Raw genomic sequence first — 144,179 nt, forward strand, 5'->3', positions numbered from 1 at the left:
TAAGTAACTGGAAAATACTGCTTTACACCCCAGTGATATTGAACCTTTAAAATGGTAAATAACTTAAACTTGAATCCAAGTGACATCATAAAAATATTATGCTTAGCATATTGCCTATGTTTACACAAACTTACCATGTACTCCTGCACAAGGTCATCAGGGTCCTCGATGAGGAAAATGCAGAGTTCTCTTATGATACTTTCCCTGGCAGTATCAATGTCATCCTGAAAGGTTATTTCAACACATAACATTTTAACAAGTTGTCAAAAGAAAGACAAAAATTGGAAAAAAATAAATTAAAAACACTGTCATCAAGAGGGGTTTCCACAGATTCCAGTGGAACAGCATTAGCTATTGTTATGATTTCATGTTTAAAATTTGTTATTGAATATGAAATATGTGTTCTGCTCTTATGGGATTCAAGTGTTTCAAAGATTTTTGTTTGAAAGTTGCAATCAAAAAATGGGCAGGTCACCACCTAATCTTTCTTCAAGTGTGCATAAATATGAGCCCAATAATTCCTTTCAAAGACAAGATCTTTACAAGGACATAAATGGCAACTAAATATACAGCTCTCTTATTGACGACGGCCTTCAGACACATGAAATCTATTCAAATGAATCAAAAGTGCATTCCATGTCCTAAAATTGCATGGACAACTTAAATGAGGACATGGAAAACGATGATTATTCCCATGATATATATGTTTTTACTCTATAATGACTTAATACTTTAGACCTGCTTGGTAGAACTGAGGGGCAGGCTTTACAAGGCCACATTCACAGCATCATTCACTGAAAAGAAGAAAAAGGAAAATAATGGATTAGTATCTGATAAGAAATCCACCAAATGTTTTTAATTTAATAATGCATGACAAGAGGCTAAAAAGTCTTTATATCAGTTAATGATATTTTTTTTATACATTCTGTATATTTATACTTGTATTTAAGTTCTTGTGACATTTCTTGAAAAGTTACTTCATTTATTAACATACTTGAGGGGGTAGACAATATTAAGAACACTTTTTAATATAAAGCACATATGCAGCATCTATTTATCTCCTTAACAATGAAAACAAAACTGTTTCTAAAAGTAGAATTCATACATCTTCTACATTGGATTACATAAGAAAAACGTATCTCACCACCACAAATACTAGAGTCCACAGCAAAAGACTTGACAACAGGATATCAGGAGATGGATTTGGTCTGTCAATCTGCAGCAAAAACAGCAACAAAAACAATGCAGAGAACGGAACTTTTACCTTTGCCTCAAATCCACAATCCACCAACCCAAAAACGCTCTCATGGAAAAGTAGTGACCTACATAATTACCACGCTATAAAATAATAACGTAACATTACGAGACATAGTTGTTTTCTAGCCAAAACCTAAAGAAGTTCGGGAAACAGAACTTCGCACAGAACCTGAACTACATTCCAGAGACGGATGCTGTGCGGAGGGATTTCAAAAGCGCGGGTGGCGTACAGCTACACCCGTCCTAGGAATGTAGTTACGAGTATTTGCTTCATGTCTCGTAATGTTACATAATTATACGTTATTATTTCATAGCGTGGTGAATGTGCAGGTCACAAAGTGTCCGCGACAGAGACTAAATGTACATCCTTCAATCAAACGAGGTGTGAAAATTTTGACAGGTGGGCGGGACTTCCGGTGGCTGGGACATCCTAGGGCGGGACTTCTGGTGGTAGGCCTTCCTGTGACGTAACCGGATATCATCATTAATCGGATGTTGTCATTAACCGGATGTTGTCATTACAAGGAAGCGAATCTTTCTAATTGTATGTTTTTAGATGTTTTTTACATCTAAAAACAAAACATGTAGTTTATCCACTTTAAAAGGTCACTCAGGTTAATGCAGGCACATCACACAAAATTCTGATAAAAAGAGAGAACCTGACAGAATTGTAAATTCATTTTGTTTTAACACAGGGGTAATTTAGATGTTTTTACATCTAAAAAACAAGGAAGACAAAAAGTAGATACAGAACATTTCTTCCTCTGATCCAATGTTTGAGTAATCTAATCTGCTCCAGCAACTTGTAGAGATGACCTAAAACAGAGAAACCAATGAACTGAAAAAATAGTTATGAGTGCTCAGTATGCTGTTTCCAAATTAGAAATGGATTCTACAGCTAAAAGACTTTGTTTGGAATCATGAGAGACTCCATTTGGTAAAATGGATGATAATTTTAGTTACCTTAAGCTTTTCTTTTTTTCATCTTAGAGCAATAGTTATTGAATATATAGAGAAAACAGTTTTCTCCTCATTCCACGTGGGAGCCAGAGGTTGTAACCAGTATGTCTATGTTAAACGTCACAAGAAACTGAAAAAATAAAAAATAAAGGTTATAAAATCCTCAGACATGTCACTGTTTGTTGAATTAAGCCAGACATCCACAACTGTTTCTTGCGTATTGTCTCAGACACAGTTTTCACACTGACAGTGCTCTTTTCCTGGGCCAAAGTGTCGACCATTGTCTCAGACAATCCACATCCACTGTTTAATGAATTAACACGTTTGTGCTGTTGCTCAGGTGTCTCGGGGTGTGGCCAAGGGGCATAACTATGCACCCTGATAGGATTTCGTCAATAGGGAGCGAATCTAGAATCAACGAATTAAATTTGTTTTAAATACTAGCGGAAAACGCAACAACTTACCTGCAGCATTTGCTGGAAAAGAACACTTGTTGAACAATGGTTAGAGTTAAGAGAGTTTTTCATCAAACCGGGGAGAAAAGCAAGGTGGGCCAAGATGATGAACAACCATCTCCATCATCTATTTCAGAATTCCTATCGTAACATACTCTGCAGATGATGATTCAACTTCACCAACAACAATGGATGAAAAACAGGCCTCAGGTCAGCTAAGACGTACGTCTCTTCTGTGTGAAACCCCAGTAACCGTCTACAGGCATACGCGCCGTGAATTGGATGCCCTGAAGAAATCAACATATTACCTATGCAACGTACAAAGTCCTCCGTTCGACAGTCTGCACGAAGAGTGGTCTTTGGAACCATATGGACTGAGTGGTAGCTGGGGGTATATTTTCATGTACGAAATAGGAGAGCTCTGCCTGTATCAATTGGATCAAGACGAGGTATTTAATGGATCATTGGCTCTGTGTACTCTCACCCACAACGACTGGGCTGTGTTACGGCTGGCAATCCCACACCTTAACGATAATCCTGAATCAGTCTCAGTGTACGAGAGGGAGGATGAAGATGAAAGCTCTCCTTAACCAGCAAAAAGGATGAGAATGTGTCCTTCCAATGTTGAAATAGCTGCGAGAGAACCTCTCTTTAGTGCAGTGTGGGGGTCAAAAACCACAGCAAATGGCCGCTGGTCTTTTCAGGCAAGCAAACGCAAGAATAACCAGACGACCCCCTCAGATCTGTTTGTGTTGGAGGCATTCAATCAGAACTGCGGTGTATTCAAGACTGTGCTGGCTCTACCGTATGATGCTTGGGTTGAGAAGATGAATGAAATTGGACAGCGTCTTTCCAACCTTTTCGAAAACTCACGCTGCTGGATTGATGTTATGTCAGTGAAAAGTATCCTGACGTTCCCTGTTGTGGATCTAAAGCCCACCCTCTTTTGAGGACCCACCCACTTTTGAGGACCCTCCCACCTTCCTGCGCTATATATATATCAGGGTCTAACTGCGAGCTCACAGACTCTTCTTCTTCATAACGGCGGGCGGCAGACCTTGAGAATGTATGGAGCGTACGGGAAAACACCATACTGGGACCTCTACAACCAGCAAGAAGAGACCGTCTTCTCTCCCGATCATGATGATGAAAGCTTCAACACCGGGCCGTATCATCCACCTTCTCCAGACCTCTACTCACCAGCCACCTCATCGTCGCAGCTCTTTGAGTCCCTATTCAGTTCAGGGACACCGACAGGATACAACCTCAGATCGTATCATCCGCCTTCACCCGGCCTCTATTCACCGCTATACGTGGCTGAGTATGTACACACAGATATCCAACCTGAAGACAAGAGGGTGATCGTGGAGGACGAGGCAACCATCAGCTACTCACCCTCCCCACAAACTCCAGACCCGATACCTGCCCCTCAGCCTTCACCAGAGGAGGAGGAGAGTAATCAGGGTGATGAAATTGACGGCTGGATCTCAAGCGCTCTCATCAATACGGTGAAAACAGCAACACTTCATTTATTCAACATAACCTGTTTGAACTATGTCAAAGAAACCTGTTACGGGTGCATAACGAACCACCCGAGCCAACGACAGCATCAGTGCCTGGAGATATTGGAGGAGTAGTATTACCAAATCAACTTTCAACGCATCGTGCGACAACTCGTAAACCCCAAGCTCCTTCCTGCTATTCAGAAACTTCTGACACTTTGACGCATACAAGCAGATGACTTCAGAGTGAAAACGATTGCAGAGATGGTTTTATATGAACTAAAATCAGTACAAGGCTTCCATCGTGCAATCACTGATATGTACGATAAGATGAGTGGTAATGACTGTCTCAAGCAGCTTAACTCTGTTTCAGAGTGCTACGATCCGATCTCAGATGATTGATGACTTGTTTTGTCTTTTCTGTATTCTCTCTCGGCTTTCTACTGGTATACATATATATAACAGTTTTGTTTTTTAAAGATTGCAATGTTTGAATTGATCTTTATTATCTGAATGTGTTTTTTTTCTGTTTCTCTATTAAATATGGGTACAAAATAAAAAAAAGAAGTATAAATATACCCTCAGGTGTTTTTATTTATTTATTATTTAACAAGTAGTTGTCAGAATGAGCATAAGACTGGGATGTCTGAAAGAAGGATCACAAAAAATGTATATTACAACCCATCAAATCCAGGAAGATTAGGGGGTTTAGAAAGGTTGAGGAGGGTTATACAAGATGAAACGGGGAAGAAGGTAGCGGTTGAAAAAGTTAAAGATTTTTTATCGGGAGAAGATACCTATACTCTACATAAACCTGCAAGAATAAAGTTCCAGAGAAACAGAGTTTTTGTCACCAGACCATTGAGACAGTTCCAAGCCGATCTCTGTGACATGCAAGCTCTGGCCAAGGAAAATGACGGTTACAATTATTTATTAACAGTCATTGACATCTTTTCAAAGAGGGCGTATGTACGTGTTTTGAAGAGGAAAACTGCTGCAGAGGTACTAAAGGCTTTTGAATCAGTTTTTAAAGAAAGTCAGGTCCCAAAAAAACTTCAGACTGATGCAGGGAAATAATTTTTTAACAAGAAATTTAAGCTTCTAATGGAGAAACACGGTATTGAACATTTTGCCACAGCAAGTGAAGCAAAAGCCTCTGTGGTTGAGAGGTTTAACCGTACGTTAAAAACAAGGATGTGGAGATATTTTACTGCTAACAACACCCGGCGGTACATTGACGTCCTGCAAGATTTAACTAGAAGCTACAACCACAGCTACCACACCAGCATTAAGATGAGCCCAATGGAAGTTACCTCAGAAAATGCCTTTCAAGTGTTTCAGAATCTGTACGATGTTACCTCCAACAGATATTGCAGGGCCTCAGTGACAATGTTTAAACAGGGGGATCTTGTCAGAATATCCAAGGTACGTGGAGTGTTTGACAAAAAATACAAACAGAGTTTTACAGATGAAGTGTTTACAGTCTATGACCGGATACCCCGTTCTCCTCTTGTATACAAACTCAAAGATTTGGATGGAGAACCTATTGAGGGTTCTTTTTACGCTGAGGAACTTCAAAAAGTAAAAATATTTAAGGACAAGATGTATCAAGTGGAAAAAATATTAAAACGACGTACGGTCAAGGGAGTCAAACAGGTTTTTGTACGCTGGAAAAATTGGCCTGAGAAATTCAACAATTGGATCAAGTTTGATGAACTACGAAACGTATAAAATAGGTGTGTGCTAAAACCTAATGATTCATACAACATCATGGACAGCAAGGCAGAGGATGATGGTTTTTACATTACCCTTCCCTCTAACGCTAGCAAGGAAGTGTTTAAAAATAATACCAGTTCGAGTTTCCGTGTAAATTTAGCTCAACATATTGATTTAGAAGGCCGATAGATGGTTGCATTAGCAGAGATTTCATACCCTCATACATGGCATAATTTACCGGATCATGATGCCTACTTTGAATGGAGGAAGTTTGGTGATGTGGAGATCAATACGCAAAGGATCAGAAGTGGCTACTATAACAGCGTTATTCAACTCGAGACAGAGATGGAACTGTTTTTCAAAAAATGAACTCGGGAATCCGCATTAAATTCAGCAAAGTTCAAAAGAGATTTATATTTCAAGCAAGCGGTCCGTATGAAATACGCTTCTTCAACACTCTAGCTTATATGATGGGCGTGAAACCAGGGGAATGGATTCATGTTTCTGAACCAAAACTGGCTCCTTTTCCGGCGGATATAAAGGCTGGTTTCTATCACCTATACTGTTACAGCGACGTGGTCAGCCCGCAAATAGTAGGCGACACTTTCGCGCCATTACTGCGGACCGTCAAAGTACAAGGCGACTTCAGTGATATGGTTACTCTGACGTTTAACCCCGCCCACTTCCTTCCAGTTTCCAGAAGACATATTGAAAATATCCATATAGAAATTAAATCGGACCAAAATGTTCCTGTAAATTTCGTCTATGGAAAGACCATCGTAAGACTACACTTCAAACCGGTGATATCACAACGTAGCCTGAGATAAATTTTATTTGTATAAACAGAGATATATATAACCTCTAAGACTGATTGATTATCATTCATATTACGCTGGTCATTCAACACTGCATCAAGCAGGCAAGAGAGAACATGGCACAGCTAAGTCTGAGACGTGATCCAAATTGCGTTGTAAATTACTATGTAAGTCAATCAGGCGGTAATCTGCCAGGGTTTTATGGGGCCCCGGTCATGTACGGACGCGGAATTGGATCATTATTTTCAAAATTATTCCGCTTCGTATCCCCTCTGGTTAAAAAAGGATTTGCTATTGCAAAACCCTATCTTAAAACGGCTGCATCAAATATCGCTTCGGATGTCATCGGTAGAGCCGTGAGTAAAATGAGTGTTTCTACACACACCGAAGGTCAAGAAGGTTCAGGAATTATGGTTTTATCCAAAAGACCCAGAACAAGACCCCCTGGTGATCGTTTAAGGACGGTTAAAAAACAACGACAAACGTGAAAAAGGAGATCAGTCGCAGCTGACAAACGAAGAGGAAGGAAGTCATCCGCAAGTTTTGATATATTTAAATAATGTCTCTTTTACATAACAAATCACCAGAGTGCACGCTGGCAGAGTTGGACTTATTTTCTGCCCCGATGACACAGCTATCGATTGAAGATAAGATTTACACCGAGATCCAGCCTTTATCAGCAATCACCGATGGAGGCCCAATCGAGTTTTTCATTCCGGGAGACGGAGAAAAGTATCTAGATCTCAACGATACGCTGATGCATCTCAAGAGTAAAAATTACTAACGAGGATGGAACAAACCTGCCGGATGATGCACCTGTAGGGCTCATCAACTACCCGTTAAACACCATCTTCAGTCAGTGTGACGTCACTCTCGGAGATTGATTGATTTCACAATCCAGCGCTACACATCCATATAGAGCCATGATTGAGACATTGTTAAACTTTTCTGAGGATTCTTTAAAAAGCCAGTTTAGCTCTGGTCTTTTTTTCAAAGACACTGCAGGGGCTCTGAACTCTATTGTTACAACTAACGGCCCTAACCAAGGTCTTAACAGCAGAGCAGGCTTTACGGCAAATTCCAGGGAGGTACATCTCCCAGGATCCCTGCATGCAGACATATTTTTCTGCGAGAGACCTCTTTTAAACTCTGTTGACCTCAAAATTAAACTTACAAGAGCCAACGATTCTTTTTGTCTCATGGCTGCAAGAGACTCCACTTACAAACTTAGGATATTAGGAGCATCTCTTTTCATCAAAAAAGTTACTGTCTCTCCAGCTGTACGACTGGGGCACGCTTCAGCTTTAATGAAAGCAAATGCTCTGTATCCACTTTCACCTGTGAATGTAAAAACATATTCCATCCCTGAAAATTCAAGGGTATGCAACCAAGAGAATCTTTTCTTAGGCATCTTTCCCAAGTATGTGGTGATTGCATTACTGGATCATGACGCTTTTACAGGAACACGCAATCTCAATCCGTGTGACTTTAATCATTTTGATATGGAATATTTAGCTTTGTGTAAGGATGGCAGACAAATTCCATGCTAAAGGCCTTCCAGCCCAATTTTAACCAAGGTCATTCAGTGAGAGAGTATTACAACTTGTTTACGGCTACAGGACGACATCTAAAAGATCTTCCACTGAGTATATCACGTCAGGAATTTAATCAAGGATACTCTCTATTCACATTTAATCTTAACCCGGGCGAGGACACAGATGCTCTATCTCCAGTTTCCAGTGGGAATTTAAGATTGGAAATGCGCTTCAGAAACCCGTTGCCTCATGCCACCACGCTGATCATCTACGCTTGTTATGACTCTATTTTAGAGATTGATTCAAAGAGGCGTGTGCTGGTGGATTATTATTAATCGAATCAGACATGAATAATCATGAAATTGAGAACCTGCTGCATCATCTGCTGGGAGATTTGTTTTGTGGTGTTTGGCCGTGCGACCAGCTGCCGCTGCTAGCTGACAAATTCCCAGGGCCGGCCTACTTTATTGTGAACACACATCCTTCACACATGCCTGGAGAACACTGGTTAGCTCTGACATTGGATGAGAATGGTCAATCCAGCTTTTTTGACTCTTATGGATTGTCTCCGGATTTCGAGTTCTACCCGTCAAGCATCGTAACATTTTTAGAAGACAGATCCTCAAAAATATTGTATCATAATAATCAGCTTCAAAACACTGTCCACTGGGTGCGGTCACCATTGCATTTTTTATCTATGTCATAGAGCGTGCGGATTATCAATGCAGCAAGTGTTGTCAAAATACACCGGAGATGTGATTAAAAATGATTTAATGGTATCTAACTTTGTGAAAAAATATCAGAAATGTGTTGTTAATCAAAGTTGTACATTTTATACTCACGGAACATGCTCTTTGGAGATGTTTCTGGATTGTTATGGAATTTAAATTGTCTTATTTTTTTTTTTTTTCATAGTTTTTTCTTATGATTTAATATTTGTGTAATGACATCATATGTTAGTGTGTGAAGTAGAGAACGAAGCTAGACTTGAAAATATAATCAATAAATATTTTATTGAATAAAAGAAATAGGCTACATGTTTCATTTTCTTATAACGGTTCATGGTGAAAATGTAATCCATCGGGGTGGTAGTGTCGTCTTACGAAGAGACTTTTTTGACTTCCCATCAGCATTTTTTGGATCTTCCAGCTCAGATCTCAACCAGTGGGGAGAATGAGTTATCTGCCTTCTTCTTCTTGTTCTTCTCTGCTTAACGCTGGGGGGTGTACCCCCATTTTCAATAGATGTACCTTCTGTTTTGAACTGTCTATATTCATCACGAGCATAAGGGTTAATGACTGAAGATATAGGGATGTTTACCTCTGACAAGGTATGTAGAAAGTCTGACCACCCTTGGGGTAGCCATGCTCCAGATTTTTTAAACAGAATGATGAGATTTTTCAACAAGTCAATCATGTGGGACCCCTTTACAACATTTCCTTTATATACAAATTCACCTCGCGAAGTCCAACTCTCACTTCTTTCGGATAATTTCAACAAAATGTACTCAGCATTTTTACGGTTATGCTTCGGTAAGCTTTTCTGTACATCTGTAACAACCTGATCCTTAGGGGCCTCGTCCTGCCCCGGGCCTTGTTTTTCTTGGGACTGCTCATGCTCAGGAACCTCTATGTCACGCTGCAGCGTCAAACTCACCTGCTGTTCTTCTTTCACACCTTGCTTAAGTAAAGTCAGATACCTCTGGAGAAGAGCATCGTATCTCTTGATTTTTTCATAAGAAGTCAAACCCGGCTCGTTTAATATCGCTCTCATTTCAGCATCCAAATTCTCCTCCGCCGTCTGTCTGATGGATGTGTCTGACTGGGTCAGACGCTTGAATTGATGAGGTGAAATGAGAAACATCTTCTGCGATGTTCTGAGAGACATTATCTCCTGATTATACCACCCACTAGATCATCGATCAAGGGAGCAAGTATCATGAATGCGCTTAGATAGTCGAATTAGAACAAAACCAGAGGATGAAACAGATTCAGCACACAGGATAAGACGGTAAATGAGGTTTATTTCTACTGTAGACTTTGTTTAAGGAATCTTGAGCTGGAGTTGTCCAGAAGCCAGAGGAGGAGGAGGTAAACCCAGGAATCCAAGGAGAGAGAGAGAGAGAGTACTGGTGATGAGAATATTTGCAGTGCAGTCCTTAGGAGGGAGTATTACCAGATGTTGGCAGGCAGGTAGGCAGATAGGCAGGTCGACAGGCAGACAGGCAGGCAGACGGATAGGCAGACAGACAGGAGTCCACATAACTGAGGTTATGTTCCAGCAAAGGTCTGTATCAGCAGCTACCTTAAGAAGCCCATGAGCTCATTAGGAGAATGCGTTGCAGCTGCAGACAATGAGCTGCCAGAACCAACCAGAAGGGGAGGAGCAGAGATCCTACAGCAAGAGCCGTTAAGATGGGGAGAGTAAAACCACCTCGTTGCCTTTTGAGGGCTAACTGTTTAGTTTTTATTCCGTTTTTTTTATCACCCAACAATCTGATGATTTTTCTGTGCTTCTTCAATATCCGGTTTTGAGATGGAGATAGTTTAATGTTACCTTTCAAAATATTCAGAGCATTCTCAAACAGAGCCTGAAGAAAGTCGGGAGAGCAGTGTGTGAGAATATCTTTGCGCTTCTGCGGAGTAGCCTGGTACAAAGCTCTGAATAATGGGACATTCCTTTTTATACGTGCAGACATGATGACTTACTTTGTTTTGGGTACGTACACAGCCGGCCACTGGTAAGGAAGTATCCCCGTTCTCAGTCTGAAATGTTCTGGGCAGGTAGGCGTAAAATCGATGATTAAATATCCATGAGCTTCTCTCGTTGCGTCTTCAAAACTCTCCAAGAAGAGACCCTTTTGAGATGGAAACATTTGGCGGGCCAATATGTTCAGCTGCAGCTTATCTCTCGGGTTCTTAAACAACACCATATAATTACAGTTCAAACTAATAGTGCGACTGAACTTTCCCTGATGAAAAACATTCTGAGTCAGCATCATGACGCTCATATTACGATGGTGACGAAACTGGGTAAAGACCTTCATCACGTTTTCATCATCTGAGGCTTGAGCAATAACATCGTCTAGAATAATCAGATGATTCTGATAAGGAGGAAACAAGTTTTCATCTTCAAAAGAATGAGGCAATCCTTCCACAAAGGTAATATTTTTATTCATCTTCTGCAATTCAGCATACATGGGTTGAAAAGATGTGTAAATCCATACAATATTTTCTGGAACAGCATCCATGACATGGTTACAGTTCTGCAAAACACTTTTTACAAAAAAGGTTTTTCCACAACCATTGGGTCCTATTATCATACATGAGAACGGCGCTCTAAATCTAGGATCAAAATCAACCTCCTGTAAATCCATGGAACGTTTTTATTTTATTTTTTTTATTTTATCTTTCTTCTTCTTCTTCTTATGCTCTAATAACCAAAAGGCAGTTGTCCCGTCAGAAAAAAGGCATCTCTTGTCATACACCAACCGAAACCTTTTAACAAATGCAGCATTTCTTAAGAGGAATCTCTTTTTATCCCTCCTGATCGTGTGTTGAGGAATTTCAATGACACCCTCAGTTGACCCCTGTAAGTAGCCCTGGACCAGCCCTTTGATATTGTCCAAATTGACCCTCTCGCTGCATTCATGCGTCTGAGTGATACCTTTAGCACGTATCACTAGCTTTTTCTGGTTTTTGGTGTGATATGCATAACTCTTGGGTCCTGTTGATGCAAACTCCGAAATGCTGTCACCATCTAACTCGTCAGTAAGATCACCCAGATAATTTCCCAGTTCCAAAGGAGTTTCACCACTTTTTGTCACATAAATCAAACTGTCTGTGTCAATATAAATCAATCTGTCCTGCAATTGCTCCATGCTGCTGAGAAGTTTTAAACGTGTGTAAGCGGTGGTGATTGCTGCAATAAACACATTGTTTGTCTTACTTGGTGGATATATGACACGTTTGCTGTAGTTCCACTGCACTACACACATTTCAGGGTTGAAAAAATGAAAATAGTTAACCCTGTATTTACTCGAGAACATGAAGCTGAAAAACTCATCAGGGTTAGTGATGACTGTGGTCTGAGACAGATCACTTCGCTGCACAAACTTTCCCCAAAAGCTGTTTAAACACAGTTTTACTACCTGTCTTTTGGCAGGGTTCACCTCGATTTTGCCTGCGTCTAATTGGATACCCTGGTGGAGTTTGTAGTCTGCTACATACTTTGACCTGCTCTCCTCATCCACCACTTCAGAAGGGTAGCCTGAAGCCTCCTGCTTACCCTTTAAAAAGCAGTGAATGTAACCTATAAAGATTGTGTCGCTGGTCTTCTCAAAATGCCAAACTTCAGTGATTTTAGCAAGGCGATAACCACACTGCAACGCTTTACAAAACTCTACACTCACCCACACACCTGTCAGAGCTCTGTCCTCATCATTATGCCTGCAGGGACCTGACTGGTTATTTATTTCAGCACATGTGCGGCAGAAAGTAAACACCAGTTTACCTTGGGATGTTCTGTAAGGCAAAACAGGGAAAAAGAGACCTCGTGGGGGGTAGACCACAGCTCTGACGAGGCCAAAGTAGCTGCTGGAGTCATCAAAATCTTTGTAAATGATGGTGGGGTGACCGAGGGGAAAGACGCAGCTAGCATTTACATAAGTGTACAGAGATGTGTAATCCACATAGTGTACAGTTTCACCTGGCCCCGCTGTGTACCTCAACCTCATAGGACAGGTGCGTCCACCATACAGCGCATCTCGGTGTGATAGCGGTTCGGGTGCATTAACTTTCTCAAGAAAGCTGATCACCCCCGGGTCTGATTTTTTCATTTCAGTCCACTCATGCTGCCAGATGACCTCGAGACGAAAGCCGTACACAGTTTGGAGTACCTTGCTTCTCTCAATAGTGGCTGCGTAAAACTGTTCAAATGCGACCCCTCTCAAAGGACACTTGTCATGAGGCATGTAACACATTTTATAGCCATGGAAAAAACAGCCGTGAAATTCAAACGCAACTTTGACACCGTTAATCTCTGCATACCCATCCACAGAATATGGACCAATTTTCTTTTCCCCCATGTTTAATGCATGTTCGATTTTTCTGCTGTCTGAAATCCAGCCAAGCCAATGAATGGACGTGCTGGAAAACGCCATCCCCTCACCTCTGTAATCCAGAGGTGAGGAGATGGCCAAGGTTTTAGGAGGAAGGAAATTGGTTACAAAAACCTTCATGCAGGCTGAGGCTATCGTGACGCATTTAAGCGGATCCACACTTGTCTCCTTAAAGAACTCATCCCTGAATTTAACACAACCTTGAAATAGAATGTCCACATCATTTCTACAATAGCGAAGAGCTTCCTTCTCAAAGTCAAAGACCCCTTTGCTCGCTTCTCTGTACCAGCTGTTAAACACCTGTTGTTCTTGAAGACTCATGCGTTCTACAGCGTAGGAAGATGGAGGAGGAAAAGACCCCACATACTGGAGATGTTGTTCAGAGGAGAATAGGTGGGGGAAAAAACTTTTGGTCTTATCACTAAAACCTAATGCTTTCAGCATCGCACTAAGCTTCATAGACATGAAGGACAGGCTATCAATGAATTTTAACCTGTAATCAGGGTCGGTTAAACAGAGAACTTTACTTCCCTGCATGATGAGATGAGGTTTAATGCCTAACTGCAGCATAGCTGTGAGAATCAGGTAATTGTCATATCCACGCGCGTTATGAGCTATTAAGGTAAAGCCTTTGTACATCAGTCTCCTGAAATGGAGAAGTAATTTTTGGATGCAATTCAATCCATAAGCACGCCATTCTACACCTTTCAGCGTTTTAACACAGACCAGATAGGGTATGTGCACACCGTTCTCGTCAATGAAGCATTCAAAATCATAAAAAAACAGTTTATCATCTAACTGATTACAGGCTTGGGCGGTTTGAATGTAACACAGATGACCATCGCACGTCACATCTAAATCAGGAGGTATATTCTCACCGCAAATACGGCATTTTACATTACACACGTGTGGTTTATCCTGCTTGCTGATTGGAATAATGTATATCCTTTTGCACACCTTGCGCAGTTTTACCAACTCACAGTCACTCATGGGCCTGTCAGCACTAGGTCTTTTGCAGGGTTCCCTGTATCTACTGAAACAAGAAGAGTTACGACAGATTCTGTGACAACCTGCACAGGCGACAGGTTCGTTAATTTCACGCATACACTGGTATGAGTGACACACCGGACAATGGTTTGTGTCTGGCTTTTCATAGCTACCGTAACAATATGCACAGATGTATCTCGATCCTATAAAACCCTTGAGATTTTTTATCCCATAGTAGTGACCTTGAAATAACAGCAGAAAGAGAGGGTTTGATCGATCAGGGAAACTGGTCTCAAATTTACACAGAGCTGCAGAGCCTGTAACGGTTCTGTGAAACACTACAATTTTTCTCTTTAGAATGTTTTCAAATTTACCAAAGTTACTGCTGTCTGATCATCTAAACCAGCCCTGTGTTGCCACTCCCTCCCCAGCTCTAAAGCCTGATTATCAGTAAGGTTAGAGTCAGAGACGTGTGCAAGACTTATGGCAAAGCATAACTGATTACCGGTATTCTCTACAATATACAGGTGACGCTTTTTCTTATTAATCAGTTCACAGTCTAACGTTACATTAACCTTACGTTTTGACCCTCCTGCAGGGTCATTAACTACCTGTAGAACAAATTCCAGGTTATTATCTGCAGGCATTTCAGCGTTGGACTGTACTAACTCATCCAGAAAATCCTCAAAAGCAGGCAGAATCATATTCCCATCATCGTTAATGGTAAACGTGACGTTACGGTTCAGATTTTCCCCGACTAATTCTAGCTGCACAACATCGTTACGTCTGGCTAAAGATCTTGCAGTATTGGCTAATTCAGTGAGAATATGCATGATGTTTATATAGATTGCAGCGAGATCAGGGACATTCCCAGGGCAGGGAGGCGGGATGGTAAAAGGTCTCCTTATTTCAATGTTATTAAAACGTTCACGTTCAACAGTCGAAGGATGATCTCCCTCAATCTGATCAGGGTTGAGTGCAACCTCTGGATTGAAATTACCGCCATGCTGCCCAGTATGATCAGTGGCATGTGACGTTGAAGGAATTTGTAAGTCAGCTGATTTATTTTGCTGAATGCTGGGTGGAGACGGTGTTCTATTTAAATCTTCAACAGCCTGTTCTACCGAGCTTAAAAAGTCACCATACAGATTTTGATTTATTACATTTCCACTGTTAGCAGGAGATGCATTTAACCCGATGTTATCTGTTACTTCTGCATTAACAGGAATTTCACTAAGTTGAGCAACAACATTCCTTATCTCATTCAGCGCATATGTGATCTGGCTATCCATATTAACATGAGTATAAGAAGAAGAAGAAGAATAAGACCCAGGGATCAGTTTAAATTACCTTGATATCAGCGCAATGTTTCAGTAACAATGTCTGACATGCTGCCAGAAGCGTTAAACATGATGCTTTATTACAACGGTCACGTAAGGATAGGGAAACTCTCTGTCTGCGCTGTTGCTGTCCAGGTCTCGATGAAATCTGCTCCACCATCAACGTTGCCTCTGGAAAGATAAAGAAAAAATAAAATTAATGAAATATACAAATTAATTCAGTAGGTAAATGAGTATAAGAAGAATTAAACTTACCATTCAATAAACCTTTAACAAGCCTTGTCCTGGTATAAAGAGCACAGAGTCGCCGTCTTTTCCTCAATTTAAGATATTTTGTGAAACAAAATAAAGTTACCTTACAATGCAGGTCTTTTGAAAAAAAAAAATCTTGTTTCTGTGAAGATTTGGATAGAACAGAATTTGAACATAACTATAACTTACTCCGTACACGGGGTATTTGAATGGTTCCGGGCGGTTCCAACTGTTCCTGCACTGAACTGGTACAGTTCTGCTGAATGTTATCGAGGCTTGGGTTCTGGTTTAAATCATTCGATATATCTGTAAAATATTTTATCAGGAGTTAAAACAAGCCTGCAATATCGCATAGACCTGTGAAAACATATGCATATATATTTATATATATATATTTTTTTTTACTTACTCTCCTCTTCCAGAGCTGTTAATTTTTCCAGCGCAGGGTCAGGGGACTGTGGCGCATGAATGGCTTCACCCTCTATTTCATGTTTAGCTGGGATCGGATTGTCTTTTTTAAAGACAAGTTTCCGTCTCAACTTTGATTATTTCGGAGGCAGACGGTTACAAACGCTGACCTCTACAACGTTCAGGAATACGTCTCTTGTTAAATCTGAAAGTAGAATTTATTTCATTTATTTTTTAAATCACAAAATAGCATTCACCAGTTGACTAAACTAGATGTTGTTGTTGCAGCTAATAATTACCATAGTCACACTGTGTAAAAACAATACCATCCAGCTCATCACTCGTGGGTTCTAAAGAATATAAGTTAAACATTATTATTATCCAACGAGCATTCACAAGCACTTAAAGAATTCTTAAAGATGAATACTTACTACTGAAGATTGCGTTGTATCTTTCGATAGAAGCAGAATGTTCACCTTCTTCGTTTTCTGAAATATTTTCCGACATTTGTTTTTCAGCTTCTCCTTACAAGTGTTCTAAAAATATTTCAGTGTAACTGGTTAAAAATAAACTTTTAGCTACCAGATTTGAAGCCGATCTCCCAGTAAAGATTGCATTGTATCTGTCGATAGAACCAGGATGACTGACTACGCTACCTTTAGCGCGCTTAGTTACGTCCCTTGGCCACACCCCCCCCCGAGACACCTCAGCAACAGCGCAGAAGCGTTAATTCAATAAACAGTGGATGTGTATTGACTGAGACAATGGTCGACACTTTGGCCCAGGAAAAGAGCACTGTCAGTGTGAAAACTGTGCCTGAGACAATACGCAAGAAACAGCTGTGGATGTCTGGCTTAATTCAACAAACAGTGACATGTCTGAGGATTTTATAACCTTTATTTTTTATTTTTTCAGTTTCTTGTGACGTTTAACATAGACATACTGGTTACAACCTCTGGCTCCCACGTGGAATGAGGAGAAAACTGTTTTCTCTATATATTCAATAACTATTGCTCTAAGATGAAAAAAAGAAAAGCTTAAGGTAACTAAAATTATCATCCATTTTACCAAATGGAGTCTCTCATGATTCCAAACAAAGTCTTTTAGCTGTAGAATCCATTTCTAATTTGGAAACAGGATGCTGAGCACTCATAACTATTTTTCAGTTCATTTGTTTCTCTGTTTTTAGATCATCTCTACAAGTTGCTGGAGCAGATTAGATTACTCAAACATTTGAGCAGAGGAAGAAAGGTTCTGTATCTACTTTTTGTCTTCTTTGTTTTTTAGATGTAAAAACATCTAAATAACCCCTGTGTTAAAACAAAATGAATTTACAATTCTGTCAGGTTCTCTCTTTTTATCAGAATTTTGTGTGACGTGCCTGCATTAACCTGAGTGACCTTTTAAAGTGGATAAACTACATGTTTTTTTTTTTAGATGTAAAAAACATCTAAAAACATACAATTAGAAAGATTCGCTTCCTTGTAATGACAACATCCGATTAATGATGATATCCGGTTACGTCACAGGAAGGCCCACCACTGGAAGTCCCGCCCTAGGATGTCCCAGCCACCGGAAGTCCCGCCCACCTGTCAAAATTTTCACACCTCGTTTGATTGAAGGATGTACATTTAGTCTTTCACGACAGCATTTTGAAGTTTTTAGATTGTGTATTTGATTAGGTTTGGGGGGAAAACGAGAATCCCGTATCCCTCCGCTTATAGGGTACCTGCTTTCAAGCCAGAGCCTTTGGTGATGGACAAAGCATCTTTTTCCCGCCTCTTACTAATATGACTGCAGCCAATATTAAATACATGAGCAAACGAAAATGTACTTTGCAGCATTCCATTAATGGCCCCATTAAGTAATCTCTGTACTGTCGGAAAAATGGCCAGAAACACTAGATGTGCTCCTGGTTGTCCAACAACGCTAGTCAACTAAACATCAAATATTTGAGAGCATATGCTAATTTAGCATGACTAGGAGTGACGAGAGCCAGCTGCATGCTGACAGCAACTGGAGGATGCGACTACAGACCAGCGTGGCTATTATTGGCATCTCCAAGGCTGAGAAGCAGAATCAGTAGGTCACAATGACCATGACTAAAGTATTGAGCAATAATCAAGAAGCTGAGCTGAATAGGTTGCGCAATAACTAAGAAGCCTAATAAGGGCCTGACCGGTGAAGGCATCAAGCGCTATAAAAACAATGCTGAGAGCAGAAACAATGTTGTTTCCTCGCAGAAGACCAGCGAACAAGTTTGGACGGAGAAAATAAGCTTGGATGGAAAAGGAACAGAGACACAGCCCCACTGATCGACTGCATTAAAAAAGAGAATCAACCCATGAGCCCAGAAAGGACTGTGCCTCAAAATTAAGAATCTGATTTTATCTAAAGCCTTTTTATCCAGACAACAGAAGTGAACTTGATCGGTGAACAGCTGATTGCTCTAAGTTTCAGGCTTCTGGAAGTCCTGAATCAACTTCATTTATGTCCCTGGGTTTCCTTCAACTCTTCAGCCTCTGGAACCTACTGTCTTCGGAGACAAATAACAACAAAGATCCTTTTAACCATCAAAGTCTGGAGCATCAGTGCCTGCCACTTAAAGGAAGAAAACTGAAGATTAAGTCGTATTCCCTTCAAGAAACCACTTGTTGTTACCAGATGAATTTTTCTCCATCAGGTGCATGGATGAGCCTCCGTCTTCAAAGCCTCTCCAAACTCAGTAGTTTCAGTATCAGGGAAAGACAGGTTGAGTTGATTGATTCATTTCTATTATTGAAATTGTTCTGTGTTGCTGAATTTAAGCTGTTACTGACCCCTGCAAAAGCGTTACTAATTAAAGAAAGCATATAAAATTCTAGTTAAGTCGTGGACATTCAATTATTTGAGTCACCGTATTGTTGGTTTTTCATTGGTGGTAAAAAGTCTTGTTGCCTGGTTCTAAGATATTTTAGGAGGTTTTTATAGGTTGCCTTAGTCAAGTTTGTTAAAACAGCACCCTTGGGGCTCGTGCTGAGCTCCTAAAATCAACCTAGCCCATATACCAAGAGCCAGTTGTAAATTAGGGAATGAGCAGCCGTGAACAAAAGTGACTGTCGAAGGTGTGGATGACTGCGATAGGCTACTCGGTCATCCGGACCTCCAGTTGAAGCAGGGCGAGACTTTTGGATGAAGGCTGTCAGAGGCTAGGCGAGTCATTTCCCGACACCAGCTTAAACAGAACTTCCAGTAAACCTGCTTAGTAAGATCGTTCAGGTTTAGGGAAGTCCGGACCCGTTAGATGGAGACCTGGATTGAGCAATCCCTTTAGACATGGGGAAGTAGGAGGGAGGGGTTAGCTCATCGGAAAACAAAAATCCTAATCACAGAGAATATACCGCAAATTTCGGACTATAAGCCACTACTTTTATCCCACACTTTGAACACTGCGGCCTATTTAACGGTGCGGCCAATGCATGTTTTTTTCATGCCGCCAAAAACATTTTGCCTTGTAACAGTGGACCAATCAAATTGATGAGTAGTTCAAAGAGATCCAATGAACTTGTGCGATAAATCAGGAGCACTTTCACAATTCAATTACTGGTATTGTAAATCAGACATTTACAGGTCCTTCTCAAAATATTAGCATATTGTGATAAAGTTCATTATTTTCCATAATGTCATGATGAAAATTTAACACTCATATATTTTACATTCATTGCACACTAACTGAAATATTTCAGGTCTTTTATTGTCTTAATACGGATGATTTTGGCATACAGCTCATGAAAACCCAAAATTCCTATCTCACAAAATTAGCATATCATTAAAAGGGTCTCTAAACGAGCTATGAACCTAATCATCTGAATCAACGAGTTAACTCTAAACACCTGCAAAAGATTCCTGAGGCCTTTAAAACTCCCAGCCTGGTTCATCACTCAAAACCCTAATCATGGGTAAGACTGCCGACCTGACTGCTGTCCAGAAGGCCACTATTGACACCCTCAAGCAAGAGGGTAAGACACAGAAAGAAATTTCTGAAGGAGATAGGAATTTTGGGTTTTCATGAGCTGTATGCCAAAATCATCCATATTAAGACAATAAAAGACCTGAAATATTTCAGTTAGTGTGCAATGAATCTAAAATATATGAATGCTAAATTTTCTTCATGACATTATGGAAAATAATGAACTTTATCACAATATGCTAATATTTTGAGAAGGACCTGTATATTTAAAGGTAGACGTGTTACAGACACTGTTCGAAAAAAAGCATTTGCAATATGCATTTGTTTATATTACCATATGGAGTAAATTAAAAGTTAAAAATGCTCACGTGTGATATCTTTCTGTGTAAATATCTCATATTACAAAGTGGGACACCCGCGGCTTAAAATCCGGTGCGGCCTGTACAAGTACAAAATTATTTTTCTAAAATTAGAGCATGCAGCTTTTAATCAGGTGTGCTCTGTAGTCCGGAATTTACGGTACTTTCTTCTCATATGTCCATCACTCTTACTCTCGTCTGGATTATTTCTTAGTCAGCAGTTCGTTGTTGACATTTCAGACACTGAGATACACCCTATAGCTGTCAGCAGTCATCCTCCTGTCTCCTTAACTCTAGTAAATAGGAAAGAAAACCCACAAAGCAAAAACTAGGGGTTTGATTGCTTAAGGATGAAGAATTTATCAAATATTTTAAAGAAGAGTAGACTTCATATTTGGAGTTTGACATCCCGGGTACATCAACATCTATTCTCTGGTAGGCAGGGAAAGCAGTGATGAGAGGTAAAATAATCTCGTTCCCATCACATTAGAAGAAAAAAGAGAACGTATTCAGGAATTATAAGAAACCATAAACTGTTAGAAGCTTCTCAGAAAAAGGAAATGCTGAGCAAACTATGTAAAGCCAACCTAGAATTAAATGGAATGTTTGACAAAAAAACCTAATTCTCACTGCCAAGGCTTCGAACAGAAAACCTTGAACATGTGCACCTCAACTCTCCTGTTTCCACCAGAACTGTCCGTCGGGAGCTCCACAGGGTCTTGAGTCTCTCAACGTTCTCTTCACAATATCCCACAGATTCTCTATGGGGTTCAGGTCAGGAGAGTTGGCAGGCCAATTGAGCACAGTGATACCATGGTCAGTAAACCATTTACCAGTGGTTTTGGCACTGTGAGCAGGTGCCAGGTCGTGCTGAAAAATGAAATCTTCATCTCCATAAAGCTTTTCAGCAGATGGAAGCATGAAGTTCTCCAAAATCTCCTGATAGCTAGCTGCATTGACCCTGCCTTTGATAAAACACAGTGGACCAACACCAGCAGCTGACACGGCACCCCAGACCATCACTGACTGTGAGTACTTGACACTGGACTTCTGGCATTTTGGCATTTCCTTCTCCCCAGTCTTCCTCCAGACTCTGGCACCTTGATTTCCGAATGACATGCAGAATTTGCTTTCATCCGAAAAAAGTACTTTGGACCACTGAGCAACAGTCCAGTCCTGCTTCTCTGTAGCCCAGGTCAGGCGCTGTTTCTGGTTCAAAAGTGGCTTGACCTGGGGATTGCGGCACCTGTAGCCCATTTCCGGCACACGCCTGTGCACGGTGGCTCTGGATGTTTCTACTCCAGACTCAGTCCACTGCTTCCGCAGGTCCCCCAAGGTCTGGAATCGGCCCTTTTCTACAATCTTCCTCAGGGTCCGGTCACCTCTTCTCGTTGTGCAGTGTTTTCTGCCACACTTTTTCCTTCCCACAGACTTCCCACTGAGGTGCCTTGATACAGCACTCTGGGAACAGCCTATTCGTTCAGAAATGTCTTTCTGTGTCTTACCCTCTTGCTTGAGGGTGTCAATAGTGGCCTTCTGGACAGCAGTCAGGTCGGCAGTCTTACCCATGATTGGGGTTTTGAGTGATGAACCAGGCTGGGAGTTTTAAAGGCCTCAGGAATCTTTTGCAGGTGTTTAGAGTTAACTCGTTGATTCAGATGATTAGGTTCATAGCTCGTTTAGAGACCCTTTTAATGATATGCTAATTTTGTGAGATAGGAATTTTGGGTTTTCATGAGCTGTATGCCAAAATCATCCGTATTAAGAAAATAAAAGACCTGAAATATTTCAGTTAGTGTGCAATGAATCTAAAATATATGAATGTAAAATTTTCATCATGACATTATGGAAAATAATGAACTTTATCACAATATGCTAATATTTTGAGAAGGACCTGTATGTACACCTGTTCAGAGGTTCTGGCGCCTGATACGTGAAGAATTATCAAAGTGTCTGGATCTGGCCTGGGGTTGGCTTTTTGGCCCTCTCGGGATCATTTGGATTGCCTTGGATCTCTGTCCCTGGATTTGGTGCCCCATCCATCGGTTGGGAGGGCACCGGGCTCCGACGAGGGGGTATTGGCCGGGCCAGTGTGCAATGTTGATTGAGATGTGGCTTCGCTTTGGTGGAGGAGCTGGCCTGCCTGCCTGGTACGATGAGGTGTGCCGTGCCGGAGGGTAGGTGGCCGGCATCCTGAGGCACCTCCGGGGTTTGGGTGTGGTGTTGGCGGGTTGCCTGATCCTTGGCGTGCTGTGGTGGCCTTCCTCCAATGCTTCCTTCTGTGGCTCTTGCCCCTGGCTGGTGTCCTCTTCTTGGATGTTTGGTCATTGGCATCTGAATCAGCTGAGCGGCGATGGTAGAGCTGAGCTGGTGATGTTGTGTTAGCTATGTTGGTGTGTTGTTACCTGATATCTTGCTGTTACCTGAAAACGTACAGCAACTAAGCTCTTCTTCCTGCTGTCTCAAAGTGTTTTACCCACAGCTTTTCTTAAAAAAGCTTTGCCTGTCATAATATCTGATTTAACTCAAATAATAAACACGTCCCTTTTGTCAGGTGTTTTCCCCCAGGCCCTAAAATCAGCAATTATCAAACGCTATTGAAAAAGAGCAACTTGGACAAGCTGCTACTGCAGAACTACAGGCCTATCTCAAACCTCCCCTTCATCAGTAAGATTATTGAAAAAGTTGTGTTTCAACAGTTAAACAACTTCCTAACAATGACCAACCGCTTTGATGTCTTCCAGTCAGGCTTCCTGCTCACCACAGTACAGAGACTGCTCTTGTCAAGGTGTTCAATGACATTTGTATAAATGCAGACTGTGGAAGAACCACAGTCTGGTATTATTGGCCCTTAGTGCAGCATTTGACACTGTTGATCACTTCATTTTATTAGAGCGCCTGAAAAACTGGGTCGGCCTTTCTGGAACAGCACTTGATTGGTTTAAATCCTACTTGAAGGACAGGGACTTATTTGTGTCAGTAGGTAACTTTACATCAGAGAGCACAAAAATCACACCCAAGGGTCCATCTTAGGGCCCCTCCTATTCAATATCTACATGCTCCCCCTAACTCAGATTTTAATAAACAATATAAGTTATCATAACTATGCAGATGACACACAGCTATACGTTACGATGTCACCAGGTGACTATGAACCCATTCAAGCGCTGGGTAAATGCTTAGAAGAAATCAATGCATGGATGTGCCAAAATATTCTTCAACTGAATCAAAACAAAACTGAAGTAATAATTTTTGGACCAAAGAAGGGGTGTTTAAAAGTTAGCACACAGCTTTAGTTACTATAGCTAGAAACCACCAATCAGGCTAGAAACCTGAGTGTAGTAATGGACTCAGACATAAACCTTCAGAGACACATAAAGACAATAACAAGGTCAGCCTTCTATCACCTATAGAACATCTCCAGGATTAAAGGACTAATGTCTCAGCAGGACCTTGAAAAACTAAATCATGCATTCATCTTTAGTAGAATTGATTACTGCAACGGTGTCTTCACATTTCTGCCTAAAACGTCAATCAGACAGCTGCAGTTGATCTAGAACACTGCTGCCCGCGTCCTCACTAGAACTAAGAAAGTGGAGAACATCACCCCGGTTCTAAAGTCCCTACACTGGCTCCCTGTAGCTCAGAGAATAGACTTTAAAACACTTCTGTTAGTCTATGAATCACTGAATGGCTTAGCACCAAAATATATTAGAGAGGTGTTAACCGTGTATCAACCGCCCAGACTTCTCAGGTCTTCTGGCTTAAATCTACTCTGCATACCCAGAACCAGAACCAAATATGAAGAAGCAGGTTTTAGTTCTTATGCTCCAAGAATCTGGAATATACTCCCAGAAAACTGTAAAAGCGCTGAAACCCTAAGTTGTTAGGGTTTTTGTTATAATCTTTTTAATGTTCATTTTTATTATTTTTAATTTTTTTATTACCTTTATGCCACTGTAATGTACTTTTCCTATAATGTTTTTTTTTTCTTTTGTACAGCACTTTGAATTGCCTTGCCTTGATATGAAGTGTGCGCTGCATACGTAGGCATTTGTGATGATTGTTTCTGTTTAGTCTGCTCATTTTGTTGCTTTTAACCACAGCGGTTGTTGTTTTTTTTTTGTCTGGAAGGGGCAGCAGGTCTGCAATAAAATTTCAAATTTCCTGTACTCCACGGGTTCTGGCAACCTACAACACAACACGATGACAAAATGACATAAGTTCCTTGCCGACCCTGAGCTGGTTTGGTTTGGCCGCCTTCAGTTGTCAGTTTATTTTGCCTCCAGCAAACGTTATGACGTAACAGTGATGTTGGCAAAAAAAGAAAGTACCGTAAATTCCGGACTCCAGAGCGCACCTGATTAAAAGCCACATGCTCTAATTTTAGAAAGAAAACCAATTTTGTACTTGTACAGGCCGCACCGGATTTTAAGCCGTGGGTGTCCGCGTTGCAATATGATTTACACAGAAAGATATCACACGTGAGGATTTTTAACTTTTAATTTAATCTGTATGGTAATATAAACAAATGTATATTGCAAATGCTTTTTTTCGAACAGTGCCTGTAACACGTCTACCTTTAAATATACGTATGTTATCAGTAACACACAAATTACGTTGCTTATGTTTTTTTACTGAACAGAGCACGAACAACATTCCAATATCTCCTAACTGATTTACAGTGCAGTCTACCAGGTCAAAAGTCACTGATCACCATCTTCATCTTCTTTCTGCGCACTGAAACCATCAAAGTCCTGTTCTTCAGTGTCCAAATTGAACAGCCTCAGGATCTCATCACTCTGCCTCTTCGTTGACGCTCTCACTTGAGCGTCCCCTTAATCACGCAGCAGTCCAGCCTTTCGAAACCCGTTGGTGATTTTCCATGTTGATGAGGGTGAATATAAATGTCTGATTTACAATACCGGTAATTCATCGGACCTCTGTGAACTACTCATCAATTTGATTGGTTTACTGTTACCAGGCAAAATGTTTTTGTTCGTTCGTCGTCTTCCGCTTATCCAGGACCGGGTCGCGGGGGCAGCAGACTCAGCAGAGACGCCCAGACGTCCCTCTCTCCAGACACCTCCTCCAGTTCCTCCAGGGGGAGCCCAAGGCGTTCCCAGGCCAGCCGAGAGACATAGTCCCTCCAGCGTGTCCTGGGCCGTCCCCTGGGCCTCCTCCCGGTGGGACGTGCCTGGAACACCTCCCGAGGAAGGCGTCCAGGAGGCATCCGGTATAGATGCCCGAGCCACCTCAACTGGCTCCTCTCGATGTGGAGGAGTAGCGGCTCTACTCCGAGCCCCTCCCGGATGGCCGAGCTCCTCACCCTATCTCTAAGGGAGTGCCCGGCCACCCTACGGAGGAAGCTCATTTCAGCCGCTTGTATCCGTGATCTCGTTCTTTCGGTCATGATCCAAAGTTCATGGCCATAGGTGAGGGTAGGAACGTAGACCGACCAGTAAATTGAGAGCTTTGCTTTTCGGCTCAGCTCTCTCTTCACCACAATGGACCGGCACAGCGCCCCCATTACTGTGGCAGCTGCACCGATCCGTCTGTCGATCTCCCGCTCCATTCTTCCCTCACTCGTGAACAAGACCCCGAGATACTTAAACTCCTCCACTTGAGGCAGGAACTCCCCTCCAACCTGAAGAGGACAAGCCACCATTTTCCGGTCGAGTACCATGGCCTCGGACTTGGAGGAGCTGATCCTCATCCCAGCCGCTTCACACTCGGCTGCGAACCGCCACAGCGCATGCTGTAGGTCTTGGCTAGAGGGGGCCAGCAGGACCATGTCATCCGCAAAAAGAAGAGACGAAATCCACTGGTCCCCAAACCAGACCCCCTCCGGCCCTTGGCTGCGTCTAGAAATCCTGTCCATAAAAGTTATGAACAGGACCGGCGACAAAGGGCAGCCCTGCCGGAGTCCAACATGCACTGGGAACAGGTCCGACTTAGTGCCGGCAATGCGGACCAAACTCCTGCTCCGCTCGTACAGGGACCGGATGGCCCCTAATAAAGGGCCCCCGATTCCATACTCCTGGAGCACCCCCCACAGGGCATCACGAGGGACACAGTCGAATGCTTTCTCCAGGTCCACAAAACACATGTGAACCGGTTGGGCAAACTCCCATGAACCCTCGAGCACCCTGTAGAGGGTATAGAGCTGGTCCAGTGTTCCACGGCTGGGACGAAAACCACACTGTTCCTCCTGAAGCCGAGGTTCGACTATCGGTCGGACTCTCCTCTCCAATACCCTGGCGTAGGCCTTACCAGGGAGGCTGAGGAGTGTGATCCCCCTGTAGTTGGAACACACCCTCCGGTCCCCCTTCTTATAAAGGGGGACCACCACCCCAGTCTGCCAGTCCAGAGGCACTGTCCCCGACCGCCACGCAATGTTGAAGAGGCGTGTCAACCATGACAGCCCTACAACATCCAGAGACTTGAGGTACTCAGGGCGGATCTCATCCACCCCCGAAGCCTTGCCACCGCGGAGCTTTTTAACCACCTCGGTGACTTAAGCCTGGGTGATGAAAGAGTCCAACCCCGAGTCCCCAGCCTCTGTTTCCACCACGGAATGCGTGATGGCAGGATTGAGGAGATCCTCGAAGTACTCCTTCCACCGCCCGATAATGTCCTCAGTCGAGGTCAGCAGTCTCCCGCCCCCACTATAAACAGTGTTGGCAGAGCACTGCTTCCCCCTCCCGAGGCGTCGGACGGTTTGCCAGAATCGCTTCGAGGCCAACCGGTAGTCCTTCTCCATGGCCTCACCGAACTCTTCCCAGGCCCGAGTTTTTGCCTCTGCCACAGCCCGGGCCGCAGCACGCTTGGCCTCACGGTACCCGTCAGCCGCCTCAGGAGTCCCACAAGCCAACCACAGCCGATAGGACTCCTTCTTCAGCTTAACAGCATCCCTTACTGCCGGTGTCCACCACCGGGTTCTGGGATTGCCGCCACGACAGGCACCGCAGACCTTACGGCCGCAGCTATGGGCAGCAGCATCGACAATAGATGCAGAGAACATGGTCCACTCTGACTCTATGTCTCCAACATCCCCCAGGATCTGGTCGAAGCTCTCCCGGAGGTGGGAGTTGAATACATCCCTGGCCGAGGGCTCCGCCAGGCGTTCCCAGCAGACCCTCACTATGCGCTTGGGCCTGCCGAGTCTGTCCGGCTTTCTCCTCCTCCAGCGGATCCAACTCACCACCAGGTGATGATCAGTGGACAGCTCAGCCCCTCTCTTCACCCGAGTGTCCAAAACATGCGGCCGAAGGTCTGATGATACGACAACAAAGTCGATCATCGACCTCCTGCCTAGGGTGTCCTGGTGCCAAGTGCACTGATGGACACCCTTATGTTTGAACATGGTGTTCGTTATGGACAATCCGTGACTAGCACAGAAGTCCAATAACAAAACACCACTCGGATTCAGATCGGGGAGGCCATTCCTCCCGATCACGCCTCTCCAGGTGTCACTGTCGTTCCCCACGTGGGCGTTGAAGTCCCCCAGCAGAATAATGGAGTCCCCGGGAGGGGCACTATCCAGCACCCCCGACAGGGACGCCAAGAAGGCAGGGTACTCTGCACTACCACTTGGCCCGTAGGCTGAAATGATAGTCAGAGACCTCTCCCCAACCCGAAGGCGCAGGGATACAACCCTCTCATCCACTGGGGTAAACCCCAACACGAGACGGCTGAGCTGGGGGGCAACAAGCAAACCCACACCAGCCCGCCGCCTCTCCCCGTGGGCCACTCCAGAGTAGAAGAGAGTCCAACCCCTCTCAAGGAGATGGGTTCCAGAGCCCACGCTGTGCGTGGAGGCGAGCCCGACTATTTTTAGTCGATATCTCTCGACCTCCCGCACAAGCTCAGACTCCTTCCCCCCCAGCGAGGTGACATTCCACGTCCCTAGAGCCAGCCTAAGCATCCGGGGATCGGGCCGTTGAGGTCTCCACCTTCGTCCGCCACCCAATCCTCTTTGCACCGGTCCCTCACGGTTCCCCCTGCAGGTGGTGGGCCCACTGGAGGATGGCCTCGCGTCTCTCGTTCGGGCTTGGCCCGGCCGGGTCCCGCGAGGAGCAACCCGGCCACCAGGCGCTCTCCGACGAGTCCCGACCCCAGGCCTGGCTCCAGGGTGGGACCCCGGCTCCGCCGTACCGGGCGACGTCACGTGCCTCGATATTGTGTTCTTCATGAGGGGTTCTTGAACCATTCTTTGTCTGACCCATCACCTAGAACCTGTTTGCCATGGGAGACCCTACCAGGGGCATTTAGGCCCCAGACAACATAGCCTCTAGGATCATTTGAGCACTCAAACCCCTCCACCACGTTAAGGTGACGGTTCAAGGAGGGGCAAAATGTTTTTGGCGGCACAAAAAAAAACCCCAAAAAAAACATGCATTAGCCGCACCGTTGTATAGGCCACAGTGTTCAAAGTGTGGGATAAAAGTAGCGGTTTATAATCCGGAATTTACGGTATCATGTATCACCATTGGGGGCTAGGGGGGTTATGAACCCCCAAAAATTTGATCAAGTCAATATGACCCCCCCAATATAATAACATCACTCTGATTTACAAATAAATAATGCATAAATAACTTGTTGATTTTCTTCTATTTTCATTTGCCAGCAAAATGGCATCATCACCTGTTAATGTAACCCCCCTCCTCTTTCCAAAAACTTGGTGTCAACCAACCCAGTTTCTCCACCAAGCATTCACTGTTTGCTGTACTTTTGATTCAGTCACTGGTGAGAGTTGTACTCTGAAAAAAAGCAGACAGACCACGATTTTTGTCGAGAACAACACCCTGTAAAAAGAGTGAAAATCAAAATGAGGTAAATATATATGTATTGTTAAGTTAGTTTTCTCTATGCCGCTCGAACACGCCTGTACACAGAGACACAATGAATTTCAGTGCATGTAGACTAGGTCCTAAATACAGTACCCAGGTACTTGACCTGTCACCTGGACCTCAGGGGCTGAAGCTCCAGATGTTTTCAGAACATCCCCAAATCTCAAGAAAGACATTTAGGAGTTCATGTCTGTTCAAAAGCTGCATTAAGCCCCAGACTTTAAATTTTTATTAAAAACAATGAGATTTGTTTCTATTGTGTTCCATGTAATCACTGCCCGCTCTACCCAAGCTGACAATGAGTCTAAAGGAAAAGAAGGCAGAAAGTGGTTATTTGTGCACACGCTGGACCGCGACTGCTCAACTACGCGCACAGGCTCAGGCGGACTGACAGTTTGTCCATTCTGGAGAAATCCAGAGCGGCTGTTCAGTCCAGGACCGTTGGCCTGTCTCGTTAATCTCCCAAAACATTACACTTACCGCATCAAACAGGGCTACAAAAGGCGAGACGGCTCATTTCAGAGCAGCTGCCAACCAGAGAGAGGGAGCCTGGTGGGTGTGTGCGCTCAGGACCAGGTGGAAACAGAGCGGCTTAACCTGGACTGAAGATGGCGTTAAACCTGAGAGCTGGCTCAGAATGGGCTAATTGTAAGCTAGTGCTAATCACTGATTCACCCAGCAAGACATGAGGTGGAGGTTCACTAATGAGCATCACCAGGGTCATGATGAGGGACTTTCATCTGAGCTACAGGTGAAGTTAAATGACCTGGCCGTGATAGAAAACAGTAGAACCCTCTCTGTGCGCTTCTAGCTGGATCTGCATCATGATGTGAAAAATATCTGATCTTTAGTCAAAAGGTTCATGAAAGGAGGAACATACTTTAATGAAATGTTGGGATTGCTCACAGCATAAATAAAATAAATAAATGTGTTTTTAGGGTGCTACCATTCCATTAAAATCTAAAAAAATCAATTTTATAGCAGTTTTCATTTTAGAAATGTAAGAAATTTGGACGATGGAGCCTCAGATGTGGGAGAGAGAATTAAATCTAAAAAAGTCAATTATATAGATGAGAAAAGAAGCACATTTATTTGAGCCACAGTAAACATCGTTTCTCTGAGTTTAAGAACAACTTTAGTCAGATGGACTGAGCAGAAAGGTTTTTCTAAATATCACAAAGTGTGTCATTGGCTGATAAGCCAAATGAAAAAAACGTTTTTTCATCAGTTATAAACTGTTAATCTTCATCCTTCACTTAAACTAACAAAAAATTAAAACCAAGTCAAATTATTGTGAAGCTTCTGAAACACCAGGATGCAGCATTTCTGAATATGAAGGTGCTCTAAAAATGTTAAATATTTGGTTCTGTGTTAGAAAAAAGATAAAGTAAGCTTTTTATTAATTGCTAAACTGATGTGGAACAGAAAAACTGCAGAGTAAATATGAAGAAAAGGAAAGTTAGGTAAATCACAGTAAAAGCATTAGAATGAATTTCTAAAACAGGAACGCAAAATTAGCCTGACTCCTTTTACTAAAGTAAATGATTCAATAAATAAACAACTAGGCAGAGAGCTTAACCCCCCCAATGCTAGACCCAAAGTTATGCCCGTAGACAGTGTTGTTCTGCACTGCTGAGGGAGCAGAGTGCATGGGAAAGGTGACCAGAGGTGAAATAATTTTTTAATCTCAAACCATTTGACTGAGCTGTCTGCTTTCGGAACCATGAGTTCATAGTAGGTGTTTAAATTATCTGATTGGCCTTCAACCCAAATTATTTACATTTACTCAAATTTTATTGGTATTTGTTTTATCTGTTTTGTCTGGTTTTTACTATATTTTTATTTGAATTTTTAACTTATTTACATTGTTGTCTGTTTAGCTTTATTTAATTTGATGTTTTTTGTTACATTAATTATCCTCGATGTTCAGCACTTTGTTTCAGCTGTGGCTGGTGTTAAAGCGCTTTATTAATAAAGTTGATAATGATGATGTAAAAGGTGTTCCTGGAAAAATTTTACTCTTTTGATATCTGGCTGTAGGCTAAAGGGCCCTGCTTGAGTTATCTTTCTCAATGTTTACAGGTCTCCATCCATGGGAAACGTTTTCAATGACCTTCTATCTGTGATTTGTGTTGATTACAACTGTTTAATCATTGTGGGAGATTTCATCATCCATGTTGACAACCTTCAAGACAAAGGGGCAAAATAACTATGTGATACAGTTAAAATATTTGATTTGACTCAACATGTTAAACAGCCAACACACAAAAGGGTTTTAGACTTAATCATCAGTAAGGGTCTGAACATTTCCAAGCTTTTTGTAACTGATGTTGTCCCATCTGAACACTTTTTTGTTATCTTTGAAAGCATTGTTAGGGTTTGAAAACTTTTGTATTGTTTATCACTCATGTCTGCTGTAAGTACTTTTTCCCCCACATGCCACAGGAAGGGAGATGTGGACAGGAGTGAGTTATGCTTTTATCAGCAGCATGTAATGTGCTGTTCGTACCAAGTCCCCATTCTCCCCCTTTGTTTTAAAATCAAGACACATGAACCCTAACCTTTCTGATCCCACACACACACACATACCCTGAATGTTTGTTGAACTGTGTGTGAACCAGCATGTATAAATAAAGAGAGAGGGGTGCCAACACTTTGTAGTCTGCACTGCAGAGTGTGAGCTACCCTTGCTGCAAGTAAAACTGACTCTGTATCGTTCTGAGTTGACTAATTAATACCTAACAGCATCATTTACATTGACTTAATTAGCCAGAGAGATATTATAAGAAAACGCTTTTTTAAGGACAGTGCAACTGAAACCTTTAACCAGGGTTACTCTTCCATTTCCAGTTTGTCCTGTAACTCAGTAAATTAGCTGGTAGACAACTTCCACTCTAAAATTGCAGACATTATAAATTCCATTGCTCCTATTAAGGTCAGGGTTGTCTCTGGTAAGGAGATATCTTCACCGAGAAATGCGCCACTGGTAAGAAGTGAAAAAAGGGAGTGCCGAAAAGTCAATTGGAGGTGGCGAAAAACTGGACTCCAGGTTCATTATGACTTATATAAAGAGAAACGCCACACTTCCGCTCGGTCACTTACAGCCTGAGTTCTTTTAAATCAAGGTTAAACCCCCATTAGTTTAAAGTTGCTTTTGTAAACTGTTAACTAAAACATATTGGTAAAAGTTTCTACTGGGGATTAATTAGGATTTTCTACCTTGGAACAGACAGCGTAAAGGACCTTGCTGTCCACAGTGAGAAGCAGTTTACTGTAAAAGACCCCTGCCTGACAGACTGTCGTTGAGCTGGGTTCTCCTAGAAGAAGTGAGCGGGAAGGTACAGAGCACCAGCAAGTCTCTGACTTTTGATCCAGGCATGGACCAGTTTTAAAAAGGAATATTCCCCCATTGTCGAGACTCATAATGGGCCAAAACAGTTCTAAGAAGTTACCTTCTCCCCAGGAGAAACGTTTGATTTTATGTTGAGAAAATTTGGGCCTAAAAGCATCAAGTGCATCAAAAATTACAAAAGGTTTATATTATAAAAGTTTAAAAGGTTTGGTTAATTAAATTAAATATTTAAAATTCTAACAAAGTTATCTACTGAAGACAAAGGTGATTTAGGAATTTCCATCTTAGAACTGAACAAGGCGGACCTCTCTGTGTGCAGTGAGAAGCAGTTCACTGCAGAAGACCCCTCCATGCCTTACCATAGTTGACCTGGGCTTTCTTAACAATAGTGGGGAAGTGGGGAAGGATACAGAGAGCCGTGAAGGCTCTGACTCTTGGTCCAAACATGGACAAGTTTTAAAGATATATTCTCCCATTACTCAGACGCACAATGGGCCAGAAGAGTTCTAAGGATGTACCTCCTCCCGATTCTGAGTGATGTGTTTGAGATCTAATTGAGTCATTGACAAAAAGAAAATCCTGCCAAAATTCACTAGTGTTTTTGTGGTTGTGACATGTTTTACATGTAGTATTTGTATTTCTGTTTTCTATTTATAGTCAGAGGTTCACAAACTACTCAAAAATCACAAATACAAATTGTTTCTACAGAGACAAATGATTTTCTACAAATACAAACCAAATATACAAATAATTTAAAAAGATTCACAGATCTATATTTCTCAGGTTTTTTTCCATAATGAGGTTACAGAACTCAATATAACATAGATATATAGCATTAAATTGGGCTGATACAGCCCACCAGGACCATGACTAGGAATAGGAGGTTGAAGAAAATGAAAGCATAGATGTTTTTGCGCTTCATCAGAATCAGCTTTATTGCTAAGTTTGTGCACAAAATCAAAGAATCTGACTCCCGTACAATTTGCAGGACAGGACAGACTAAATTATGGCAATGAAGAATATTACCAGCAGCTCCTCTGGAAGGTTGTACTTCTTGGGTTGCCTCAGGAAGTACAGTCTCTACTGGGCCTTCTTCAGAAGTGCACAGTCCGGGGTGTTCTCACCCAACCAGGATCGGTATAGCAGAGGGCGGCAGATCCGCATAGCTTCAAGTTTTTACAAGAGGGAAGAAGCAGTTCGTTCATCTTGTTGGGCAGGGAACACACATTTGCCAGGTGGAAGGATGCACGTAGCCCTCACTGTCGGAGCTTCATGAGCACACCGGCTCTCTTCCTTCTCCGCTGTCTTCGGTGGTATATCAAAAAGAGAGCTGCTGCTCTGCTGGCCTAGATGTCATTGAAGCTGGCGTCAATGAATGATGGTGAACAAACGCAAAGAAAGTTCTGTCTGTTGTTTAGAAGTTCCTCCCTGCTGAAAGAGACCACCGAATAGTGGCAGAAAGCACCACAAAAACACACAGCAGAGGAGAGAGCAAAGCTTCATGGTTGCCATCAGCAGCGCCATCTTGCTGTATGCATTGTTTCGATCATTACAGAAAACTTAATACAATTATCATTACAAACAATTTGAGTGCATCAGCAAATAACCTCTGTATCTCTGTGTTTCACTGTTATTCCCAATGTGTGTTTAATACATTTTTCTACAGTGTCCATATTTGACTGCTGAAGGGGAGTTTTGAGATCAGGGTTTTTGGTAAGTACGTGTCACAACTTATTAAAGTTTTCATTAGAATTCCTGTGGAAAGGAAACATTTGTGTGTGTGTCCACATGTATATTTGACATTGTGTGGATCAGTCCCCAACAGGATCTCAACATTGTGTGGACATTTTGCCTGGTCCACACAGTGGTAATTAAGTTATGTGGGTTAATGGTTAGATTTAGGAGTAATGTATGTATTGAGTTTAGGTTAGGTTTAGGGTTATGTATATACTGGTAATGGTGAGTTTAGCACAAGTGTCACGGTTAGGCAATGAATGAAAGGTGAGTGTTGGACCTGTTGATCATGTTTGTATTGTTTTAGTTTCCAGAGAACAAGACATGAACAGAAACCTGGCAGAAAAAATGATGTGACATTTAACTCTGGGTAGTCATCAGTCCATAAGCACATAAGCAACTTACAGTTTGTTCAGGTATCTTATCATCTCTTTATTAAATATTTTCTCTGTAGTAAACACTGTGTTTAACTGCAGGACCATGCACACAAAATCTTAGAGCAATGTTATTTTAAATGTTTTTTAATATTGAAATCTAAAGAACTGAATTCATTATTGATCAAGAAAACAAAATGATCAGCATTAGATTTGTGTCATAATGAAAAATGATTCTGGTAGAAACCTTTTCTTTTATTGCCAACTTTATGAAGGAAAACTGTCTCTGGTTAAATATTCCATAATCTCTACAGCTTATTAAACTTTCCACTTGAATTTCTCAGGGAAAGAAACATTTCTGTGTGTTTGGAGGCGTGTGTTGGACCTGTTGATCCAGTTTGTGTTTTTTCCATTTTCCAGAGAACAAGACATGAATTTAAACAGAAACTTGGCATAAAAAACTATCTGACATTTAACTCTGGGTAATCATCAATCCATAAGCACATAAACAACTTACAGTTTGTTCAGGTATTCTATCATCTCTTCATTAAATATCTTCTCTGTAATAAACACTGTGTTTAACTGCAGGACCATGCACACAAAATTTTAGAGCAATATTAATTCAAACTTTTTTAAATATTCAAATCTAAAGAACTGAATTCATTGATCAAAAAAAATAAAAAGATCAGCAATAGATTTGTGTCATAATGAAAAATGATTCTGTTAGAAACCTTTTCTTTTATTGCCAACTTGTATGAAGGAAAACTGTCTCTGGTTAAATATTCCATAATCTTTACAGCTTATTAAACTTTCTACTCAAATTTCTCAGGGAAGGAAACGTTGCTGTGTGTGTGTTTGGGGGTGTGTGTTGGACCTGTTGATCCAGTTTGTGTTCTTCCATTTTCCAGAGAACAAGACATAAATTCAAACAGTGTCACAGTTAGACTACAGCAATGAATGAATGGTGAGTTTTGGACCTGTTGATCCAGTTTGTGTTCTTCCATTTTCCAGAGAACAAGACATGAATTTAAACAGAAACTTGGCATAAAAACTATCTGACATTTAACTCTGGGTAGTCATCAACCCATAAGCACATAAACAACTTACAGTCTGTTCAGGTATTTTATCATCATTTATTAAATATTTTCTCTGTAGTAAACACTGTGTTTAACTGCAGGACCATGCACACAAAATCTTAGAGCAATGTTAATATAAATGTTTGTTATGGTATTTTAATACTCAAATCTAACAAAAAACAATTTCTTGTGGATAAAAACAAAGTATCTGAAATAGATTTCTGTCTTCAGTGGTTGGCACAGCTTATAGCAGAACTAACTTTTAACTTGGTGGATAAGCGTCTTTGCTAACTTTGGAAACCCTTAGCGGACCATTGAGCTTACACTATATTAGGTTTGCTAATTTTAAGTCCGCAATCTGTTGTGGGCATATCTTACAGTGTCCGTTTGGCACACCATTAGCTTGCTACGCGTAGCAGTACTCATGGACAAAAAATGGTAAAATATTCCTAAAACTAAACAGCACCCCAGAAGATGCCAAAATGTTATGGATGAAGGACCTAGATACATTTAGATTAAAATATGAGGTAATATACCACAAAGGCATTTATTCAGTTCTTCTATGAAGGCTGTAAAAAAGCACACATGAATATATGTAGCATCAGAAAACAATTGTGTGAAATTGAATATTTCCCTTATTCATGGCTCTTTGTGAATTATCTAGGTGAGATAACAAAATTATTATGATAATTAAGTCTGTAACTTTAGCATGTATGTAGCCTAAAAAGAAATACTATTTTTACTTCAACAGTTAACACAAAGGGTAAATATATTTAGCCATATTCATATTTCAAGATTAAAGTGTATATCTTTATATAGGTGTATATTTTTCAGTTCTGAAAAACTATTAACATTTTTTTCAACTGGCTGAATATATAATAGTTAATAACAGTGTCCTAAAACCTATTGCTGATCACCAATTACACTGTGGAAAACATTTCTTTATGATGGAGATTACCTCAATGTGCCTAATTTTTGACTAAAAACCCTCTGCCAGAGACCTTTGTCTCTGTGTCAAGGGTCTATTTTGAGGATCTCCTCCTCCTCCTTCCTCAACTATTTCTGCAGCACTAAGTTCTCTCGAGTGTGAACAGCTTTTATATGTTTCTGTAAATTAGTGGTGTAGCACAGTAGCAGCAGTGAAGGAAAACAAAACTGACGTGAAAGCTGCGAAGCTTGTTTATTTACATTCCACCAGCGGCTTCCACCATAACACTCGTACTGAAAAATATTTGCTGGGTGACTGTAGATTGAAAGCTATCTGTGAGGTTGTTCCTTGAAAACCTTATGTTCCTAAGAACAAAATAAAACTTAGTGGCTGGACTTTTAAGAAGATTATGATGTTTCTTGTGTTTGTGATGTTTCTCCAAGGTAAGAAAGCTTTCTTCTCTCAGTAATCAATGTATCAGGAAGGTTTTGCACATTCTTATGGCGAATCTCTGATGTAGAAGCACACATTAAATGTTGCCGTATTCTTATGTTTGCTACTAACATTAGATATCTGTAACAGATAAACTTTGTTGTTCAGCTATGACATTTCAACACACAACAACAACAGTATAAATCAACATGGTAACTATTTTATACATTTACAAATTCAATAATCATTTAATGTAAGTTCAATAAAGGCATGACTTTAAAAAGGGCAGTGTTGCATCATGAAGGGTTTTTAAAATAATTTTATCCTAAATAAATGCTTTTAGGAAAAAGCATTAACTAGTTAAATAAGGGTTATTTAAAAATGTATTTAATAATGTAGCTGTTCAATATGTTGTGATTATGAATCTGAGAATATTATTTAATATTAATATTTTAATATTTTATCAAATAATATTTCGGTCTGTTAAGGGTTGTCCTGTGAATACCAGCCCAGTAAGGCGATGGTATTAGGACAAAATAGAAAGTTGTGAGACGAGCTTTGACATTATTGAAAAGCATAAACTCTGCACACACATGGAATAAATTCACACAATTTCTTAAAATACAAGAATTGTTTAACAAAAATAAGTCAACTCAAAATCAAACATATTTCAATCAACAAACTCTTTACTATGCTAAAACAATCCAACTAAACTACCAAGCAGAATTAAAGAATAATGAAGACTAATGGGCTATGTACAATATAAACAAGTTGATTAAAGATGATTGGAAATTATGACCAAAAGAGTGATGCAACATTACCATGCAATGTTTATGTTTGAGAACCAAGGATTATCTTGAAGAATCTGGAAATGAATTGAAGTTAGTCTTGGAACCAACTTAGGCAATAATCAACATACCTTTAGACCACCATTCACAATGCAAGATCAGATAAAATATTATTTTACTAAAATAATGTTTTAAAGAATGATCTGCTGAATAAAACCAACCTTCTGGATGACTAATTCTCAACAGTGTCTCATTAGCTGCCTTTATCTATTAAAATAATATTTAAAGAAATATTATTAAGGAAATAGTAAAATATTTAAGGAAATATTTTGGAAAAGAACCAAATCTTTCTGGAGAAATGGGCTTAAGTATGCAAGCATGTGTTCTTAGCTGTTAGCAGTTGAAGCTAACGAAAGAAGTTCATAGCTTAGCAACAGAATCAAACACAAACCTTTAAAATAATATTTGAAGAAATATTATTAAGGGGATATTCTGGAAACGAGCCAAATCTTTCTGGAGAAATGGGCTTAATGGTGTTTACTTAGTTATCAAATCTAGTAACTGATGTTCAGGGACTATTATTCACTAGCTTGAAAACTAACAACCTTCCTGTTAAATAATTTTTAGTAGCAAGCACGTGTTCTTACCAGTTAGCAGTTGAGCTAAGAAAGAAGCGGATAGCTTAGCACCAGAAACAAACACATACCTTTAAAATACATCGGTTAATATAAGGGTTCAAAAGCATAAGCGCGGACGGCGCGTTATGAGCAATCTTCTGTGTTTAAAATCACCCTTCAAGTAAAGTTTGACTTAACTTAAAAACACACAAACACAGAACACAAACAGGGCACGTGTGCTGCAGATAGCCTGCTAGCACTAAGATAGCCGAGTTTCACAAAAACAATACCAAACTTCATAAATGAAAACATTCAGATTATTTCATCCTAACTGTTAATCTGCCCAAACCTAACCTCTGACTATGGTGAGGAAATGTTGTCCAAGGAGCGATGAAGTTTGAAGAAGGTATCCACAGTGAACAAAGGGTTAGCTTCCCGCTAACCTCCTCAGCTTCTCACGATCAGAAGGTGCGTTCGTTCTGTGAACAAAAGGGTTAGCTCCGGAGCTGTAGCTGGGCGGCCCGTCCTGCCCGCTGCGGTCTCTGCTGTTTTCCTTCCAGACTGGGAAGGGGATTCTCTCGAACACCATTAGCATCTGCGGGGGCTCGGAGAGACAGTCAAGCAATGCTTGTACATTAATTACCCCCGTTCATGAATGAAAATACCGGATACACAGACGGTATTTCATTCGTACTTAACTTTGCATATGATCGATGATCGTATGACATCCTTGGATCCAGTTGCAGAGTTTATGTCTGTCTGCCAGCAAAGAGACATCAGCGCGCTTTCCTCCCCTATCCCGTCCATCTGGAAGGTCGTGTGGAAGAGGGCGGATGTAACAACAGCTGTGCTTTTATTTGGGTAGTGGCATCACAGGAAGTCTGCAGTTATCCCGTTTCCTGGCTGTGCCGGAAGAAAGTTAATGCACTTTATTTTGAAAGTTCCAGAAAAGTCCGTACCGGAGTTTAATGTTGAAATCCATGGCTGTGGGTCCCAACAAATAAGTGTCATTACTTTACATTGTTCTACCACAGGTCTTGTAGCATTTTGTAACAGACCCAGCAGATTCAGTGTAGAAAACAATGATATCATTATCAATCAATCGATCAGTCGATCAATCAATCAATCCATCAGTGAAGAAAAAGTGGAGAAAAGTTCTATATTTTAGGAGACTCTTGTAATGAACAATTTGGAAGGAGGAAATATTACAGCAGAACTTGGCTACTGTCATGCCAAGCTCTGTGATACAACCCCTAGGTTGACAGGCTGGTCAAATGCTTTTTGTTCTTTAAGTACAAGTAAACTTGTTGTGAGCTATCCCTAACAAGTTATTATCTGCATCAGATTCTGATGATCAAATTATTTATCAGATCATTGGTACTAGAGTGGGGTGTAGCATACGGCTGATGCGGTCAGCAGCGTGACATTAGCCGGGGGAGGGAATGACAGCACAGTCGTTGTCTCCAGATTTCCTGGAGGTAACATTGGCGACGAAGATGGAGCTTTCCTTCTCACCTCTGCCTCTGTTCCTTGCTCTGCCCGGTGAGCCATCGACCCCGTGGTCCCGCTGGAAGGAGTCCTTCGAGATGTTCATAGCGGCTATTAGGCTGGCTGATTCAGCCAACGCTAAGCAAAAAGCAATGCTTATCCACAACCTGGGAAGCGAGGGACAACGCATATTCTGGACCCTTGGTCCGGTGGACAAATATGATGACTGTATCGCCTTGCTGGCTGGACATTTCGCAGCACCGCAGAGCATCATAATGCACTGGATAGTCTTCCGCCAGGGCCGCCAGAGGCTGGGTGAGTCGATCCACATTTACATAACTGACCTCCGGTGTTTGGCTAGCCTCTGCAAATTTGCCATTTTAGAAGAGGAAATGATTAGGGAACAGCAGGCAGAACACGCTGCCTATCCCAGGCTGCAGGAAAAACTGCTTATTTCACCGGGCGATCTGCAGCTCACTAAGGCAGTAGACATGACCTTCTAGCTTGATTTGGCTGCTCTGCTAACATCTCACCTAGCAACCCAGAGTCAGCCCCAGTATATCCCTCTGCATCTGCCCAGACTGTTGCTTCGGTGGCTCAGCTTCGCGAACCCCCTTTTCCCCTTGAGGTGCCCGAGGTAAATGTGGCAGGACGTCAAGGCGCCACAGCACCTCGACCGTGTGGTAACTGAGGTTCTACCTCTCATCGCACATGTGCGCCAGCTTGCCTAGCCCTGGGGAAGAGGTACCAATGCTGTGGTAAACTGAACCACTTCTCCAGAGTGTGCCGCTTTACGCCTGCTACCACAACCCCCTGCCGTTGTTCACCTTACTCCTCAAGCCCAACCACCATTCACTTCATGCCAGTCATAGACTTTGTGGAGTTCTGCCTGACCAATGATGGCCTGAGCCAACTCCATTCGAATGCTGATGCCATCCTGCGCCTACTGGAACCTTCCTGCCCAACGCGGCTGTCGTCATTCCTGGAAATGACCTCATTTTACCTCCACTTCCTCCCCAACTACTCTGCTACCTCCTCAAGCAGGAGGGCAGGGACCTCTGCATGCTCCACTGCAGTCCACCAGCTTAAGTCGCACCTGACCTCCCCACCCGTGCTTGCCCACTTTCACCTGCACATCCCCACATTTGTGACATGCAAGCCATATACTGCAGTCGGCGCCGTCCTCTCTCAATCCAAGCATGGGACTGAGCGTCCATTGGCGTTTGCTTCAAGGTCACTTACATCGGCCGAGAGGAAGTATTCTATTGTGGAGAGGGAGGCGCCAACCTGTGGCTAAGCAGGGATAACACTATGGCAGACTTGCTCTCCAGATCTACTCCAGATTCTGATTCAGACTATGTTCAAGATCCTTCTGAGCCAGACCTGATTCTCATGCTGCACTCACCACTTCAGGCAGCTGTTTCCCCCAAGAGCTTAAAGCAGCATCTACACGGGACCCTGCGTTTAACCAACTTTGTGTCTTCATTCGGGAGGAATGGCCCTCCAGAATCACGGATGATCCTGTGCTCTTTCACCGTGCACAGTCCTTGTCCTCACATTTCCTGGACCCAAAGAACATTTTGTCTGCAAAGCATTGTCTCATTTACTATGTACATATAGACATTTTATTCCTGCCGGCTGCTGTGTCTGACTTTTAAACAGGTGCGACGGGCAGCTATGTTGGTTGGTGACATTCTGTTCCACACTCCAAGCCAGCTGGTGGCAGTAATATAGTTGTATGCAAACCACTGGAAAATAACAAAGAACAAGAAGCTATGCAAAGTCCTTGAACGCAGTTTGCTAAGTTTCTTGCTTGTGAGCTCATGTTTGCTGACAGTACAATGACTTGATGGTGCACAGATGAGTGAGTTAAAGAAGCTGGCTTTGTAAAGTTAGCTTACGTAAAGTGTTTAAACACAAAAAGCCTTTCACTGACTGAGAAATGATCAAAGAGTGCAAGGAAGCTGTGGCAGAAACACTTGGATGGAAAAGAAGGTCAATAACTTAAGGAAAAGGTTAAGCAAATTGCCAAGCCTGCCACAAGCATAGGCAGAGCAGAATTGTTACACCAAGATGTACTGACCCTGCTCGACTGTGCCATTCAAAGAGTGTTTAATATTGATACTTAAATTGGATAGACATTTCTGTTCAGCATGGGCATATGAATAATTGATCAGTAGTTAATAAACAAAAACTCTAGTGTCTATTAAACATTGAATAAAAATGAAAGAAAATATTTTTGTCAGTTGATTTAAAATGTGCGGACCCTGAAGTGTTTGGATGTTGGAGGTAGTGGAGCTCCTGCTATTTAAGTTGGGGAACCCTGCTCTAGAATATGTTACAATCTCTCCATTCTGTGTGCTTTGTACTACGCCACACTCATTCTGCAATCCCGTACCACCCTTTGTATAGGTTAGGAATCCGACGTGATTAGGGGCAATATATATTAGTTTAATCTTTCGGGTTCCAAGCCTGCAGGTGCAGGCGAAGGCCATGCAAGAAAATGTTATAGTGCTTGGCTGAGGTCAGGCTGTGGTTTCAGGGGAAAACCTATTCCAAATGCCTGACTAGCTTGGCTTAGCTTAGCAGCCAGACCAGTCTGTAAGCTGAACTCTGCTGCTCTAAATTCTCCAGTGCACATTTCAAAGCAGGCTCATAACTGGCTGCATCTGATTCTTTTCCAACATTACAGTGCAACGCTGTATAATTATGCATGTGATTAAACGGTCCAATGAAAAACGAGTGATCTCATGGTGCATTGTTATTTAGATATCCACATTTTAATAAATTTAGATATCTTACTGTTCTGGTGGAGTCCACTCTCCAGCTTCTTCCTGTATGCCTCCTTGCTGTCTCTAATCCTGACTTTAAGTTGTTTTGTATACTCTTCAGTTATTCTGTGTCGCCCTTTTTGAAAGCTTTTTTTTGTTGTTTTGCAGTTCCTTCAGCTCACTGATGATCTGTTATTGAAGAAGCATCTCACTGTTCTGGTGGAGATAGTATTGTCTAAGCAAATGTTTACAGAGTGCATGCTAGTCTGTAGCCTCACAATAAGCCTGTTAAGTTTTTTTTTCAACTCTTTGCGACCATCCACTCAGTTCTTTCTGTCAGCTTGAGTCTGAACATGTGATTTATATATCCATCAGAGAAGAAAAAGATTATCTGATTTTTCAAAATGAGGTCTTGCATCAGAGATCTATGCATCCCTGACATTTGCATAAAACAAATCCAAGCAGAGCAGCTGAAAAACTATTGAAATGTTACAAGGGTAGCAGAGAGTGTTGCATAGTTAAACCCCCAGTCGGTCGTGGCAGATGACCTCTAACACCAAGTCTGGTTCTGCTGGATGTTTCTTCCTGTCAGAGGGGAATTTTACTTTCCACTGTTACTAAATGCATGCTAAGTATGAGGGTTTGCTGCAAAGTCAACGACACAATGCAAGCGACTGTCCACTAAACTGAATTTGACTGCACTGTTTGATAATTAGGATCATTGGACTGTATGTATTTACCTTGGAATCTGCATAATACGACTATAATGACTTACTGACTGTAAAGTGCCTTGAGACAGCACTATATAAATTAACTGAATTGAATTAAATTGAAGATTTTCCAGATTTTGCCACAAATGCATTGGGATGTTGTGTCTGTATTGTGTGGTGAGCAGAATATACCATATGTAATGTCTGCAACAGGTTTTGATGGAATGTATACAGTTGCCAAATTATTTATCAAGAGAGTTAGCCTCTTTATTCTTGACCGATCTTGGTAAATAATATGGACAACAACTTACATTTAAAAGTTCAATACCCGGTCCACATAACCATCAGTTGATGACAAGGACAGCTAATCCACCTTCCTTTGTACCTCCAATGTTCCAGAGGTCATCCTGCAAAATCAGGGTTCTGTGGGCTGGTGTAGGAACCTTGCAGGCCAACAGCGTATGGAGAACTCAAGGAGAACCTTGGAAGAAGGCCGGTGGCAGTGACGCAGGACCCTTGGAGGCTGCTGGCAGTGCATGGAGAATCCCACGAAAAACCTTGCCAGGAGGCCAGCAGCAGCGATGTCAGAACCTTGGAGGCCAGCGCCTAAAATGTTGGAAACTTTAGAGGCCGGCAGCACATGGATAACTCAAGGAGAACCTTTCCAGGAGTTGGCTGAGGGGCTCTGGAGGCTGGAACCCATGGCAGAAGTCTTTGAACTAGAAGCCACGAAAAAGCTCTTAAGACTGGGACCCATGGAGGGACTCAGAAGTCAGGAACTCATGAAGGAGAACAGGAACATGAGGTTGGTCCAGCTGGACAACTTTCTCAGAGAACCTAGGGACAGGAACATGATGCGGGCCCACCTGGACATACTCGTCTGAGAACTCATAGACAGGAACACAAGACGGGTCCATCTAGACATCCTTGTTGGAGGCCTTGGAAACTCACGCATGACTCGGCAGCAGCAGCTTGAGGTGAAAAGCAGGCACTGGCACAAAAAGGCAGCTTGGTGCAGGCTCTGGTGCTCGGAGGCAGCAAAGCTCAGCTGCTTTCAGGCATTGAAAAGCAGACTGAGGCGCTTTCAGGAAGCAAGGAGTAGGCTCAGGGACCTTGAGACAGCGTGGAGCAGGCACTGGGATGACAAATGAAAAATCTGGCTGAGAACAACAGTTTAGATTACCCAGTCTGCTTGGAGTCTTGGGATGGTGTCCTGAAAGGGGTGCCATCTGAGGATTCATTGTTCTCCTAGGTGACTTCAATGCCAATGTCGGCAATGGCAGAGCTACCTGGAGGGTGCAATCAGGAGGAATGGCCTCTCTGACCTGAACCCAAACGGTGTTTTGTTGTTGGGCTTCGGTGCAAGGCATGGAATGCCCACGAGGAGCACCATGTTCTAGCATAAGGTGGTTCCTTAGTGTACTTGGTACCAAGCCACCTTGGGCTGTTATTGCTAAGGGGCTCATGGGAGAATGCTTCCCCGGTCTACCTGTGTTTAGTGGATCTGGAGAAGTCCTATGACCTGAGGAATTTATTTGGGGGTTGTGCGTAAGTATGGGGTATATTGGTGGCTTTTAGGGGTTATCCAATCCATGTATGCCCAAAGCAAGAGCTGTGTCCACATTCTTGGCACAAAGTTTAGTCTGTTCCCAGTATGTGTTGGACTCTGCCAGGGCTGCCCCTTGTCACGATCCTGGTGTGCATGGACAGGATCTTAAGGCATAGTCGAGGAGAGAAAGGGGGTGTGGTTTGGGAACCTTAGGATCCTATCTTTGTGTATCGGGAATAATATGGTTCTTTTGACTTCTTCAGGCCATGACCTCCAGTGTGCATTGGAGCAGGGAAGTCAGGACCTATTGCCCCTTTAACCTGATCTCAACTAAGCGGAAAAGGAAGGAAGGAAGGAAGGAAATATTCTCATTTAGTTTCTTGCTGGTTTAGAAAACACAGAAATGACAAATCAGATCTCTAATCTTTAATAGGAGACATACAAATAATTATAGCAACTATTTTTTGTTAGTGTTCAGCAGCAGTTTCTAGTTAAAGTGGTCTAATTTGTTGAGAATTTGACCTATTTTAGATCTCAGTCATCCTCTATAGACCTTTATCTAATACATCCCTGCACAGTAGTAAAAAATAAATAAAGCAAAGCCAAATTTCACATTTTATTAATGAGATATCAAATACTCATCTACATGTTTGAGACTTTAACAGATATATGTTAACTGCATGATTTTAAAACATCTCTTTTGTTTTTGTTATGTACTTTCAGCCTCTCAGTATTTGTTGGCCACAGGAGCAGATGTTTTTGAGGGGGCAGAATCAGTTGTGCTACCGTGCCAGTACTCTGGTCTAATACCAGAGATAAACCCCAGAGTGATTTGGAGCCGCTATGATCTCAAACCCAAAACTATTCATTTGCGGAGAGAAGATGATGATCTTCGTGGACAAAATCAACGTTTCAGTGGGCGAACATCAATGAAATCTGATGCTTTAGACTCTGGTGACTTCAGCCTCATCCTGAGAAAACCTCATCTCTCTGACAGTGGTAGCTACACATGCAGCATCAGTGACGACAGCGAAGAAATAAGACTGACAGAGGTACAACTGCAGGTCAAAGGTCAGTAACAAACTCTAATTTTGCTTTGCCCACTGTTAGAAAATAAATATCAGTTAAACATATTTACATTTCCACAACTTAAACTTGTACACAGGTATTTTTCCTCAGCATCTTTATTGATTAGTTTGTCCATAACATACCCGCTAAAATATAAAGGCTGTGGTATTTAAATTCAACACAGGTAATAACAAGCACTAGCGAAACCATTACACAAATAAATACAATAAATAATTAAAAACAGGAAATAAAAATAAGCTGATAAATATACATAGTGCAAAAAATACATTAAAATCACTCCTTTACATTAAAATGATAGGTAAATTTAGACTACCAAGGTCACAGGTGTCAAACTCCAGTCCTCAAGGGCTGGTGTCCTGCAACTTTTAGATGTGTCTCTGCTTCAACACACCTGAATCAAATAATTAGGTAATTAGCAGGACTCTGGAGAACTTGACTGCTTACTGAGAAGGAAATTTAGCCTCCTCAGTAAGCAGTTCCTGAATTTGATCCAGGTGTGTTGGACCAGGGACACATCTAAAGGTTGCAGGACATCCGCCCTTGAGGACTGGAGTTTGACACAGCTGACCTAGTTCTTTAAGAAATTTACATACCTGTCTTTTGTTCTGCAAACTGCAGGGAACACCCATCTTACACATCTTCATCTTCATTGAGTACACTGATTATATCCCCATTCTGCAAGTACTGCCCAGATGTTTTCAAAACAAGTCTCTTTTCTATTGAGAACATAATTATTTTTTCAAGTAATAAAGATATTTCCTGAATCCAGTGAGTTTCCGTGAGATAGAAATAATTACTTCAGCAAGAAGCAAACAAATATCTAAAGCAGTCCTCTTTTTCCAAATGTACAATAATTATCTGGATATAGTTCTAGAAGGAAAACACTTAACTTTATACCAAATATACTTTCTAAGGCTTGTTTAATCTCTTTCCAAAGTTACTTAAATTTGCTACTTTCCCAGATAGAGTGAAAAAAGATTTTCTTCCCTTTTCAACACGATGTGCACAAATCTGGAACTGTATCATAGATCTTTTTTAAATTTTCAAATGGTATATACAGGTCCTTCTCAAAATATTAGCATATTGTGATAAAGTTCATTATTTTCCATAATGTCATGATGAAAATTTAACATTCATATGTTTTAGATTCATTGCACACTAACTGAAATATTTCAGGTCTTGTCTTAATACGGATGATTTTGGCATACAGCTCATGAAAACCCAAAATTCCTATCTCACAAAATTAGCATATCGTTAAAAGGGTCTCTAAACGAGCTATGAACCTAATCATCTGAATCAACGAGTTAACTCTAAACACCTGCAAAAGATTCCTGAGGCCTTTAAAACTCCCAGCCTGGTTCATCACTCAAAACCCCAATCATGGGTAAGACTGCCGACCTGACTGCTGTCCAGAAGGCCACTATTGACACCCTCATGCAAGAGGGTAAGACACAGAAAGAAATTTCTGAACGAATAGGCTGTTCCCAGAGTGCTGTATCAAGGCACCTCAGTGGGAAGTCTGTGGGAAGGAAAAAGTGTGGCAGAAAACGCTGCACAACAAGAAGAGGTGACCGGACCCTGAGGAAGATTGTGGAGAAGGGCCGATTCCAGACCTTGGGGGACCTGCGGAAGCAGTGGACTGAGTCTGGAGTAGAAACATCCAGAGCCACCGTGCACAGGCGTGTGCAGGAAATGGGCTACAAGTGCCGCATTCCCCAGACCTGGGCTACAGAGAAGTCAAGCCACTTTAAGTCATGCCACTTTTGAACCAGAAACAGCAGCAGAAGCGCCTGACCTGGGCTTCAGAGAAGCAGCACTGGACTGTTGCTCAGTGGTCCAAAGTACTTTTTCGGATAAAAGCAAATTCTGCATGTCATTCGGAAATCAAGGTGCCAGAGTCTGGAGGAAGACTGGGGAGAAGGAAATGCCAAAATGCCAGACGTCCAGTGTCAAGTACCCACAGTCAGTGATGGTCTGGGGTGCCGTGTCAGCTGCTGGTGTTGGTCCACTGTGTTTTATCAAGGGCAGGGTCAATGCAGCTAGCTATCAGGAGATTTTGGAGCACTTCATGCTTCCATCTGCTGAAAAGCTTTATGGAGATGAAGATTTCATTTTTCAGCACGACCTGGCACCTGCTCACAGTGCCAAAACCACTGGTAAATGGTTTACTGACCATGGTATCACTGTGCTCAATTGGCCTGCCAACTCTCCTGACCTGAACCCCATAGAGAATCTGTGGGATATTGTGAAGAGAACGTTGAGAGACTCAAGACCCAACACTCTGGATGAGCTAAAGGCCGCTATCGAAGCATCCTGGGCCTCCATAAGACCTCAGCAGTGCCACTGGCTGATTGCCTCCATGCCACGCCGCATTGAAGCAGTCATTTGTGCCAGAGGATTCCCGACCAAGTATTGAGTGCATAACTGTACATGATTATTTGAAGGTTGATGTTTTTGTATTAAAAACACTTTTCTTTTATTGGTTGGATGAAATATGCTAATTTTGTGAGATAGGAATTTTGGGTTTTCATGAGCTGTATGCCAAAATCATCTGTATTAAGACAATAAAAGACCTGAAATATTTCGGTTAGTGTGCAATGAATCTAAAATATATGAATGTTAAATTTTCATCATGACATTATGGAAAATAATGAACTTTATCACAATATGCTAATATTTTGAGAAGGACCTGTATGTTCTCATTAACCAATAATAATGCATCAGTCTGTGCTGAATACTGCAGGATTGTATTTACAGGCATTGAGTTTATTTACTGTGATTAAGCATATCTCCCCACCAGCTCTATTCCTCTGTAGTTGTTGCAACTCTGCACATCTCCCTTGTTCTTGAAAATTGATACCAGCTCACTTCCTGAGGCATCTTCTCGCTCTATAAAGTTTCATTGAACAGCCTAGTCAAAAATCCTACTGCTCTCTTTCTCATAGCACCTTGTGTATCTCCACAGGTATATCATTAGCACCAACTGCCTTTCCACTCCTTATCCTTTTCAATGTCTTCCTGACTTCATCATTACTGACTTTTGTTACTTCCTGATGCACAATTCTTTTGCTCTATGCGCTCTCTCATTTTCCTCATTCAACAACTCCTCAAACAGTACATTTCCATCTCAATCCTTAATCAAGTAACCTGCTAAACATCCTTCCCATGTCTGTCTCTCTGCCTTGCCAACCTGTACAAATCTTTCTCTTCCTCTGTCTTGTCCAACCTATCATACAAGTCACTTTATGCCCTTTGTTTGGCCTTAGCTACCTCTACCTTCACTTTACGCTGAGTCTCCCTGTATTCCTAGCTACTCTTTTCAGCCCTACAGTGTCCCACTTAGCTGATCTCTTTCTATTTACCCACTGTACTTCTATAACCAAGTCTCCTTATCAGCTTTTCTTTCCGGAAGACATTCCAAGTACTCTGCTACTTATCTCACTGATGGCATTAGCTGTAGTTGTCCAGTCATCTGGAAGAACCTCCTGGCCATCCTGAGCCAGTCTCAACTCATCCTTGAAAGCCACCACTTTGTTCTCTGTTCTGCCTTTGTCCTGTTCCTCTTCCTCACCATCATTCTACACACCACTATACTGTGATGTTTGGCAACACTCTCACCTACAACTACCTTGCAGTCACTGTGTTTCTTCTGATTACATTATCCACGCAAGATGTAATTCACCTGTATTCTCTTACCATCACTTATGTACGTCTTCCTGTGTTCTTTAATCTTGTGGGAGAAAGTATTCACTACAGCCATTTACATCCTCTTTGCAAAGTCTACCAGTCCTTCTGTGTTCATGTTCTGGAAACCAAATGTGCACATTACCTGCCCATCACCGCTGTTCCGTGCTCCAAAATGTCCTTTGAAATCTATGCCAATCACCACTCTTGCACCTGTGGGGATATTCTGCATCACTTCATCTTACTTACTCCAGAATTTCTCCTTCTTCTCTAACTTACAGCTTACCTGTGGGCTCCACTAACAACATTAAACATCACGCATTCAATTTCTAGATTTAGACTGATCACCCTATCTGACACTCCTTTCCCCTCAAGAAAAGTCCTGACAAGCTCTTCCTTCAAGACAACTCCTACACCATTTCTCTTCCCATCTGCACCCTGGTAAAACAGTTTGAACCTTGCTCTCAGGCTTCTAGCCTTGCTACCTTTCCACCTATTCTCCTGAACACAGTGTGACCACCTTCCTCCTCTGCATTATGTCCACCAACTTTCTAGTTTTTCCTGTCATAGCCCTAACATTCAAAAGTCACAGTCCTAGATTGTTGCCTTTCTTTTTCTCTCTCTTCCTCCTCTTCTTCCTCTGCTTACTTGCTGAGCAAGAGTAACCTAATTTCCACTGGAACCACTTCAGTCACTAGCACCAATGGCGGTTGTTTTTGGCGGTTAACCCGGGCCTTGACCGATCCATTATGGCGACCATGTTCCTGACCCTTTTGTTGTTCGATGAGCTAACCCCTCCCTCCTACTTCCCTATTTCTAAGGGGATTTCTCATTCCAGCTCTCCATCCAATGGGTCCGGACTTCCCTAAATCTGAAAGATCTTACTAAGCAGGTTTACTGAAAGTTCTGTTTAAGCTGGTGTCGGGTAATGACACACCTAACCTCTAACAGCCTGCATCCAGAAGTCTCGCCCTTCTTCAACTGGTGGTTTGGACGACCGACTAGCCCACAGCAATCATCCAATCCTTGACAGTCACTTCTGTTAACGGCTGCTCATTCCCTAATATTACAACTGGCTCTTGGCATAAGGGCTAGGTTAATTTTGGTAACTCGGCAGGAGCCCCAAGGGCGCTGTTTTAACAAGCTTGGCCTATAAACCTATAAAATCCTCCTAAAATCTCTTAGAACCAGGCAACAAGACTCCGAAGGTATAAATGAGGTTGATTCAAGACTTCCAGAAGCCTGAAGCGTAGAGCAATCAGTCGTTCACCAATCAAGTTCACTTCTGTTGTCTGGATAAAAAGGCCGTAGATGAAATCAGATTCTTAATTTCAAGGCACAGTCCTTCCAGGGCACACGGGTTGATCCTCTTTTTTAATGCAGTCGATCAGCTGGGCTGTGTCTCTGGTCCTCTGCTTCATCTGTAGCCTCTTTCTCAGTCCGATCTTGTTCGCTGGTCTTCTGCGAGGAAACAACCAACTAGTTCCTCTATTCTTGCTCATTTTATAGAGCATTTCCACCAAACTCTTTGTGCTCATTGGCCAGTGGTTGTTGCCATGGTTGTCCCATTGGTCACTCATGACATAAGGTGATCTTTTCTCTGGGATTTCACGAGTCATGTGCATATCGGACATACAATCATCACCTCAGTCCTGAGCTGTCTGCTGGCCTCTTCTTTGCCCTGCGCCCCCGCCTCAGTCATCAGCCTTGTGCTGTAAGCTGCAGTTCTCACTTCCCCAATTCCTGAACATCTGCTCTGTTCCTGTCTCACTCAACATTACACTTCCTCTTAAACAGAGGCTTTAATTCTTACATCGGTGCTGCTCAAACTTTTAGTTACAGCGTTCATTTCATTTACAGTTTAAAACCATTACTTTAACTTCATCCTTTTTATTCATACATCACAACTGATCAACATTATATCTTTTACATATATAGCTGACTGAGAATTTGTAACCCTTAATGTTTTTTTATTTTAATTATCAGTTGTCAATCATATTATAAGTTTTTATTGAATTTTTAAGAACATGAAGAAAACCATAACACAGCACAGACTAAACAAAACAGCATATATATAGCATGTCTTCAAAACAGTCGAATTTTTTGTGACTCCTTTGAGAATTTACTCCTCTTCCTGAAGACAAAACCCTATTCCAGACAAGCATGTATGATTTCTGTTGGTCATGTAATTTGGCTATCAATAACTAATGATGCAATCTCAGTCATCATCTTTAGTCACTCCCCATAATCAGGTGTTTCTAGAAATTTCCACTTACATAGGATAATTCTAGCAGCCGAAATGAAACCAGTTAAGACCAGACCAAATTTACTTTTTGAAATGTTCAAGACCTGTCCACTATGAGAAAAAGTTGAACAGTTTCAGGCACAGGTGTGCCAAGCCATTTTGCAAGGTTTTGATTATCTGTTGTTGAATAGGCAGTACCAATGCACAGACTAACATTGCATGAATAAAAGTACCTTTATGACTTACATTTCCAATGTAAACTATTCTCCAGTAAACCCATTTTAAAAAGAGGAGCAGGTGTGAAATAATGATTAAGTATCATGCTTCTCTTGTAAACCAACCCATTCTGGAGATGTTTAACGATGAATCTCTATTGAGGTTAACCTGCAAATCTCTCTGCCAAACCTGCCTAAAACTCTTCCTGTTGTCACAGGGTGCACTTGCCAACATTTTGTAAAACATAAAGGCTAATTTTTCATCTTGAGGTAAGTGAAAATAGCAACATTATTCTCCCCCAGTAGCTGTTTAATCACCTTTCGGAACTGCTTTTTATCTGGAAATATTTCCAAAAATCTGATTTATTTTCAATGTTATATTGAGTTTTTTAGCTGTTGAGATTTGAATGTTTTATGATTGACTAAATCAGCTATGCCTTTTCTACCACTAGAAAACCAGGAATTTCAAAAAACGACTTTCTTCCCTGGTTCCATCGCCAGGTCATAATAATATACCTGTTTGTAATGCAAGATATTTAAGATTTTGTGAAGTTTAACCTAAACATTTTGGAGTGTTGTAAAATTGGATCATTTTCTTTGCTTCCATGCTCATTTTGAGGTGTTTTTTTGTGATAAAGCTTCAATTTGGCTGAAGGGTCGAGGATGCTGGACGTGACACTTGGCAAGGAATATAATCCGTGTATAAGAAAAGCTTGTGTTTGCTCCCCCCAGCCTCCAATCCCTTGATTCTCCTCTTTTTTCTTATAGCTACATACACTTATGCTTACGGCTCGACAACAACCGTAAACAGAAGCAAAGACAGAGGATCACCTTGTTTCATGCGTCTGAATAGCCTACAAAAGGGGGAAATCACACCATTGGTAACAATGGCAGCAACTGCTTTTGTATAAACATTCTTAACCCACAAGAAAACCTGTCCTGAATCCAAATCTTTCCAGGACACTCAATAAAAAACCCAGACCACCCAGTTGAACACCTTCTCAGCATCTTGTATGAAGACAGCAGCAAGTACCTCCTAATCATGGTACAAATGAACAAGCAATGGTGAAACGTTTTCCAATGTTCTTATCGCTGAGTTTTTTGTAAGGACTCTACAATCCACATAAACGGCTAACTGGTTGCAAGCTGCCCTGATCTAGTGGTTAATTGTCTATTTTAAGAATGAGTGAGATTGGGCATGACGCTGGTGGCATAGGGGATTAAGCATGTGACCCATACACAGAATCGTAGAGCTACTGCAACCTGCTAGCGGTTAGACGCCTTGGAGCTCCCCCAACTCCTTTTCCCCAGAAGCGTCACCACTGTTTCCAAACCTGCCTCTTGTAGGTATGGCTCTCAAACTGTTCTATACTTTCAACAATTTTATTTTAAATAAGGCAGAGGAAATGTTTACAGAGACCAGCGCTGATGGCTGCTGCCCCAGACCAAGTCGGTGATTGAAGTGACGAAGCAGCCCCAAAAGAAGGTCACACATGGTTTTTATGTCTAGTACTCCCTGCAAGGGATGTACAGTCCCTCAGTGTTTATCAGTAGACTATGTGTCACCATTCTGGTGTCTATTTGATAGGGTGTGTAATAGCAGGTGTCCAACCCTGAATCTAAGTGTGGCTGCTGCATTCTAGAGAGTTCATCACAAAAGGTCTCCCCACCCAATTCCACAGTAGAAGTGGACCCCTGTTAAACCCCCCTCCCCCCAAACCCCGACCACAACTTCACCTCCTGTAGCACAGGCCCTGCTACTAAACCAACATCTTTCAAAACCTACAGAGCCACACCACCTCCTAATCTATTTCCTTCAAATCAGGACATTCAAATCACTTCCTTGTGATACAGTCCGGGTCCCAGTGGTAACTGTATCATAAATGAGCATGTCCAGGAAAATGTTGGGCCTCTGATGGGAGATAGTTGTAAAATCTCTGTGCTCATATGTGACAGAAAGAGCAAAGCTAAAAAGATAAGAGACAGTAATAAACAATCAATCTTAAAAGCCATAAACTGTCAGGTACAACCACACACAGAGTTAATATCAGCAACTAAGTCATATAAACTGGCGTTATTGAACATTAGATTTCTGTCAGGAAAATCATTTTTAATCAATGACTTCATTACTGACCACGATCTTGATGTTATGTTTTTAACAGAAACATGGTTACATGAATTTAATGAAGCTCCCATTCTGATAGAGGCGACGCCTCCAAACTACAATTTTCTTTGTGAGAGCAGACAGCAAAGAAACGGTGGAGGGGTGGCCACTTTGTTTAAAGATTTACTAAAGTGTAAAAAAGTATTTCTGGGCAAATTTGACTCTTTTGAATATTTGGCTCTCCAGGTAAAGAGCCCGGTCCGAACCATGTTCTTGGGATTATGATTATTGATTAATTAATATCTATCAATAATTATAACTGAAAACCATAATTTGAGAAAATAAATTTCTTAACCAAAAATCCTTATTTATGAATCGAAATCAGAGATGTCCTCTGGGGTTGTAATTGTGGCTCAAAGCCCTTGATAATTACAATTATTAAATTCTCAGAAATAGTTGCTAACTATTACTAGATGTCACTGTTTAATCAACCGTTTCTGCTGAAACGTGGGGAACTTTAACCTTATTTTGACTGACAAATCACTCTTTCACAAAATAAACAAAAACGCTTTCTCTTTATCTACGTGAATATTTATTAAATCAACAGCCCTGATACAACTCGCTCTTCCGATTTAATAATCTTCACCTAATCAAACATGCAAAGTTCTACTAAAAAGGGTAGAATAACTAACTAAACAAAACAAAACAGCATTGAGTGTGTATGAGAACAAACCAGCAGTTATGGCAAAATTATAAGAGAAATATGGTGTTGAACGAAGCCCCTCTCAAAGTGTAGCTCAGGAGGACACAGGCCGTCATAAAACTTCCCCCACCGCTGGGGGGTCCGCGCACACAAAGAGTTGTAAAACCTTTGGCAGCAACTAATAAGCAGTAAAGTTGAAGTCAAAGAAAATGGTGAATTTCACCATGAGGTTATTATAGAAGTTCAGTTTTACAGCGCACCTGCGCCAGGTGTCACACAGTAAAAACAACTTGCGAGACTCGGCGGCCTCCGAAAATCAACAACAATCAAAGTTTCAATAAAATGTTGCATGCACATACAATTCAGAACTCATTAGACTATAAGTGGTGATCCTAAATCGCCCTAAAATCCTACTCTACCCTGTGATACAAAATGGCCGATGACGCCGGAAGGCCCGGTGGTGTCCAGCAACGGGCAAATGGTCCAATATTCAGCAAACAAGTGGTCCAACAGTGTTCTTGAATATTTACAGGCCTCCTAAGTCCAAAACTAACTTTTTCAGTGATTTTAATTAGCTTTTCTCTGTGATATGTGTTGATTATGACTGTTTAATTATTGTGGGAGACTTCAACATTCACATGGACAATCCTGAAGACAGAAGTGCAATCGATCTATGTGACACTATTAGAAATGTTGGTTTGACTCAACATGTTAAACAGCAAACGCACAAACAGGGACATATTTTGGACTTGATCATCACTAAGGGTCTAAACATTTCCAAGGTGTCTGTAACTGATGTTGCCCTATCTGACCACTTTTCTGTTATTTTTGAAAGCATCATCTCCAATGGCTCAGTTTGCCAAAGAGACATGATAAGAAAACACATCTTTAAGGACGGTGCTGCTGAAACCTTTAACCAGATTTACTCTTCTACCTCCACTTTGCCCTGTAACACTGTAGATGAGCTGGTAGATAACTTTCATTCTAAAATCTCAGACATCATTGATTCAGTTGCTCCAATTAAAGTGAAAGTTGTTTCTGGGAAGAAAATGTCTCCATGGAGAAGTGCTCCACCAGTCAGAAGTGAAAAAAAGGAGTGTCGAAAAGCTGAACGCAGGTGGAGAAAGACTGGACTCCAGGTTCACTATATTATCTATAAACAGAGACTATACAGATATAACTTACAACTGAAAAATGCAAGGGAATTCTTCTTTTCTGAGATCATCAGCAAACATTTTTCCCTATTTCTCTATTGAAAAAGAGCAACTTGGACAAGCTGCTACTACAGAACTACAGGCCTATATCAAAACTCCCCTTCATCAGCAAGATTATTGAAAAAGCTGTGTTTCAGCAGTTAAACAACTTCCTAACAACGACCAACCGCTTCGATGTCTTCCAGTCAGGTTTCCTGCTCACCACAGGACAGAGACTGCTCTTGTCATATGAATAATCTTCACTCAGTCAACTTTTATTAATCTTGAAAGATGACAATTGCATACAGAGCAAATCTTCAGAAATGTGTTCTAACGAGACGAGGTGCTCCGCCTTCTCATAACAGACACATAAACTCAACACAAGCTTCAGATTAGCTTCGATGGGCCTTGTTGTACAATTTTCACATGAACATTGAGTGAAAATAACAGGACCTGGAACCATAGCAGAGACATTCATCCCTATCTCACATTCACTGGTTCTCTCTTAAGCGATCTGAACAAACTAAGATGAGTTTTTACGCAGCTGCAGAAACATACATCTGGCCTGCAATTGTAAGAAAAGGGACTGAATACTTATGTCATATAAGGTCATAAAACAACGCTAACAAAAGGTACTTTCTTAAATTTTTTGTATGTTGACACAATTAGTTCACAATGCAAAACAGATGAGAAAAAAACTGTATTTTAATAAAATATTGTTTCAAAAATCATTTGCCTAATTAGAAACCAATAACATGTTGGACAATTGATTCTCAATGCTGTGTTAACTAGCCATAACAGTGACTTATTGAATGGAGTGATGGACTACCAAGATGGTGGCAGAAAACATATGGACTCATAGTGTGGTGGACAAATAGCAGGCGTGAAGATGTTACATCTGGGATTAGCTGATGTTATACCATCAGTTAACCACAGGGAAAATAGCGGCTGTGGCACTATTTAGCAACTCCTCTAAGTCCCACATGAACTTCAGGTACCACTGACACAAATATGAATGTGTATGAGCGCTAACGACGTACTATGACAGATAGTGGTGGGAACAGAATGAGCTGTAAAGTAAACAAAGCAGAACTAAGGGTGGTTACTGTCTTTAGCATTAGCAGCCAGGATAATGGAGACACATTCTACCACGTTTGTGAGGACTATGTGGAGGTCTTATGCAGGTTAGTGAAATGAGAAGAAGGGAAAAACAGAAATAAATTAAACAAGCTTACGTTACCTGACTGAGTGCTCAATCAGCTCGTTTTGGGGGGTATAGTCACTGGATACACAGACAGCACACCTTACTTTGCAATAAAGGTTATCTTCGAAGATGCACTCTTACTCGGCTAGCAAGTTTAATATGTTCACACGTGTGTCCTCCCCAATGCAGCCTGCAGAAAGCTGAGGGGAAAAAAGAAGAACACTTGTATGCTCATACATTTATAACACTAGGACATCATGGAGATTTGAGAGTGGGGAACTCCTCCTTCCTGGAAGCTGTCATGAAAATGAGGTATTACTGTGCATTCTGGGATTCACATTTCATACCAGTCTCTTTTGTGTGTAGTTCAGTCCTTGTCTCCTCCTCTCATGGCTGAGCCAAGACCTTCTAATTCCCTACTCCTCTTCCCAGTAGCTGCTCAAATGCTCCCAACTGTTCCTCACTCTGGACTCAAACTGGATTCTCACAATTATCTGTATTAAAGCCACCATGAGGGGTTGACAAAAATGCGAACTACTAAGGTCAGAACACAGAGATATAAATAATATAAAAACATCAAAAAATTGTTCCATAGAAAAAAAGGCCCTTTAAGGAATATTGCAAGGATCCACATTAGTCTGTGAGAGAAATGGACTATTAACAAACTAAAAACAAACAGTCTAGTGCATTCTTTAATAACTAGTGAATCTATAGGTTTGCAGTGAAAAAGGCCCCGTAATTTAATTTTACATTTATGTTCTGTAGTGCTATCGAGATGTTAAAGAAATGTTTATTTACCAACTGTGGCACCATGCAGCCCCATTAGAATCAAGAAACATAAAAAGATGAATGTAATATTCTTAAAACAGTAACGAAATCATAATTTGCATAAATTGAGATTAAAGAGTGGTAAAACCATAAAAATCACGATCATTATGAGTTATTGAAGCTGCCAGTCATCAGGGCCATCAAAGGAACCATCTTCAGAAATATGTTTAGAAACAGGAACTCTATCCTTGTGGAAGTTAGGCTTCCATAGTCCAACTAAACAACGGTGGAAATGAACATGTTTCAAATTTGTAATAATACCATAATGATAGATGCAACGGCATCTGCAAATGTGGAGGATTGTTTTCTTTTGATAGAGCAGTCATAATCAGTCAATTTATCAGGGTTCTCAAGCAGGGAATGAGACAACAGCCACAACCGATTAAAATTGCTGTAAACACAGCAAGGGAAGTCAGAGCTGTAAAGCTAAAGCCTTGTATTTGCCTAGCATACCTGTAAACCAATCCCCAAGAGGATCCTCAATGCCAGAATGTTTAGCCATAGAACTTGACAGAGTTCAAAGGCCATCTAAAGCAAGAGTTACAGAACCATCAGGGGCAGTATTATTTAGAATAAACGTTCAACACATTGGGCCAAATATCGCACAAACACCACCTTTTCTGCCAACAACATATCCAAAGCCATACGATTTTGTACTGACATTAGGGAAGTAGAAGCCAGTTGTTCAGACAGCCCAGCTATGGCATCCCAAGACAGGTTAGCCAGACGCTGTACATTATAGTGAACATAATTTATGCGGTCAATATTCTTAGGAGTAACCCACAAGAAAAGTGATTCAAACCCATTAGCAAAAGGACTGGCTAGTTTAAACTCATCCGGTACCCCATGAGGAATGCCTATTGCATCTATGCAGGAAGGAGCATTTTGAATCAGATCAAAATCAGATGAATGCTTTGAAAGATTCTGAACCCTAGTGGAGAAAAGTTGATGTGCTCCCGGCAAAGTAATGGGAATAACTAACCTTACTAATGTGCAAACAACACTCCTGGAGGGTGGGAAGATTTTGAACAAAGTTTTACTTCCACAATACCAAAATAAATCAGCTCTAGCTATGGACAGAATGCTAACATTAGCCCAAAGGTGACATCTATAGTGAAGGTACACCAGGAGGTGGGCATATGTCCAAGGTAAGTGGTATTATTCCTAAGGAGATGAGTATAATTTCCTGTCCTAGGTGTAGAAACAGGAGTAATCAGATTTGGCTTAGCAACAGGGAAAAGAGCAGATAGTGTTACAAGGTGCAGGATTAGGAGTTATGTGTAAAAACATCATGCAATTAAAACCAGGCCTATCAGTGTAAAACAAAAGAGGTGCCGGGGAAGTATATAAACGTGGGCGGGCAGTTGAACATGCCACACATTCAGACATGTTGCTGCTCTGTGCTATAAACTTCAGCCAATCTAACCAAGTATTTCTATCAGCATAACCCATTTCAATTTGGAGAGGTTTTTGTGGGTCTGATAGGTTTAGGTAAGTAAACTAAAGCCTCTTGTGAGGAAGGAAGAGTAGGAAAAATATTTGGGGCTGGGGTGGAAGATTGTGCAATAGTAGGAGAGGGAATTAGCTGCACCTTTTTGAGAGCTTGTGGCGGTTCTGTTCCTCGTACATCAACACCTGGAACCAATATAAAATCAGAGCCGCCCCAGGGGCTGGCAGACATTGGCTTAAATGCAAGAATTAGAGGGTTACACTTAATACCTGTTATAGAACTTCCCAAAAGATCCCTAATGAGTGCTTGTTGCTTAAACGGTTGCCATTTGGTGGAACCAGGCAGATAGGTATAACCCCTAGGATTAGAATTCCAATACACCGTTGACCAGGAAGGACACCAATTACAAAAAGTAGGCTGACCTTGAGGAAGAAACAGATATAAGCATCATATGAGGACAATCCTCTTGATAAACTACCATGCTTCACAATATCACATCGATCAAATCTAGCAAAAACAGTTGTATTTTGCTGAACTGTAATTGTCATTGCTGGAGTGAACACACTCCTTGGGTCCCGTCGCAGACCTTGCTGTCCGGTCAAAGGAGGGTCTAGTAGCCACCAAATAAAACAAAAGAAATTAAGGAGAAAAAGCATCGTGGTGCATGCTTGCCACTCACTCTGCTGCAGACGCCGTCAGTCCATCATGCCAGAGAAAAGTTATGTGCAAATGTGTAGAGGTCTTCCCTGTATGTGTCTCTCACTGTGCTGTGTGTGCAGTGAGGCAAATGACCTTATTATTCTAACTTTCAGACAAGGCGGTGGGGTCTTCAGCAGATTCTGATGCAAATGCTGCACTACCCAAGGGATTATTATGCCTTTGTAAAAACAGTATTCTTCCACCACCTCTTCAATCAGCCGCCAGTGATCAGCTTACAGTTCTTTAGCTTGTGGTGGTCTACTGTCCTTACACTGTTTAGGCAGATGATTCAGTTGAAGGATGCCTTGTGTCCTTGACAGCGGTGTGGGTGACCAGTAGGATCTGATATGGGCCGCTCCAGCGTCTGGACTTCCAGTGTTTTGTTTGAACCTCTCTGACCAGAACCCAGTCGCTAGGAGCAAAAGAGTGGAGGGAGGATGTGGTTGTTTCACCATCTGTGAAACTTGAGAAAGCACAGTGGAGAGGATTTGACAGTGAAACAACATCCTATCTTCACACAAAGATGTGGAGGGTAGTGATCTTGGCAAATATCATCATGCCTAAATTAGGAGGCCCACCAAACAGCACTTCAAAAGGTATGAGGTTTGCTGATACTCTGTGTCTCATTGTCATATAAGTGAGAACAATAGGCAGGGAGCTTTATCCAAGGTAAGTCAGTCTCTTCACAACACTTGGCTAATTTTAATTTTAAAGTCTCATTTTCACACTCTACTGCCCAGTATATGCACAGTATGTTCGTGTCTTAAATCCCAAAAACTCATCTCCCCATCGTTGCACCCAGAGAGAAATCAGAATCATTCTGTGGCCTTCAACAGCACAAGAAACAAACAAATTATTCTGTGTTTTCACCACAACAAACAAAACTAAGCCTATGTATTTCCTTCTAGATTTTGCAATGTAAATGAAGTGGTTCATTTTATCTTAGGCGCTTAATTACATGGAACTTTATCAAAATATCCAGCAAAAGCAAAGAAAATTAACATCCTGACTCTGTCTGTTATACTAGTAGTGACAATCAGCTAAATATTCTGAATATTACAAATGTGACTCATGATGTTTGAGAAAGACCTGATTACATGTCAGTATTTCCATAGTTTCAGAATACCCAAAGAAAATTTTCATAATGGTCTAATCTGTGGAGATTTAAAATTTCACAAAAGAATTAACGCCATACATTCAGAGAGGTTTTCAGAATGTGCACTGGGGGAGCTGGGCACCAGTTACATAAAACAAAGTACAATGTTTCCCTCACATTGTCAATAAGTCCTCACTGTAGATATGAGCAATGTTTTCCCCATAAGTGCTAAAACGTTTATAACCCTGTGTTATTTTACTGTGACATTCCCCTCTTTTGATGCACTGTCCAACCCATGTGTCATTTTAGCAAAAAGTTTGAAAAATGTTTAGCAAACAGGAGCATATGATATAGAATCAAAGAAATTAATTCTGGCCTTATGTTTTGCATATCTTGAACCTTCAGTCAGTTTAATGGCACAGCCGAGGAAGGCGTTCAATCTAATTAATCTGCAATGATTCTGCATGTGAAACTAATACTTTGAAGAAGACGTTTAAACTATTTCATTGACCCTTTAATAGTAAAACACAGAAATGTAAATGTCGTGCTTTATCCTTACTCAATTATCAAATAAACATGCCTTTGGTGCAGTAACCATGACGAGCCTTTTTATTTTCTCAAACAGTGTTAAACTCAGAAAGGGAGGTGCTGAGCATTTCCATGAAAGCAGAGGTGTGTACAAACCTGGTAGGTAGGTAGAGCCAGGCACAACTAACCTCTGATGCGCAGCCTATGGCCACAGTTCCTTCATTCCTTCCTTCCAACCCATCTTAGTGTCCGAGCTACCGCACCCTGTTGGCGGTCAGACCTCCTCCGGTCCTTGGTCCACACAAGCAATCACACACTCTATCTAAAGACTCTTAAAATGAAAGAATCTCAAACAGTTTCTAACTTTTAGCTTCTTTAATCTAAATTAAGGCAGAGGAATGATTACAGAGATCAGCGCTGAGGCTCCCGTCTCGGACCGTCTGTTAGAGGATGACGAAGAGCCTCGGTAGAAGGTCACATATTGTTTTATATCTGGCACTCCAATGCACTGGATGTTCCCTCCCTCAGGGATTATCAGTAGACTATGTGTCACCATTGTAGTGTCTATCTGTTAGATTGTGTAGTACCGGGTGTCCATACTTAATCTAAGTGTGCTGTAGGTTTCTAATAAAACCAGATACTGGCTGCTCCACCATCTACCCCAGTGCCCGGACCTCAGGTCATTTATGACAAACCTTGGGCCATTTATCCTTGTACTGTATGTCTATGAGCTTCTTATCCTATTGTAACAAAAGGGAAACATTAGAAATTATACTTTATTTCACTATGGTATAAATGGGAAAAACAGCTATGAGCATATTAATAAAGATTATTCCTAACATTAGTGAACCTTGAACTGTAAAACTGTTAACATGCACCTACCTCAAAAACAAGCAGCTTCTTAACTCTCCTGAAAACTCAAAGTTTTAATAGATATGGGATTAGGAAACATTATGCAACACATAAACAAACATTCATTCCAACAAAACAAAGACAAAACATCAAAGAAAGACAAATGTCCACATTTGAAGCTTCAAGAATTCAAATATACTTTTAACAATCTCTTTATAAAATATATTGTCTCTGCCATATCTCTCTGCTGTAATTGATCAGTTTTGTTATGACAATCTTCAGGATCCTGTTTAAGATGAGGGCACCTAGACCAAAGAGATCTCAAACAATTTTGAAGCACAGCAAATTTACTGATGCTGAAATAGTTTGCCAATTCTTTGTACTGAATCTCTAATAATAGCAATTATAATCCTGGGAGTTATTGTTATACTTCTCTTGTTGTTTGGCTCAATTTGATCGCTGCTGTATTCAAGAATTTCTCTGCTGAGGTTAAATGCCGAGCAGTATTTTTATGACTCCAACTAGATTTTGTTCCTACAAAGTTTCAAAAAGAGGACAAACATCATTTTCTTTAAATTCTGCTTTTTTAATTTTGAGAGTTGGGGAGAAAATTATTACTAGAACCCTTCTTTCACAATCTAAATGTTGATAAATGTTCCAATATTGTATTTCTTAGTAATCTGAAATTACCTTGTATACCTTTATACTCCTATAGGTATTCTTTTAATCTTTAAACCTTGAGAAATCAAACATTTCCCCCTGGGGACAAGATTGGAGTTTGAGCCGCCTGTCCTCTTTAGTGTTAGGAGGGCCTTTATTTCTTTTTTTTGTTGTTGTTTAAAATGAAGGACTTGTCTTTATTCCGTTATAAAGAATCTTACCCCTGGCTCCAAAACAAAACTCTTCAGCCTCAATCTGTGTTCCCCAGAGTAGAAATTTAGAGTATTAATGCATTTCAAAGCCCTCAAAATGACTGGAACTCATCATTGGCTTAGATCTGTTTTTTTAATCAGTAATCAGTCTACCTTTAATTAATTATTAGTTTATGGGCCCAAAATCTGTCTCACGGGCCTCAGGAGTCCAGGAACCACAGGTTTAGGACCACTGCATAGAACAATGATGCCAGCTTTCTGCAGAGATTGAATGATTGGCTAAATATCTCCAGACCTAAGAGTGAATTATTTTCTGGCTTGGGCAATAATCAGATTTAGGGATTGCAATCACTAGTTCACAGCTCCTAATTTGCCCCACATCATATTTGCTTTTAATCCAGTTCATAAGATGCTTCAGACAAACATTATGCTAAAAAACAAAACAAAAACAGACCTGTTTTAAAATAACGGAAGAGCATGCTTAAAAAATAACCCCATATCTTCCCATTCCCATTTAAAGTTTGTTTTTTTTTTTGCCAAGGAAAATGTGTTTAACAACCAATTACTCTCAAAAGTTTTACAAGTTTTAGCTGGTGATATCAACAAGTGTTTTTACATTTCTGTGCAACACAGAACTGATTAGGTTTCCTTTCCTTCCCCAGAGGGAAAAAAAAAGTGTTAGGTATTATTTAGTCAACTCAGAGGTAAGAATGATACAGTCAGAGTTACTTGCAGCAAGGGTAGCCCACTTTGCAGTGAAACTACAAAGTTTTGACACCCTATCTCTTTATTTATATACACAATTCAACAGACAGTTCAGACAGGGTGTATGTGTGTGAGACAGAAAGGAGGCTGGTTCTCACGGAGGTAACAATAATTCACACACACAGGGAGGAAGGCATAGTGCAGGTGCCTTGCAACACAAAGTTTTTACATGAGTGATAAGTCCCTCCTTTTATCACAAGTAAAAACATTTAATATAAAAACGAATAAGAAAAATACTCTGTATGAGCAGAAACCCACGGACGGTAAACAGATTATATTTTGTGGGAAATACTCATACGGTCCCGCCGCCCTCGGCGACCATTAAAAGTTAAATGTTGATTAATACTTGAAATCATAAAAATAAAAGAATGATACTTGAAATCATAAAAAAAGAATGATACTTGAAATCATAAAAATAAAAGAATGATACTTGAAATCATAAAAATAAAACAATGATACTTAATGAAAACAGTGAAACATAAAGGAATTTAAAAATCTGCCCTGTTTATGTCATCATTCACTTAAGCAACAACTTCTTTCGATTTTCTGCTGTAAGGTCATTTTATGAAATACAATGTATGAGTACACTCAGGCTTTTGATGTGATTTATTTACAACATGTCATCATAATCGTCCCCTTCATTTTCGTGCATTTCTACCTGGTTCAGTGTTGCATATGCCACCATGACTGACTGAGTTACTATTCTTTGTACCATGCATTTGCAACATGGGATAATACATATTGACAGGAGACACAGAAGGCCCATGCATGCTATTACTGCAACTAGGAGAACCTTAAACAGATTTATCCATCCCCTGTGAGCATCCAATCTAACCAAGAAGAGTTAGGATCTGGGTGGTCATGCGCCATGACATTTTGCAGATTCCGTACTGTCGTGGTGGTTTCCTGAAATGAGTACAGAAACAGCCTTAGTGCAGCGAGTTACTTGATCAATGAGATGCCCATCAATAGCAAAAATCTCACATGGTCTCTCTAGAAGTTCCAACTCCAGTGCAAGCTTATGAGCTAGGCTGACATCAATAAAGTTAGCATCAGCCCCAGAGTCAATGAAAACAGGTACCTCCTTATTTTCAGGAGAGTCGGGAAATCTGATGGTGCACCGATTATGGGGAGGGTTCTGAGACCTGAGGATAGGGCTCAGCAAAGACCTCCCGAACTTTACTGAGCCTGCCCTTTTAACGGACAGTTAAAGGCCCGATGATTCCTCTCTCCACAATAAAAACATAGTTGATTCCTGAATCTCCTATCCCTCTCTTCAGCGGAAGTCTGGTCCTGCCCAGTTGCATGGGCTCCTCAGTGTTAACAGGAGGAGGAGTGAAGACTTGGGGCATAGTGCTTGAACTGACCTGGACGGTTGAGGCTCGTCTTTGATAGTTAGATGATGACCTCTCCCTCTTACGTTCACGAAGGCGTTGGTCAATCCGTGTGGCCAGCCTTTCTAAGACCTCGAGGGTCTTGGGAGGGTCACGAGTAGCAATTTCATCCTTGATATCATCTGACAGACCCTGGTAAAAAACATCAAACAGGGCTTCATTATTCCAAAAACAACTAGACTTCAAGGCATGGAAATTGATAATGTAGTCAGTAACAGGTCGAAAGCCCTGTCTGAGAGAGAACAGTCTCCTGGTAGCCTCTCTCTCAGGTCGAATAGGATCAAAAACCCTCTTCATCTCATCAGAAAACTCTATAAATGAGTCACAGCAGTCAGCATCATTCTCCCACTCAGAAGTTCCCCAAAGCTTAGCTTTACCAGACAGTAGAGAGATTGTATAGGCCACCTTGGCCCGTTCCGAAGGAAAGGCAGTGGGCTGGAGTTCAAATAGCAGGGAACACTGGATCAAAAAAGGTCTGCATTGTTCAGGATCCCCATTAAAACGCTCAGAGGGGGGACGCTTAGGCTCGTTGTTTGCGTTAGCCGTCGGAGTAACAGTAGAGGGGAGTGGTTGAGCAACTGAGGAACTAGCTTGGACCTGGGTGATTTTAAGAGAAGAAAGTCCCCGTAAAAGCTCCTGGACATTTCTTTCTAGGCCAGTAATAGCCCCCTCTACTTTAGAACATCAATCGGGATTCGGCTGTGGGTTCATACTGGCGAGATCGTACTGTAACGATAAAGCAACTCAACCAGAACCCAAAACGCAGCCAGACAAGAGAATGGTTAACCAAAAGTTTTAATATAAAAAATAATAATAATTGGGTAGAAGAGGTTCCACTGAAGCGGTCAGACAGGAAGGACAGGAATGGAGGTTTATCAGGGAATTGAAATCCAGCTGGGGAGGAAGGGGAAGTGGACAACAGGAGGTCTTGGGGGTTCCAGGAACAAACAGGAGAGGTCAGGACTTTTCCGAACAGCAGAAGGACAAGGCAGAAATCTGTGGTCAAAAAACAGGCAGGATCAGATAACCAGAAAAAACTCTTGAAACATGAATCAAGGCTTGAAAGCTGTGACAGAGGCAACAGACGATCTCGCACTGAGCTGGTGACGAGCAGCTGATTAAATAGGAGCAGCCCAGTGCAGGTGAAGGCAATGAGTAATCAGCACAGTCAAGGTGAGCTGAAGGGCTGGAATCATGACAATGTTAAGTTTGAGTCTAATTCAATCATTTTGAACCTGACTGGAAAAAGTCTAAACATCTGTTAAAATCTTTTTGTTTTACCATAGAGAACTGACCTAATATTATTATGGTAATGTTGAGGACTCTAATTTTTTACATAACATGAAACAGACATTTATTTCACAAAAACAGAAAGTCAAACACAGACATTTGGCCACATGAAAGTTTAAATACCCTGTTTGTAAAAGAATTGTCAAATATTGAAGACGGGTCTATGAACTTTCTTATGGTTATCAGTATTTTTAATGCAGGTAGAACCTTTGCCATCTTTATATGATTTTTCGAAAAAGATTCTGGAAACCTTATTAAGATATAAATTTGGCAAAGATCATCAGAACATCAGACCTTTATTGGCGCTTTTAAGGTCCCTCAAAGATGCATTACAATGAAATCAGTCATTCCCATTCACACACATTCACACACTACTTACTTATTTCTCTGTGAGTCATTTTATTTGCAAAAATTTGAACATAATTTGACTTCTATTATTCTTAAAATGCACATCGTTTCCTCATAACCCCTTTTGTTTCCACCAGGTCTGTTTTGAACGCTTCAATTCTTTTTATTCACCAAGAATCAATAAGGTGGTCTTAGTGGGTCCACCTTAAAGGTGTTATCTGTTGGGTGTCATGTTATCATTGTCAGGTCAGTGAGGTTCATAAGTCAGTCAGAACCTTGGTCATTTGGTCTGTGCTCATAATGTTTCATAGATCCAGCCTATGATTAGTCAGCAAAACTTCCACCTATAGGAGAAAAATTGATTGTTAATGAATGAGCTGCATTTCCTAGGAACACTGTCTTCCTTCTGGATGAGCATCACCTGTTGAAAAACTTTCATCATTGTTTGTTTCACATATTCAATCAGATCTTTATATTATACCAGTAGGTGAAGTTGTTAGTATCTCATGTAGACTGACATATACTGTTGCATTTGGAGAGGATCTCAGATTAAATAAACATAGTTAGAGCTTCAATCCAGGTTAATTTTGTGTCTGCAGACTTTAGCCAATTTTTCTTTTCTTTTTTTTTTTATACATAAAGAGCAAGATTCAAAACATTTTCAAAAGGCAGATTGTGGCAGAATGTTAACAAAACTGCTTATTGATTGACAAAATAACATTCAAGCACACAATCACCATATTAAAAGGCTCTACTTCTAGAGAATCACTAAACTTCTGGGGTCCGGTTTTGGCCCGCGGACCTTGAGTTTGACACATGCAGGATAGAGTTACAATTTTTTTCAGACCTTTCAGCAGAGACAGGCTTCTGCTGTTTGCAGAAGTTTTATCTTTGTTTTCAGGCAGCTGCATCTCTTTGTCAAGGTCGTTTCACAGAGCTGAAATTTAACTTCTTTCAAAGAGGAAAAATCAAGAATGCAAACAATCTGAGCCAAATATGGAATTATTTCCCTGTAAAATGAATCTTTTGCATTTTATCATGATATTGTTGGTAGTATAACACCATAGAATGATTTTTAAAGCACCTGTTTCTCACTAATGCTTGCCTACAAAATCTTTTACTCTCAGATTACTTCTTTAACAACATTCTGTTCTCTCTTCTCTAGTCATTGTTCACTGGGTTGTCCAGTTGGACAGTTTCCATGTTGTCCACATTGTCACCTCCTCTTTTAACTTATTTTACCACGTCCTCTAAAACCATCTCTTAGTCTTTATAATTTGGGGCTACCTTGGTATTCTAACCTGGGATGGGTGGCGGTCCGCCCCCCTTTATTTGTTTTCAGTTAAGCTGAAAGTTTTTTCCTGTGCTTTTCTTAAGGCCTCGGTATTATGGCTATGTCAGTTAAAGACTGCTCTTATTGTTTTTTTTTTAATTCATCTTTTTGTTTTAATCTGTTTATCAACTGTGTGCACTCAGGGACTGAAAAGTCCCCTTTGAAATTATAATCTGGCAAGGTTTTTTATTGTCTCTTGAATCTTTTGAATGCATAATCTCCAGTTTAAGATCCCCGTGTAGTTTTAGGATTTCAGTGATAATTAAGTTACCTGAAAATCCGTATTTTTATGCCATCGTGTACATATTTCTGTTAAATCAGAGCTTTTTCTCTCTCCCTTCCCCATTGTTCTTTGTTATTTTTCTCTTTTTCTCTTTTGTAATTTTAAGACATCCTTTGTATCTAATTTGCCCAAAAACCCATGTTTTTTATTTTTTATTCCATCTATGACAGATCATACCTGCTCCTTTTACATAGTTCTCCATAAACTTTACCTCCCCTTCTAAGTCAATTAGTTTACTTTGTTTCTTCCCCATTATGTTTTATGTTAGTTTAATTATAGTATGAATGTCCCAGATAAAAGGTCACTGGCATGAGACTTTAAGGAGAGGACATTAACACGGCCTTCTACTGCGTCTAATTCACAGCGGTGTTAATTTTCTGGAATGAAATCCGACCTGAATCTCCAAAGTCACCAGTACGTAGTTTTAATCTGGGCAAAAGAAAACACAGGACTAGCAGAATCCTGCTGATTCTATTAAAATGCTTAGTCCTCCATATACACATAACACAGTCACACAGTTAGTTTCAGGTACCTTGTAATTTTTCTAAGTTAACTTGGTGTTATTTTATGAGCTCAATTTACTCCGTTCTTTTTACTTTTATAGCGCTTATTCTATTCCCTCGCAGGGGAATAACCCTTAGTCGTTTTATTTGGCCCCCTTCTTGGCGGGGCCCTACCTTAATTTGTCACTATTCCTTTCACGGTGGAATAAAACCATTCGAATGCAGCGTCCTTACCGGCGACGCACTACCAACGACTTTTAAGTACTTTTCTTCTTTTATTTATATAGCGCTTACTCTATTCCCTCGCAGGGGAATAATCCTCAGTCGTTTTCTTTAATCCCCTTCACGGCGGGATTGTACCAAATTTGTCACTATTCCTTTCACGGTGGAATAAAACCTTCCCAATGCAGCGTCCTTACCGGCGACGCACTACCAATGACTGTTAAGTACTTTTCCTATGAACTGTATTTTAAAACTGTCTCACCTCGGAGTTGACTTCTTGGTGACTCTCTGGACCCTGTGAGAGTCACCCCGTGTCGAGGAAGGCGATAACCCACTGGCCAGGTGTGAATTCACACACACCGGGACTTTCAGCCACTCCGGCTAATGGAGGCTGTGCAGCGGTGCTTCACTCGACGTCAGGCTTCCCCCACGGATCCCAGAGTCACTGTTAAAGCAAAGAGAAATAAGGTTATTGAATTAATCCGGCTCGAAGGACCAATAAATGTTAGGTATTATTTAGTCAACTCAGAGGTAAGAACGATACAGTCAGTTACTTGCAGCAAGGGTAGCCCACTTTGCAGTGAAACTACAAAGTTTTGACACCCTATCTCTTTATTTATATACACAATTCAACAGACAGTTCAGACAGGGTGTATGAGTGTGAGACAGAAAGGAGGCTGGTTCACGCAGAGATAGAAATGATCTCACACACACAGGGAGGAAGGCATAGTGCAGGTGCCTTGCAACACAAAGTTTTTACATGAGTGATAACAAGTTTTTGCACCCATCCAACAGAAAGAAACTGCAGAACCAAGTCTTTCATAGTTTTTTTCAGGACCTGATATAAGGTCCAGTGTTAATCAACACGCTGCATGAATCAGAAGAGGGAAGGAAAACAGCTAATATAACCTCTTCCCAGCAGCAGCTGTGAAAAACAATGAATTTGTACTTTCCATAAGCGTAAGATAGCATTGTGGACAAAAACTGCACCCCACTGTAAGTACTCTATCAGAGACTGTATGAAGACCATCTGCAGTAAAACTAAGCCTGTTTTAATGAGGTCTCTACCCATTAGATTTACAGGATACAAAATCTGACAACAGAAAACAATGCCTGAAGGAGACCCATCAGGTGTTACGCGTGTGTTGGATTTTGAAAATGCTCCTTCATGAGATCTGTCCTGAGAATGACATAGAAACACATGGTTACTGCTGAGTTTTCAAGATGTTTCAAGATGCCTAGAATTGCGCCGCTCAAGGTGGCAGCAGGTTGGAGTAGCTCTGTTACTTTTGATTCTGATTTATTCTTTTTTGGGAACTATTCTTCTTGTGGTGGAGTTGATTTTTTTTTTTTTTTTGGACAACTGTCCTCTCCGGTGTCAGATGCTGTGCAGCTTGGAGGATTTTTCCTAATACTTTCTATTTTTGGACATTTGTTATGATGCATTGCCATGGCAACGGGGTTGTTTCTTACAATCAGGAGCAGCTGATTAATATCTCACAAGCTCAAATAATACTTCAACTACAACCCCAAATCCCTGATGAGTTGAAAAGGAGATGCCGTGGATACAGAGCAGGAGCTAAGAGAAGAGAGAGAAGGAGGAAGTTCAAACCATCTCTTCTGTTGATTATGATGGGCAATGTGAGATCATTGGGAAACAAGTTGGATGAACTCCAAGCCCTACAAAGGACCCAGCCAGAGTACCGGGCATGCAGTATTATGTGTTTTACTGAGACATGGCTGAAGGATCATATCCCCAACTCCAGTGTCTCTCTGCCGGGCTTTTTAACAATCCGAGCAGACCGAGATTTAAAGAGGAGCGGCAAATGTAAAGGAGGTGGACTGGCAGTACTTGTGAACAACAGATGGTGTAATCCAGGACATGTTACTGTGAAGTGTCATCTCTGCAGTCCAGATATTGAACTGTTGGCAGTAAGTTTTCGTCCATATTATTTACCCAGAGAGTTCACCAGTGTTATTTTGGCAACAGTTTACATTCCACCTTCCGCTGTTGCCGACACTGCATGTGATGCCATCAGCTCAGTTGTTGCTAAGCTACAGACACAAAACCCCAATGCTTTTGTGGCAATTTCTGGTGATTTTAACCATGCTTCACTCTCTGCTACACTTCCAACGTTTCAACAGTTTGTCAGCTGCTCTACCAGAGAAAACAAAACATTGGATTTGTTTTATGCAAATGTCAAGGACTCATACATCTCTACAGCAAGACCTCCTCTAGGCAAATCAGATCACAATCTTGTTTTTCTCTGCTCAAAATATAAGCCCCTTGTTCAGGGACAACCTGTAATAAAGAGGACTGTGAGGAAATGGTCACAGGAAACTGAAGAAGCTCTGCAAGGTTGCTTTGAGGCTACAGACTGGGACGCACAATGCCAGCCACACGGAGAGGACATCAATGCCATGACTGAGTGTGTAACCGACTATATAAACTTCTGTGTGGATAACATCATCCCCACCAAAACCGTGAGATGCTTCCCCAATAACAAACATTGGATCACCAGTGACCTGAAGGACCTGCTTAACAAGAAAAAAAGAGCCTTCAGAGAGGGAGACAGAAAATTATTGAGGAGTTTACAGAAGCAACTTAAAGTCAAGATAAGAGACAGCAAGGAGGTGTACAAGAAGAAGCTGGAGAGCAAGCTCCAGCAAAACAATATCAGAGATGTGTGGACAGGGATGAAGAAGATCACAGGCTTCAAGCAGAAGGATGATCAGACCGATGGAGGTCTGGACAGAGCCAATGAACTGAACACTTCAATAGGTTCAGTTCAGAAACAAGCTTTGCATCCTCCTCTCCTGCTCACAGCCAAACAGACATTCCACCTTCCTTTGACCCACAGGACCCACAGCTGTCCAGTAACACCTCAAATTTTTTATTTTCCACCTCAGCCCTAGATTCTTCTGCTTCTACATGTTTGCCTTCAACCATATCAGAAGATGCTGATGCTTCCTTTGCTTCCCCCTTCCACCTGTGTGTCTCAAGAAGTTAAGTGAAGATGCAACTGGAGAACCTGAATCAGAATAAGGCTGCAGGTCCAGATCATGTCAGCCCTAGAGTCCTGAAGGCCTGTGCAGAGCAGCTGTGTGGGATTCTGCAGCACCTCTTCAACCTTAGCCTGGCCCAGAAGAAGGTTCCGGTGTTGTGGAAGACCTCCTGTCTTGTTCCGGTACCAAAGAAAACTCACCCATCAGTCCTCAATGACTGTAGACCTGTTGCCCTGACATACCACATCGTGAAGGTCCTAGAGAGACTCCTGTTGGCCCACCTGAGTAAGCAAACAGTAAACCATCAGGACCCCCTTCAGTTTGCTTATCGCTGTGGAGTTGGAGTTGAAGATGCCATCATACACCTGCTTGAACAAACCCACTGTCATCTGGACAAAGCCAGTAGCACTGTGAGGATCATGTTCTTTGATTTCTCCAGTGCATTTAATACAATCCAACCTGATTTGCTTTGTCAGAAACTCCAGAAGACTCAGGTGGAGGCCTCAACAATCTCCTGGATTAAAGACTACCTGACAAACGGACCACAGTTTGTGAGACTGAAAGGTTGTGAGTCTAACCAGGTAGTCAGCAGTACAGGAGCACCACAGGGGACTGTACTCTCACCGTTCCTTTTCACTCTGTACACCTCAGACTTCCAGTACAAGACAGACTCCTGTCATCTGCAGAAATACTCGGATGATTCTGCAGTCGTGGGGTGAATCAGAGATGGACAAGAAGCTGAGTACAGGATGGTGGTGGACCGCTTTGTGGCATGGTGTGGAAACAATCATCTCATGTTGAACGTGACTAAAACAAAGGAGATGATTGTAGATTTTAAGAGAAACAGGAATAAGTCAAAAACTATTTCTATCATGGGAGAAGAAGTGGAGGTGGTGGAGGAGTATAAATACCTCGGTGTTCACCTGGACAACAGACTAGAGTGGAGATGCAACTGTGAAGCCATCTACAAGAAGGGACAGAGCAGACTGTACTTCTTGAGGAAGCTTAGGTCCTTTGGTGTTTGCAGCAAGATGCTGCAGATCTTCTATAAGTCTGTTGTGGAGAGTCTGATCTCTTCTGCCATCATCTGCTGGGGTAGCAGCATCAGAGCCAGGGACTTAAAAAAGCTCAACAAGCTAATAAAGAAGGCTGGCTCTGTTCTGGGGACTCCTCTGGAACCTCTGGAGATCATTGTGGAAAGACTGATTCTTCATAAAATGAAGAACATTATGGAGAACCCTGAGTATCCTCTTTATGAGACTGTCCTACAGCAACAGAGTCTTCAGTCAGAGGCTTCTTCAGATCTGCTGTAAGACGGAGCACTACAGGAGATCCTTCCTGCCCACAGCCATCAGCATCTACAACGGCTCTTTGAAGAAACCTGCATAATATGAGCTACAACAACATTTAATTTCCCTTTGGGATTAATAACGTATTTTTGAATTGAATTGAATGTTGTAACTTCCTCTGCTGTTTAATAACTATTAATAACTAGAATAATTGACCCTGAATATTCTACGACGAAAGAGAACTTGTTTCTCTAAAAGAATTAACTGGAAAGTATCAAATGAGTTAGCACCCTTTTGAAGTGAATTTTCTAAACCTAAAGTAACTATTTAACCCGCTATGTCTGTCAAGCAAGCGTGTCACATGAGCAGCGCTTAATAAGCGTTCTTCATTGCCGAAAACAGGAAAAGATATATGCAAATGTGTGTGTTTGTACATTAACACCCCTCAGTTTCTTGATCGCTCCAGAGTCAGACTGTCATAGCACACAGTCCTCTATCAGTTCCAAAACCCAGGCCCTTCCCCGGTCTGTTAGCGGGACATTCACTCCTTTCACAACCACTTTAACTTCTACAGGGGGGAGAAAGAACTTTGCTCCGGCCTGTTTCTCTTTTCCCCGCATAAGATGTGCTTTCAAGATGAGTCCACTGTAACGCTCTTCTGGGTCTGGCAAACAGCATGGATTGTTGCCCATCTCAGTGGGATTGGGGCTTTTGGCCAAACTTCTTCTGAGTTTCACTCTGGTGGAAACTCACACTGTCATTTGCAGCAGGCAGGCAGGCCCTCTCTCTTTCAGGCCATGATGAAGAAGCGTCTCTGGTGGAGTGGCCATGGGGAGGGCAGGTGTCTAATGTCCAGACTCAAAAGCACGGAGGTTGCACTCAAATCCCGTGTGTGTGTGTGTGTGTGTGTGTGTGTGTGTAAGAGGCAGAAGAAAAAAAGTTTAGTATAGGTTCAGATTTTGCACACAGAAATATTATCAGTCAGTCAGTCAGTTGTCCACATACCATTTCCTTCGAACTCTACTCTCTCTGTCTTCCCTCATTTTCCTTCCAGATCACGCTGTGCTCCTTTCTAAAACAACTTTTTTTTCCCCATCTCTAATCTCCCTTTTCACTCTTACCTTCTTTTCCGACTGATTGCAAAATTTAAGACAAAAGAAACTTCCTCCCGGAAAGTTTTAACTCTTAAACCCCTTAATTGATGCACTCTGCTTTTTGGTCCATATGTTTTTACCATGTAGTCAAACATTTCTCCCCGAGGAGGAGGAGGTGTTTCCTTAGAACCCGTCTTGCCCATTATGCGCCGCTTGGGTAATGGGGGAACATTCCTTAAAACCCGCAGACGTCTCCACAGGAGTTCAGAGCTTTCTGGCCCTCTGACTGCCTAAGGTCTCCTAACCAATTGGCCAGGAGAGCCTCACTTGACCACCAGGTGAGCCACTGATCATTGTGCAATCATCTCAACCACCAAGGGAGAGGACATGGACTGAACCGTTGCTCAACCGCACACAGCGACGTCCTTTACGCTGTATGTTCTAAGGTGAAACATTCCTAGAACACTCTTGTCCTCAGAAGAAAAGTTTTTAAATTTAAGCTTTCAATTTAATTAGTAGGACCTTTTAATTTTGTAGAAATTTAAAATGTTGAATCTGGGTATTTTGTTATAATTTGTTTTTTAAGTTTAATCCAAGCTTGGTAAACAAATTAATGATAGTCTGCTGTTCCCCCTCTAGGAATAACAGAGGTGAGAATTAAATTAATTCCCTCCTAGACATCTTGGCTCCTCTGTGATAATCATTCCCTTTTAGTTCAGTTTCAGTTTAGTTTATTTATATAGTGCCAATTCACAACACATGTTGTCTCAAGGCACTTCACAAAAGTGAGCTTGTAAATACAGTGGAGATGACCAGCAAGAGGGAGCAGGAAGGAAGGTGAAAGCTTTTGTCAGGCCAGACAGAGCGTCACATCAGAAGGACAAAAGCATTTTAGAATATGCTATCACAGTATCCTCTGATGTTTTCTACAGGGGAGAATTCATTTCAGTTATATTTATATAGCACCAATCCACAACACATGTCGTCTCAAGAACCTTCACAAAGGGTTTGAAATGGTGGGGGGTTGTTGGGAAGGTTAGATTAAACTACTGAGTGTTAGAGTTTGGCCATTTTAGAATGGGCTATGTGTAGGGGTACTAAGTAAAATAATAAACCGATAAAGTTTGTCGATCTAGATCCCACTGGTGGCCATTGTTATACTAAAAAGCTGTATGCTTTTCCTGTCATGTAAAATTGTCTTTACATTTTTGTTTTCTCAGTTCAACAGGAGGAGGTAAAGGTGAAAGAGGGAGTGGAGTCTGCAATACTACCCTGTAAAACAACAGCTGATTTGGAGGAGGACACCATGGTGGAGTGGATTCGCTCTGAGCCAGAATTCATGATTGTCTATGTCTATCAGAATGGCAGCAACAAAGTTAAAGAGCAAGACAAGGTTTACTGTGAACGTACAAGAATGAGTAAAGAGCTAGTAAAACGCGGAGACCTGAGTCTGACCCTCAGATACCCAACTGAGAGAGACAGTGGAGTCTACATCTGCACCATCTACAGGAAAAGTGACATTGTCAGGCAGAAGGTAGTACTTCAATATATCAAAGGTCAGTGTTAAAGGTATCCATTAGTTAAACTGTGCAACTTGGGAAACATTTCTGATACATTTGACCATTTTGAATGGTTAAGGAGGTAATTTAACATAATGTTTCTCTTGCATTAAAATCTATGCATTTTTAATTCTAGCTTTCTTTAATCAAGACACAACAGAAATGATCTGATCTCTTCAAGGTTCCAACATTTAGTTTAATTTAACCTCAAGTATAAAAAAATACACAAATTCCTCACTGTTTCAATTCATTAAACAAATATAGCCTGTATAGAAAAGCATTGTGTGAAAGGCCAAATCCACTCCTTGATACAACAGCTGCCTGCAGAACCACGTACAGGGGTTGGACAATGAAACTGAAACACCTGTCATTTTAGTGTGGGAGGTTTCATGGCTAAATTGGACCAGCCTGGTAGCCAGTCTTCATTGATTGCACATTGCACCAGTAAGAGCAGAGTGTGAAGTTTCAATTAGCAGGGTAAGAGCACAGTTTTGCTCAAAATATTGAAATACACACAACATTATGGGTGACATACCAGAGTTCAAAAGAGGACAAACTGTTGGTGCACGTCTTGCTGGCGCATCTGTGACCAAGACAGCAAGTCTTTGTGATGTATCAAGAGCCACGGTATCCAGGGTAATGTCAGCATACCACCAAGAATGACGAACCACATCCAACAGGATTAACTGTGGACGCAAGAGGAAGCTGTCTGAAAAGGATGTTCGGGTGCTAACCCGGATTGTATCCGAAAAACATAAAACCACGGCTGCCCAAATCACGGCAGAATTAAATGTGCACCTCAACTCTCCTGTTTCCACCAGAACGGTCCGTCGGGAGCTCCACAGGGTCAATATACACGGCCGGGCTGCTATAGCCAAACCTTTGCTCACTCATGCCAATGCCAAACGTCGGTTTCAATGGTGCAAGGAGCGCAAATCTTGGGCTGTGGACAAAGTGAAACATGTATTGTTTTCTGATGAGTCCACCTTTAATGTTTTCCCCACATCCGGGAGAGTTACGGTGTGGAGAAGCCCCAAAGAAGCGTACCACCCAGACTGTTGCATGCCCAGAGTGAAGCATGGGGGCGGATCAGTGATGGTTTGGGCTGCCATATCATGGCATTCCCTTGGCCCAATACTTGTGCTAGATGGGCCAAGGACTACCGAACCATTCTGCATCCAATGGTTCAAACATTGTATCCTAAAGGCGGTGCCGTGTATCAGGATGACAATACACCAATACACTCAGCAAGACTGGTGAAAGATTGGTTTGATGAACATGAAAGTGAAGTTGAACATCTCCCATGGCCTGCACAGTCACCAGATCTAAATATTATTGAGCCACTTTGGGGTGTTTTGGAGGAGCGAGTCAGGAAACGTTTTCCTCCACCAGTATCACGTAGTGACCTGGCCACTGTCCTGCAAGAAGAATGGCTTAAAATCCCTCTGACCACTGTGCAGGACTTGTATATGTCATTCCCAAGACGAATTTATGCTGTATTGGCCGCAAAAGGAGGCCCTACACCATACTAATAAATTATTGTGGTCTAAAACCAGGTGTTTCAGTTTCATTGTCCAACCCTTGTATAGTTTCAATAACTCTCAGTAGTTGTTTTCTGTTTGACTGTAGCAGTCTATTCCATGAGGGTGAAGTGAACATAGGGCTAAGAGATTTTGTTCTGCTCATTACCCAGGAAATTGAGCCAGATGTCTTGTGGTCCATTCTGTTGCAATCTTTTAAAACCTATCATGCATCTATATTCTCCCAGAAAGGAGAAGTTTGTATTTTAAGTGGAGGATAAAATTTTCACATGCTATATTGAAAGCCACGTAATCAGCAAAAAGAAGAGACAAAATCCACTGGTCTCAAATCCAGACCCCCTCCGGCTCTTGGCTACACCTAGAAATCTTGTCCATAAAAGTTATGAACAGGACTGGTGACAAAGGGCAGCCCTGCCGGAGTCCAACATGCACCAGGAACAGGTCCAACTTAGTGCTGGCAATGCAGGCCCCCGACTCCATACTCTTGGAGCACCCCCCACAGGGCATCATGAGGGACACAGTCGAATGCCTTCTCCAGGTCCACAAAGCACATGTGGACTGATTGGGCAAACTCCCATGAACCCTTGAGTACCCTGTAGAGGGTATAGAGCTGGTCCGGTGTTCCACGGCCGGGACGAAAACCACACTGCTCCTCCTGAAGCCGAGGTTCGACTATCGGTCGGACTCTCCAATACCCTGGCATAGGCCCTACTAGGGAGGCTGAGGAGTGTGATCCACCTGTAGATGGAACACACCCTCCGGTCACCCTTCTTGTGAAGGGGGAGCACCACCCCAGTCTGGCAGTCCAGAGGCACTGTCCCAGACCGCCACCCAATGTTGAAGAGGCGTGTCAACCATGACAGCCCCACAACATCCAGTGACTTGAGGTACTCAGGGCGGATCTTATCCACCCCCGAAGCCCTGCCACCGTGGAGCTTTTTAACCACCTCGGTGACTTCAGCCTGGGTGATGAAAGAGTCCAACCCCAAGTCCCCAGGCTCTGCTTCCACCAGGGAATTCGTGACGGCAGGATTGAGGAGATCTTGGAAGTACTCCTTCCACCGCCCAAAAATGTCCTCATGTAAGATAATTCAGAATAATGTCCCTGGTTGCTACATCTTCTTGGGCCCTAGACACACCTTCTTTGTGCAGTTCTTAACATATTAAGGCCTGCAAAGTCTTAGTCAAAGCCCTTTGGCATAAAAATTCAGTAAAGGACCCAGTAATGACAGACCATGGACATTTAAAAGTTTATTTAAACCAGTGCGGGTGAACCAACAAGGCAAAAAGTATCCTCATGTGTTTGTATGTTTTGTCAAATGGTTCACATCAAATTTAAATGCTAGACAAAAATAAAACAGGAAAATGCAAAATGCGGTGTTGACATGAAAGTGATTATTATGAAGGGAAAAAACCCAAACATGAATGGCCATGTGTGAAAGGATGATTGCACCACTTGTTAAAACAGATATCACTGTGATTAATGACATCTTTGTAAAGCTGAGTTTAATTTCTCTAGCCACACCCAGGCCTAATAACTGCCACACCTGTTGTCAATCAAGAACACATTTAAAAAGGACTTGCTTGACAAAGTGGAGTAGACTAAAATATTCTCAAAAATTAGACATCATTTGTGGGACTCCAGCAAATCAGTGACAGCTGTTATCCGCAAATGGAGAAAACATGGAACAGCGGGGAACCTTCCCAGGAACACAATAAAGTCTTCAGAGTAACATTAAAACAACTGCTGGCCTCACTTGCCTCACTTAAGGTCAGTGACTCCATCATAGGAAATTGGACAAAAATTGACTGCAAGGCGGCATTCCAAGAAAAAAACACTTCTGAGCAAAAGGAGCGTAAAGCCCTTTCTGAGTTGTGCCAGAAGCCATCTTGATGATCCCCAAACGTTTTGGAAGAATACTCTGACTAGATAAAAGTTAAACTTTTTGGAAGGTACATTACATCTGGCATAAAAGTACAATCGCATTTCAGAAAAGGAACACCATATCAACAGTAAAATATGGTGGTGGTAGTGTGATAGTCTGGGGCTGTTTTGCTGCCTCAGGAGCCGGTGGTAAATTGAATGATGATTTCTGTTGTCTTCCAAAACATTCTGAAGAAGAATGCCAGGCCATGTGTATGTGACCTTCATCTGAAGCGCACTTGTGTTTTGCAGGAGGACAAATATCCCAAGCACAGTAGCAAGTCCACCCCTGAATGGCTAGGGAAAAATAGTGAAGCCTTTGGAATGGCCTACCCAAAGTCCTGTCCTGAATCCGTTTGAGATGCTGTGGCATGACCTTAAAAACACAATTCATGCTCAAAAACCCTCAACTGTGGCTGAATTTAGCCAAGATTTAATCTTCAAGACACAAAGCCTGAACTGTAACGTTCCTAAACTGTAGATATATCATTTATCTGGGGACAACAATCAATCAATCAAAATAAGTTATTTACAGAGCACCTTTCATACCTCATGGTGTTGGGATGGTCTTGGGGGCTCTTGCAGTTTTGTGTGGTGGTGCGGACCTGGCAAAAGGCTTATTGTCCTCAGGGGAAGGTCAAGGTGATTTTTAGAGATTACATTTTGTATTTTGTTGTTTTCTACAAGCTAGAATCTGTTTTAGTTCCCAATGCTGGTTGCATAGTCAGTAGGGGCAGCAGTACTGTCCTTGTACCAGCTCATAGCTAGAACTAAGACAGAATTTCAGGACTAATAATCAGTGGTGACCTCTGGGTCTGCCAGGGTTTTGGCCAATTATCATCTAACCCTATATGTCAGGTAGAGTTTAAGGTAGGGCTAGGGAAAAGAAAGTTAATTGAGTCTTGCTTCTGCCTGGAATTATGCTGCATGAAACCGCATTGTTTGTGCGATACTTGTGATGTACACAGGGGCTTTGCACTTTTTCGTACATTGCGCATACCTCTATGATAGCTCTGAAAGTAAGCATAGCTGCAATTGGCTGCTTTGATTGTCAGGCACAAGACAAGGGAAAACAACACAGGAGGAAGAGTGCACATTCTGCATTGGACATTGGAGCACACAATACACTTGCAAAACATAGGACAGAGGAAAATTCATTTTTAGAGCAGTTATGCACTGTTCAAATTTGGATAAATTCATATTCAGATGCATTTATACTTCATATTTCCACTATTTTGGGTCTCTGGACTTCCTGCCTGTGCTTTACTCTTCAGTCTATTGCTTGACCAGTTTCTAAAGTATTTCATTGCTGGCATGTTTTGTTAGCTTAACTCTCACTCAATTATTCAATCACCAATGCAGCAAAAATCCTGATAATAGCACTTATGGCAAATTACTTGAAATTTTAAAGTGCTTTATCAAGTCCCCAGGGACCCCAAAGCACTTTACACTACAATCAGTCATACACCCATTCATACACTGTCAGTGCACTGAGGCAGACTGACAGAAGTGAGGGTGCCATAAAATAGGAACCCTCTGACCACCATCAGCAGGCAAGGCAGGTAAAGAGTCTTGTCCAAGAATACGACTGAGACAGACTCAGCAGGGGTTTGAACCGGCAACCCACTGACAGAACAAACCTCTTTTTTGGATGACTTGAGAATGTATTTACACCAGGAAAGTCCTTCAGTCCGCTTGCTTGGGCTGTTTGCCTTCACATTGTACTTTTTGCAAGTGAACTGTTGTAAACAAAGCCACGCGGGTGATGATCATTGCTCCCAATGGACAGAAATGACAGGGACGGGACAGAGCAAAAAATTTAGGAAAACATCTGTAGACGTGCTGCGGGCAGTAACTCTGTTCTGCATATTTGTGCCATTATTACAGCTGCAATATTATTGTGAAAGTAAAGAGCAGCTCATTCAACACAGATTTTGCGAAGTTCTATTTATAATTTTGGAACGGCGTCGGAAAATGCATGTGCCCTGTCCCACAACATGCAGTAGCATTGCTCAGCAACATACAGCTAATCAGTTATGATTTCAGTCCAACGTACACCCCGCTACGGTGGCTTGTTAAGTCCAAAGAGACATACGTTTTCTGTATTTGGTTCAGATCGGGGCCGGTTCGTATTCAGACCATAAGCGAACCGCACCTGAGTCCGTTTGGAAGTCTCTGTCCGGTCCAGGGTTCGCTTGAGTATATTCACACCTGCACAAAAGGTTTGGACCAACGGGGAAAACAAACTCTAGTCCGTTTAAAGCGGACCAAATGTGTGTTGGACATTAAGGGTGTATTCACACTTGCCACGTTTGGTCCGCTTAAAATGGATCAGAGTTCGTTTCCCCCCTTGGTCCGGACCTTTTGTGCAAGTGTGAATACACTGAAGCGAACCCTGGTCCGGACCAAACAACCGGACCGAGACCCACTTTTTGAGGTGGTCTGGGCTTCTTCCAAACAGACTCTGGTGCGGTTCGCTTATGTTCTGAATACAAACCGGCCCAGATCCGAACCAACTACAAAAAGTGTACGTCTCTTTGGACATAAAAAGCCACCGTAGCCGGTAGCAAAGGTGTGTGTTGTAAGGTAATCATACCTGATAAGATGTGTGTTGCTTAGCAACACTACTGGCTTGTTGTGGGACAAGGCACGTAGAGAACGTCGGCGTTCAGCACGCATTCTTCGACGGGGTTCCAACATTATAAATAGAACGTCTCAAAGTCTGTGTTGAATGAGCTGCTCTTCTCACAATAATATTGCAGCTTTAATAACAGCACAAATATGCAGAACAGAGGTGCTGCACGCAGCACATCTACAGATGTTTTCCTACATTTCCGGGTCTGTGCTCTGTCCCGCCCCCATCATTTCTGTCCAATGGGAGCAATGATCGTCACCCACGTGGCTTTGTTTACAAGTAATAGTTCGCTTGCACAAAGTACAATGTGAAAACAAACCGCACCAAATGAAAAAAATAAAGTTCGCTTTTGGTCCGGACCAAACAAGTGGACCAAAGGACTTTCCTGGTGTGAATACACCCTAAATGTATCAGGGAACTCTTCTGTTTTTTGACTATTCAGGGAATTTTAACGTAAAATGTGTTTTCTGGGACAGAATATCACAGCGTAATGTCCATTTACAATTGTCTCTGTTTATATTTTTGTGTCATTTCAGATGAAACCCAAATTATTCAATAAAGAGCATTTCACTTACAAAGAACAATAAAGAATACTTCATTATCACCATTGTAATACTCTTAATAAATACAATATGCTAAGTTTTGATAACCTAATTGCTACATTATTCAAATTTAAGAATGATTTTCAAAGTTGTTAATAATGTTGCTCATCCTTTATTAAAGAAATTCATTCAACTATGTTCCAACCAAACAACTCAGACATCTAGGTCTATTTCACATAAAAACTGTCATCCCAAAAATATGTTCTATCTTTACACAATCAGCCTTTTCATTCAAATCCATCAAACAATAGAATCAGATTCCAAACAGTCTGCATTTTCTCAAAATCTAAAAAAAATACATTATCAATAATCAACTGTGCAAACATAACTGCTAATGCTGTGTTTACCTTTTATTCCTTATTATTTATTATTGATATATTTGTACCTAGTATTTTTAGTATTAATTAATTTAGGCCAATTAATATTTTTAGGAAATGTGTTTTTGTTGTATATGAAATACGAGCACAGTATTTTTATTCATGAGCTAATGGTAATTTTTGTATTGTGAATTGTTTTATTGTGCACACTTGCCCAGAAACCGCAGGCAGAAAGTAGCTTTAGCTTAGTTTTCATTGTGAGATTAATGTTCTCTCTGACAAATAAATAATAAACAAACCAAGAGCACAAATCTAGTATTTTAAAAATTAACTTAGATGTAAATAAAGAGAAAAAAAGACATGTTTGGTAATAAGGTTTTCAGAACAAATTCTAGAGCTCAGTAATGTGCAATCATTTCTGAGATCTAACCAAATTCTGTTTGTCAACAGAAAAATTTACGTCGTGGGCTAAAGGTTTCCTGGTTCTTCTGGTCCTTAATCTTGTTTTTGGAGGCCTTTTATTTCTCTTCCGGCAATATCTCCAGTCAGGTGAGTTTTATTTACAAATGCAACAATGCTAATGGCTCCTGTTAAGGTTCTTTGAGTCTTCTTCTTATACATTTATTCTAGTGGTTGAACAAATTTATTGGTTCCAAGCTGACGAACAGAGAAAAAAGTAACAAAAACTGAAATTACAAATGACAGCATTCAGGGATGAGAGACCATGTGATACGATACCAGACTTAACCAGACAGAATTATTTTAGAAAATCCAAACAATGAATGCAGCACAAATACATATAATTGTACGCAAATAACACAGTATGCAAAGTACAATCTCCTTGCTCAAGGCTTTTCAAAGTGTGAAACACACGTCCCCTATGGGGCAACAGAGTTCTTCAGGTGGGATCTGCATCATGATGTAAAACATATCTGGTCCTTCTGTTCAGTTACAGCTTTTAATCATAAATTAAACACATTAAAAGACTTCAGATCACCACATTACATGTCATTGATTCAGCCAGTTCTACATATAGACAGAAAAAAAGTGTTGCTTCATAAACTAGGAAAATATAATGCATCCCCTGGTGCTGGAAGGACGTAGTAGAAAGAGCAAAATGAAGTCTCCCTCTTCACTTTCATATCTTGTGATTTGAAACATACAGCCCTGACTTGTTGAAAAGTATTAATAACAAATAAATCATAGTAATTAATCACAGGTGGACTATTAACTAGTTAACAGTTTTATTTTTCTCAATACTACATGTAACATGTAATATATAAACTAAACAAATTAAACAAGGATACAGTTTTACTCAAGGCAATACATACATACCATATGTATGCAGTTATTAATAACTAATGTTAGTTCATGCTAAGAGTATTTTTTTGTGACACTAGAGACCTTTATCTTTCATTTTTCTACAGTAGGTAGACAGGAAAGAGGGCAAAGAGAAGGGGATACATTCAGCAAGGGTCTCCAGGTCTGGGACTCGAACCTGAGACACCCACATCAAGGACTATAGCCTCTGCACACGGTTACGTGCTTAACCCCTACAGCACCAGCGCTGCACACCTATGTTCACTTTAAAAACCACAAATTAACACCTTTTCCTCTACAGAAAGTGTTTAATAGTAAAGACTGCACTACTGGCTCACATGCTCAGTGGAGAACAACAGACTGTGCTCCTAAATGTTTTATTTATAATTTTTAGTAGGCAAAATGAAAATAGTTTCTTCCTAAGTAGAATAAAGAGCTGAAAAGATGCAGTATTTACAATAAATAAATGTGTTTTTAGGAACTTACCATTTGACTAAGTCAGTCAGTCATTTTCTACCACTTATTCCATAGTGGGTCGCGGGGAAGCTGGTGCCTATCTCCAGCAGTCTGTGAGCGAGAGGCAAGGTAGACCCTGGACAGGTCGCCAGTCCATTGCAGGGCAACACACAAACAACCACGCACACACCTAAGGGCAATTTAGAGTTACCAATTTACCTAACAGGCATGTCTTTGGACTGCGGGAGGAAGCCGGAGTACCCGGTGAGAACCCACGCATGCACGGGGAGAACATGCAAACTCCACGCAGAAAGACCCCAGGCTGGGAATTTAACCCAGGACCTTCTTGCTGCAAGGCAACAGTGCTACCAACTGTGTCACTGTGCAGCCTAATATTACTTTCATATGCAGTAGTTTAGTTTTAGAAAAATATTTATCTTTAAAACAGAAATGTTTGATGCTGAAAACCAAATGTCGTCCTAAACAGCTAAACTTAAAAAACAGTTATCATCTAACGTTACAAATTAAAAATAATAATTTCTTGCAATAGGCTATAGCATATATAACACCTTTCATGCTAAGAGAAAACACAGCTGCATACCTTTATCTCTTGCTCGTTTCTTCTTTTCTCTCTTTCTTAAACTGAGCACCTGATGGCTTTGACCTTCTTTGTCCATTGTCCATGTGTGTAATTAGCACTGGAGTGAAGTGCTAAGTTATCCCAAAAAATTATACAAAACAAATCTGTACACACTAAGGAAGGTGGATTACTTAAGGCCTAAGTTGTTTTGACTTACCGTCCCCTTTTTTTGAACCTGCCAGATCTTAGCAGCCAGCTACACCCACTGCACCCAGCGGATGGTGCCCGTTCCCTGCAAGTGGGTAATAGGAAACGATGTGTAGGCTAGACAGGCTATATGAAATAATGCATTTTATGTTTTTGAGGGGGATTGCTAGGCCAGGGGCAGGCGCTTGTGCCGCCCTTGACAAAATGCCGCCTTTGGAGCTGACAATGCTCCAAATCTGAAACTGTCCCTGCCTGTACAAATAAAAGAAGCAGACTCATGACTAAAATAAAAGTGTACAACATTTTTTAAAGAAACATTAAGTATTTCAACACAAAAAATTGTAACAGAAATAATAGCAATATTTTAGTTGAGGGGAGTGCTGTTGTCCATTTACTCTCTGAGAAGGGGCTAACTCTCCCGCTTTGAAATCCCCTGTCCTAGACGTTTAGGTGCAGACAGTTTCTCTCTACGTAATGTCCTTGTTGGATAGAGCAGTGAAATTGCAACTTTTCTCAGAGTAACTACATATTTCATAAATGAGCATTTTTCCAATCCAATCCAACTTTATTTATAGAGCAGTTTAAACACCATAGTGGAACAAGTGCTGTACAGAGGCAAATTAAAACATGGCTCACACAGGACAAAAACACAATTTATTGAGAGAATCAAAAATAAGAAACAACCTTCTGCAGCTGGTCCATAGAGGACCCACTAACCAAGTAATCCAGCCGGATAGTGACAAAGACATGGATTACTGTCTCAATGTGCCTCCTTGGGAGGATGGGCTTCATTTTAGCCAGTTGCCTTAAATGACAAAACTGCTTTTAATGACTCTGAACTGGCTGTCTAATTTGACCCCCAAATTCCTCACAGACTGCTTACTAACGGTGGCGACAGTGGCAACGGTAGTAGAGGTTCCTCTTGTAGCCGGTGGATTGCTGGTTAAAACCCCTGCTCCATCCGTCTCAGTTGTATCGGTGGACAAGCGACTTCACCCAAAATTAGGTATCATCCGGTCTTCAAAACACCTAAGAAGCAGATTAATGCATTTCATATTTTAAGAGGGACGTAAATCTGACTGTCATCTGCGTAGCAATGCTATAAAACACCATGTGAAGGAGCCAGCCTGACACTGTACAATGCTCGGTCTGCATGGCTGTGTCCCCAGAAGGAAGCCTTTTCTAAAGACGAGGCACAAGAAAGCCTACAAACAGTTTGCTGAAGTCAAGCAGACTAAGGACGTGTATTACTGGAACCATGTCCTGTGGTCTGACACCAAGATAAACTTGTTTGGTTCAGGCTTGTGTGGCGACACCCAGGTGAGAAAAGAAGTCCAAAGACAAGTGTGTCTTGCCTACAGCCAAGCACAGTAGTGGAAATGTCATGGTATGGGGCTGTATGACTGCTGCTGGCTGTGGGGAGCTACGCTTCATTGAGGGAAACATGAATGCCAACATGTACTGCGACATGCTGAAGCAGAACATGATCCCTTCACTGTAGAAATTGTGCCGCAGGGCAGTATTCCAACATGATAACGACCCCAAACACACCTCCAAGACAACCACTGCCTTGCAAAAGAAATTGATGGTAAAGGTAGTGGACTGCCCAAGCTTGTCTCCAGACCTGAGCAACTTTAGCAAATGTGGGGCATCCTCAAACAGAAGGTGGAGGAGCACAAGGTCTCTAACATCCACCAGCTCAGTGATGTCATCATGGAGGACTGGAAGAACTGTGAAGCTCTACTGAACTCCATGCCCAGGAGTAAATAATGGTGGCCACCCAAAATATTGACACTTTGGGCAAAATTTGGACAACTCTACTTATGAGTGTACTCACTTTGTTCTCTTTTAATGGTTTTTATTATCTCATGCAATGAAAACTGGAAGGAAGCCGGTATGTGAACTCCAGACTGCAGCTGCTCTGCAGGTTTTACTGTGAATGGATATTCTTGATTTTTAGCCAGTGCCAATGGTGGATTATTTTGTGCTGTTAATGGCTCATGGCTAACAATATGTTCATGTTCGATATAACTTCAAATAATAACAATCACAATAATAATTTAACACATTTTTTACCTACTACCCTATGTCTCAAACATTATGTTATAATTTATACCTTACTTTTTAGCACCTTAATTCTTTAGATTTGAGAACAAGCGATTTAAATGTTGATTTTGAAAATGTCTTTCCAATATTATTAAAAATGCTCCAGCTCATAGTAAGGTGAAGAAAACCATCTAAACCCTAATTAGTTTAACATGTAATGAAGGAGTGGACAATATTTGACCTTTTAAATCATTCAGAAATTCAACATTAACAGGGTGAAATATTTTTGTATTATTTTTCTTAGAGCATTAATGCCTATTCCTATTTATATTAGGGTAAATATTACATTTTATCCATTTTCAAGATAAACTAAAGCAGCCTTTACCAGTTTTGAATGGTGAATTAAATGTTAAAAGGTAAAAAGATAACTGTTAATATTAAAATGGTAAATGGCTGGCACTTGTATAGTGTTTTATCAAGTCCAAGGACACTAAAGAGCTTTGCACTACAATCAGTCATCCACACATTCATACACACATTCACACACTGACAGTGGTGAGCTACACTGTAGCCACAGCTGCCCTGAGGCAGACTGACAGAAGTTAGGCTGCCATACAATCACTGAGCTCTCTGACCACCATCAGCATGCAAGCCGGGTGAAGTGACAACGACTGAGATGAATGGAGTGGGGGTTCAAACTGGCAACCCACCTTCACCCTAGATAATTTTTAAATGCTCATATGTTAATTGAGGTATAAGAAAAACAGTACAGGTTTGGAATCCTAACATACAGCTATGCAGGGTTAGAGGTGACCTAGATTTCATAGATTTGATAAAGAAATGTTTATTTCAGTCATGAGAGTCTCGAGAATTAACTCTGAATTGGAGCAAAACACTTGACTTACAAAAAATTACTTGTGAACATCTCTTAGAAAATTAAAGGTTGGCAGTGTTTTTTTAGGATGAAGGCCTGTTTGATGTAGCTCATCCTCTAAGCTCTGGCTGAGGTATCACTTTCATTTGTGTCTTTATTTTTCCCTAAACTCTCATCCTCTAATAAATGTTTTGTTATTCTAAAGCTTTTAGTTCAGCTGCACAACGGCACTTGGGTAATCCAAGACCATAAGAAGGTGATAGTCTGGTTCATAATTGATCTATTCATTCATCTATGCAACCTGTATCTATACCCACATTTCCTATTTTGGATTGTAGTCTTGATGATCTCTTGCTCCTAATCAAATGTGGATAGTACTGAATCTTTTGTGTGTATTGTGCCTTTGATTGGAAGATTTTATCACAATGTGTGTGTTGTTAGTGTGCATTTTCCTAACTTCAAGGGTTCTTGTGTAAGACTCTAACCACACAGATCTCAAAGAGGATATATCTTATACACCTCTGCTTTCAACACAGCTGATTCTTTGGTTTGTATTCTCTCAGTCTACAAGGTGGAGGTGGATTCGGGAGTGGAGTTTGTTAAGCTGCCCTGTAAAAAGATAGTCCGTCTGCCTGAACACGTAACAGTTACATGGAGAAACAACACCAGACGGATAGTCCATATGTATCAGGATGGTGCCAAAAAGCTTGAAGAACAACACAGGCAGTACAAAGACCGAACAGAGATGAAGGAACAATTTAAATTTGGAGACTTCAGTTTAATCCTGAAGAACCCCACTGACAGAGATACAGACACCTACACCTGCACCGTCAGCAACAGATGGGGACAAATCCTGATTAAGAAACAAGTGCTGCTGTATGTTAGAGGTAAGTACTATACAAGTAGGTTTCACATTTTATGTATAATAGGTTTAGAAAAACTATTAGACAAGACAGTATACATTTTACCAAATTACGGTCTTCTAACTAACAAAAACCTTGTAATAATAAACATAACTGCCAATTATAAAACATGGCATAAAAATAGTATTTTTCTGAGTGGTTTATACAAATATTTTAATATGTTGAAGTATAGCTATGTGGAAAAGTAATTATCCCTTTATAGATTCAGTCTATTTCAGCTTTTTTGTCACACTTAACTGTTACAGATAATCAAATACATTTAATTAGACAGAGATAACCTGGGTATATTCAACAAGCAGTTTCCAAATGACTTTTATTTCAAGGAAAACCTATCTAAGCCAACTGTAGTAAGTATGAAAACAAATGTGCCGCTTGAGCTGTGATTACCCACATTTTTTTAAACTGGCCTGTAAATCTAGTAAATCACCTAAACAGAACTGGTCTAAAAACATGAAGCAGGATAAAAGAAATCAAAAAGCAATAGATTGTGTCCCGATTTTAAGAAATTTAAGAACAAATGACAAAGCTGTTGACATTTACAGTTTTGCTCAAATTATTTCTGCACCTGGCAGTTTGGAATGTAAAATTATCTTCATTTAACTAAGTAGTTTTTTTTTCTGACAGGAAATTAGATTTATACCATTCTCAATAATTAATGTAAAAAATGTTATTGGCATTACAATAATCATACCCTCATTATAACCGCTTTTTGCATATATACTCGTATTTTGGCAATTTATCTTTGGTAAAGAGCTCAAAGTCTTTGAGACTGGAAGGCTTCCCTGTCATCACCCTAATCTTTAGCTCCATCCAGATTCCAAATCCAATTCAAGGCTACTTTGCAAACTGGATAGCTTGCCATAATGGGTGGAACCATGAATACTAGAAAAAAAAAACTAAAATCCTAACAAAGACTGTGTTGCAGTTGGTCACGTTAAGCTCAAGCAGCACTGTGTTGTGCAGCTGGGCAATGAATCAAAGCAAACCAGCAATTAATTGTCCTAATGGCTGAAAACAAAAAATAAGGTATGGATTCGCCTAATTAAAGGTCTCAGCTTAAATTCAAGTGTGATGCTTTGCAACAACCCTAATCAGGTCAAAAACCATCCAGCGGTTTGAATTAAAATAATTCTCCACAGCAATATGAAAGTTTGGTTGCTGTCATGATGTGTTTAGAACCAGGAGAATCTAGAGCAGCACACCTGAGAGGCAGGAAAGGTTTAAACAAGTTTATTGAAATCGTGTTTCTGGTAGTGTCAGGAGCAGGCTTCAGGAGGTGGTTCTGAATGTTAAAGATAAGAGTTACAAGCTTACTTGTAGAGGAGTGTATTGGTTCTGGGGAGATGTGAACAAGCCACAGAGACTGAGGCTGACAGGCAAACGTGCTGTTCGAGCGATTTCCTCCAGATGGTGAATAACGTTGGAGGGTGGACAGGCAGGGCAGGGGAAGCGATCTTGCATTCAGATCTTGTGGATCCAGAGCGGTCCTTGGACTGAGGTAAATTCATTGAAGTGTTAACCATTAGGCAGGAAGTTGAACCACAGCGGGTTTTTCAGTAAGCGGGTTTGCTGACTGCCAACAGGGTAAGAGCCAGAACCACAGAGGATTTATCCAGAGCACGGTTTGCTGATAACAACCTTCAGGGAGTAACAGAGCTGGAGTTAGCAAACGCAGAGCAGGGTTTGTTGATCTGATTAACACTCAGCAGAGTAAACAACGTTGGTTACGTACTGTAACCCCAGAGTATAGGCGCAGCCCTTTAAGGCTATCGCTAGTGGGTTTATCCCTTCGCGCGCAGCACTGAAAACTTTAGTCCACGCCCACCACCTGCTGTGTGGGCCCCACCCAGGTCCGTATAAATTACGGTGAGACCGGACAAACGGCTCCCAAATAGCTTTTTCTTCAGCCATTCCGGGACCAGTGAGGCCCAGAGCTTAAAGGGCTGCGCCTATACTCATAGAATCTGGGGTTACAGTACGTAACCAACGTTCTATTTCGTATAGGCTTCGCCCTTTAAGGCTATCGCTAGTGGGTTAAAGGCGAAGCAGGATGTAGTCTATGCCTCACTGGGTCCATCCAGACCACAACTGAACATCTGCTCGCCTAATGACACCAAAAATCAGCCTTCTGAATGCGTAATTGCGCACTCCAAGCGTCTTGCGCATCACAATGACCAGAGAAGAATATCTGGTCAGGGAAAGGCTGAGATAACAGACCTGCTGCTGTAATTGGAAAATGAAGGTTACGAACTGTAACAGTGTAACGATGAGCAGAGCAGGTCAAAAATCTCCATGAGGGAACGTGGAGACAGATCAGCAGCTGGATCATGCGTAATGATGCAGCAGAACAACCTCGTGTGCCACAAACAACACAACAGAGGATAATAACCTCTGTTCACACGGAGGCTTAATGAATACAGCCGCAGTGATAATAACATCATAAGTCACGAACAGTGGCTGATAATAATATTACGACACCCTGCGTCTGCATGCAGGAAGGGTGACTCAATAATAAATGCAACGAAATAACAGTCATTCTGTCAGAACCCTGAGAACAGAATGAGTCATGGAGAAACCTGACACATCTCGCAGGTAGAAACGAATAAATGAGCATGGAGATGACCATGAGGCTGCTGTGCAAATGTCCTCCACTGTCATTCCTCCATGCAGAGCCATGGAGGATGAAATCCCCCTGATTGAATGAGCTCTGAGATTCTCTGGAGGATCCAATCCAGAGGAAATATAAGCCTGTGAAATAGCCTCACACAGCCAATGTGAGAGGCGCTGGACAGATAGAGGACGTCCTGCAGAGTTTTTCTGTAATGCACGAACAGACGCTGGGTGCGGCGCTGTGCAGCCGTGTGCGCCACGTAACATGAAAGCGCGCGCACGGGACAGAGGAGATGAGAGGTGGCCTCCTCTTCAGAGTTATGAGGAGGAGGATAAAAACCATCCAGAGTTATCACTCTCAATCTGAACGAACTCGTGATGCTTTTAGGTGTAAAAGCAGGGTTATGACGCAGCACAGCTGAGCTGCTGTCGGCTCGTATTCTGAGACAAGAAGGAGCAACAGAGAGCGCAGATAAATCGCTCACTCTCTTCGCAGATGTCAGAGCTAACAGCAGGGCTGTTTTAAAAGACAGAAGTTTTAGTGGAGCCTGATCTAAGGGCTCAAATGGGGCTTTAACCAGTGCGCGCAGGACGAGCACTAAATCCCACTGAGGGACTAAAGGGCGTGACACGGGTCTGTGTCTACGTACACCCCGCAGAAAACGCTTCATCAGCGGGTGGTTAAAGACCGTTCTGTCACCAAAACCCTCAAGACAGGAAGAAATAGCTGCAGCATAAGTTTTAATGGTGCTGAAAGCTAAATTTCTGTTCATCAGCTGCTGGAGGAATGACAGCACGCAGCCTAATGGACATGAAAAAGGCTCCACGCCTTTCTCTGCACACCAGCGCTGAAAAGCTGCCCACTTTGATGCGTATGACGCTGTGGTAGAGGGGGCTTGTGCGCCCTGAATCGGGCGCACCACATCGTGCGGGAGACCCAGCCCTTCTAAGCGCTCCCGTTCAGCGGCCAGACCCAGAGACGTTGACCTAACTCCGGGACGCTCCTGATTGCCCCTCCTGCCTGGAGGAGTGCATCCTCTCTCCAGGGCAGCTGCCACGGGCGACCTGACACCAGCTGCTGCAGGCTCGGAAACCATGGCACGCTTTTGCGCTCGGGAGCTACGAGAATCACTGAGAGCTGTTCCTCTCGGATATGGTCCAGGAGCCGCGGGATCAGCGGAACTGGTGGAAAGGCATAAAGGAGCATTTTCGGCCACGGGCTGTGAGCAAAGGCGTCCACTCCTAACGGTGGATCCTCCCGTGGGCTCAGTGAGAACCACAACTGGCATTGTGCGTTCTCCCGTGTGGCGAAAAGATCCACTGCTGCTTTCCCGAATCTGCTCCAGATCTGAACAATCAGCTCGGGGTGGAGACTCCAGTCCCTGGGACGAGGACCACCTCTGGACATGATGTCCGCTCCTCTGTTCAGGACGCCGGGGATGTACACTGCTCTGATGGAGAGCAGGTTCATGCGCGCCCAGCACAGCAGCCGCCTGGAAATGTTTAGCAGCTGAGCCGAGCGCACACCTCCCTGGCGATTTATGTAGGCTGCTGCCACTCTGTTGTCTGTGTGGATCAGAACATGCTGATCCTGCAGCAGAGGAGCAAATGCTGTGTCACCTTCCACACTGTGAGAAGCTCCAGCACGTTTATGTGGAGAGACATGTGGTCTGGCCACTGTGCTCCCACCGCCTGAGACTGACACGTTCCTCCCCATCCCGACAGGGATGCGTCTGTGAACACTGAGACGAGTGATGCAGATCTGCTGAGGGGAACTCCCTCTGACAGGATGCGGGGATTTCCCCAGTGGGCCAGGTCGGGTCCCACTGAAGGAGGGACTGAGATCATCCGCCTCTTCTGACGCACAGGATCTATGCGCAGGTGGATGAACCATCTCTGAAGACGTCTCATATGAAGCAGACCCAGCGGAACAACCACGTGAGCCGCTGACATCATTCCCAGTAATCGCATAAGTGACAGAGCTGTCACTACGCTGTGAGGTTTGACACGGAGGAGAAGCGCTGACAGCGCGTCTGTTCTCGGCTGAGAGAGCCGGGCTCTCATTGTGGCTGAGTTTAACTCCACCCCCAGATAAACGATCATCCGGGATGGGAAAACAGAACTTTTCTGCCAGTTTATTGAAAACCCCAGAACTGTCAAATGTGCGGCCAGCACCTTTGTCTGTACCACTGCTTCCTCTCTGGACCGAGCCAGCAAAAGCAGGTCATCCAGATAAAAGAGGATCCTCATCCCTGCCGAGCGCAGGTGCGGTGCAACGCTGTCTCCACACATTTGGAGAACGTTGCGTGGGGCGAGAGAGTAACCGAACAGCAGGCGGTTGTATTGATATGAGATCCCTTGATAAGCGAAACGCAGATATTTGCGGTGTTTCGGGATGATGGGGATGTGAAAATAAGCATCCTTCAGATCTATGGAGGTGAACCAGTCATTCTGGTGAACGTTCTCCATCACCTGTCTGACTGTCAGCATGTGGAAACGTCTCTCCATGATCGCTTTGTTGAACAGGGACAGATCGAGAATCGGTCTCATTCCTCCTGTTTTCTTGGAAACCAGAAAATATCGAGAATAAAACCCCGTGTTTTCCTCTCCGCGAGGAACCCTGGAAATGACGTTTTTTATCAGGAGTTCCTGCAGTTCTGACATGAGAACGGAGCTCTGCTCCGGGGAGGACAGGACTGTCTCCAAAATCCCTCTGAACGATGGGGGCGGAGACAGGAACTGCAGCGTGTAACCTCTGCTGATCAGTCTGTCCATCCACCTGTCCAGGGAACATACGCACCACCACTCAGTGATGCTCTGAGAGCGGGCGCGCATTTATCTGTGGTGCCATGGTGCTCATGGATACGAGCCAGGCTAGAGCCCCTACCGCCGTTACCCGACTCGGAATCTGACCGGAGGTAACCCATGGGGGGCTCGGATCGAAAGGGCTGTAAACCAGCCTCACCAGGGGGATATTCACCCAGGCTCGCAGCTCGGTGTTGAGCGGGGGCATCACTGGTGCGCCGCTTCGTAGGGAGCTGCTGTTGTTCATCCTCTGTGATCTCACCCACTGACAGCTGGGGAGGACAGGAGGGAGAAGGCAGCGAGCGTGGCTCTACCGGAACAGCATAGGATGCTCTCGTGGAGTCATGCTTTGAAACTGTGAGATCGTGGGGCCTCTTAAACGGCCGTTTAAAAGGGGCCGTCTCATTAGGAGTGGGGAATGTGTGTGAGGAAAGCACAGCGAGATCGTACGATCTGGCTGAGCCGGAATAAAACGGAAACTTGCTCTTAGAGAAATGTATGTGTTTTATTTCAAAACAATCAATAGTTTTACACACATCCCCCCCCACCAGTCATTTCTTAAATCTCCGCCGTGGCTCCTGTGGCGGGTTGGACCAGGCGCACGCCAACTGACGACCTCTGCACTGCTGCTGCAGCTGAGTAGACGGAGCAGTGGGCGGAGGAACTCGGGGAGCTGCGGCAGCGGCCGTGGAGCGTCTCTGCTGCTGCCGCTGATCACGGCGATCCCGCCAGTGGCCGGTGGTATGGGACGACCGGAAACCAGAGCGATTAAGAGACCCATGTCTCTTGACCCGCTCAAGTTCCTCTTGAGAGGTCTGCATCTGGCCCAGCACGGACTGGAAATGAGGACCGAACAGCCCATCCGGACTGATCGGTCCCTCCAGTAACTCCCTCTTAAAATCCTCAGGGATGGAGGAGGAGAGCCGAAGCCACATCTGTCGCTGTAGCAGGTATGCCAGGCAGCGATGCGGGAGGCCAACGCCGCACCGAGGTTGAGGATGGTGTCTGCGAGATTGCAGAATACCTCTACATCCTCCGGAGGCAGCTCCATCTCCTGAGCCTTCTTGGAGATGACGTAGGCCAGGAAGGCGGTGTTGTTGGTCGCTGCAGTGACCTGAGCGGCACATTGGTGGCAGCGATCAGTCAGCCTGTCCGTGATCTGATCACTGGGGGAGGGGGGCACAGGCCATCGTCCAACGCGCCGGGCCGACCTAACCCCAAAAACTGCCGACAGACCGGGCTCCAGAGCAGGAACTGGGGGAAACCCCTGATCCGTCAGGGACTCCACCCTCGTTATAGGTGTGAAGGTGGAGACCGGTGCCTTTAGCTGAAGCGGCTCAGCCGCCGCTCCCGACAGGTAAGCAGTTACCGCCGGAAAACGGGGCCAAACCGGATCTCGGCGAGTTGAATGAGCTGGGGCGAATTTTCCCGCCAGGTCGTCAGTCAGGAGCTGGGCTAAAGGCGCGGGAACAGGGACACCTTTAGCCTCAGATACTTTAGCGATGATGTCCGGCAGCATGCTAAGAAGTGCGCCCATCGCCGGAAAGGGGGTGGTCGCCGACATCGGGAGGCCCTGTTTTTAGCCTGGACTGATTTTGCATCTGCCTCCGCGTCCTCCGTCCGGAGGAAGGGAGTGGAGATATCAATTGCTGTCTCTGGGGCGGAATCGTCCGATTCCCGCCCAACACCAAAGATGTCCAATGCCTCATCGAGGGAGCATTGGTCCGCTACGGGGAATTCCCCTTCTAGCGGGGAGAAAATGGCTAGCCGCCGTTGCTTCTCTTCCAGAGGCAGACGCCTGCAGGAAGGGCAGGTGGACTGCGGGGTCAAGGCCAGGCTTGCATGATCAGAACCAAGGCAGCCCTCGCAGATGGCATGCATGTCATAACTCATGATGTAGCCGGTGTTACAAGCCGGGCAGAGGCGGATAGTGCCGACGCTAGCCATGGTTTTCTTGAATCAGTGCTCTTAAGCTGTCGCTGAAGAAAAATGGGAGCCGTTTGTCCGGTCTCACCGTAATTTATACGGACCGGGGTGGGGCCCACACAGCAGGTGGGCGTGGACTAAAGTTTTCAGTGCTGCGCTGCGCGCGAAGGGATAAACCCACTAGCGATAGCCTTAAAGGGCGAAGCCTATACGAAATAGAACCCAATCCCTCCTCCAAGGTCTCAGCTGCCTAAGAAGCTCCTCAGTGATTGCTCTTGATTCATTGCAGCTGTGTGGCTGCTCCTACCCGTCACACCCTGGTGAAGGAAAGGAGGAACAACACTCACACAGCAAGACAAACCTGCACACAGCTCCGTGGCCTGACTGTTTCAGGTTAAATACTTCACCATATTGGGCCAAGTTGAGTTGGATAGCTTTTTGCCTTCATAAATGAAATAATTTGAAAACAGAATTTTGTATTTAGGTTTTCTTTGTCTGATAGTACAATTAGTTTGATGATATGAAACATTTAAGTGTGACAAAAAAGCAGAAACAGCACTAATCAGAATTCTGTCCCAAATCAAATTGTGTAGTTTGTTCAGACTTCATTTTGTGCAGTCTGATTTTATATTGGCAGTTTTTTATAGTATAGTTAAAATCTCAGGATTATACAAACATGGATATGTGTTACGGATGATAATTCTGATAAATACAGTTCAGTAAGATTATGAACAGTGTGTAACTGCTATTTGTCTAGATTCTAACTTTCTTCTCTTCTCCAACCAGCTGGAGCTGACTCTTTTATCATAGCCATAGACTTTGGTTCAGGATACAGTGGCTACGCCTTCAATGTCAGACCCAGAGAGAAAGGAGTTGAGACCCAGTTAAAGAGATGGGGTCATGAACTTGGACTGGACACCCCAAAGACTCCAACCTGCATCCTGTTGGATGAATATGGAAAATTCCTGAAGTTTGGTTATGAAGCTAAAACAGCGTACAGCAAGATGAAAAGAGAAGAAGCTGAGAAACATTATTTATTTGAAGACTTCAAGATGGCTCTTGATTGCACAGTAAGTAAAAGTAAAGATCAACATGAGGTTTTTATTCGTTTCCCTTGCATCCTACCATTTGAGCGGCTGTCAGTTCGTTTTGAAACTGGCCCAGTAATTTTTACACTTACTTCTGCAGCTGAATCAACAGCTCTATAACTTCCAGCTGCACCTCAGCAGGTTTTAAACTTCTTTCTGTACAACCACCTTTAAAAAAGTGTTACCGCCGCAGCCCTAGGGGTAAGCTGGGTGGTAGCAAGTGGCACACAGCTAGCATAGACTGCGTTGCATAAATGAGAGACTATGGTTGTAGGCCTGTGGACAGACAACAGACATGTTATTATCAGGCCATAGCTCCTTTTACTTCTGAAACACAATCACCACATTTTCACATTTACACACCATAAAATACACCACAACAGCATAAGTAATAATATAAACAATATTAATCAGGTCAAAAACATAGTAGACAATTAACAAAATTTAGAAAAATTAAAATGATAATGCATAGACTGGTAAATAATATAAAACTGACATTAAACAATAATAAAATGTATCAAAATAATAATAAGTTGACAAAAAAATATGTTGACTCTCTTCAATACTCCATATTTAACTGAGAAAAGCATAATTTATACTCTGGCGCCTGGCCAAGTGAAGGAAAACGCACCACCAAATGGCGGCTGAACAACCAAGAAGATCCAACATGGCGATCTTACCAATCTAGGATTTGGACTACTTATCTAAGCTTACAATATGCTCCAATGACTCTACCTGTTAGAAAACTCAGTAGCACATTACAATACTTAATACTGGCTTTGAATAAAACCCTCTTCTAGTACTCATTTATGTGTAACAACAATAACAATCTTACAAAAATGACGAGACTACATGTACAAGAAAACATACAGAAACCCCGTCAATAAATGCTCCAAAACAGTCACCGTTTCAGCACAGCATTTCCATGTTAATCTATACTTATTTTCATTACATTAGGACCAAGTTTAACTTGCTAAGATAATATTTTTAGACATACCTGTGGACAGACAAGAGACATGCTACCATCAGGCCATAGCTCATTTTACTTCTGAGCTGCACCTACGTGAAGTCCCTCTATGCCCACAGTGGGGCTGCTGCATCCCTGCTGGTGTGGATGTACATAGTAACCTTGACTTTTTAGAATACCGTATTTTCCGCACTATAAGGCGCACTTAAAAACCATTAATTTTCTCAAAAAATGACAGTGCACCTTGTAATCCGGAGCGCCTTATATATGGATCAATTGGTTAATTGGTTGAACCATGCTGGTTGTACACGGCGCTCTGTCAAAATGTTTCAGTACGACTGGTAAACTACACTGCTTGCAGCATTACGGAGAAGACCTTACCATGAGAGTGAATGGAGTTATCAGAATGCTGGTTTGTAGTGTATTAATAAAGTTTGACTGACTGACTTATCTGACTGTTTTGTTGACATTCTCTTTAGCACAGCTCCATCTAGTGGATGCATAACGCAACCCCAGTCAAACGTTTGACTGCCGTAGCTTCTATTCTATGCGCCTTATAATCCGGTGCGCCCTATATATGAAAACAGTTCTAAAATAGGCCATTCATTGAAGGTGCGCCTTATAATCCGGTGCGCCTTATAGTGCCGAAAATACGGTACACAGTTGTATTCCAACAAAAAATAGAGGGTGTCTGTTTTCATAAAAAAACTTATGATGTAGTGTTTTTTCAACATACTACAAAAGCAGAACATAGACTTTTCTGTTCTTTTTAACTTCAGACCTTTTTCCAAAACGCCTTTTTCATAGTTTCACAAAAGATGTATGTCTATGTACATTTGTAGTCTTAGGTCAGTTTTTGTGGACATAAAAATTTTAATCTATTTTTTGTGAAATTCAGCTTTTCCCTATTCGTTCAGCATTGCTCACAACAGTAGAAAAATGCTATAAAAATGAAACAAAACACTTTTTTTTCAATATTTCGGTTTTAAATTACGCAATCTATCCCTCCATCCATTGTCTTCCGCTTATCCGGGGTCAGGTCGCGGGGGCAGCAGCCTAAGCAGAGAGACCCAGACTTCCCTCTCCCCAGCCACTTAGGCCAGCTCATCCGGGGGAATCCCAAGGAATTCCCAGGCCAGGCGAGAAACATAGTCCCTCCGGCGTGTCCTGGGTCTTCCTCTGGGCCTCCTCCCGGTGGGACGTGCCTGGAACACTTTATTAGGGAGGCTTCCAGGAGGCATCCTAACCAGATCCCAGAGCCACCTCAACTGGCTCCTCTCGACATGCAGAAGCAGCGGTTCTACTCTGAGTCCCTCCCAGACGACCGAGCTTCTCACCCTATCTCTAAGGGAGAGCCCAGACACCCTGGGGAGGAAACTCATTTCGTCCGCTTGTATCTGTTGGGACCCACAACCATGGATTACAACATGAAGTCCGGTACAAACTTTTCTGGAACTTTCAAAATAAATTGCATTAACCTACTTCCGGCACAACTTAGGAAGTTGGGGTATAAGCGGATTTCCCATGATGCCACTGGCTGTATAAAACCCCCAACTTTCCAATGGATCGATCTCTTCACACTGCTCCCCTGTGGGACTGGACAGGAGAGACAGCAGCTAATGTCTCTTTGCAGGCAAACAGACATAATTCTTCAAACTGGATCCAAGAGTGTCATACGATCACGATCATATGCGCTAAGTTAAGTACGAATGTGTATCCAGTATATTCATTCATGAACGGGGTAATTTAGGTACAAGTGTTGCTTGACTTTCTCTCTGAGATCTACAGAAAGCAAACTGTTCCAGGGAGTTCCCAGCAGAAACCCTGTCTCTACGATGCCGAGTGGAGCGGTTTTCCCAGTCTGAAGGAAGGACAGAGCGAGTCGCATCACCGTGGTTACGGTAGTAACTGTGCAGTTTTGGGCAGCCCGACAGAGCGAGCCGCCCCCACCCCACAGCTACGTAGGTTAGCTGGAGCTAACCCCTTTGTTCACGGTGCTTCACAGAGCTTTCTTCAAACTTCGTTGTCGCCCGGACAACTTTGCTCAGCACGGTTCATACGAGGTTAGGGGTTTGGGCAGAGAGAAATAATTTATGATGAAATAATCTAAACTTTTTTCATTTTATGAAGTTTGGTTTTGTTTGTGTGCTATCTTAGTGCAAGCAGGCCATCTGCTCAGCACATGTGCTCAGTTCTGTGTTCTGTGTTTGTGTGTTTTTTAAAGTTAAGACAAACTTTATTTAAAGGGTGATTTTAAACACAGAAGATCGGCCATAACGTGCCGTCCGCGCTTATGCATTTTAACCCTTTTATTAACGGTATTTTAAAGGTGTGTGTTTGATTCTGGTGCGAAACTATCAACTTCTTTTGTTAGCTTTCATTGCTAACAGGTAAGAACACCTATTTGCTACTAAAGATAATCCACCCAGAAAGGTTGTTAGTTTTCAGTCCAGTAAATAATATTTCCTCAACATTATTTTACTAAACTTGATAACTAAGTAAACACCATTAAGCCCCATTTCTCCAGAAAGATCTGGCTCTTTTCCAAAATATTCCCTTAAATATTTTACCATTTCCTTAATAATATTTCTTTAAATATTATTTCAATAACTAAAGGCAGCTAATTAGACACTGTTGAGAAATGGTCATCCAGAAGGTTGGTTTTATTCAGCAGATCATTATTTAAAACATTATTTATTATTTATTATTATTTATTTTTGTTTGTGTGAATTCATTCCATATATGTGCAGAGTTTTGCTGTTCAATAATGTCAGAGCTCGTCTCACACCTTTCTATTTTGTCCTAATACCATCGCCTTACTGGGCTGGTATTCACAGGACAACCCTTAACAGACTGAAATATTATTTGATAAAATATTAAAGTATTAATATTAAATTAAATAATATATTCATAGTCATAGTCACATATTTATGGCATCTCTGGGTGGGCATTATTATGAACAGCTTGCACTGTACATATATGAGAAGGAATAAACCACAACTGCACATTAGTGATGCACCAAGTGATTAGCTTAAAACCAGCTGTCACTGGTCACAATGGGACTCAAAACATCACAGTTCTAACATCAGATGTCACTGATTATATTTAAGAAGACATTATAACTCGTGACGTTACAGGAGTTCACAATTTTAGACTTTCATCAAAGTTAATAACTCCAATATCTCCGTGCTAGTAACAATCAACTCTGCTACATTGGCAAAATTTTAGATGTTCTGACTCAGTCTGGTTTCTTCTGTGTAAACAATAATTTGAGACTTGGTTTAACTTCAGTTAACCTCACTGTCCAGACAGTTGCTGCACATCTGCATCCAGAGGCTTTGTTTTGTGTACGACCACAATTTGAAACTGAATTATCTTAGCAGTTAATTTTAGTATCTGACCTAATTTTGATGCATGTATCCATTCTGGAACTTTATAGTTTGTTTTATGTTCTTAAAGAAAAGGATTTATTGCCAGATGAAATCCCAAATTTAATCTAATCCACCGTGCCATAAAGGGGGGTTAACCAAAAGCCAAATTGCAATTATAACCCTTAGGAGGTGTAGCAATTTTCTTTTTCCTTTGCATTTTAAACAAAATGCCCTTAAAGGTTAAGAGTAGTGTCTAATCACTAGTTCTCCCAAGAAAGGTGAAAAATTAACACTAAAATCACAAAATATTCTTAGAGAAAGGAGTAGCATTGTAACACATGCATAGTGTTGTCATAAGTCACAGGTTGAATGATCAACTTCTGTGCCCATTTTACAATCATACAAATGTTTCCAATATATGTATAGTCAAATATACATATATAGCTGGATATTGGTTAGATGTTGTTGCATTTAGCAATTTTTCATAACTTTGTTGTTGTTTTGTAGTCTCTGTCTGAAGGATGGAATCAAACTCCGTTATGAATTCGGCAGACGTGGAGATGCAGAAGGCTGTTGCTTGTTCTTATCTGTTTGTCTCCAGATGACCGGGATGCTTTAAATCATTTTAACCTTGCTGCATGTGATAAGGAGATTCAAGAGTTACTTGACCTAATTGAAAATCCAACTAGAGAGATTGTGATTTCAGATGTTCTTTGTCAGCTTACCTTGTATCAGCAGAAATCACAACTGGAAGCTAAAATATATTTTCAGTTACAAACTGACCACCAGATGGCCCTTGAAAGAGCGAATGCTGCAAAGCTTGAGCTCTCAAAAGCTGAGGAGAGGATGGAGAAAGCTGAAGCAAAGTTAAAGGACCTGAAGTCAGATTAGCTCAAGAAAGCTTCATCCCAAAAGGGGGGACAGACCCCCACCTCTCAGGTACCTGATTTGCATTTTCACTCACAGCAGCTGCAGCAGCCACAGCAGGAGGCAGACTCAGACAACAGGCATCTAGTGCCTACAGTCTCCCCTTCCTAAACTTAGTCTAGCTGTTCAACTTACTTCCACAGACCTTAACAGAAGTGTTGGAAGTCAGATGGTCTCCAGTGGTGTCCTGCCAAATCCCATTGCAGTGAACACCCACCAAGATGACCAAGTGCCAGACTCAGCATGCACAAGGGTCCAATTGGGCGGAAGGAGCAACCTTCCAGCCTGATCGGCACCCCTCTCCCTTCTGACTCTGTGTCGACCCGTAGGGGCCAGGAGAGAAGCACATGCTTATCAGGTGACTCAATCCAAACTGACCCACCACCACTTGCATCAGTCCATTCAGTAGAAATCTCTCATTTAAATCATGAGAAAACGTATTTCCTTCCCCAGAGGTTAGATCATGATCTTCCACCATTTCATGAACCTAACCGGCATGACTTCTCAGATGGACATGGTCCACCTTGGGAGCATGGGGTCCGTTTTAAGCAGCTTGAATCCCTTGCTAAGGACATAGATGTTTTTGATCAAATTTTTTTTCCTTTCTTATGGTTTTGAACAAAAAGGTTTGTCCGAAGGCGATGAGGTTTCAATTGATTGCTACAGTGAGTAACAGAACCTCTACGTTTCTTCTCTTCACTCCCTCACCGCCGACATTGACTAGCCTTTTTGTTCAAAACCATAAGAAAGAAAAAAAAATTAAAACAGAATATAGGGTGTTGGAAATTATTTACCATCTTCATACCTTGTTTGATAGATTTTACAGGGTTGATTCTGGACTGCAACGGCTTGCCACGTCTTTTAGGAACGCCATTACCTCAGTTATAACGCACCTGCAGATCATCACAAAGGAGGAGTTTGCCATCACACATCAGTCATATAGGGACCTAACAGCCTATATCAAAGGGCCTGGATTCCCCAAGGGACACGGTCAAACGCCTTCTCCAAGCACATGTAGACTGGTTTGGCGAACTCCAATGCACCCTCCAGGACCCTGGATGTAGAGCTGGTCCAGTGTTCCACGGCCAGGACAAAAACCACACTGTTCTTCCTGAATCCGAGGTTCGACTATCTGACGGACCCTCCTCTCCAGAGCCCCTGAATAGACCTTACCAAGGAGGCTTAAGAGTGTGACTCCACGATTATAGGAACACACTTTACAGCCCCGCTTTTTGAATAGGGGGACCACCACGCCGGTCTGCCAATCCAGTGGAACTGCCCCTCATGTCTACGCGATGCTGCAGAGTTGCATTATCCAACACAACCCAACAACATCCAGAGCCTTAAGGAACTCAGAGCAAATCTTATCCACCCCCGTGGCGTTACCACCGAGAAGCTTTTTAATCTCCTTGGTGACCTCAGCACCAGAGATTGGAGAGCCCGCCCCAAGGTCCCCAGGCTCTGCTTCCTCAGTGGAAGACATATCAGTGGGATTGAGGAGGTCTTCGAAGTACTCCGCCCACCGACCCGCAACGTCCCGTCAAATACAGCATTTGAATGTACTGTACAAATTTGTTTTTCTATTTATGTACGGAAAGCAAACTCCGAACAACTATGTGATTTCCATTTAAAGATGATGGATTTGATGGTGCTTCGGGGGACCCTCAAAGATTTTTTTATACCCCCACAATTACTTGTACTTCTCAACATCTTTGCACACAGGTGGACTTAATTTCACTAATTATGTAACTTTGAAAATAATTGGTTGTGCCAGAACATTTTAGGGATGTCAGGATCTATCTGTGTATTACTTAGTGTTTTGTTTATTTCTGGTTTAGTCTGTGTTTACTTTCTGTTCTGTGTTATAATGTTAATTGGTGTCATTCCCTCTTTCTTCCCGCAGTCTGTTACACACCTTAGTTTCCCCTAATTATCCGGTCTTGTTCTTGATTGGGTCTCCCTGTACTCTCGTTCGTATTTAAGCTCTTTAGTTTCCGTTGTTCCCCGCTGGTTCCTTGTGTTTTCTTCCATGTTGTTCAGTCGTGTCCAGTTCTATAACTGTACCCTACCCTGATGTCTGGAATTCTCTAATCTGGTCTGGTTGGAGCGTGTCATACTCCTGGTTGCCATACCTTGTTGTGTGAATAAGGCTAATCAAAACTCTACTTACCTTCATTCTTCTGGCTCCTGATATCTCCTTGCATGTTGGTCCCACCAAAAACCCACATTATGACAAGGGGTTTCATACGCACATACCAATTTTCATTTTTTTCTTTTACTTTTAAATAGTTTTTATGTATATTTTTCTTGTTTAACTTCACCTGCGTAGACAATTTTGTGCAGATTCATCACATAAGTAAGATCAAAAAACATTTAACAACAGGTAACAAAATGGAATGAATACTTTTGCAAGGCACTGTGACAGCTTTTTACCATATGGCTAAAAGTGTGATTAAATGCTAGGAAATGGAGTGGTTTTACCAGTTCCATTGTTCAAAGGCCATGCAGTGGAGCCATGTGGTCTGGCAATGCAGTCAGACCTCTGAAGTTACATGTAGACCTTTTGTTTTTGTATGGTTGATCCCAACAGCAGTGTCCATCTTAGACAGCATACCCCACTACAGTTACAACGTTATGGATCAAACATTTTGAAATGAAAACAGAAGCACATTCAATGAACTGATTTTTTTTCAGTTGCTAGATCAGAGACTGTGAGGTGATTCCTGCCAGTGCTTCAACCACTGATGCCAAAATTCCTTGTTGTTGTGTTGTTTTTTAGCCCAGTGCACCCTTCAGGATGGAAAACACTATGATGTTGTTCTTTAAGCAGTAATGAAACAAATTATTTTATTTTTATTATTTTTAATGGGGACATGTGTTTCCAAATACAAACCTTCAATAATGTTCAATGCAAATGTTGGAAGGAGCTAAATTTGTATTGAGAGGTTCCTGTGTATTTTATTAGTATTTTATGTGATAGTCAAACACAAAGTATTTGTTGTGAAGTAAAAAGTAAATTCTACATGTTTTTTTTTTTATAAATAATAATCGTAGAAAATGTGGCGTGCCTTTGTTTTCAGCCTCTAAACAGAGTTGCCCCATGATTGTATAGGCAGAATTTCATTAATGGTTCACCTCCAGTAACTAGCAACCACAGTACAACTGACTTAATCTTTATAGTGTATATGAATATATATACAGCTGCTAATGTTGTGTTCTTTAAATCTGATAACCTAAAGTGGATGAATGCAAACTAACGCACAGAAACACATTCCCAGGACCTCAGGAATCAGACAATTAAAGCAGCTGATGACAAATCAATTAAGGCCTCGAAGGTGTTTATAGAAGTTCTGAGATTCCTGAAGGATGATGCTTTGGAAACCATCAAAGGCCATGCAACAGGTGGAGAGTTCACAGCCTCTGACTTCACATGGGTGTTGACTGTTCCTGCCGTCTGGGGTCATCCAGCTAAACAGTTCATGAAAAAGTGTGCTGCCCAGGTAACATCATGTTTTTATAGTGGGAAGCAGGTCTCAAATGTTCAGAAGAATTACACTTTTTTATTTTTCTACCAGGCTGGTCTTGTTACAGAAGACACTAAAGGCAAACTGATGTTGGTTCTGGAACCAGAAGCAGCTTTGACCTGGTGTTTGAAGCTTCCATCAGATGGTTTCTTCACACAGAACCACACCAGAGACTCACAGGATCCATCTCCAGGTACAAGATACACTAATTCTAGCTATCGAGGTACTGTGTGGATTTAAAGTCTGTCAGACTACCATTCAACATCTATCAATGTCTGCTGCGCTTAAACGCACGAACATAAGGCATTATGTTTTTTCATGAATTTGTTTTGGTTGTTAGTTCAGCTTACCAATTAATTCTTCAGGTGGTCTGTTTTGACTAACACTAACTTTGTAGATAACTAACTTTTAAAAATGTGAGTATTTATCAGGAACATCTGACAGACTTCTTGTGTTTTTGCCTTTTTGGCTCTTAAACGTTTCAGATCAGCAAACTCATCTTATGATAAAACAAAGATAACATGAGAAAAAATATATATACTGCTCAAAAAATAAAGGGAAACCTCAAATAACCCATCCTAGATCTGAATGAATGAAATATTCTCATTGAATACTTTGTTCTGTACAAAGTTGAATGTGCTGACAACAAAATCACACAAAAATCATCAATGGAAATTAAATTTATTAACCAATGGAGGCCTGGATTTGGAGTCACACACAAAATTAAAGTGGAAAGACACACTAGAGGCTGATCCAACTTTGATGTAATGTCCTTAAAACAAGTCAAAATGAGGCTCAGTATTGTGTGTGGCCTCCACGTGCCTCTATGACCTCCCTACAACTCCTGGGCATGCTCCTGATGAGACGGCGGATGGTCTCCTGAGGGATCTCCTCCCAGACCTGGACTAAAGCATCCGCCAACTCCTGGACCGTCTGTGGAGCAACGTGACGTTGGTGGATGGAGCGAGACATGATGTCCCAGATGTGCTCAATCGGATTCAGGTCTGAGGAATGGGCGGGTTGGTCCATAGCTTCAATGTCTTCATCTTGCAGGAACTGCTGACACACTCCAGCCACATGAGGTCTAGCATTGTCCCTCATTAGGAGGAACCCAGGGCCAACCGCACCAGCATATGGTCTCACAAGGGGTCTGAGGATCTCATCTCGGTACCTAATGTCAGTCAGGCTAACTCTGGCGAGGACATGGAGGGCCGTGTGGCCCTCCAAAGAAATGCCACCCCACACCATTGCTGATCCACTGCCAAACTGGTCATGCTGAAGGATGTTGCAGGCAGCAGATCGCTCTCCACGGTGTCTCCAGACTCTGTCACGTCTGTCACATGTGCTCAGTGTGAACCTGCTTTCATCTGTGAAGAGCACAGGGCACCACTGGCGAATTTGCCAATCCTGGTGTTCTCTGGCAAATGCCAAGCGTCCTGCACGGTGTTGGGCTGTGACCACAACCCCCATTTGTGGACGTCAGGCCCTCATACCATCCTCATGGAGTCGGTTTCTAACCGTTTGTGCAGACACATGCACATTTGTGGCCTGCTGGAGGTCATTTTGCAGGCCTCTGGCAGTGCTCCTCCTGTTCCTCCTTGCACAAAGGTGGAGGTAGCGGTCCTGCTGCTGGGTTGTTGCCCTCCTATGGCCTCCTCCACGTCTCCTGGTTGCGCCTCCAGGCTCTGGACACTACGCTGACAGACACAGCAAACCTTCTTGCCACAGCTTGCATTGATGTGCCATCCTGGATGAGCTGCACTACCTGAGCCACTTGTGTGGGTTGTAGAGCCCGTCTCATGCTACCACGAGTGTGAAAGCACCACCAACATTCAAAAGTGAACAAAACATCAGCCAGAAAGCATAGGTACTGAGAAATGGTCTGTGGTCCCCACCTGCAGAACCACTCCTTTATTGAGTGAGTCTTGCTAATTGCCAAAGATTTCCCCCTGTTGTCTATTCCATTTGCACAACAGCTGTGAAATTGATTGTCAATCAGTGTTGCTTCCTATGTGGACAGTTTGATTTAACAGAAGTTTGATTTACTTGGAGTTATATTGTGTTGTTTAAGTGTTCCTTTATTTTTTGAGCAGTGTACGTCTCTAATGATGACTTCATTTGTAGAAGACAAGAGCTAAAAAAAAGTAGCTTCTCTCCAAAATCTAGAAAGTGGTTGTGTCACCCTTAGAAGCTGCAACTGCCATGAGGTTTTTTATGATGTGCTTTAGATGTTTTTCTGGGTTCCTCTGTTACCTCCTGAATTTTTTGTTGGTCTTGGAGTAATTTTGGTGGGCCAGCCATTTCTTGGTGGATTCGCCACTGTTTCATGTTTTATCCATTTGTGGATAATGACTCTCATTGTGGTACCAGAGCCTTCAAACTGACTTTGTACCCCTTTCCAGACTGAGAGATATCAACATACATAGACAAAATTGTTGGTACCCCTCGGTTAATGAAAGAAAACCCCCACAACGGTCACAGAAACAACTTGAATCTGACAAAAGTAATAATTAATAAAAATTCTATGAAAATGAACAAATGAAAGTCAGACATTGCTTTTCAAACATGCTTCAACAGAATTATTTTAAAAAATAAGCTCATGAAACAGGCCTGGACAAAAATGATGGCAACCCTGAGACATATGGCAGGAGGAAGCTGGAATCAAACCCACAACCTTCTGATTGCAAGACAACTACTCTTCCTACTGAGCCACAGTCACTTCATAAAATAGAGAAATGTTGCTGCCCAGTGTCAGAAAGCTTGGTCTCAGTCGCAGGTCATGGGTCTTGCAACAGGATAATGACCCGAGACACACAGCTAAAAACACCCAAGAATGACTAAGAGGAAAACATTGGACTATTCTGAAGTGGCCTTTATGAGCCCTGACCTAAATCCTATCGAGCATCTTTGAAAGGAGCTGAAACGTGCCGTCTGGAAAAGGCACCCTTCAAACCTGAGACAACTGGAGCAGTTTGCTCATGAGGAGTGGACCAGAATACCTGCTGAGAGGTGCAGAAGTCTCATTGACAGTTATAGGAATCGTTTGATTGCAGTGATCGCCTCAAAAGGTGAAGTGAAGGGTGCCATCATTTTTGTCCAGGCCTGTTTCATGAGTTTATTTTTTAAATAATTCTGTTGAAGCACGTTTGAAAAGCAATGTCTGACTTTCATTTGTTCGTTTTCATAGAATTTTTATTAATTATTACCTTTGTCAGATTCAAGTTATTTCTGTGACCATTGTGCGTTTTTCTTTCATTAACCGAGGGGTACCAGCAATTTTGTCCGCATGTGTATGAATTTGTTTCCTATATGTTCTTCAAGCTCTTTAGACCAGGACATTATATGATTTTTATTTAGATATTTTTAATCTACTTCATGTTGCAGACATTTGCAGTTTAGGTGATTTCTTGATTATACAGTTATGGCAATTATGAAGCCGGGGTGTGGCAATAGAAGTTTAACCAAATAATGTGATTAATTAATGTTAATTCATAATTTGACAAGGAGAGCAATTACTTTTTCATTCAGTCAGGTTGATTTTGATAGGTTGTTTCCATGATAAATTAAATAATTAGAAAATTACCTATATTATCTACTCCAGATATCTTTGTTTGATATTAAAAGTTATTTGATCTGAAACTTTTAAGTGTGACAAAAAAAAGCTAAGACAATACTTCTTTACAGCATCATGAGCTTTTGATTGGCATCCAAGCTCTTATTGTTACAGTACGCGTCGCTCAGCCTGACATGGAGCAAAGAAGGTATCTCTATCTTCAAAAAGGCAAAGATTCACACTTGCTGTAGAGCAGTGGTGTCCAAAGTTTTGGCACCTTGGGCCTCTATCGCCAAGTTGAAAGCACTCAGGGGCCATAAGTTGGTTCCAATTAAATACACAAAATAATAATTTTATTGAAATTTGTTTCTTTTTACCTGCTCAGCAAAACATTAAAACTGACCTCTATGGAGGAGTGGCAAGAACAAAGTTTTTTATGAAATAAAGACATAAGACATCTCTTTTAAAGCTTAAAAGCTGTTGGACACACATAACAAGACTTTGTCTTAGATCATGTACTCTTACTGTATTTGATGGTGCTTGGGGTGAATTTATTGTAGGAAATAAAATGCCTTTTGATTGTTATTCAGACAAACCAGCCGCTAAAACCCTATGGTGCGGTATTAGTGCCAAATTTAAGACTATTGCGCACCCAGCAGTGGCTACTCCCTTGTTGCAGGAGGCAATATCCTTTCCGAAGCCAGCTGCTGATCTAATTAATGATAGGCCGGTAACTGAGCGGCCAGGGCTGGCAAATGATAAGGGGAGTACTCGTATTATCTTTGAAGAGGCTAATGGCTAGCATGCCTGGTCACCTACTGGATTTCCTACTTAATCTGATGCGATTGATAGGCCGGCAATATTATTATGATAAAACAAAGGACAAAGATGATAAAACAATAGAGTGGCGGCATGGGGTGAAAGGAAGCGGGAACAGACTCAGTGGATGTGCTATAGCCGACATAAAAACCACACAGAGGGAGCCCAGATGTCAGCGTAGCGGCGCACTAAGCTGAAATGTGCTGGCAAGAACCCTGAACAGTCTGTTAAAATTGTATCTCTTCAGTTTTGAAGTGTCTGAGTATGTTAGGTTTTGAGTTAGAGCATTTTAAAGATGCTCGAGGTAATGAATATTGAGGTGGAATTGTCCTTTAACTGTTTCCCCAATTGGAAGTTCCAATCGGAAGCCAACTTCAGCTTCGTGACCAGTCTAGGCATGCTAGCCACTAACCTCTCCAAGGCTAATGCAAGTTAGTACTCTCCTTCTCACTTGCCAGCACCAGATAACCATTAATGTTGTGGATACTGACATCATGAACGATACAGCAAATCTCACCTCTTTTACATCTTCTGTCTATGTAGGCTTGTAGGCCTTATTATTAGCTTGTATGCATTTATATACATAAATACAGTGCTTTTCCCAATTCTTCTATAATGTTTCTCTTTGAGATCATTTTAGTCTATAATAATACTGAAATTCCTCCTTATTACACTGTTAATACATTTCATTCCTTTTTATACATGGTTATTCAATAATTTTCCTTTTATTTATCCTCAGTGACATAAAGTTAGTACAGATGCACCTTCTACCCGCGTGGCTGCTGAAATTAATCTTTCCCAATGGGGATGATAAAGTTTATCATATCTTATAATATTTGTATTGTTGCTGAGGAGCTTTTCCTTCATTTATTTCAGTGGATCAACTAAACAGCTCACTCTATTGCCGCCACCTCCTCTGCTTAATACACTATTCTTTGTGACTGCCAGCCCTGAAGTTTATTAATAAAAGTTATTGTAAAAAAGATCTGTACCATCCGGCAGGTCATTTTTCAGCTTTTTAATTGTATATGATTATGTTCTTTTTTGGTTCAATTGTTGTATTTGTATAATGTGTGTGTAATCTAAAGAGCGAGATGTCAAAAATACACATTGAAACATTGCAATCATATTTTGCTGGACTACATTGAGCATGCACATTGATGACGTCAGATGAGCGATATTACAGAATGCAAACGCATCCATTCTGCCAGCAAAGTCATTATTGCCATTTCACATGATGTCGTCCTATACATCTTTATAATTAAAGATCGACAATTATTTCCACAACTGTTTCTGTTTGCGCATGTGCGTGGAACAATGCCCAAGCAGTAGGAACGCCCATACAGCTACTGTTATATCTTATTGATTTTATGAGTGCTTTGTTTAGTCATACCAAACTAATGTGCAAATATTCATACACCACTGTGCAGGTCAGTAGGCAACATGGGGTTTAGTGTCTTCCCCAGGGGCACATGTGCCCCTACCCATCACAGTGTTTCAAAGCAAATGTAAAATATTTTAATGAAATGCAGTAGTTTAACCTTTGATAATTATCCATTAACTTCCCATTTATGAGATACTTTTTGTATTGGTCAATCATAATAAAATGTGAATAAAATAGATTGAAGTTGTAGTTGTAAAACAAATAAAATGGGACGTTGAAGTAGTAAGAACACTTCTCCCAGGCCCTGTGTCCCTGCATTGCTATGAGTTATCAAAAACCTCCTGAATTGAGCACATGAGGAAAATTTTATTTTACTTAAAGTGTCTTTTAACTCCACAGTTGCACTTGGAATTTGTTTTGTATTGCACTTTTGCATGTAAAGTCAACACAGAGATGGTGTCCCCTTGTGTTAAGTAGCCATACCTTGTTTGTTACTGAAAGAGGGAACAGGTAGCATAACTGGGCTGCACAGCATTTCCCACAATAAGCGTATGATGGATTTTGGCCTTTGGCCTAATTAAAATAATTAGTTTTCAGGAGGCACAGTTGGCCTAGTTTGGATTTAAAAGCACTCATTCAAATGAATTTATTTTCCAGGTCTTCTGTAACAAAGTCCAAGCAGAGGGAGCACAGTGAACAAGCCTTTTTAACCAATTCAGTCTGAGCATAATGTCCAGAAAGGAGCAGTAGATTATGTGAACAATAAGTATAAGAGTCAGCATTGTATGATGGAAGTAGTCCAAATATTTCCTTTTATATAAAAATTGACCAACAGCAGTTCTTGCGGGTGGCTAGACCAGGCCATCCCACCGGTGAATATTACTCACAATGGCTTGTTGACACTTTACAGTTTGTAATGAACCTCAGAGAAGAGAAGTAGACAGCCAATCATCTGAAGACATCATTTTGATTGCTACCTATTGAGTAAGATTATTAACGAACTTGTGGAGCAAGTTGCAAAGGTCAGAATACAGATGTTTTGATGTTTTTTTTTGTAAAGCAGAAGCAATAATCTGAGGTTTTATGACGAAAGGTGGTGTAGCTGTTGTTGAGGGTTGTTGCTACCTTCTGGTTGGTTTTGGTTTTCATTCATTTGTTTTGTTAATATTTGTTTGCATTTGCTTTCAGTGGAGATGTGCAGCTGTAAGTTGTACAACTGAATCTCACAATTATGGCTCCTTGTAAATTAGATTACAGCTTCAAAAACCTTTGAAAAAGAACAGGACTGTAGAAAGAGGGGCTTGCTGAAAGAACAGCCAATGTTCAGAGGTTTTATCATTAAATAGTAAAGATATAGAGGTTAAAAAGGAACCAGCATAATGTGCCAAAAACCAACAACTGAGCTTGAAGTTACCTGCTGATATTCATTATTGAAAATGTTTTATAGTAGAGCTTAGTGAGGTCTCTGTGTTTGTACAGATCCACCCGGAAGACAGATGGCAGAAGATATTGTACTGGAACCAGAAGAAACTAAAGACCTGCTGAAGAACCATCACAGAAACAGAAAGCGTTACATTGTTGTTGACTGTGGAGGTATATTACTCGTGGTCATTCAAACCTATGAGACAGACTTAAAAGAAATATTTGTCTTCAGACAGTAAGCATTAATTGTGTATTACAGTAACATGCTTAATTAATATTTGCTGAATGCGAGTTAGAATATGTTATAACTTATTTGTTTTACTTTAATTAGTCAATTAATCAGTTTTAATCTCTTCCTGTTTATCAACAGATGAGACTACTGACATCACTGTTTACAAAGTCCTTGAGGGAGGAGCCATGAAGAAGCTGCAGGAGGCCCCTGAAAACAATCTGGGAGGACGAACTGTGGACAGAAAGTTCAAACAGTTCCTGAGAGAAATTTTCTCTGATGGAGTCTGGAAAGAAAATGAAGAAAACTTCCCCAGTGAGGTTCAGAAAATGATGTATGATTTTATCCGTCTCAAACAGGTGGATGAAGATGTTCAGATCAGCTGCCCATATAACTTGGGAATGTTGGCTCAGAAAAAGAAAGAGATTGAAACGTTCTTTGACTCGGTGGAAGGAGCTTCCTGGGATGAAGGAGTCATCAGAATCTCCAGAGAGAAACTGAGATCTTTCTTTGATGAGAGTCTGCAGGACATCACCAAGAGTCTCAGAGAAGAATTACATAAAGATCTCAACATTGGGTCTATTGTGTTAGTGGGGGGCTTTGCTGAGAGCCAGATACTACGTCAGCACATCACTGATCAGTTTGGACCTCAGTATAGAGTTCTGTGTCCTCTTAGACCCCAGGAAGCCATCCTGAAAGGAGCTGTAGAGCTGGGAAGAAACCCAAAGTTGGTGTCGTCTCAGAAAAAAGGTCCAGCTTGCTTGAATTGTTTTTTGTGAGAACTTAAAAAAGATAAAATCTTGCTTTTTTTGCTGTGATCACGTGTTTTTGGGAACAGTCTTCATAGCTTGGGGAGGAAGTGTGAGGAAGATTTGTTTGTCAACTTCTTCATTAACACACCAAATTATCACTAATCATTATAGATAATGTCATTTGATTTAATCAAATGATTGAAATAAAAGGAGGTTATAAAAAGGGTCATTGTGTAGATCACCAGGTTTTTGTACTACAGACCTAATATTTTCCTCTGAAGAAATGTTGCAGATATTTTAGGTAAAGTAGATTCTTATAAAAATGTCAGATTCTGAACATGTATCAGCATTTAGTGGTAAAACATTTTGTTTTGCCTAAAGATAGTCCTTAGACTACTCTACAAAAAACAATTAGTTCCTGTGGCTTAGTAGGAAGAGTAGTCGTCATGCAATCAGAAGGTTGTGGGTTTGATTCCAGCTTCCTCCTGCCATATGTTGATGTGCGCCTGGGCAAGGCATTTAACCTCACGTTGCCTACCGATCTGTGTATCGGTGTATGAATGTGTTAGTGAGTGCGATTGGGTGAATGTGGCTCTAGTGTAAAGTGCTTTGAGCGGTCTGTATGACTGGAAAAGCGTTATATAAGTTCAGTCCATTTAGTACTTTATGTTACGTTAGGATTGAATCTGTGTGAATCTTCCTAAACACGATGTAAAACACTGGTTGAAATATAGGATTTGTAGATATTTGTTTTAATTATTCAATCACTTTAACAGTTAAAAAAAATGTGTTGATAAAATAATTCAAGAGGGAGGAGGTGAAAAGGGAATGTCTTGTTTTTGTCTTGTTTCTCAGCTACTTTTACACTGATTAATTAGCACAGTATTCTGGATCTTGTTTCAGCACGTTTTGTTTCATTAAATATTTTTATTTATGCATCAATCTCTGACTCTTTCCATGTCTGCATTTTGGTCCTACAATCATTCTTTTGACATCCCTAAGGTTTGCCGTTTGGAAGCTGTTAGAAAAATGTGGTTTGAGGCTTTGTTGCATATTAGTTATGGGACAAGCACAGTGTCAAGAAGCTGGAAGGAGATGTGAAATTTATGTTCTACGGGAACACTGAAAGGTGATTAATTTGGAGAAAAGGTTGAAGTTTAAAGGTAAACTGAACACTGACAGGTGTACAGACTGACAATATTTCTGTTTGTGCAAAATCTGAAAACTTAGAAGAAGTCTGGCCAAAAGCTTTAAGTCCACTGATATGGGCATAGATCCATGTTGCCAGAAGAGCGTTCACATCTTATGTGGGCAGAAGAGGAGCAGGCCGGAGCAAAGTTTTTCCTCCTTCCTAGAGAAGATAAAGTGGACAATGAAAGAGCGAATGTCTCATGAACAGGTCTGTCAAAGTTGTGTCCTATAAATGTTATGGGTAGAGACCGTATGTGCAAGCTTGGAATTGTATTAACTTCTGGAGTGAAGGTTTCCGTGCAATCTCTGACAATAATTACAGTGGGTTGCCGTTTTGTCTACAAGCGTTAACTTATACTTATGAATTGTTTTTACAGCAGTGGCCGAGAAGAGGTTAAATGAGTTTTATGCTGTTTGCTGATTTCCACTGTACGTCATATCAGGTCCTGAGAAAAACTATGACAGGCTTGGTTCCGCATTTTTCCTCTGGCAAAAGAAAGAAAATCCAATCACTTCTGGGATGCATTGGAATGTAAATACGCTTGTTTTCTCTCACACCCCAACAGCTAAAACTTTTCAAGGTAATGGGTTCTGTTAAACACATCTTCCCTGGCAACAACTTTTAAAATGGGAACGGAAAAATGTGGCTTATTCTACTTCAGAAGGTAAGAAAAAAAAATCTCATTGGACAAGTGGTCCCCCTAAAACACAATCTCATGCTGTCTAAGAGACTCTGCATAGAAAAGGCCTTCTTCCAAAACTGAAATTATTTCCCTCCACAGAACCAAATTTTAAAGCCTACTTTCCTTTGATCCAAAACAGATCTGTGTTGCTTTTATTATGTCTGAAGCTCCTTATAAACTTTGGGTTAAAAGCAAATATGATGTGGGGCTAATTTAGATCTGTGAACTAGTGATTGACACCCTAAATCTGTTATTTTTCATAACAGAAATAATACACTTAGGCATTGAAGGTATTTAATCCATTGTTTTAATCTCTGCAAAAAGCTGGCATAAATGTTTAAAGCTGTGGTCCTCAACCTGTGGTTACTGGACGCCTGAGGCCCGTGAGCGATGGTGGGTCAGTGAAGAAAATTTAAATAAATTGTTAGAGTTAGAAAGCTGATAAACACAGACAAGTGGAAAATAAGGCACAAGTTGAACCAAGTAAGTTTGACTTGCAAGGGTGAGCTAGTCCTCTGCCAAACAGCAACTTCCTTCCCACAAAGAATAAATCGTTGCACCAACCTTTTATTTACAACTCACATTCTTACAAGCAAATAGCAGGAATTGGTTGAGCCAATTCTTACAAAGATTTTAGGGACTTCTCCTCCAAAGTGTCATCATAGTTCTGGTCCTCATCAAGAAGTTGGTAATCCTGGGACAACATTGTATCAACAATTCCTCCAACCATCCTTAATATCATTGCTCTGACACAGGGAATAACACATAGAGTAAAAAGGCAGAACAACAATAACACAGCGATGACAGGGGTCATGATTTTCAAAAGCAGTTGCCACCACTGTCCGAAGCCACGAAGAGAAGCTTCCTCGTCCGGGATGGACATCCTGCTGCATACCCCTTTTAATTTCATTTAATTGGCGTATAGCATCGCTCACTGTGTCCATCTTCGCCGTTGGTTTCATCAGGGATGTAGGTGCAGCAGGTCTCGTTCAGGAGAGCGCAAACTCCCCCAAATGAAGCCATTAGCAGGTCCCACACCATCCTGTTCTGCAACACCACGGTTCGAAGAGCTGTGACTTCTGTGAACAGTCCTGTAAGAGCTTTTGTGGTTGCATTAACAAACAGTCCCAGTCGATAATCTATAGTTTCTAATCTAAGCATGTTCTTTCCTAAACTTAGCAAAATCTTATTTCCTGTTGATCTATGCTTAAATTCGTCAGGAACATCCGATGAGTTCCCTCTTACTCCTATTTAGGGAAGGTTGAACTGAAATGACAAGTGTTATCAGTGAGATAAACAGGTGCACATACGTCACTCCAACTTAGAGGCAAACTGCAACATCCTTATTATATTTAAGAGTGGGGTCACTAGTTTTTGTTAGTTGTTATTATTCTAATAATGCGAAGTGCTAATTTCATGAGTTCTTGTGCTTATTGTTATTGTTATTTAATCTCTTTCCATACCTCGAATGGTCTCTTTTTATGTGTAGTGTAGGCATTAAAAAGGGTCAGAGTATTGTGTTCATTTAATTGTGAATGTAAGTATTAAATCTGAACCATAGATACTGTTGAGGTAAAATAATGCTATCACTGATATTCTTGCGGCCTCAAATTCTCCCAGTCCAGATGTCGTGAGAAAGAACAGATGAAGAGCAGGAAATTAAGATTAACACAAGTTTAATTTGGAAGATAATAAGTCCAATGATTTCTAATGCAAAATGAATATACAAAATAACACAAGAAAGAAAATTACATAAAGGAAAGAAAATTACATAAGGGCCCTTACGGAGAGAGATAGCAGATTTCAGCAAAGCATGGCTGTCTTTACCCAGATTTCTCTGTCATTACAAGTTCCAGGTACATCTGAATACCGTTGACTTCAAAGCTTCCTGACTGTGCCTTCCCCTTATGCAGTCTGGTGTTGTAAATCAGCCAAGCTCCTTTGTGGCATCTATACCATGGCCAAAAGTTGACATTTATTGCTTTATTGTCCCTACAACCAGCATTTACTGCTTGCAGCTGTTGAGAACTTCCTAACCTCTGTTTCACCCTTGTTCCATCCTGACTCCTGCTGTGATCTGTACTCTCTCCTCAAGGCTCACTCATGTTAAATCTCAGTTTAATGTTCTCACATGCAAACTAAACTGATAGCGTGAAATTACATGATTTTAATTCTCAACAATTCCCCCTTTTGACCTCTGCAAAAGAGGTCAATATTCAAAAATGTAGGAATTATAGTAACAAATGCACACCAAAAGATTAGTACTCTGCGAAGTGACAAAGGTAAGCCATGAATTACAACTGGGCCATTAATTCCCAACCTTCAGTAACAACATTTTGCATCATATTATATGGAGTTGCATGAGTGCGTGCCCCTCTTTCAATAGTTGACGTTATGAGTCGTGCTGTAAGGGAGCGAATACATGGCACACAAAAACATCCACATGTTACTAGAATACCAACAAATACAGACAATGAAATCAGCAATGAGATAATTATATTCTTCCACTTACCAAAAGTGTTGGTGAACCATGCCTCCAGTCCCCCGCATATTCCCGAATTTTCATGCATTTCTTTACTTAATGTACATAAACCTTCTAAAGCTCGAGTCACTGAACCATCGGGGGCAGTATTATTTGTGATAAAAGTACAGCACATGTCACCAAATATTGTACACACACCCCCTTTTTCAGCCAACATGTCCAGAGCCAGTCTATTCTGTACAGCCATAAGAGAAGTAGGCGCTAACTGTTCTGCCAATCCTTCAACCGCATCTCGTGTCAGATTTGCTAACCTTAAGACATTGTAATGTATGTAGTTGATCCTGTCTACATTTTTATTTGGGGTTACAGGAAAAACTGCTGAAATTACCAGTAAATTTTCAAACCCAGCTGCCACTTGGTCAACTAATTTAAATTGTTCTGGAACTCCACGTGGAATACCTATTGCATCAATATAAGTTAACGAGCTGTCCATAAGATCAAAGGATCTGGTCTTCCTCACCATTCCTCCATGTGGTGATTTCTCCCCCACAGCAGTAAGGGAGCCACTAGCCGCACAGCTTCCTACTGCCCTAGGGGTAATTTGGGCTAATAAAACACTTCCACCACAATAGTAATATAAACCTTCTCTGGCCCAGTGTCCAGCTGGGTAAGTTTTGTTGCACCATGAGGGAGAGACAGTTCCCAATTTTAACCGTGGTTCTTCAGTAACTCCTGTAAAATTGAAACAGGGATAATCATATCCCTCACTCTGAGGAGAAAAAGGGCCTACCAGTGAGCTATTACTAATAACCGGAAACACCTTTGCTAAGGTATGACATGCAGGGTTTTCTTGACCATGAGTTAACAGAATCATGCATTTAAATCCTAGTGGATCCGCGTTCTCATATATGGGAGCAGGTACAGTGACCAGAGTGGGTCTAGCAGCCACACATGCAATATAATTGCTCATGGCCGACTCACGTGCTGTCTGAGCCATCCACATCAACCACAAATTTGACTCTGTAAATCCCAGAGCCCCTTGGATAACATCTTCTGGGGTTAAGGTGTTATAGTCTATCTGAACCACAGGGGTTTTCACTTCACCACCTTTGGCCATAACAGAAACAAGATTAATTCTAACAATTCTACCCTGATCTCGTGCGATCAATCCTGGCAAATCTACTCCTAAATACATATAAAATCCGGAACTCATATTTCCACATCTAAGAGTAGGTGGCCTTATTGTAATATTAGGGGTTGCTCTGTATTCCTCCAATGCTGAGTAATATTGGATTAATACCTCCAGTTGTCAATTTATCCTTCGCTTGTCCTCTAGCCAAGGTCACCAAATGCTGAAATGTTTCTGCATATGGATTATCTGACAGTATTTGTCCCTGTTTAGTGTCCCAAATGACAAAACCCTGGGCTGGCATGCCGATGTTCTCCATACCATCCACCGCACCTTTCTGATAGATACTCAGATACACATTATATTTAGTCCAGGCTAGCTCACTACCTTCACATGTAAACACAGAACAGAGATGAAACTGAAATGTGGTGTCCGAGCCAAGTACATGATCTAGTTCAATACCTCCATGTCTTTTAATGCATGTGTCCGATATTTCAGTCATTTTCCGGAGTAGATGACGATGGCTGTGGAAATTGGGACTGGAGGGATGCTCACCACTCTGGAAAACATCACACGTCAAGAACACAATTATTCCCACCAGTGTCATTATTAAACCTCCTCCCCCACATTTCCATTTACAACTAACATCCCAACCATGCATCACCATTTTCATTCTTTATATCAGATCAATCCCACTTACCCAGGAGCTTATAACCTTAACACACTGTGGGATTTACTCAAGAAATGTTGATTCAAAGTCATACAACCAGTACAGAAAACAACAATAGCATATAACCAATGCTCCAAAGATTAATTGACAGAAAACACACCACATTCAATGATCACATAATCAAAATCAAGAGTCACATATGTTCCAATTTCCAACCCTGAATCTATCTGTTGATTAGTTGAATCGAATGACACCTTGTAGTGGATAAATCCTCTTGAAAACCAAAAGAAAAAGTCTTTGGAGTAGATAAATCCTCTTCAGCCCAGTGCGATCACACCGGTGAGCCTCCAGGGGATTTATTATGCCCCTTTATGACACCTCTGGTGCTTGTGACTTTGTAGGCTCCTCAGCTGGTGCACACTGGCTCCAATGATATCAGATTTCTCCTTTTCCTCTCAGACGAACCGCATGAGATGTTCTTTCCAGGACTTGGAACAGGCCTGTGAATCTGGGTTCCTGTCACCTCCGCTTGATGACCCGAAGCCAGACCCAGTTGACTCCTGGTACCACAGGGGGTCCTCTTGTTCCCTCAGATCCTCTGGAGAATTCTGCCGCTAGGGTCTGCAACTCATTAAAGAAAGTGTTAGAAGATAATTGTGCCGATTCACCTGTTTGTCCTGATATCTGCTGCGCTGGTCCCGGAAATACTCTCCCAGTCTTTAGTTCATGTGGGGTGTAACCTGTGGACTGATTAACAGACATCCTGACAGACATTAAAGCAACTGGCAAAGCATCCACCCAATTTAATTTGGTCTGTGCACAGATTTTAGCCAATTTTGTTTTCAATGTTTGGTTCATTCTTTCAACCTTGCCCTGTGATTGAGGATGATAGACTGTACCAAAAGCATGTTTCAGTCCCAACATTCGTTCCACTTGTTGCAGATCTTTGCTCCTGAAATGAGTTCCATTATCAGATCTTATCTTTTCAGGGAAGCCATGTCTGGGAATGTAATGATTAATTAAACATTTCACCACAGACTTACTGTCTTCCTTTCTTGTGGGCCATGCCTCAGGCCATCCTGAATATCCATCCACACAAACCAACATGTATCTATATCCTCTTGCTGTGGATACCATGTCTGTGAAGTCAATGATGATCTCCTTCCCAGGTGGGGTGTAGTTTTTAAACTTACCTGGAAATGGATGCACAGTAGGTTTTGGATTAAATTGTCCACAAACAGAACAGTTCCTGATCTTCTCACTCACCATATCTTTTAAATATGGGTGCCACCATTGTTCCAGGTTGATAAGCATCTGTGAAATACCTACATGTGCCTGTCAATGTGCCATTTCCAAAATGTGTTCCCTAATGTTTGGTGGCATCACAATCTTACCCTCAGGTCCTCTCCACAGACCATCTTCTTGTTTTGCACCTTTTCTGTTCCACACAGTAAGTTCTTCAGGGGAGACCCCCTTTTGTTGTTGTTTAATTTTTTCCAAAGTTAGATGTTCAAAAGTTTCAGCTTCAACACTTACTAAATTGAAGCTGACTGTATAACCTGCCGCAGTTTTCGCTGCCAAATCTGCGGCGGCATTCCCCTTTGCAGTCATACTGTTTGAGAAATCATGACCTCTGCATTTGATTACCGCTACCCTTTTAGGCAACAACAAAGCTTCTGCCAAAAATCTCATTTCATTTTCATGTTTGATTGGCTTCTGTGCTGCAGTCAAAAATTCACAACTCATCCATTGTTTCAAATCTACATGAATAGCTCCTGTTACATAAGCAGAATCAGTAAAGATATTTACATCCTGGCCTTCTGTCGGCCTCAAGGCTTCAATTACTGCCACCAGTTCAGCTCTTGAGTGAAATTCTCTGAGTTTACATATGCGACCACACTGTGTGATGTTAATACAGTGAGTGGGTAACCCATAACAATATGTGCAGTCTTTTGAATAGCTTTCACAAAGCCTGCTGCGTGACGGGTGCAAAAAGGATGTCTCATTTCTATGTTATCTAGCATGCAGCTAACATACTGAAGCACCTCTCTGTGTCCCCCTTTTTTTCTGAAACAACACGGCGTTCACGACAGTGGCCGTTACAGAAACATCCAAGTAGAAAGGCAGACAGTAATCTGGGAGTGCCAATTGAGCAGCAGATGCTAGCAGCTGTTTAAGTGTAATGAACGCCTCCTCTGCTTCTGTTGTCCAGTTCAGTGTTGCATTAAGATTTCTCATCCCCTGCTGTTTCACCAACAATCTCAGTGGTGTTGTCAAACTGGTATAATCAGGGATATAGCTTCTGCTATAGCCCGTCAAACCCAAAAATGACAACATGTCTTTCACCACGCGTGGTTTAGAATGATGTAAAATAGCAGATTTGTGTGCAGAAGACATATGGGTTCCTGATGCTGAAATAACCCATCCTAGAAAATTAACCTGTTTCCTCACAAGCTGCATTTTGTTCCTGCTTACTTTAAAACCTTTCTCTGCAAGATGTAAAAGAATAGATTTAGTAGCTTTAAGACACGCGGTTGCTGTTTTGGCTGCAATCAGTAAATCATCAACATACTGAATTAGGGTCACATCAGCCGGCAACACGCAGTCTTGGAGCTGCTGTTTGAGAACCTGATTAAAAATACCCGGGGATAAGGCAAACCCTTGAGGCAATCTGAAGTATCTCAGTTGTTGATTCTTATATGTAAATGAAAAGACATCCCTGCAGTGCTCAGCTAGAGGGATGCTGAAGAAAGCGTTAGCAAGATCTATACATGTGAACCAACACTGTGAGGGATCCAGGGATGCCAATGCAACATGCGGATTTGGAACAGTTAAAGTTGATGTTTTCAGAATTCTGTTAATGGATCTTAAATCATGAGCCATCCAGGTGTTTTCTGTCTGTATCGTGAGAAGCCGGCAGTGTATTAGGGCGGCATGGTATTCCTCTCCCTGAAGATTCCTGAAGACGTGTGGAAAACAATTATTTAATTAAATGATGAAATGTACAGGGGTTGAACAATGAAACTGAAAAACCTGGTTTTAGACCACAATAATTTATTAGTATGGTGTAGGGCCTCCTTTTGCAGCCAATACAGCGTCAATTCGTCTTGGGAATGACATATACAAGTCCTGCACAGTGGTCAGAGGGATTTTAAGCCATTCTTCTTGCAGGATAGTGGCCAGGTCACTACGTGATACTGGTGGAGGAAACGTTTCCTGACTCGCTCCTCCAAAACACCCCAAAGTGGCTCAATAATATTTAGATCTGGTGACTGTGCAGGCCATGGGAGATGTTCAACTTCACTTTCATGTTCATCAAACCAATCTTTCACCAGTCTTGCTGTGTGTATTGGTGCATTGTCATCCTGATACACGGCACCGCCTTCAGGATACAATGTTTGAACCATTGGATGCACATGGTCCTCAAGAAGGGTTCGGTAGCCCTTGGCAGTGACGTTCCCATCTAGCACAAGTATTGGACCAAGGGAATGCCATGATATGGCAGCCCAAACCATCACTGATCCAGCCCCATGCTTCACTCTGGGCATGCAACAGTCTGAGTCTGGGTGGTACGCTTCTTTGGGGCTTCTCCACACCGTAACTCTTCTGGATGTGTGGAAAACAGTAAAGGTGGACTCATCAGAGAAAAATACATGTTTCACATTGTCCACAGCCCAAGATTTGTGCTCCTTGCACCATTGAAACCAACGTTTGGCATTGGCATGAGTGACCAAAGACATGGCTATAGCAGCCCGGCCGTGTATATTGACCCTGTGGAGCTCCCGACGGACAGTTCTGGTGGTATGCTGACATTACCCTGGATACCGTGGCTCTTGATACATCACAAAGACTTGCTGTCTTGGTCACAGATGCGCCAGCAAGACGTGCACCAACAATTTGTCCTCTTTTGAACTCTGGTATGTCACCCATAATGTTGTGTGCATTTCAATATTTTGAGCAAAACTGTGCTCTTACCCTGCTAATTGAACCTTCACACTCTGCTCTTACTGGTGCAATGTGCAATCAATGAAGACTGGCTACCAGGCTGGTTCGATTTAGCCATGAAACCTCCCACACTAAAATGACAGGTGTTTCAGTCTCATTGTCCAACCCCTGTAGGTCTGTTTCTTTGATACTGTTGCTGGGGAGACATCCACAGACAGAATGATTGTGTATGTGTGCTGCATAGCAGCATGGGGTATAAAATGTAATGTAACGCAGCCCCCAGTGAGACAGCACACAGACGTTTTCAAGTACCCTTGTAAGTGTGGTGTCTCCTCTCTGAATTCAGATTGGTTTTAATAAACTTGTGGAAACGTACAACTGATCTCTGACTGAGGATTGTCCTTTGGGGTGCCAAATAAAAAGAGTGGATGAGAGGTGAGGAGTAATGTAAGAGTTAACGGACGGCCAGTAAAGTTTTTCTACCTTGACAATTTCCAAAACATTCCCACAACTTGCATGTATTTGCACCGGCTGTTAAGAGTCCAATTGTTGTTTTAGCTGGATTTATGATTCGCTGTTTGCCGTTTTTCAAACAGTGCCCAAAAGGACGCTGGTGGATAAAGGCTATTACTCTCATTCATGCTCACTCAGTTTCTCATGGGCCTACCCCCCCATGACTTGCTTTTTATTCACAACACTCAGTTCTGGCCAACCGGGACGTATGACACGCTGTGTTCCGAGTTCCCGGTCCAATTGAAAGCGCTCTAATCGGCTTCCAAGACACCAGAACACATTCACTCCACCGGAGGATGGATTCAGCGTGCAGTCCTTGTTATCACCGCTAGGTTTCCAGACTACACACTTCCTCAATCCATCGACATCTTTCACACAGCACTACAAGTTATGTAAAAACATTAATCAGGTGGAGACTATCTTTTACTATGCCGGAGTTTCAACCGATCTCCGATCCTCCAAAGCCAATTCTCTATCTTATTCAACCACTGTGAGAAATTTCCTGATTACCCTCAATCAACATCAGTACTACCGTTTCACGTGAAGGGTGTCTGTGGAAACAAGTGGGGACTTATTTTGTTTAACTTCATATGCAGGTTTCCCGGAGTTTCAAGATCATTGAGTCATCAATCAATTAATCAACCAATCCAGAGATTAAATATATATAGATCAATTCACAGATTAATTCAACCCTGAGGTTAACCAATCCCTGCTCATCGGGCCGGATCCGCTATCTTATTCAAAACTTTCTTCGTTAAATCACTGATTAGTTTTTTCTATCTCATGAATGAGTTCTCTATTTCTGACATCTTTTTACCTCTTCATCTTTTTCACCATTTTCCACAACAATATAGACAAAGTGAATGTCACTTCGTTCTTAAATTTGGATCAGTGGAAGTAAAAAGAGACGTGAAAGCCTTGCAGTAAAAGCATCTGTCTACCAGGTATTTCTGCCTACCTGAGATGACCGCGGTCTGTACTGAAGGCTCGGTCCCCCCACCACCGCTGTCTGGGGTCCTCCTTGCAGGGTTGGTCTCGACTGGAACCTGGACGCTCGGACGAGCCCACACTGTTGTAAAACGGGAGTTTTTGCTCTCTTTTCTCCCTGTGGATCACCGGGTCCGTTTCTCTCCAGTTCCGAGACCCAACCAGTAAAACCAGCAAAGTATTTACCTTATGAAATAATGAGAAATGGTTAAGTATAAAATCAAGATTTAATGCCAAAATGATCAGTTTACAGAGTATACAACTGAACAGATACAGAGTGACATTTACCTTCGGTACCGGGCCCCACTCAGCCCATCTTAGGGATGAACCAAGAGGAGCCAAGAATGGAGGATGAGTCCTGATTTTATCTATGCCTGTTCTTAACCCTCCTAAAGGGTGTCATCCTCTTGTATCAGTTCATCTGTGATATAAACAGTTATGTTGTGTAAGCTGCAGCAGTGAGCGGTGCGGCAGATAAACAACAAGGGCAGATATATTTAATAAGGGCAGCAAAGAGATGATTAGAAATGGCCACAGAATCATACATCCATAACAGCAGGCCACCACAAATTTCTCTTAAAAACAGATACAGAATTGTTAAAAAAGCATTGCATATTCTACATGACAACAATAACATCCCATAAGAGACTTAAATAAAATTCAATAAAATCATACCTTGATTGTTGTCAGAAAAATAAATTGCTTCTCTCAGGTGCTTTCTTAAAAGGTGACCACTGTTTCCAAGTTGCTTTTTTTCACAGAATATACACTGAGCAGCAGCACAGGCCAGAAATAAATCAACATCAGAATAACTTTGATGTAAATGTGAACCGGTGATACAAAAATAAAGAGATCCAAGCGACATGACTTACATTTTAGAAGAACTGAACATGACACTAATCAGTCTAATGATTTTAGCATTGTGTGCAATTTATCGCACAATTTCAGTTATTTTACCAGCAAACATCAATACACTCCATACATATCACATAACCTCTTACTTACCTTCCATTTTCCAAACTGAGGAGAAGATGTAGAGGCATAAAGCTGTGTTTGAATAGATTAAAAGTGTTATTATTGTGTTTACCATTATAAGATGAATTCCGTGAATTCTTTGTTCTGTGCATAAGGAAACAGGCCTGTCTGGAAACAGATTACATTAGGGAAACATTCTTGGCGAGAGGGAAAAACTAATGGGCTTGTTATTGCAGGAAATCTTGTGATGCCCTGACTCTGCCAGGTCAACGTGACATTAGAAGTTTTGCATCCAGATAAGTAATGAGAATGTTGTTATAAACTGTCACGTAGGCCAATCCGATGTTTCCCAGATGTTTGGCTGAATGTGTATTCTCAGAAAAGTAGAGAAAAGCAATGTTGAAGACCCCAAGAAGTGTTACGTAAATGAGGATAATGATTTCAAGTGGTCAAGAGGACACAATACACACTAATGCTTTGTATCTGTATAAAAAACCGCCCTTTAATGACTGAAGGAGGGAGACTTCTGGAATTTTTGATGAAGATGATTCTGTGCGCTTTTTGAAGAATAAAAGTTCGCCCCGTGAGGATTGATTGATGAGAGAATTCTCTGAGTTCTGTGTTTTATTATCTTGGCTCAGTGATAAGACCGCTTGCTCCTAAAAAGACAGCCAAATAGGTGAGACCCTGTACATATACTGAAGTCACAATAAGAAAAAAAATGATTGTTAGTAGGTAGTATGAATAAGGTACCCTACCACTAAACTTGGGATTAAAACAATCTATGTGTTGTAGTGTCAACATGACTAAATGAAAATGTAAATACACAAATATTTGGCATTCAGATTTTAAACACTGTAGCTACATTTATGTTCACAGACCAGTTAGTTTCTATCAACTTTCTGTGGCATAAAATCCACAAATCAAACCTCCGCTTTTACAGTGACAATGGCGCTCGAAGTGAATGTTCGAAGTCATTGCTGCAATGCTGTTGTTACGTAGAGCACTGTCAACATGTAAAAATTCATATCTAATTATACTAACTCTAACAATCAATAGCGTAGGTGTTTTAATAAGTATTTTTAAATGTCATCGTAGCTTTAGCTATAAGAATAAAAAAAACTTGAACAATGATCCCAGAGCCTAATATCACTAAACGTTTCTCACTAACGTTAGCCTGACTACATCGTCAATTGTACATTACGTAATACTTAAGTATTATTATATGACAACATAATGTAAATTGTGGCAAAAGATAAATAAGTTACATACCAAGGTAACCATATCCAAGAGAGTACAGTACAGACCAAAGGTTTGAACACACCTTCTCATTCAAAGAGTTTTCTTTATTTTCATGACTATGAATATTGTAGCTTCACACCGAAGGCATCAAAACTATGAATTAACACATGTAGAATTATATACTGAACAAAAAAGTGTGAAACAACTGAAAATATGTCTTATATTCTAGGTTCTTCAAAGTAGCCACCTTTTGCTTTGATTACTGCTCCGCACACTCTTGACATTCTGTTGATGAGCTTCAAGAGGTAGTCACCTGAAATGATTTTCCAACAGTCTTGAAGGAGTTCCAAGAGATGCTTAGCACTTGTTGGCCCTTTTGCCTTCACTCTGCGGTCCAGGTCACCCCAAACCATCTCGTTTGGGTTCAGGTCCGGTGACTGTGGAGGCCAGGTCATCTGGCGCAACACCCCATCACTCTCCTTCTTGGTCAAATAGCCCTTACACCGTTTGGAGGTGTGTTTGGGGTCATTGTCCTGTTGAAAAATAAATGATGGTCCAACTAAACAACTGCTGTGGTAGCCATGCTGGTTCAGTATGCCTTCAATTTTGAATAAATCCCCAACAGTGTCACCAGCAAAGCACCCCCACACCATCACACCTCCTCCTCCATGCTTCACGGTGGGAAGCAGGCATGTAGAGTCCATCCGTTCACCTCTTCTGCGCCGCACAAAGAACCAAAGATCTCAAACTTGGACTCATCAGACCAAAGCACAGATTTCCACTGGTCTAATGTCCATTCCTTGTGTTCTTTAGCCCAAACAAGTCTCTTCTGCTTGTTGCCTGTCCTCAGCAGTGGTTTCCTAACAGCTATTTTACCATGAAGGCCTGATTCACACAGTCTCCTCTTAACAGTTGTTCTAGAGATGTGTCTGCTGCTAGAACTCTGTGAGGCATTGACCTGTTCTCTAATCTGAGCTGCTGTTAACCTGCGATTTCTGAGGCTGGTGACTCGGATGAACTTATCGTCCACAGCAGAGGTGACTCTTGGTCTTCCTTTCCTGGGGCGGTCCTCATGTGAGCCAGTTTCTTTGTAGCGCTTGATGGTTTTTGCGATTGCACTTGGGGACACTTTCAAAGTTTTCCCAATTGTTCGGACTGACTGACCTTCATTTCTTAAAGTAATGATGGCCACTCGTTTTCTTTATTTGGCTGCTTTTTTCTGGCCATAATACAAATTCTAACAGTCTATTCAGTAGGACTATCAGCTGTGTACTGTATCCACCTCCTGCACAACACAACTGATGATCCCAACCCCATTTATAAAGCTTGAAATCCCACTTATTAAACCTGACAGGGCACACCTGTGAAGTGAAAACCATTTCAGGTGACTACTTCTTGAAGCTCATCAACAGAATGCCAAGAGTGTGCGTAGCAGGAATCAAAGCAAAAGGTGGCTACTTTGAAGAACCTAGAATATAAGACATATTTTCAGTTGTTTCACACTTTTTTGTTCAGTATATAATTCCACATGTGTTAATTCATAGTTTTGATGCCTTCAGTGTGAAGCTACAATATTCATAGTCATGAAAATAAAGAAAACTCTTTGAATGAGAAGGTGTGTCCAAACCTTTGGTCTGTACGGTACGCTCTGGGCTTGTAAGACTAAAAAACAACTAGAAAATGTATTTGAGACCGTGCCGTGATTGGCTGCTCGAACATCTAATACCTGCCCTGCAGTGTTGCCAGGTAGGCCTATAGGCTGGACATTTAAATAAATACCACGTATCAAAAAAAAAAAAAAAAACTTCTGTAAAAAAACAAACCACATTTTAAAGGTTATATTTCAGTTGAATAGTTACTTTAGCACAAAGTAATTATTCAACCGAATAATTACATTGTAAAGGTTATGTTTCGGTTGAATAATTACTTTAGCACAATGGATTCGATATTCCTCTCTTTGATAGCAACAACATACGCAGTTTTCAAAAGTCATTTTGAAAATTTCATCTTTTTTTAGGTGGTGTTGAGGTAAAATAATTTCACCACTAATAACAAACAGCCTCAACCTCACCCAGTCTGGATGTCGTGAGAAAGAACAGATGAAGAGCAGGAAATTAAGATTAACGCAAGTTTAATTTGATATATAAATCCAATGATTTCCAATGCATAATTGAATACAAAGAATAATACAAAAGAAGAAAGATTACCTAACGCCTTAGGGAGAGACTCAGATCAGGAAAGCTAGGCTGTATTTACCAAGTGGTCTGTCTCACTGTCAGTATTAAAGGTTTTTATACCCTCAACGAACTTCAAAGCCGACTGCTGAAATCTCCACTCCAAGAATTATTTACGAAGTCTGTGTCGCCGCTGTAAATTAGCCAACCCCCATGGGAGTACTTTACTATCTATACCATGCCCAACAGCCGGCATTTACTTCACACAGCTGCTGGTGAACATCCTGACCTGAGGTTGACTCTTCTTCCAGCCTGAACCTATCATGAATTGCTTAGATAGTCGAAGTACAACAAAACCAGAGGATGAAACAGACTCAGCACACAGGATAAGACGGTAAATGAGGTTTATTTCTACTGTAGACTTTGTTTAAGGAATCTTGAGCTGGAGTTGTCCAGAAGCCAGAGGAGGAGGAGGTAAACCCAGGAATCCAAGGAGAGAGAGAGAGAGAGTACTGGTGCTGAGAATATTTGCAGTGCAGTCCTTAGGAGGGAGTATTACCAGATGTTGGCAGGCAGGTAGGCAGATAGGCAGGTCGACAGGCAGACAGGCAGGCAGACGGATAGGCAGACAGACAGGAGTCCACATAACTGAGGTTATGTTCCAGCAAAGATCTTCTTCTTCTTGTTGGTTTTATTGGCGGTTGGCAACAAACTTTTAGTAGCATTACCGCCACTTACTGGTATGGAGTGTGGTTCGTGTCGGTCTATCTATTTATATATATATATTTAATTCTACAAATTAAATAAATACATATATCTTACCTATATGTATATATACAAATAGACATACTTACACATTACATTGTATTCTACCCTTCTATATCCTCCATACGTTCACAATTTTATCTACTATAATCAAATTCTATGAAATAATTTTGTTTTCTTTAAAAAACGAATCACTATTTGTATATGTTTACTCCCTAAATTCCTCCTCAAAATATCTAATAAATTAACCTTTTCCTTAATACCTTCAAACTCTCTTCTCATATATCTTCTTTCTCTTTCATATTTATGACATTCTAATATAACATGTTCTATTGTTTCATATTTTCTACAGTAATCACATTTACCAGTATCATGCTTTTGAATTTTAAAAAGTGTATAATTAAGTCCTGTATGCCCAAATCTCAACCTTGTTATCACTCTTTCCTCCTTTCTATTTCGTCTTCCATTTCTTCTTTCTCCTACTATCTTCTGAATTTTATAAAACCATCTTCCTGTTTTTCCTTCATCCCACCTTTTTTGCCATTTTTCCATCAGCTTTCCTTTAACAATACTCTTTCCCTCAGATTTACTTGTTTTAACTATAAAACTAATAGGATTTTGAATTATCCTCTTTGCTATTTTATCTGCCCTCTCGTTTCCTTCTACTCCAATATGTGCTGGAACCCACACAAATATAACTATCAAGCCCATTTTTTGTATTCTGTATAATGTATGAAATATTTCTAATAAAATGTCCATCCTACTATCTGATTGATTATATTTTAAACTTAATAATGCAGAGCTTGAATCTGAGCAAATGACTGTTTTTAATGGTTTTATGTCTTCTACCCATTGTAAAGCTAATAATATAGCCAATATTTCTCCTGTGTATACTGATAAGCTGTCTGTAATTCGTTTTCCTATTTTTAGATTGAATTCTGGTACTACAAAAGCTATTCCTACTTTTCCATTTATTTTTGATGCATCTGTATATATTTGAATATATCTATAATAATTATTTAAATGTATCTGTACTGAATAACTATCTACTATGGAAGATTTATCTTGCTTCTTTTCCATTATTGACATATCTACTGTTGCTTCTGGTAGAATCCATGGTGGTATAATTGATATTGGTGATGTTTGACTAATTTCTAAATCAATCATTTTAAATTCTTTTACTTTATTTTCAATTGTCCATCCAAAACTCTTCATTTCTTTCTTTTCTTTTTCCCAACATGGATTTAAAATTTCCCAATTTGGATGATCCAAGTTATTACCTTGTATATTTAACCAATAATTTATTTCTAGTTTTATTCTTCTTAACTCTAATGGCATTTCTTCCATTTCTATTTCTATTGCTGCTGTTGGTGTAGTTTTAAATGTTCCAGTACATAATCTTAATGCCTGATGTTGGATAATATCTAATTTAACCAGATGTGTTTTAGCTGCTGAACCATAAACTATACAACCAAAGTCTATGTTAGATCTTATCATTCCTGTGTAAATCTGTTTTAGTGATTTCCTATCTGCTCCCCAGTCACTGCCAGCCAAGCATCTCATAATATTTAAAATTTTCTTACATTTATCAACAACTTTTTAAATATGTATATTCCATTTTAGTTTTTCATCAAACCATAATCCTAAAAATTTTATATACTTTACTTGCTCTAATTCTTGGTTATATAATTTTAATTTTATTTCCTTGTTTATTTTTTTCCGATTAAATATCATTACTTTGGTTTTTTCAACTGAAAACTTAAATCCCCATTGTAACGCCCATTTCTCTATTTCAATAATAACCTCTTGTAATTTCTTTACAATGAAATCTACATTTTTTTCCTCTTTTCCAAACAGCTCCATCATCTGCAAAAAGTGAACATCCCATTACTTTTCCAATATCTTTAAATACATCATTTATCATAATTGAAAACAATAACGGACTTATAATACTCCCCTGTGGAGTTCCATTTTCTACAATATATTTTCCTGAGATCACTTCCCCAATTCTAACTTGTATTTTCCTATTTGTTAAAAAGTCTTTAATCCATTTAAATATTTTCCCTTTAATGCCCAGTATTTGTAATTTAATTAATAATCCTTCCACCCACATCATATCATATGCTTTTTCTATATCAAAAAGTACTGCCACTACACTTTCTTTATTTACCTGTGCTCTTCTAATTTCATGCTCTAAGCATAGCATTGGATCATTAGTACTCCTCCCTTTTCTAAAATCACTTTAATACTTTGACATGTATCCTTTATTATTTAAATAATATACTAGTCTACTATTAATCATTTTTTCCATTATTTTACATAGATTTGATGTTAAGGCTATTGGTCTATAATTTCCTGGATTTGATTTATCTTTTCCTGGTTTAGCTATTGGTACTATAATTGATTCCTTCCAGCTCAGTGGTAATTTTCCCTCCTCCCATATTTTATTATATAATTGTAATATTATATCTTTCGATTTTCCACCAAGTTGCCTTATCATTCTGTACCAAATTTGATCTTTACCTGGTGCTGTATTTTTTGTCTTCCTAAGTGCATAATTTAATTCAGCTTTTGTAAATTCAACATTTAACAGATTATTTGTTTCTTCAACACTCTGTAATACATCTTTATATATAAGTTTTGTATTTTCTCTTCCTTTTCTTCCCTCTTCACTAATATTATTTGAACTGTTAATTTTACTAAATATTCTTGCCAATATTTCAACTTTATCTTCATCTTTTACTATATTTATATTATTTATTTTTAATATAGGATATTCAAACTCTCTCTTTATGCCATTCATTCTTTTAATTATTTTCCAAATTTTTTCTATTTTTGTTTCTTTCCCTATTGTGCTACAGAAATTTCTCCAATATTCTCTTTTTACCTTCTTAATAGTTCTCCTTACTATTGCTTGCTTTCTTTTATAATCAATTAAATTCTTATAAATTGGATTTCCTTTTAGTACCTTAAATGCTTTATTTCTTAACTTTATTGCTTCTTTACATTCATTTGTCCACCATGGTACCATTTTCTTATTACTTTTACACCCTACTTTCTTTATAGAATTATCTGCTGCTTCCATGATTACCTTACAAATTTTTAAATTTACATCATTTATATCCATTCTCATATCTACTTTCTCTAAGTTTATTTGACTCAAGTATCTAAATTTAGTCCAGTCTGCCTTATTAAAATTTAGTTTTTTATTGACATTTATATTCTTATTATTTAAAGTTAATCCTACTCTTATTGTAATGGGATAATGATCACTACCTATTGTTGATTTTTTATCAATGCCCCACTCACAACTACCAGCTAAACCATTTGAAACCATTGTTAAATCAATAACTGATTCCATCCCTGTTCTTACATTGATTCTTGTTCCCCTCCCATCATTAATACATACTAGATTTGTTATTTCCATTAATTCTTCTATAACTTGTCCATTTTTATCATTACAATTACCCCACAATGTACTATTTGCATTAAAATCTCCACACCAAATTACTTTCCCTTCCAAATATTCATTTAACTCCTCCATTATTTCAATTGACAATGTTTTACATGGATTATAAAAATTTATTATTTTAAATTTACCTTCTTGTTCCCATATCTCAATTACTATATATTCAAGTTCTTTCCCTTTCCCTAATACCTGATATTGTATCTCTTGCTTAATAAATATTCCACATCCTCCTTCACTTCTCTCCTGTCGATCTCTTCTTACACCATCATATCCTTTTATCACAAAATCCAATGTTGTTTTTAACCATGTTTCCTGAACACAAATCATTCCTGGTTGTTCTTCAAGACTATCAATATAACCTTTAAGTTCTTGTCCGTTAGCGATTAAACTTCTTGCATTCCATTGTAATATTAACATGTACTTTCACCAGATGTTCCTTGTCTCCCATCTACCTCCAACTTTTTATTTATGTTCTCCCACGATCCCTCCTTAAACCCCAAAACTTTTCAGCTCCTCTCACTATTATTTTAATCTTCTCAGTTTTATGCTTGGCTTGGTCAGTACAGTTGATAACATATGCTACGAATAATATTAGTTTTTCTACTGATATTGTAACATTTTCTTCTGACTGTACTTTTCTTTGCTGTGGAATTTGATTCGCTATTTGTTCAATCTTTCTTGTGTTCGGTTCCTTCACATTTTTAACTGCTTCTGCATAGTTTATGTTTTTAGTCATTTTAATCTGTATGATTTCTTTTGCCTTCTTCCTTACTTCACATCCTCCATACGTAACTATGTTGCCCTCCACAGTTACAACATTTTTCTTGTACTTCTTCTTTACATTCTTCAAACTTGTGATCTTCACCACATTTAGGACATCTCTGCTTCCCTTTACAAACTGCTGCTATGTGTCCATACCTTTGACATTTGAAACAACGAAGTGATGGAGGGATATAAGGTCTAACCTGAAAGCTGAGGTAACCTATTTTAATGTTTTGTGGCAACTCTTTTTCATCAAATTCAATGAAGATTGACATACTTCCTACTTTTTCTCCATTTATTGTTTTTGACAATCTCTTCAAGTTATTCACTTTTGCACCAATAATACTTCTCTTAATTTTATCAAGATCTTCATCTAGGAGTGATCCCATAAATCACTCCTCTAATTTTTTTATTTTCTCCCATGATTTTTTTCTCCAACACCGTTTTCTTGCAGATATTATCCACCTTTAAAGCCTTGTTCTTTTGTTCTTCATTTTTACAAACTACCAATAAGTTTCCATCTCTCAAAATCTTTACCATTTCAACATCTCCCATTTTCTTTTTTATCTTTCTTGACACCACAATGGGGCTGATGTTATCCTGTTCTTCCTCGTTCTTAAGTTTCAATATTATTTTAAATTCCTCCCTTATAACTTTCCTCCTAACTATCCTTTCTTCTTCTGAACTGCTTCCTTCCAATTCTCACTTGCTACCTTGGATATCACCAATTCCCTTTCCTTCATCTATTTTATTTCTTCCACGTCCTTTCCGTCTTCCTCTCCCAGCTGGCGTCCACCCTTCAAAATCCATGTCTTCCTCATTTCCTGTCTCCATTTCCAACCAGCAAAGGTCTGTATCAGCAGCTACCTTAAGAAGCCCATGAGCTCATTAGGAGAATGCATTGCAGCTGCAGACAATGAGCTGCCAGAACCAACCAGAAGGGGAGGAGCAGAGATCCTACAGAACCTCGCTGTGACCTCTCTCTCCCTGCGGTCCCAGGTTTACAATACATGATATATTCCAGTTTTATGCATACACATGCAAACTGAACACATAGTATTTGAAACTAAATGATTTTAATTCTCAACAACGGTCATAATTAAGGTATCTAACTTATTTGTAGTTGTTATTGGACAACAAATTCTTGTTGTCCAATATAAGCCCTATATATATTACATTTTGTGTCTATTACAATTATTTCTTACCTCCCTTGTGTAAACAAGGGTCATACCGCATGTAAGCTTTTCACAGAAACTTTAAACAGGGTTCAGCATTCAAACATATATCTGGCAACCATTTCAAGGTGATCCCACCAGCATATCCAGAAATAAAACCTTAACTCACTTCGCAAATAAATGCACTTTATTATGTCAGTCAAAAAAACGTTTTTTATCTGTTTCTATGTTTTGAGTTGTGCTCGCACACCCAAATTTACAGACACCCTACACACTTGCATGGGGGCCGTTGACTAGGGTGCACCATGTGTTCTTAGTACATTATTAACTGCAGAAAGTTTTTGTAGCCTAGACCACAAATGACATACAGAAAATGATACTATCATTAGTTCGCGTCTTACTGTTAATTAATCCTTTCATGAAATATTGTTTTTCGCAAATTGATCTTAAATAAATCATAAAGCATGAACACAAACAGAAAAGAAGCAATTTAAGTGCCAAAGACAAACTATGCAAAATGAAACAGAGCTATGGACTATTGAGCAAAAGAGATCAAAAAAGTATGTCTGTCAATATTGTTTTATTAAAAATTGAAGTAATTTTGAATTTAGGTTTAAGAATATTGGTTAAGAAACAACCAATAACTGCCTCATTGTCTGCAGCTAACAACTGATTAACAGGTTAGAGCTTCGAACAATACATGGAGAATTACAACCTATCAGTCTTGTCTCTCTGGCATCCTCTGGCACTTTCTGGCATCCTATCCTCCAGCACCTTCTGGCATCCTCTGGCATCCCCTGGCACTCTGTGGCATCCCCTGGCACCTTCTGGCACCCTGTAGCATCTTCTGACACCCTCGTGGCAGCCTTATGGCCTGGGACTTCCCGCGTGTTTTTAAGCATTTATTTATAATTTTCTGTGAGTGACAATAAACCGGCTGTTTGTGCAATAAATCTTTGTCATCCTTTCAGCACGTCATACATACACATAGTGCTATTTATTTTCCAACTCAAGTAAATACAGCCACCTTATGTTATGGGTCTAAAGCTGTTTATTAAATAAAAACCAATAAAGACATCATTATTTAAAAGTAACAGGCTATAACAACGACATCCCATTTGCCGATAATCAGCATTGGCTTTCACAAAACAACACATATGTACAACGTGTGTATATATATATATATATATATATATATATATATATAAGCGCTATTATTTACACAAGAGGTGCATCACATTCGCAGGGTTTCATTTGGTGCAACAATCACTACTGCCAGTAGATGTCACCCAAGGGAATTGAATGAAGCTTCGGGTAGTGAACCACTTTATGACACAATGGTTCAAAATGATTCTATGCTTCAAAAAGCCTCTATTTGACATCACTACAAGATTAACTATAATGACAACCCATTTGCCGATTATCAGCATTAGCTTCCACAAAAACAGCGGCAACCGCCGTGGCAGCCTTTTGTGGCCAGTCTGGCACCTGCTGGCATCCTCGCGGAATCCCCTGGCACCCTCCGGCTGGCTGTGGCAGTTCTGCCTGCCACTACCACAAATTGAGCTCGGCCCTGCTGTGTTGCAGGGATTTTCCTGTCGTCGCTACACTACGTTGTTTCAGAAATGGAAGCATTCGGAATGAATGCCCCGAATAACAGAAGGCTAATGCTAGCGTTGCATAACGTTGGTGCACTTGCATATGCGCCACACACAGACAGAAGTAAACGCTAAACTTCAATTCAATTCAATTCAGTTTTATTTATATAGTGTTAGGTATTATTAAGTCAACTCAGAGTCAAGAACGATACAGTCAGTTTTACTTGCAGTAAGGGTAGCTCACTTTGCAGTGCAGACTACAAAGTGTTGGCACCCCTCTCTCTTTATTTATACATGCTGGTTCACATGCAGTTCAACAAACATTCAGGGTGTGTGTGTGTGTGTGTGGGGTCAGAAAGGTTAGGGTTCATGTGTCTTGATTATAAACAGAGAGGGAGAGTGGGGCCTTGGTAGAACAGTCCCTAGATGCTGCAGATAAAAGCATAACTCACTCCTCTCTCATCTCCCTTTCTGTGGCATGTGAGGGAAAAAGCACTTAGAGCAGACATGAGCGAAAAACAATACAAAAGTTTTCAAACCCTAACAGTCCCCCCTTTTTATTACGAATAAAGTCAGGATTAGATACATGTAAAAGAAAACACTCTGTGTGAGCTCACTTTGCAGTGCAGACTTCAAAGTGTTGACACCTTATCTCTTCATTTATATGCACAGTTCAACAGACAGTTCAGACAGGGTGTGTGTGTGTGTGTGTGTGTGTGTGAGGCTGAGAAGAGGCTGGTTCTCACAGAATGTGATTCAGCCTAGTGTGTGTGTGTGTGCAAATAGATAACGGAGATCCCACACACAGGGAGGACTGCATACCAGAGTATGATACAAAGCAGAGTGCAGCTGCACTCAGCACAAAGTATTTACATGAGTGATAAGTTTTTGCACCCATCCAACAGTCCCTCCTTTTTATCACAAGTAAAAACATTTAATATAAAAACAAATAAGAAAAATACTCTGTATGAGCAGAAACCCACGGACGGTAAACAGATTATATTTTGTGGGAAATACTCATACGGCCCCGCCACCCTCGGCGACCATTAAAAGTTAAATGTTGATTAATACTTGAAAACATAAAAAGAAAAGAATTATATTTGATGGAAACAGTGAAACATAATAAAATAATTTAAACATCTGCCCCGTTTATGTCATCATTGTACTTTTTCTCATTTCACTTAAGCAACAACTTCTTTCGATTTTCTGCTGTAAGGTCATTTTATGAAATACAATGTATGAGTACACTCAGGCTTTCGATGTGATTTATTTACAACATGTCATCATAATCGTCCCCTTCATTTTCGTGCATTTCTACCTGGTTCAGTGTTGCATATGCCACCGTGACTGACTGAGTTACTATTCTTTGTACCATGCATTTGCAACATGGGATAATACATATTGACAGGAGACACAGAAGGCCCATGCATGCTATTACTGCAACTAGGAGAACCTTAAACAGATTTATCCATCCCCCTGTGAGCATCCAATCTAATCAAGAAGAGTTAGGATCTGGGTGGTCATGTGCCATGACATTTTGCAGATTCCGTAGGTTGTTTAATGCTCCCGTTATGTTTGCAGAGTGTATATTATCTGGTATATGTGCAACAGGTGTTATTCAATAGAACACAAACGCCCCCCGTTGATGCTGTTAGAATATCCAAAGCCATGCGGTTCTGAATTACTATGGCTCGCATAGCGCTCATTTCTGTGTTTTGACCCTCTTCTACTATTATGAAGTTATTTAGAAACAGTCAATATATTTTAGATTCATTGCACACTAACTGAAATATTTCAGGTCTTTTATTGTCTTAATACGGATGATTTTGGCATACAGCTCATGAAAACCCAAAATTCCTATCTCACAAAATTAGCATATTTCCTCCGACCAATAAAAGAAAAGTGTTTTTAATACAAAAAAACATCAACCTTCAAATAATCATGTACAGTTATGCACTCAATACTTGGTTGGGAATCCTTTGGCAGAAATGACTGCTTCAATGCGGCGTGGCATGGAGGCAATCAGCCTGTGGCACTGCTGAGGTCTTATGGAGGCCCAGGATGCTTCGATAGCGGCCTTTAGCTCATCCAGAGTGTTGGGTCTTGAGTCTCTCAACGTTCTCTTCACAATATCCCACAGATTCTCTAGAATCAGAATCAGAATCAGAATCAGAAAAGCTTTATTGCCAAGTACGTTTTTGGACATACAAGGAATTTGTTTTGGCGTAGTCGGTGCAATACAGTACAAATTAAACAGTATAAACATATCTACAATATAATATAAATATATGTGCACAGTTTTAAGTGAGTGAGAGTAAATATAGAGCAGTATAAGATGCAAGAGCAATACAACAGTGCAGGTGATCATTGTGCAAGTAAAGCAGTGCAAGTAAAGCAGGAGTCCAAGCTGAGCGTTAATGTAACACATAAAGTTACAGGTTACAAGTGTCCTGTCAGCAAAAAAAGGGGGGGTGTGGGGGAAAGGGACAGTGTCAGGGTGGTTTCCGGGCTTTGTTAACCAGGCTGGTGGCAGATGGGAAAAAACTGTTCTTGTGGCGTGAGGTTTTGGTCCGGATGGACCGCAGCCTCCTGCCAGAGGGGAGAGTCTCAAAGAGTCTGTGACCGGGGTGGGGAGGGATCAGCCAGAATCTTCCCTGCCCGCTTCAGGGTCCTGGAGGTGTACAGTTCCTGGAGCGACAGTAGACTGCAGCCAATCACCTTCTCAGCAGACCGAATGACACGCTGCAGCCTGCCCTTATCCTTGGCTGTAGCAGCGGCGTACCAGATGGTGATGGAGGAGGTGAGGATGGACTCAATGATGGCTGTGTAGAAGTGCACCATCATAGTCTTTGGCAGGTTGAATTTCTTCAGCTGCCGCAGGAAGAACATCCTCTGCTGGGCTTTCTTGATGAGGGAGCTGATGTTTGGCTCCCACTTGAGATCCTGGGAGATGATGGTTCCCAGGAAGCGGAAAGATTCCACAGTGTCAATTGTGGAGTCACAGAGGGTGATGGGGGCAGGTGGGGCTGGGTTCTGCCTGAAGTTCACAACCATCTCCACTGTCTTTAGAGCGTTGAGCTCAAGGTTGTTCTGGCTGCACCAGTCCAACAGATGGTCCACCTCCCATCTGTACGCAGACTCATCACCATCCGAGATGAGTCCGATCAGGGTGGTGTCGTCCGCAAACTTCAGAAGCTTGACAGACTGGTGACTGGAGGTGCAGCTGTTGGTGTACAGGGAGAAGAGCAGAGGAGAGAGAACACAGCCTTGGGGGGAACCGGTGCTGATGGTCAGGGAGTCAGAGACGTGCTTCCCCAGCCTCACGCGCTGCTTCCTGTCAGACAGGAAGTCAGTGATCCACCTGCAGGTGGAGTCGGGCACACTCAGCTGGGAGAGCTTCTCCTGTAGCAGAACTGGGACGATGGTGTTGAAGGCAGAGCTGAAATCCACAAACAGGATCCTGGCGTAGGTTCCTGTGGAGTCCAGGTGCCGGAGGATGAAGTGAAGGGCTAGGTTGACTGCATCATCTACAGACCTGTTGGCTCTGTAGGCAAACTGCAGGGGGTCAAGGAGGGGGTCGGTGATGTCTTTTAGGTGTGAGAGCACAAGGCGCTCAAAGGACTTCATCACCACAGAGGTCAGGGCGACGGGTCTGAAGTCATTAAGCCCTGTGGTCCTTGGCTTCTTGGGAACAGGGACGATGGTGGAGGACTTGAAGCAGGCTGGCACATGACATGTCTCCAGTGAGGTGTTAAAAATGTCTGTGAAGACTGGAGACAGCAGATCAGCGCAGTGCTTCAGGCTGGCTGGTGAGACAGAATCCGGACCAGCAGCTTTCCGGGGGTTCTGTCTCCTGAAGAGTTTGTTGACGTCCCTCTCCTGGATGGAAAGAGCCGTCCTCGGCGTGGGTAGGGGGCTGGTGGGGGGGAACTTCAGGGTGGGGGTTGGAGGTGCCAAGGCCCAGGATTCTCTATGGGGTTCAGGTCAGGAGAGTTGGCAGGCCAATTGAGCACAGTGATACCATGGTCAGTAAACCATTTACCAGTGGTTTTGGCACTGTGAGCAGGTGCCAGGTCGTGCTGAAAAATGAAATCTTCATCTCCATAAAGCTTTTCAGCAGATGGAAGCATGAAGTGCTCCTCAATCTCCTGATAGCTAGCTGCATTGACCCTGCCCTTGATAAAACACAGTGGACCAACACCAGCAGCTGACACGGCACCCCAGACCATCACTGACTGTGGGTACCTGACACTTGTCTTTTGGCATTTTGGCATTTCCTTCTCCCCAGTCTTCCTCCAGACATGCAGAATTTGCTTTCATCCGAAAAAAGTACTTTGGACCACTGAGCAACAGTCCAGTGCTGCTTCTCTGTAGCCCAGGTCAGGCGCTTCTGCTGCTGTTTCTGGTTCAAAAGTGGCTTGACCTGGGGAATGCGGCATCTGTA

The 144,179-nt window shown here is 41.4% G+C and overlaps 1 protein-coding gene across 1 annotated transcript; it reads left to right on the forward strand.

Annotated features, from left to right (window-relative positions):
• Positions 1–37,291: 37,291 nt before the first annotated feature.
• Positions 37,292–116,917, forward strand: LOC124871631 (heat shock 70 kDa protein 12A-like). Its single transcript, XM_047371089.1, has 10 exons — positions 37,292–37,413; positions 46,049–46,396; positions 76,835–77,170; positions 84,643–84,741; positions 90,239–90,562; positions 98,726–99,009; positions 107,571–107,792; positions 107,868–108,009; positions 115,052–115,165; positions 115,365–116,917. Exons 1-10 carry the CDS (start codon positions 37,380–37,382, stop codon positions 116,000–116,002), a joined length of 2,541 nt encoding a protein of 846 aa, XP_047227045.1. The 5' UTR covers positions 37,292–37,379; the 3' UTR covers positions 116,003–116,917.
• Positions 116,918–144,179: the final 27,262 nt, after the last annotated feature.

This window comes from Girardinichthys multiradiatus, chromosome 7, assembly GCF_021462225.1.
Source record: "Girardinichthys multiradiatus isolate DD_20200921_A chromosome 7, DD_fGirMul_XY1, whole genome shotgun sequence".
NCBI classification, from domain to species: domain Eukaryota; kingdom Metazoa; phylum Chordata; class Actinopteri; order Cyprinodontiformes; family Goodeidae; genus Girardinichthys; species Girardinichthys multiradiatus.

Bases quoted from the DNA above. Each gene is read 5' to 3' on its own strand.
- LOC124871631 (XM_047371089.1), top strand. From the start codon at position 37,380: ATGATGTTTCTTGTGTTTGTGATGTTTCTCCAAG. The intron at 90,563-98,725 runs GTAAGTACTATA...TTCTCCAACCAG, and splicing joins AGTGCTGCTGTATGTTAGAG to CTGGAGCTGACTCTTTTATC. The intron at 108,010-115,051 runs GTACAAGATACA...GTGTTTGTACAG, and splicing joins CTCACAGGATCCATCTCCAG to ATCCACCCGGAAGACAGATG.